Consider the following 144179-nt stretch of genomic DNA (forward strand, 5'->3'; position numbering starts at 1 on the left):
ATCAACAATAACTTTGCCAGTGTCAGATTACATCACCTTGTGACTAAATTTCAGTGTTGTAGCATGTATTCCCTTAAGACTATGAGTCATAAGATTCAATAAGGTTAGCTATCAGATTTCTAATGCTCAAGGTCAAATCAATCACCACAAATGATCTTAGACTATGAGCTGTGACTAAAGTTCAAAGTATTGTTTCAAATTTCGCGCCTTATGTTAAAATTCTGTTTATCACAATTCCCAAATTTAAAGAATACTTCTCTCGATATGCCTAAGTCTTAGAATTAATCATATCATTATATGTTCAATAAGGGCAATAATGTCCGGCAATTGTTTACCTGAGTAGAACCAACTGTTTTCTACAAGTGTGTACTCAAACTTAAGAAGTACCACAACAAAGGAAATGAATCCTTGTACACTACCTCATCAAGGTCAATCACGTGGTACATCGTATTGCTTACGTTTATATTTGGTCCATAGGCTGGAATAATCAAAACCAATGACGCAATTTCATTTGACAATTCTCAAATTATCCTACAAAATTTCACTGTACCAATGTCCTGGACTCCTAATCCCATCATAGGTCAATAACTGATAACGTGATCATACTCATATTTGACAACGATTTACCCAATGAATGAGATACTATCCAATTTTAAGAACAATTACCAATTATTGATACAACAATAAGAAATGTACCCCTCCCAAAATTTAAGATTGGTACACAAATACACCTGTATCTTATGAAAAAGTAATAAATCCTGTACTTATTCAATAATAAAGCCGTTCAATAACCTTTAAATTTTGAATATTTGGCCATAAGAGGAACACCAATGGGTCCTAGAAAACGTTTACCGAATTTTATTTGATAATTCCCAAATTTAAAAGGGAACATAAACATATGAAGGTAATAAACCTTTGTACATACCCATATAACGTGTTAAATCCTTATCAACCGGGGTCAATAACCTCCGAATTTTGATTTTTGGTAGTTCTTTACCCATGAAAGGGAACGAGGTGGACCATTCAAATTTATAGTGGTACATATTAAAGACCTCTACGGAGATACCACATGCTTATATTAAACAATTTCTAAAACTGAGTGGATGAGCCAAGATACCCCTCCCAAATTTTTAAAGGGTACATCAATGTACCCATGTCTTATGATAGGAAATGAACCCATATGCATGACCATATAATCATATAAGGTAATAAAACCTCATCAAAGGGGAGAAATTGGGCCAAAACCAAACACGTGGTACAACATATAGTTTAACTCTTTCACTGGGGAAGGCGACGGAAAAAAATTTCCCTAACCTGAGAATGTCGATTATAGTCGACGTGTTAAAATTTGTCTGTATCTTGGTTTTGTCGATTGTAGTCGCCAAAGGTTTTCTGTGTGATTTCTATTGTTTATCGAAAACAATAGAACACAAAAAAATGAACAGTACAACTTTGGCGACTACTCTCGACAAAGCCAAGATACGGACAAACAAATTGTAACACCTCGACTATAGTCGACATTCGCACGTTAAGGAAATTTTGTTTCTGTCGACAAAAATCGACTTCCTCTGTGAAAGGGTTAAGTTTATATTTTTGCAATTTTTTTACCCATGAAAGTGAACGATGTGGACCACCCAAATTTATCATGATACATGTTGAGGTCCTGTACTATAATACCGAATGCTTAAATCGAAATTTAAAGGGGTGCATCATTATACCCATGTCTTATAATAGGAAATGGACCAGTATACATGACCATATAACCATATAAAGTAATGGGACCTCATCCAAGGGGATAAATTGAGCCAAAAACCAAACACGTGATTGTATTAAAATTTGGCAATTTCGTACCCATGAAAGGGAACGAGGTGGACCAACCAAATTTATACTAATCTCTAATAGGGTCCTATACTATAATACCAAATATATAAAATGGGTAATTTCCAAAACTAAAGGGGTGGGCCAAAGTACCCCTCGCAAAAATTTAAAGGGGTGCACAAATGTACCTATGTCTTATGATAGGTAATGGACCCCTATACATGACCATATAACCATACAAGGTAATAGGACCTCATCCAAGGGAATAAATTAGGTCAAAATCGAAACATGTGGTTGTACTAAAATTTGGCAACTTCGTACCCATGAAAGGGAACGAGATGGACCACCCAAATTTATAGAAATATATATTAGGGTCCTATACTCTTATACAAAATGTGTAAAATGGGCAATTTCTAAAATTTAAGGGGTGGTCCAAGGTACCCCTCCCAAATTTTTAAAGGGGTGCACAAATGTACCTACGTCTTATGATAGGGAATAGACCCCTATACATACCCATATAACCATATAAGGTAATAGGACCTCATCCAAGGAAATAAATTGGGCCAAAAGAACAAACACGTGGTAGTATTAAAATTTGGCAATTTTTTACCCCTAAAACGGAACGAGGTGAACCACCTAAATTAATCATAATACATGTTATGGTCCAGTGCTATAATAGCAAATGTTTAAAATGGGCAATTTCTAAAATTTAAGGGGTGGGCCAAGGCACCCCTTCCAAATTTTTAAAGGGGTGCACAAATATACCCATATCTTATGAAAGGGAATGGACCCCTATACATGACCATATAACTATATAGGATAATAACACCTCATCAATGGGGATAAAATCGACCGAAAACCAAACACGTGGTATAACGTATTGCTTACGTTTATATTTTGGCAATTTTGTACCCCTAGAAGGGAACAAGGTAGACCACCCAAATTTATCGTAATACATGTTAGGGTTCTGTACTATAATACCCAATGTTTAAATTGGTCAATTTCCAAAATTTAAGGGGTGGGCCAAGGTACCCCTCCCAAATTTTTCAAGGGTGCACAAATATACCCATATCTTATGAAAGGGAATGGATCCCTGTATACGCCCATATAACCATATAGGGTAATAACACCTCATCAAAGGGGATAAATTAGGTCAAAACCCCTGAAATTGGAATTTTTGGCAATTTTTTACCCATAAAAGGGAACGACATAGACCCCCAATACTGGTAGAGGTACATACTGTGGTCCTAGGCTACCACACCAAATTTTTAGATTTGGCAATTTCCAAAATTTAAGGGGGGTAGTCCTAGGTACCTTTGCCAAAATTTAGAGGGTGGGCCAAGGTACCCCCGCCAAAATTTAGAGGGGGTGGTGCTAAGTACCCCTAGGTCATTGACCGCAGGCCATGGTCATTGACCTCTGACCTATGACGTCATAAATGTCGGGGTCAAAGTCCAAAACGCGATCAGGTGTCGCAATTACTACTATAGGATTTTGGAATGTCGTTGTCAGGACACCAAGAGATAAATAAATTGATTTTTATTCAACGGAATTGGCATTTTAATGGCTCAATAATTTAAAAGAACCGTTCTAATATCTTTCAAATTTTGGCGGCCTTTATAGTGACTGCTCTACAACAACGAACCCTCACGGTTATTAGAACTGATGTTAGCTGCCAACATTATAGTCAAAATACACTTAGATGTTCTATCTTACGGTGACAGTTAAAACTTCCTCTTTACTGTTCATGGTTTTGTCGACAGAGGTCTGTGAAACTCTTTTCATATTTTGTGCAAAGTAACCCCTGATGTGCAAAGTTACGCCGCCTTACGGTACCATTAACTTGTTAAATACTGCACGTAAGAGGACTCAGTCTAAATGAAATAGTAGGAACACACATTATTTTACTGGAACACATGAGTTGACTCAATTAATATTTACTACTTCGCAATAAAAACATTATTCATTACACACGAATTTTAGCGTCAGCATTTGTGTCATGTTTTTTGTTTATAAAAAGTCTAATCATACTCTAAAAAAATGCTCACTATAGACTGTAATTTGTGACTCTATACCCTGTTCTTCACCTTTCAATCACACTCATATCTTTTTCTGTCCATGAGTAAAAACCTTTGCTACTTTGGAGTTGCAGAAGATCAAATTGCAAAGTTCTTAAAAATAATGGTGGAACTCAAAAAAACTTGCAAAGTGAAAATTTGCGAAGTTTAATGGTGTAATAGGCCTTCGCTTCCTTTGATGCAGTACGCGTCTTTCGTCATAATATTTTCCAAATATCTGAAATGGTCGACCTCTTCAGGTTCTCTTTGTTCTACTCTGACCTGTAGGGCACATTTCCAGGCATATTCTCACTGATTTCCATTCAATTTAATTTCCCTGTGTCAACTATTTTCTCAATCACCTTATGTAGTCTTCCTTCGGTTCAACTGTAATAACCGTATCATCTTCATACCTTATCTTCTTAGTTATCTGCCCTTTCCTTTGAAATCTCTAATTTCCATTAATGTTCCCTCATTAAACATTCACTGTAAATGTTGAAGAATTGTGGCGACATACTAAGTCCTTGTCTGACTCCTGTTCCAATCTCCATACTATTGGTTTTTTCCTTCATTCAAATGCAACTTTACTCGTTGTCCTATGTACATGTTGCGAATGAATCGTCAGTACTCCAGACTTCAATTTCTTTAGTATTTGCAGAAGTTTCGTTCAATTGACCCTGTTGAAAGCTTTTCGCCACTCTATGAAGTACAAACACAACTCTTCCTTTAATTCAAAAACTCATTCTGAGATAATTCTCATCAACCCAATTGCATCTCTGGTTCCTTTTCCTTTGCGGAATATAAGCTGATCTTCCTCGAACATCTCTTTTATCTTACTTTCCAACGACCTGTTAAGAACCATTTATCTTTCCAGTGTGAAAAATAACGCTTATGGTTTGAGAGACAAAGCAAACTTAACCCCTGAATCTTCCCTTATGCACCCTGTTTATAACATTACCCTTGAAAAAGCCTTCTGCAGCCGGGAAGAAAAGTGGGGTAGCGTTCTCCTCTCCCCGGCAATGAAGTCTGGTATTCATAGGACAATTTTATATTTGTAGTCTATTAATGCGTATGTCCGAGGCACTTATTTATAACCGTTAGTGGTTTCGGAGAGTAAGAAGGAGGAGATTGATAGATATATTTGGATATGAGCTTTTATATATAGCTTTATTTCCAACATTTTGGTATAGAATAAGTGAAATTTTGATAATGGGTGTTATCAAGAAAGGAGTATCCAAGCTAGGAAGATTTGACCAAGGATCAACTGAATCCATTGGCTTGGTGTAAGTTTTTAGCGTTCACTAGTACCAGTTTCAGCTATGTTTTGCTAGTCTGTTATAGGCTATACAGATTCTGAAGTGCAACTTATACATGTAAATACCTCATCTAGGCGGCAGTACCTCTGCTTCTCAGAACACAGGACTTGTTCCTAGAACCTATTTTATGCAATTGTAATAACAATCCAGCATGTTATCCCATTTTATGACATATACTTGAAATATGAACTATCAACAGGAAATGCACTCTTGCTGCCTTACGAAGTTTGGGTTAATCCTTATTGAATGAGGGGCTGGGGCGGAGGTGCAATACAAATCATGCAGGTAAATACAGCATAATGTAACCTAACCTAACCAAAATTAGGTTATACTTATCAAAAAGTATGAGTTCTTAGGAAAAGTTCTTGCCTCTCGTAATGAGAATTTCTCTGCTTCCTAGAATACATGACTTGTTTCTAGAACCTATTTTATGTAATAATAATAATCCAGCGTGTTATCCAATTTTATGCCATACTCATGAAATATGAAGGAAATGTAGTCTTGTTGCCTCACGAAGTTTGGGTTAATTCTTATTGCAGGGGGTGGGGTGGGGTGGACTGCAATACAAACCCCGAATGTAAATACAGCATAATGTAACCTAACCAAAATTAGGCTATGATTATCAAAAAGTATGAGTTCTTAGGAAAAGTTCTGGCCTCTCGTAATCAGAATTTATCCCAAAGTTTTATTAATATGTGCAGATTGACTTTAGGAAGGTTGAATGTAAATACATCATTTGGATATGTGACTAAAAATACAGTGCATAAAACGCGAATCAACTTATACTAGGTGGCCACTAGAAAACACGAATGCTGCCTAATCCAGTCAGGGCAGGACCTCAGAAAGAGGCTTGCGCTGGGATGCGTCCGTAACAAGCAGGCACGTCAGCGATACTGAGTATGTGTGTAAACGAGGATAGTGAAAAGTATGGTTGGCAAAAACCATGGTTTTTATTGAGAAAAAAAAAAAACAGGTTGTTTTGGTTTAAATAATGTACTCTATGTATTTATATTAGATATGGACAGAAATTAGTTTGTTTCGTTTTGGTGTTAATACGCAACAACAACGTTATGCTGGAAGGGGTCACGTAAGCTTAAAGCGGAATCCAAACCGCCTTTCGACTTATATCTAAGAGAAATTGTCAATTTGGACACGAAACTGGGACTGATTGGTCACAAATGCGATTGCCGACTCACTCACGAAGGACCCCTGATAAAAATACGTTGTACTGATCTTTACATAGGCCTACTTGTTAATATAATTGTCAAGAGTCATTTCAGAAGGACAAGAAGATAACAGTTACACAAGTAAAGACATTATACAGAATCATATATAAAAATCGGGAAACTTCCTCCTTAGCCATTGGGAAAATCCTGTTGTTACTTTAAATGTATTTGTATGTAACATTTTAAGATCAACGTATCATAATCACTACGCTAAAACTGAGGTATTAAATTACAAATTTGGTATGTAGAAATCATTCAAAAAAATTAAAACCAAGTCAAATCCAAGCTAATGTTGGAAGCTACGTAGGCAGTTGATAAATTTTGCCAATTTCCATCATTATATTTAAGCAACCTTAGCTTCTTTATAAAACAACTGGCATTCATCCAAGTAGAAATATATAATTTGGTTTCATTTAATATGTTTAGGTTTAACATCCTTATGAAACACCAAGCTTATCACAGAGACTTTCGCTTAGAGGGACACCTCGAATTCCTTACTTGGTTTACACTTGAAAGATGGGTTGTGGTTCGACCGAGAATTGAACACGGGACCCCTTGATTAAAAAGTGAAAAAGTAGATAAACGTAATTCGGATGGTTTTACATGTGGAAACCACCATGAAGTTCACACGATTTAAAGCATTTTTTTTTTGTTTGGTTTAAATCAGTTGGTTTTTTTGAAAAAGAAAAAAAAAACACAGCTGGTTTAAACCACCTTGGTTTAAACCAGCCAACCCTGGTGGAAAGACACTTCATATTGGATAAAAACACATGCTTTCTGTATAGCACAGCTCTGTGAAACTTCTATTAAAATTTTGTACTGTATTCACATAGCACTTCAGTATATGATTTCTTCCTTATGGAATACTATGTGGTAACGAGTGTACTTTGCATTTCGTATTTCTGCCTTGATATACATGTGAGATAAGACTTCAATATATTTTGATTACTTATACAAACCTATTGTGAAATTATGCCATAGATTTCACAAATTTATGCCGCCATAAAATGGAATAGCACCTAATCCAGGTGTATATATAAAGATGATCGTGGAGTGGAAGATTTGGTAGTGGTTACAGTAAAAAATATCATGTGCTATTTTAGTTCAAACTTTTTGGGGTTCCAGATACGTTGGACCAACTTTAACTCTTCGAAATTTACAACTTAAGAAACCAATTAACTCAAATTAATTTGTTACTGAATTTATATCAATCGAAGTTTTGACATTCAAATTGTGCCTATTATTTGCTCTGAATAATATAAATAAAAGTAATTTTGGGGGTTAGGCACCGGAGAATAGGTCGAGGAATATGAAAAATAGTGAAATTTACAGGAAAGAAATGGTGAATCGGTTACTTTTCGTGAAAGTCGTACAAACAACAAATTTACTATGTTATTTTGACACTTAAGAAACTCCAGCTTGTTGGTAATAATTTAAGTAGAAGCATACTGACGTCAAACATTAGGATGTAATGATGTATTTAGTTACCTCTATTAATAAGTGACAGTTCCGTGTGAAAATTCGATTTTCAATTTTATACCAACGTAGGTTGTTGGTGAAAAACAGTAGTTATTACGTTTTATGTCGAAGCACGGAATAATGAAATTGGGCAGAAAGTATGGTAAATGTATGAATGCATTGAAAATAAAGAAATGGAAGAACAGCTACAAATTCAAATATGAATATAATGTAGATAGTGTAAAAAAAGAAGTGAGCACATGAAAGGTTTTAAGACCTCTGCCACAGACGATTCAGTTGTCCATCCTTTCATTAAGGCAGTGTCGGAATTGTACGGGGAGGTTCTAGAACACAGGTCCCCCCATATAGATTAGTAGCTAGGATGGTTCATTTCTGCACCAGTTTAATATTCACATAGTGCTGCCGAGCGACCGTTAGCGAGTGAATGCGGGTTATAGCATCGCAGAGCACGTTGTTTTATGTCTTTATTACAGCTAAATGGGAAGGAGGAACCTGTGTTCTAGGACCCTGCTTAATTGTACAGGTTGTAATGGTGAATAATTTCAATGAATGTATTGAGAAAGGATTTAACATAGTGTAACGTAGTGTTTTTAGCGAATCCTCGTTTGCGCGCATACCCAACATCGCTAACGCGCCTGCTCCCTACGGACGCACTTCCTTGCTATGGCTTGGAACCCACTACTGCGTTCTTGCCCAGATTTGGTTAGATAGCATTCCTGCTATGTAATGGCCACATAGCACGGGTTAGTTTGTGGTTTTTACGTTAGTTTTTATGGCATATTCCCGGACGTAGTATTTGCAAGCAAAACAGTGAAGTTGTCCTAAAGTAAATGCCCAGCGAGGAATTTTTTAGAAATACTTTCTAAGATATTCACAGTGAATTTCCTGATAAATAACGAAATTTTACCGTTTTTAAGCCTGAAAATACTTTATCTACGCTGTGGCACAAAGTCCAATTTTCGTTCTTTCTCGTAGAAGTTTAAATTGATTATCAATTATTGTTTATAGCACACATGATTCAAAGTTCTGAATCACTGCTCCGATTACAAGTCATTTGCATACAAAAGAAGGAAAGAATGACTAAACAGATCGCAGTGAATTGAAACTAGGGATGGCCAATTCCGGAATTTTTACTTTCCGGAATCCGGAAAGTAAAATCGGAAAATTCCGGAATTCGGAAAAATTCCGGATTTCGGAAAAAAATCCGGAATTCGGAAAAATTCCGGAATTTAGAAAAAATCCGGATTTCGGAAAAATTCCGGAATTTAGAAAAAATCCGGATTTCGGAAAAATTCCGGAATTTAGAAAAAATCCGGATTTCGGAAAAATTCCGGAATTTGGAAAAATTCCGGATTTCGGAAAAAAATCCGGAATTCGGAAAAAATCCGGAATTTAGAAAAAATCCGGATTTCGGAAAAAATCCGGATTTCGGAAAAAAATCCGGATTTCGGAAAAAATCCGGAATTCGGAAAAAATCCGGAATTCGGAAAAATTCCGGAATTCGGAAAAATTATTTTTTCTTTTTGTAATCCTAAGAATTTTGTTCAAACGCAAACGAACAAATTTCCTTTTTGTAATCCTAAGAATGTATGATGCAAATTAAGCTGAAACTTACATCCTAAAGTATACACTACTCAATCTTCCCATGGTTAATGAGATGTAGTCCAAAAGTACGATGTACTTCTAATATTTAATTTTTGTTTTACTGTGATATTGTCCAGAGGTAAGACATATATCACACTGAGATAAACAACTTGACATAATGAAGATGTTATCATACGTAGTTTTCCAGAAAATCGTGAGAAACTAATTTTTGTGAAGTTAAAATATGCGTCTCTTGTTGCCAGTGGGATGCAATTGATAACTTTTATGCTGGAATAGTCTTATTATTATTATTATTATTATTATTATTATTATTATTATTATTAATATTATTATTATTATTATTATTATCAATCGTTTATGTACTGTAAAAGAAAAATGTGAACCGTTAAGTAGTAGATTTTATCTGTTGTTTTTTGATATCTTCTAACAGTAATAACAAACTGCTTGTAAATACTCAATGATTATCAAGGACAATGGCATATTAATGTAAGGACTACTCTGCAGACTAGCAATAAACAATAACAGATAAACAATAGTTGCAAAAAAAAAAGTAACTAACTTGGGCACGTCAGAATGTTCGCGAGAATATAGGGACGCATTGAGACTAGCAAAGAGCGTGCTATTATCATTACTCATAGGGCCGTACGATGGAGGCATTAATGTTAATGGCTCTAATGAGCACTTACTTGCTCTAACGGTTAACCTCATTTTTGAGATGATTCTTAGAAGGGGCGTGTTGGCATGCAGTTAGAAGACCTATATCCATTATTTAAAAAGCACACGTTATCTGTGGAGTACTAACGATTTGCGTCACTATCGAACACTAACGTAGCACTAGCGACGTTTAAAGTCGAAATTGGAGTCTGACATAAGTGGCTTGTCAACTTCACGGACATTATATTTTCCTTGACGAGAGAATTTTGCGCCCAGGAAATTTGCGCCCTACCACAAAAATAGGAAAAAATGCGCTCGCAATATATTTGCACTGGGATGTTTGCGCCCTACCCCAAAAAGAGGGGAAAATGCGCCGGCTATATATTTGCACTGGGATGTTAGCGCCCTACAATTCAACTTATTTTTGTATTGTGTAAAGTAACTTCCACTCACACTTGAACTAGGCTTGCCTATCATCGTCTCAGTGAGTTACTCCATCCGTTATAATATTCCGAACAAATGAAAAAAATACAATTTTAGTTCACTAAAGGGCAATCCATACAAATACAATTTTTCATTATACTACAAAATTTACAAAAAAGTATAAATGACTGATATATAATTATTAATATAATCAAAGAGTATAATTTAATCTACAAAAGGTTGTTTGGCTCTACCCAGATATCTCTGTTCACAATCCTTGCGAGTTGTTTGGCTTTTCAGGACACAAAATATAGAAAAGAAAATGTAAAGTGAATGTAAAATCAGTTCAGTAATATTATCAAGAAAACTATGTACAGTGTGTTTACTTGCTGGAATTCAAACACACAATTGCGTTCAGTTGTTCTTTCAGAAAAAAATGTTCCGGGGGGCACACTTAGTATTCCGGAGGGGGGTCACTGCTGGTACTATTCTATTTATTATTATATTATAGACGTATTATTTTGATCTCCTCCGAGGGGGCACTCTGAGAGCTCTGGGGAGGCCAGTGTTCCCCCAAAATCATCTCTGGAAGAAGCAGTGATTGCTTTGATCCGTTGTGTTCTTTTGGCTTATATTGAAGTTTATTCTCCCCTTATATAGCCACAATGAAAATAAATCACAAATGGCATGGTTGTGGGGGAGGATTGTTTATGCTGTAATGTCAGCCCCTCCGAGCAAATGCGTAAGCTCCAATAGGTTCTTTTATTTCGCAGGGCTCAACTTCCCGGTGGAGGTACATCGCAGGCGCAATTTTCCCTGTTCTTGAGGTAGGGCGCAAATTTCCCAGACGCAAAATTCTCGACACCGTTCGAATGACCTCGGAAAACTATATCTTTTTCAATACTTTTTTATATTCTTTTACTCGAGATTTCTTCATAGCTTCTAATTAAAATACTTACTAATATATCCTCATTTTATTGTCCTAACCAATCAATATGGGTATGTTGTCAGTAAAATATTTAGATTGATCGAGCCTCTGGTGTGTAACCACAGTATTTCATATCATCCCCCCATTTAGAAATCTTGGCTAAACGAACCAATATATGTTGCCAATAAAATAGTTTAGAATGATTGAGCCCCTGGTAAATAACCACAGTATTTCGTGACAGACCCCCTCCCCTTCCTATTACCATATTCTAGCTACATGCCTGACTCAGCTAATTCTCTACATTCTTTACCAAGCACACATTTTCTAAAGCGGAAAATGCTCTCTAAATACCTAAGCTCATTATTTTCAGCAGATGCACAAATTGGGTAACATTCTATCTACATGAATGTTATATATATGTCGATTACTGGAAACCGCTTCTCGCTATCTATTACCATATTTACTATATAATGATTAACGTTAAAACCGGAAATGGTTGATTTGTACCGCTTCCAGTTTGAATATTACATTCATCAGGGAACTCGATTCTTAACTATTGACTCTGTACATCATGGCCAAAATTGATTGGTAATCCATCAGATAGTTCTTGAGACTGTTTGCTTCACTGACGGACAGAATGAATATATGGCTATAGAGTTTTGATAAACTAAATTCGTTAATGAGTGATGATGGAACAAATATAAGAAAGGTAGGCCTTCCACCGGGAAAATTTTCGAACACAAAATTAGCCATCGAAAACCCACATGTCCTGGGTTAGAATACCATAGATGAAAACTCTACCACTGAGTCATCAATCACCCGCTTATTAGTTTTATTAATTATTATATTAATATAAATTAATGAATGCCTGCTTATGTTAATTATTGAACAATTACATTGTACACTTCGTAAAGTCAAAAATTATAAATTTGTATTTACTGTACATACAGTGAGCGCAGAAAGTGTTCGTACACCTATGCTATTGAAACGAGAATGCCTGCGAAAAAGAAACAGAAAATTTAAGAAGTGTAATAACACACACAATGTGAATAATGAAAACTAAGTTTTATGAATGTATCAATAAAGAACCACAAAGACAAGTTTAATGGTCAGAAAGTAAATAAATTCCGTAGAAAGTGTATAGAGTAAACGCAAAAAGTGATCGTACACCTGACGTACGAATACGAAACAAAGATACCACAACTGGGGTTCACTAGTATTCACCTGAATATACACCTCTGTATAGCATGACGAGTAACAGAATGAGTTTAGTTGTGAATAGAAGTGAAAAAACTGCACGTTGGGCTGTCAAACTGGGAAGCAACCGAACAGAAACAAATGAGGAGACAAGAAAAGTAATTATTAAATTGCATAAGAAGGGTAAGTCTTTGAGAAAGATAGCAAACCTTGCAGACAGGCCTCGTACAACAGTACAAACAATAATTGCGATGTATAATGTTTCTATCACTGTGCGAAAAAAAAAAAAAAAAAAAAAAAAAAACTGGAAGACCAAGACTGTTGAGCGAACAAGATAAACGTTACATTATTAGGGAAAGAAAAAAGGTTCCAAAAAATAGTGCTGTGCAATTGGCAACGGATCTGGAAACACGCGGTGTTAAAGTATCAGCCAGTACAGTGCGGAATATTTCCAAGGTATCATGGTTGGATAGCCAGGAAAATGTTCTGGGTGAACAAGACAAATCGTATAAAGAGACTAAAGTTTGAAAAAGAGTATAAAGATAAGGGATCAGGCTTCTTTCTGGAATAGGGTCACATTTTCGGACGAAAGTAAATTTAACTTTATCGAGTCCAATGGGAGGCGTATTGTATGGCGCAAGGTGAATACAGAGATGAATCCTCAAAATCTCGTCCCTAAAGTAAGACACGGAGGAGGGTCCGTGCTCGTCTGGGGTTGTATGAGTGCCTCAGGGGTGGGTCGTCTCCACCTTATCGATGGAGTGATGATCCACAAAGTGTATATTAACATATTAAAGGAAAATCTCCATACTAGTGCGCAGAAGATGGTTCTTGAAAACAATTTATTGTTCAGCAAGACAACGACTCCAAACATACAGCGGAAAATACTCGATTGTGGCTACTCTATAATACCTTGAAACAGCTTCGCACACCTCCCCAATCCCCAGACATGAACCCCATAGAACATCTATGGTCTGTTCTGGAGACAACAATCAGAAGGCACAGCTTCTCTACTCAGGGCCGGCGCTAGCAATTTTGCCGCCTTGGGCGGTGCTTTCACATGCCGCCCCTTTAATCCGCAAACCTTATTTTGACAGATAACGTTCAAGTGTCATTTAAAAACATGTATAAAATGGAAAAGTAAACAAAAAAAAAACTACCTTTCTGGAATGTTCACGTAATATTTAAACGACTCTATACTGACACAATATTCAGTATGCTCGATTTCGCTGTATATCTGTAATATAGAGCAGCGCATACAGAAAATAAAATTTTAAAAATATACTTTAATCATGACTAAGAATTTTAATTTTTAGGCTTATTTTATGTCAAAAGGCGTTTTCAACAGAGTATGGAGCAAGAAGATAATACAGTAAATCAGATATTATGGTAAATGTAAGTGATTAGCTTAAGCCTTATAATGTACTAAAACACAATAGACATACATAAATTTAACATATCTTAATTGAAAGAAACTTTTCTTGCTTTGATATGAGCAAATTCCTTTATCACATCACGTAGTCCAATGTTTTAGCCAATTTGTGTTCTATTGATATCGTCGCTAGACCACTCAAGCGTGTTTCAGATATAGAAGAGTGTAGATAGTTTCTAATAAACTTAAGTTTCCAAAAACTTCTTTCTCCACTTGCCACTGTTACAGGCAAGATTAACAAAATTCTACGTGCAATACTAACATTGGGAGCAAAGTCATGTTCCTTAATTATTATTATTATTAGACTATTATTATTATTATTATTATTATTATTATTATTATTATTATTATTATTTTGTGAACTTTCACAGGCTTAATTATAGTGGATAACACTTTCAGTTTGTCTTTCAAATCACTGGGGTTAACATCTTTCAATTCTTCGTGTGTTAAAATGGTGGTAAGTTTAGTACACTTTTCAGACAAAAAGTTCAGGTGGTAGGCTATATCTTTACGATTACTTATATCGCAAAGAAAATTGAAATATTCGCTGTGATGTTTAAGTTGCTCAAATCTTTCTCTTAAAAGCTAACACAATCACTTCTAGAACTTTGTAATAAAAATCGATCTTGTATCTTGTTTGTGGATGTTTTCAGTAGCTTCATCCTCTGCCTCGTACTGAAACTGTCTCTTCTTTCGACTTCGAGCTTGCACTGTATTACGTATCAGTGGATCACCCGTATCTAATGCTGATGCCAAGTCCATCGTATCAACTAAGTAAGATTTAAACTTTGCATAATTTCTGCTCCTCTCAAAGTACCCAGATATATTTTCAAGAAATCCTACTGCATCCAACACATGAGAATCAATGCTTTAAAGTCATATCAGACAACGAGTGAGTAAAGGAAAGAAAAGTAACTCAGCTGGTTTGCTATACACAGAGCATCGTGGACGACCATTCTATCGGTTCTATTGTCATTACTTATTTGAAGTAAGGCATCATAAACTTCCTATATTTGATAACTGAGTCAGAGCATCAATTCGGCTCTCCCACCTTGTGGTGGATTATGATTTTAAAGTGAGACTACTAATATGTTCCTTTAGTATGGCCCAACGTTGAACTGACGCAGAAAAAAAAAGTCATAAACTTTTTTTTAGCTATACAAAAAATGAAACATTTCTCAAGAAATAATACGCTGTACGATTTACTATATTCGGAATGAACAATTTGTAAATTGGTCAAAAACTCGCTATTAGAACCTAAATGTCTCTAGATGCTACCAGGGGCGAATCCAGGGGGGGGGGGGCGATCGGGCGATCTCCCCCCCCAGAAGAGGAAACTTTTTTATTTTATATATAAATAAAATATATAGTTTATTTTTTGACGCTCTTAAAAGTAGCTCTAAGTAGCAGTATTACAACCCACCGCCCCCCAGAAGTCCGTCCTGGATCCGCCCCTGAATGCTACAGGCTAGAACGGCCTGTCTCAAGTGGGAGTGTACCTTTTGCATACTTGGAGCGGAGCGTTAGAACATTATTGAATAGAAAAAAATATAAAAAGACACCGTGATAATCTTATGCACTCTAGCTCAAAATCCTATCTACACTGCTGCAAGGGAAATATTGAACGAGATACCTGTGGCTAGTAGTTTGATAATTGAAAACGAGGAGGAATGCTCTGAATTTCCTGAGAGAGTATTTCTTGAATGTGAGTGAAGTAAGTTCAATTACATTCTCAGGTTAACACAATCTTATTTTTCCATGTGAGCCTATTACGAAGCATTATATTTTGATAGTATTCTTTTCTTTTTCAAATTTTGCCGCCCATTAGACTTGCCGCTCTGGGCGGTGGCACGGCTCGACCCTCTCTCGCGCCGGCCCTGTCTCTACTAAAGAAGGCCTAAGAAAAGCTATTCAAGAAGAATGGGACATAATCAGTCCCGAAGCTACAGAACTACGAACTACTACAGGTGAAATCAATGCCACGAAGACTACAATCATTAACGCACAGGGTAATCCCACAAAATATTAAATAACGTAATATACTTTATAAGCACTAATTCAAGCATAAGTGTACGGTGACATTTTGCGTTTACAAAAAAGGAATTCTCTCTTTTCTTCTGAACAAAACAGTGATTGTGTTTGTTTGGCCTTTCTCTTGTATATAGAAATAAAATGTATGAATGTGTAGTCTTAATTCTGGTTATATATATATTTTCCACCTCCCGTTCTCATGCTAGCTGTTTTCAATATAAAGTATGCACGGTGTACGAACACTTTCTGCGCTCACTGTAGGTATGTTGACAATAAGCGAATGTTATTAGAATATTTGTTGAGATTTCTTTTCCTCCACTGCCTTTCGCCTGGTTACAAAGTAGTTTGCAGTGCTTTGGAGTAGCTGTAGGTGGGAACGCGATAATGTTTGAGACATACCGGCGACTTTTTTGTGTGTGAAAATAAGACCCTTATAAAACAGTAAATAACTGCAGTAGCAATTGTCTACGTAAGTGATAAAGACATATCCAACTACAAGAAACTAATACAGTATATATATTCATTATTGTGTTTCTCTTTTAACAGCTACTAGCTAGGGATGGCCAATTCCAGAATTTTTACTTTCCGGAATCCGGAAAGTAAAATCGGAAAAATTCCTGATTTCGGAAAAATTCCGGATTTTTTCCGAATGTCGGAATTTTTCCGAAATCCGGATTTTTTCCGAATTCCGGATTTTTTCTGAATTCCGGAATTTTTCCGAAATCCGGATTTTTTCCGAATGTCGGATTTTTTCCGAATTCCGGATTTTTTCCGAATTCCGGAATTTTTCTGGATTCCGGATTTTTTCCGAAATCCGGATTTTTTCCGAAATCCGGAATTTTTCCGAAATCCGGAATTTTTCCGAATTCCGGAATTTTTCCGAATTTCGGAATTTTTCCGAATTCCGGAAAGTAAATTTTCCGATTCCGGAAAACAAAATTTCCGGAATCCGGATTCCGGAAAATTTTGGCCATCCCTAATTGAAACAGACGTAAAAAATAATGAAATATTAACCAATGTAAGACTGAATATTGTAAGAATTCCCACATCACAACAAAAGAAAGTGCAAACTAACCTGGAAGGGGCATATATCAAACAAAAGGAGTTTTACGACAAACGCCACAAACAGACATCCTATAACCCAGGAGACCTTGTTTTAGTATATTTCCCTACAAGAGATATTGGTTTACCTGAATACTTTACAACTCATTACGTACTTCTTGAATCCGAAGTACATGATTGCCTATTACGTAACTTTTCTTAAACAGAATGTTCATAAAATCAGGCTCCTGACAACATTATACAGAGTAACCAAAAATTCACATTCTCTATCTTCTGCTTTTATAAAGAAAATTTTCCAAATTCTGAAACCGACAATTCTCCTTTCCTTGGTTCTAATAATAATAATAATAATTTGTTTGCGCCTTCTCTTTTATAAGTCCCGTTACAAAAACAAAATCTTAAGTAGTCGACCAGATATACGTTTATCATTAGAAACACTCTACTTACCGGCGCCTACTACTGAAGTCGAAATTCAAACAATACAGACTACAAATACTGGATGTGACGTCAACATAAATACGGATTTTAATGACCAACACACTCGACCAATACCAACAATTAGTGAACTGATATATGTTTACTAACTACAGTGATGACACTTCTGCCCATTCTGAGGGAAATGATAGTGACTGCTTTGATCCTGCTTAGATGGGACGGAAACATAGTGTTGTTACCTCTACAATACAAATATCACAACAAGTTTTCTCCTAGTGATTTTACAGTGTATTATAGTGTTTTACAGTGTTTCCAAGTGTATCAGTGTTGTAGTGCAAATAACTTTCATTCATGACAAATGTCTTTCTTTCTCAAAAATAATCTTGCAGATTATTTTTTTTTCAGTGTGGGGGTGTAAGGATCCCCACATCACAAGAAAAGCACATGTATGACGACACGTGCCATTATTTACAAGAAGCAGACGATACACAAAGACACGGAGGAAACCGAAAGGAGACGGACCACACGAAAGGATCCGAAGGAGGACGAACCACCCGAGGAGGACATATAAAAGAGGGACTACCAATGGACCTGGCATCAGTCGACCAGCTGATCGCAACCTATCCTAAACCCTGGAGGCTGCTATGAAGCTAAGGGGACCACCTTAAACAATACCATACCTCGTGAAGGCTGCTATGAGCTGAGGTCTCCTAGAACCGAATCCTTGAGAACTCTGGAGGCTGCTATGAAGCTAAGGGGTTACCCGTACAGAAAACTATAACCTGCAAACCTTGGTCATTATAGAGAAACTTTGTTATTAAAACTTTTCTAGACACAAAAGAATTAATTTTATAATAAAATTGGTGAAGGGATATATCTCGGTCCATCATTAACTCTACCCGTAAACATTACAATATGCACATCCTTCAGACAATAGGTCAATTTCGAAGGAGCTTAAATGAAAAGTGTTTCACAAGTGTACTGTGTACACGATATATCAATATAGGTTAAAATCCGAAGGTGGCGCCAAAATTACAAAATTTAGAGGGAAACTGTTAGATTAATAGAGGCTCATCGTCGTACGGTGACTAATTACGAAAAAAAAAAAGAGAGAGTTTTGGATTACATGAAGGTGCGTAGTGGATTCATATTAGGGAAAGTGACAATAGAGAATAGTGTGTTCCAAACCGACTGTCTTAGTAACTCCGAAAAAAAAAAAAAAAAAAAATTACCCCAAGAGTAAACTACACCTTTACGATTTTCCGAGAGAAGTGATTTATACTACGTGATGGGGCTGTTTTTCGAAAATTGATTTATGAAATATAAACAAAATCGTTAGGGCTGTTTTAGAGAAAAATAGTCATTTTTAAATATTTATCCTTAAGTATCCTTGGGGGGTAGAAAGACAATTTGAAACTTCCTCTAGAGGATCACATAAAAACAGTAAGTTTAAAAAATTTGGTTGAGATACCTTAAACGGTATGGCCTCTAGATCAAGACGAACAAATATCGTAGAATCACTTTTTCGGTATCTATGGGGGCATAAAACCTGTAAATCCGTTGAAATCTCGAATTCGATTTTTTTTTCCACATTAAGTGCTGGACAAATACATCTCGTAAGTATGTAACGTATGTGTTTTGGTAGTATGTACTGAAGTATCATGAACTCGAGTAATAGAAGTAAGGGATTTCTGTACACCTTGGAACGTTTATGTGGATATTTGAAAAGTATGAGTCAATATTTGATTGCCTTGATTGTGGAATTTCATTTACTTCACCACCTGGCAAATCGCTTAATTCTCCTTGTGGTGAGATATTTATTTTTGTATTTGAGAAAAGAAGGAGAAAACCCATGTCTTTAGTAAACAGTTGAGCATTTGTAGGTGATTATGAAAACTCTGCAACAAATAAACTTAATGATGATAACGCTAACTCCTATTGAACACAGGATATAAGTAAAATGATATATGAAAGGTGATCGTTGATGAGGAATATAAACTACATGTTCGGCAAGGAAATTATGAACTTTGAATATACGAGAAGTGACCAGTAAATATTCTGATTATGTCCGGGTAAATGGTCCATGGAAAATGAGTGAGGATGGAACGTGTTAGAACTGAACTTTTTGTTCCTAGTTAAACATTATCTCTACCCCCCCCCTTTTTTTGTAAAAAAAAATTCTTATTCGACTAACTCATTTTGTAGTTAGTTCTTATAGTTGCATAGGTTAGGTTTCTAGCAGTAAGTGTAAGCAAATGTCATTTTTTAGTATCACAGATCAGAGTGATGATGAAGCTGTTACTGGTCCAGAAGGCGGTTCAGGTGTGAATAACTTGAATACATCATCAAGTACCCAAGCACATTTTCATCGTAGGATCCCAGCTATTCCTGACACATTTTTTTATCGGAGGAAGAATCCTGGAAGGAAACGAGGTCGCCGATATGACAATGGTAAAGTTGATACATAAAACTACTTTATTTAGTTTTGTGATAAATAGGATTTTAATTTTGCTCTGCGTGTTTATGTCATATGAGGCTTATAGAGACTGTGGTCCCATCGAGAATCGATCCCAGCGTCACGCAGCAGATTTCTTGGGAAATCAAACGACACTTATATTTAAGTTTTTTCAAATATAATGCTCTGCCATATTAATAACGTAAGGTCTGAAAAAAGCAAAACAGATACAAGCTGGTTATAATTCTGTTACTGATATCTACGTTTTTCAGGAGTATTGTACATATTTATTTATTTACTAGCAGAAATGTGCAACCTTCGCATTGAAGAAGATAAGATTAATGAAAAATATTACGTTAAGGGAGGCGGTGATGATGAGATGGATGATATGGTGGAATGACGAAAGGGGAGAACCCCGAGAAAACCCACACGTACAATGTATATCCACTACAAAGCACACTTGGCGAGGACTGAGATCAAACAAAACACCCTACGTACCAGAAATGAGTGCTCTATCACAGCCACTGCGGTCCCTCATATTGAATGTGTACAGTCCGCAGCCAAAAACCTGCAACATGAGCATGTAAGTTTATTGTGAAACGACGAAGTTTTTTGCTTCAAAATAAGTGCAGTTGAGGACGCCGAGGTTTCTCCTGGCGTGATTCATGCCACTTAGCGTTATGTTGATTCCTTGCGCTGTTAGGCGTAGTTTCGCAATAAACTTACGTGCTCATGTTGCAGGTTTTTTGCTCCGGACTGTACAAGTGAATGGCATATCCCTGGCATTCGCACAATGAATCTGAAGATTAGCAGTGGAAAGACCTCAGAATGATGGACCGTGGGGAACCTCTCGATTGTGAAACACTAGTACTAACCGCTTGAGCAGTAAATAAGATGTTGTTCAGATGCTCTGTACTGTTTTATATTATTGACATGTATTCCTATATTTTAAATATTTCCGGACACCCGTTCTACATGGAGTGAATATTATCCCATTTTATAATTGTTCAATAATACCTACAATCAAAATCACTTTTTGTATGATATTTTCAAGTTCCCTTTTACAGGACAAGTTATAATAGGAATGTGAGAGCACATAACCTTCTGAATGCTGCTTATCCTGATTGCCCTCTTACAAAATATTTATACAGTGTGAGAGGAGATATCCTTACTAGTATTAATAGTACACATTTGAGAACTCGAGTTGATTATCTTGACTGAAAATCTGTTCAGTTTGTTAGGATAGATGAAAATCTAAACATTCTGTATGCCATAATGAACAGAGTAATACATTTCAAGAAAAAAAATTGTCAAACTATTTACGCCAAAACCTGTGCAAATTTGAAAGTTCGGCAGATTAGTTCAGAGGATGTATGAATGTATGTTAAGAGGTGTACAGGGTTTGCCCACTTTTATGCATCTGCGTATTCTCCTTTACCAAATACTCAGAAAGCTTACCCACTTGTTTTTGTTTCAGGTTTTCAGTGTTCGAAACATTCGTTAGTATTACGAGCTGAAATTTTCCAGATAATAATAGACAACATATGACTATACCCACCGAAGTGTGTAGGCACTCATTACTCACTGTGGTGTTCTAGAGTTAATGCTTGTATATACCTTCCAAGAATTGACACTTTCTTGCAAAAATACCAGTCCAGATCGAGTTTTACTCGGATCCTGTTAGTAAAATAGGTTCATACCTTACGATATATCCGTGTTGTGCCCGTGTCGATATACACAGTAATCCCGCATGTGTGTGTGTGTGTGTGAAAGCGGATTTACGTGAAAGATAATGTCAGTAAAAAAAAATAGGGTATTTTTTTATATTGACCGTGCTTCAATTAATTGAAACAACGTACATTTTAATATCGCAAGGAGCCTGCATCCGATTACAAGATGTGTGCGTGTGGGTGCGGGGCAGGGGGGCGTTAGTGGCATTTGAAATATTCGTTACAACAAACTCTGCTACCTCATGGATGTTGTAGTTACAGGTTTCTATTTACGGCATTGTTAGGAGTGTTACTTGAGCAAGTATGTTAAATACAATGAAATGGGTCTTAGATTTAAATACTGACAATTCTTTAACAACAAATAGCGGTACATTACCGTACTGCCAATTTTCATTGTGTCGAAGCTTATAGAAACAATAAAAAGATGCAATTGTGTTAACGTCTTGGCACTGTAACAGTGCCTTCCTCAGGCAGTCTCCACTTCTGAAAATGTAAGAATGATCTGTATCTTATACACCATTCCTAGTTTCCCTTATACGCAATTTCTTATTTGCAAGAGTATTGATCTATTCTCTCCTTTCCTCTTTTTTGGCTATTTTTTTCTTCTCATTCCTTGCTTATGGTCAATCCTTCATTTCAGTTCGTTGTTAATTTTCCATTTACTTTATTCTCGTTTTCATTTTCTTACTACCGTCCAGCTTCTTTATAGAGTATTTCTGTATCCTTCTATTCTATTTTGTGTGCTTTCTGTTTGTGGTATTTATACATTGCATTAATTTTCCCTTTAACCTTACATTGTCCATATGTTATTTATTTCCTTTATCTCTTTATTTGTTTCTTCTGTGAATATCATATGTGTTTCATTCCCTTGACATAACCTTATCACTTGTATTTTCTTTCCCTTCATCTATTTTATAGCTATCTCAGAAACTTGGTCACCTCTTCTGTAGTTTTCATTCCTCTCCTATACGATTTTATTGAATTTGTTGCCTTATTGATGCTCTCTATTCCGTACTATTCGTTAGATCCACTTTCATCTTTTCTTCTGTGATCCTTTTTGTGATAGCCATCTTTCCCACCCTGTTTCTTTATACCTATTTTCTTTCAACAGTTCCCAGAATATATTTATTGTTTCTTAATTGCCACGTTTGCATCTCTTCTGTTATGGTAATTTATTCGAGCCGTACATTTTCTTTAAATACTACTAAGAAATTTTCTTTTTCTTTTTTTTTTCCTTAATATGATACCGAAAGTTTATTTTTCTCACCAATATTTAACTTTTTAATTTTATTCGTTTTCCTTCATATCCTTCCATAATATTAGCGGTTTTTGTTCAGTTACCTTCTTTTCCTGTACATTCATCACTATTGCTACTGTAAACTAAACTCAAATAAAACCGGACATTTAGTTCTTGTACACTCATAAGTGTCTTTCCTGTAAAGCAGTATCCGTTGTCACGTTGAATTTTCAGAGCATTTTCTTAGTGTTTCTTTTACTTCACTCTTCTATTTTCTATCGTTGATTTGACCACCACCATTTCCACAACTTTTCTTCGTATATTCGGGAAAATACTCTTGTTTTGTGAAGTTGTTCTTTTTTAATCTCCTTTACTAGTTCTCTTCGCAATAATTTTTTTTTCCTGTCTTCCACTGTTCTGCTTTCTTTTCTACTTCTGACTGCTTCTCGTGTTTTCTAATTTTTCCATAATATTGCCACTAGAATTCATGGCCGATCTTAATTTCGATACCTCTTTGCGTAATTTGAGAATACCTTTCAATCTCAAATTCCTTCTTTCTGATTTACAAATCGTCTGAATTCCGTCTTGTGGCAGTTGTCTGTTATTGTCTTGTTTTTTTCTTTTTTTAAAAAGAAAAAAATACAATATTTTTTGAATGTATTATCCTTTATTTCTTCTAGCTTTCCATTGTATCATTTCTTTTCCATTTTTTCTATCACCATTCCTTTATCCGCTTACTTTCCCCATAATATCCTTCCTGATCTCCATTTCTCATGTTTTTCTTTCTTTTTTTAATTGTTTTCCTATTTCCACGGCTTTTTCTTCTCTCCCCTTTTTTCTTTAACTTCCTGTAACGTTTCTTCAATATCTTGTACTGCCCCTTTATGTCTTCTTTTCTTTTTCACCTTGAATTTGCAGCCTAAACGTAGTAATCCATCCTTCCCTTCGTTTATTCCTGTGTCTCCGTTTCTCTTTCTTTCTTTTATAATAGTTATAGAAGTAAGCTATTGTTGCTATTTGTTAAAGAAGTAAGCTATTTGTTAAAATTTAAGAAGTAGGATTTCAAGATTTCTTTTATTCATAGGAAAAATAAAATTTATATATATGAAAAGAACGTCGGTATGCTATGTGAATGTTAATTGTCTTTTTAATACAGAAATTTGAATGTGAAATACTTCGGTATTCCTTTAAAAAAAAAAAAATCAAAAGGTCAATTTGAAGCGATTGAAAGTTGTTTCTTTTGACTAAAATAATAGACAGTTTTTGCTAAACCCTTTTCTTGTGGTGGTTGTAGTCAAAGTTAGGATGTTCTTTGGTTTTGTATTATTAAAATCCTTTTATTTGTGACTTGAATTATTCAATGAACATGATATTTTCTTGTTGGTTGTAGTAAGCCATCTTGTTACTCTTGTGGAGGAAGATGAGCTAGGTGAACCATCTATAAATGATTTTATATCATGCAGTGAAGGTGCCTTTTCGAAAATACTTCGGGACGAATCTATGCTGCAAGTAAGTTTAATATAATTGGGATTATTTATTCATAAAAACACACTAAAACTTATAGTACTGTATCTTGTTGCATAGTAATATCATATCAGGTGGTGTATCTGATGAAAATTATTGTGCTTGAACATTCTACTTCAGTTCGGCGTACACAGATCACTGATTTTAAAATTTTTCACCAAGATGCGGATGTGACGTCGTAAGGAAAACTAAGTACAAGTAGGCAATTCTGATGGCGCCGAGTCCATATCGTGGTGAAACACAATATGGGCACAATGTCGCTTTGCCCAAAACAAGTATTGGAGAAAGCGACTTTGTGCCTATCCGGTATATGAAACATTAGATATTTACGTCAAATTGAACGGGATTATTTAGACATACAAATTTTCATTCATATTGTTTTTCAGGGCTCTTAGGTCTTTATAATCCGTGTATTTGATGTTTAATTGCCCGTCCAGTTCGTGCACTTACCTAAAACCAATTTACTTGTTCCTTTCTCTCTTTCTTTAAGTGAAAGTTTAATATTTAAGTATTTCTAGTTACAATGAAAGCTTATTTATGACTATAAAATCTATGATAATGTAATATCAAGGTAAAAAAATTTTTATAGTTCTACCTGTTTCATTCCTATGGTGTTCTTTCCCAATGTATATTTTGTTTACATATCGTGGACAAGAAAAAAAACTGCATAATACAAGCCATATATGACAAAACTACTAGAAATGCCCGTTTTTTTCTGGTTTCTTGATATTTCTTGATATAAGTTCCAGTTTCATGGGGCTTACGTGAAGTTTTAACGCAGTCATCCCTACTTAACTTTTGACAACTTATGATCCTATTCTACCCAGTTCATACAAATAATTAAGCAAAGTCTTTAGTTTATTCTCATTCCCCCGGGATCAATTTGCTAGAGGTGACCCAAATAAGTTTTGTCAAACTACAGACAAAGTTAATAGTTTTGTGGGCAGTAGGAATGATTCTTCCCACTAAAGGAGATTAAGTATGCTTTTTTATTTCACGAATACTTAAGTGTTATACCGAGTACAGCCATGAGTATTTTTCATTAGAGGAGTGGTAATTGCACTGGAACAATGATTTTTGAGCTATTAATATGAAACAAATAACAAACATTTTATGACGGAATATTCGTGCTCGTTTTCCACGGTAGTAATTATTTATTGTCATTTTCAGTCATGGAATGATTTTGTGAACAGCAGTGAGGAAGCTCAAAATGCAATTCTTGCATCTCAGTCTCGTCCAGCAAATTCAAAGCAACAACATAAGAATAGTGAACATACAACACCTGAAGAAGCATTTAACAATATAAAAGGTGGTTTGAGGCATACTTTGCGGAAACGGCACATGCCATTGGTAAGCTAATTGACACATGTTGCCAATAATAAACTTAAAAACTGTAATACTGGGAGTTTCCACAAGGAATTACATACGTTCTTGTTTTCGTGAAATTTTGGGTTACCATATCAAACCCAGTCTCTTTTTTAGTACCATCAAATGAGTGCTTGAAGATCACCTTAAAATGAAATTAGGGTTACTTTCCAGAAGTTGTTCGTTAGGTTTGAGAGCTCCTGAGATTTTAAAGCCAAGAAACTCATGCTGAAAATTCAATTATTCCAGTCATATCAAAAGAATCCTTACCTTTTAAATAATGTAGTTATTGATTATTAGTATATTAATTATGTAGATATTAACTGTAAAAAAGATTTACATAATAGTAGAGATATTATATTTCCATGAATATAGTCTGCAAAATTTAATAAAATTTAGTAAAATTGTGCTTTGTATTGAATTCGGGCTTTTTTATGAGCTAGAGGAAATTCAAGTAGTTATAATGTGCAAGTGTAATTCTTCAAGTCAACATAATGTGTGATAATTTTGTTTCCATTTAGATATTATTGGTTATTCGTACTAAATAAAAATGACACACATGAAAGGTGAATTCACATACTTCAGTTAATTTACGTGTTAGCAAAATAACATAGTGTCTTTATATTAAAGTATTTAAAATGTTATACTAACAGTCGTAAGCTGTCGTTCATAGTTTGTTAAAACAACCAAATACACTTTGTAACAAGTGCTTCCTCGTGATGACTAGATGGTTTGTATATTCACCTTTGGCTTTATTCCTTTAACAGTGAAAATTTGCTCATAGTAACATTTTTACATTCACCAATTAATATGAAACTGATCCTTTTTACTAATATTAGATGTGCTCTTTTACTCTAGAAATATAGTACTTTATTATTATTATTATCTTAGTTGAACTTTATTTTTTAAACTGCATTTTATACTATTTCATTGTAGGGAATGATTAGGTGTTTGGAGGAAGAGCTGATTGACTTCTTCTCGAAGGCCCCGGAATCTGTTTATGTCTCCCCTGTGCTATCAAGCTTTGAAAGGCTCCTTCTCCACGGAGTTTCTCAGTACCATTATCTTGAGTCACAAAGTAAGACTTGTTTCTTTCTACAACACAAAAGGGTGAGTGAGAGAGTATGCGTGTGAGCGAGCGAGCGTGCATATTCTGTTGTTAGGTTGATAACAAAGAATAAGCATAAATGTATCACATGAACAATTAAAGGAAAGACAGCAGGCTATTGGTAAGTTTTATTATTATTATTATTATGTACTATTGCAACATTACTGTATTCGTTTAATTTATAATATTGGTGAGCATTAGTAATAACTAGTATCGGTAAAAAGAAAATGAAATGAAATGAAATCTTTAAGTTTAACGTCCCACGGTTATGCCGGTTAGGCTAAAGGAGACGGTGATAATGAGAAATGAGTGAAATGGTGGAATGAAGAAAGTAGGAGGAAACGGGAGAACCCCGAGAAAACCCACGCACACGGTGTTTGTCCACCACAAAGTTCACTTGGCGGGAGCTGGGATCGAACCCGGGACCCCTAGCACCAGAGGTGAACGCTCTACCACTGAGCCACCGCGGCCCCCCGGTAAAAAGAAGTATCTGAGAATTTCGCCTGCAATTTTGGGCATATTAATATGCTTTATGTCCTTCATTAAAACAATTGAGTTTTCTTTAACAACTTCCAAAGCGTAGGGGTCCAATATTGAAACCAGAGAGTTCGATTTATTAGTGCCGGTTTATATAAACGGATAAGGGGAAAGATAAGATCATCTCTTGGGACGCTGAACCTATATTAAAAGACGATTTCTGGCTCTTTCTTACTGTTTTTGTTCTATGAAAATCCATATTGAAACCGGAAGCGACAGATTTCTGCTACTTCCAGCTTCAATAGAAGGATAATGGTAGAAGTGGGGGACGTTAAACACATATCAGAAAGTTTTTCTCCCCTTCAGATTTCAATAGAGGGATAAGGGTGAAGATGGAACCTACTGTTAGAACGTTGAATTCAGCTAAAATATAGAAAATTAATCTCACTATCTCTTACCATTTTTTTTCTATGAGGAACTAATATTAACACTGGAAATGGTAAAAAGTGGAGATGGAATCTATTCTTTAAAATTCAATCCACTTCTAAAAATCTTTTGTCTTTATCCCGTACCGTTTTCTCTTCATGGAAATTTAATATTAACCAGAGGTCGTTCTACCACTCATTTTTTAATAATAGTTTAACGTCCCACAATTATACTACGAAGCTAAAGAATATAGACTACGGTTTCAATATAGTGATAATTGGAGAGACAGTAAATACTGTTGGAACGTTGAACTCGCTTTAAAACGCCATTTTTCATTATATTTGACCGGTCTTGCTCTACGGCGATCAATATTACACCTGAAGTGGTAAATTTCTGGAATTTTAATTTACAATAGAGGGACTAAAGCAGAGAATCAAAGTATGTGTCATATCAGAAAACCGTTTTAGCGTTATTGGGATTAATATTGAAATTGGAAGTTCCATTGGACTTCCTTAACTCCCGGTACGAATAGCAATAATAGAGCTGATGGAAAACCATTCTTATATGCAAAATCTACAGCAAGGAAGCGTTTATCGCTGTCTATTACCATTTTTGCTTTTTGGGGTATCATATTGAAATCGGAAGCTGAATCAAGTTTCTCTCATATCTGATTTCGAGCCGGTAAGAGCGGGAATAATATGTTTGCGGAACGCTGAATCAATATCAAATAACCTTATTTCGCTATCTCATACAGTTCTTGCTGCGTTACGATCAATGTGGAAACCGGAAATAATTTTCTACCACTTCCAGTTACAGAGAGAGATTAGAGCCGAGATCCAATCTGTCCTTTGTGACCCTAAATTCAAATCAAAAACTGGGGCCGCGGTGGCTCAGTGGTAGAGCGTTCACCTTTGGTGCATGGGTCTGGTTCTATCCCAGCTCACGCCAAGTGAACTTTGTGGTGGACAAACACCATGTGCGTGGGTTTTCTCGCTGTTCTCCTGTTTCCTCCGGCTTTCTGCATTCTACCATTTCATTCATTTCTCATTATCACCGTCTCCTTTCGCCTAGCCGGCATAACTCTGGGACGTAAAACTTCAAGATTTCATTTCATTTCAAATCAAAATCTGTTTCTCCTTATAAGGGGTTTTGCTCTACGGGGATCAAAATTGAAACCAGTGGTGCGGTGGACTCGTGCTTTGTGGTTTTAATAAAGGGATTAGAGTTGAAATGGGACTATTACTGGACTGCTAAGTCAGTAGGTGAGTCAAGTAATTTCAAAGTGCAAGGTAGCGAAAGTTCATACAGTATGGCTGCTACATAAAGAAAACATAGGCCGGTATATGATTTACATTTACTTTTATGCGACGTTTATATATATTATGTTTATGTAGGGTGATTCTTTATAAGGTTTACAGCTAAAATCAGTTATAATTCTTTCTTGAAACCACATACAGACTTGGTGTATATGTCATTATACTGCAAAACACTGACACATCCCAACAAAAGTCGATTTCCTGCCAAATAGTAGCCAGCATTTCGGGGGTAACGTCCGTGATGGCTGTTGTTTCAGTTCATTAACATTATCAGCTAGGTGAGGGGTGTAACTTTATCTTTTACAAACCCCCACAGAAAGAAGTCAGGTGGCATGTGATCTGGAGACCATGGCGGCCAGGTAATTCGTCCGCACCAATGAAAGTCTCCATTTTCAACGACTGACCGGTGACGCCGCGTGTGGTCAACTCCGCAGCTGCTCACTACGTGAGTCAAACTTAAAAGTATTTTGCAGTATAATGACACATATACCAAGTCTGTATGTGGTTCCAATAAAGAATTATAACTAATTTTAATTGTAAACCTTATAAAGTATCACCCTATATATAGTTAACTCCCTATTTACTAGGATAATAGAGAGAGTGTGGGTAATAGAGCCCACACGATTAATTCAAAGGCAAGAAAAAAACGAGAAGGGTAAATAGCCAGTATATAATGAGTAGAAAAATGCTACGTGGCAATTTATCTGTACTGTATTTTCAGGAACTGTGGTTTAGTAAAGTTTCTAAACAACTGTATCAACAAACAAAGCTGACTGCTTCCCACTTCATCATTCTCTGTCACTTCATGCAGTCAGATTGTTAAATAAGTTTGGGAAAGACCTGAAAAGTCGTTCAATTCGAATTTCATTATTAAATTCAATGTCCGTTCTCCCTTTCTCTCTAGCGTGCCTGCTGAAGATTCTTGCAATAGATGTAAATCTTTTCTTTTTTGGTGAGCACCGGTTAACATGCAACCCGGTTAATCCATCCCGGTAGATCGGGAGTCGACTATACATATATGGTGGACCGTTTATCTTAATACATCGTTGTAACTTTTAAACTCATGGACAGAAATCGCTGAAATTTCGTACCATGCAAATATCGGGAGAGGGGCAATATTCGACATACTCTGTAATACCACATACCGCAAGGCAGCATTGTCAACTAAAAATAAAGTTATCTATATATATATATATATATATATATATATATATATATATATATATATATTCAAATTGCACTACGTCAGGTTATTACAAATTTCTAATCTACGTGTTAAATGTAAACTTCTTTAGTGTTGCAAACTAAAGACGCTATAGTATCACAAACACCCAAATTTTGGTAGCCTCTGCAGTGATAATAACGCAACTAAGACAGACGAAGCAATGTGTGTCCAAAATACTTTAGTGCATAATAGTATGGTCATGAAATGACGGATTTATAATGGATTCGGACTAAGTTGGAAGGAATTGAGAAGTTGACTTTTTTCAGAAACCTTTATTTCGAAAAAATTTTGATATAAGTACGTCATCGAATTACATAGATGCTGTTTAATAGATGTGAAGATTATAATGCCGTTTTACAACAAATTTGATATCTCAGACTGTTCTGGAGATGTGGTAGAAACTGTTAAACTTTGCAAAACTACTTAAAGGTATGTAATACCGAAAACTTGTAATTACGCCTGCAAAAAAAGTATTGTTGTATTGTTACAGAACCGAAGTAAATAAAAAACTTTTAAAATGTTCTCACAAATGCGCTATTTTAAACAATATTTCAAATTTTATCAATTTTTTTCGTATCTTCCGAACGGATTGAGGTATCAAATCACTGTAAACGGCATTATGATCTTTATGTCTGTTAGAATCCATTTAGGTAATTGGATGTAATACTTACCGAAACACATTTTCAAAATAAAGTCCTTGAAACAAAGTAAAATTTTCAATTCTTTGGAACTTCGTTTCCACCTGTACGAAATGACAATAGTAATCGACATCGAGGTACTTTGGATGTGGATAATCCCGTCCATCTCACTTGCGTTATTACTGTTGTAGAACCCTCCAAAATTTGGTTGTTTTTCGATGTTTGTGACACTGTAGGGTTCCTAGTTTGCAGCACTGCATGACAAGTATGCTACTGTAAGTTTTCGTTGTGTATATAGGTTTGAAATATGTAATAACTTGACGTAGTATCATTTGAAAAAGTACTACTATTTGTTGAGTTGGCAACATTGTTAACCTTGTGATATTACAGAGTATGCCACACAATGTCCTCTTGCCGATATTTGCATGGTACAAAATTTCAGCGTTTTTTGTCCAAGATTATGAAGATAAATGGTATATATATCTTCCTTATCTGTTATTTTCTATTCTTTAGTTTCTCTTTTTGTAAATTTATGCGAAACTTAAAATTCTTGATTTGTTTATAAAATTTTATAGGTAAACAAAATATAGTCATTGGAAGTTCCATATGTAGCACATTTCTTCGAAACCCATCGAAAATTCTGGTTGAAATATGTCATGCTTGGCCTACCCGTGTCAACAAAGAAAGTTTCTTGCTATATATAATAGGTCTTTGGGAATAATTATTCGGACGAACAGTTGTAGTAAGTTCCTTGCACTTTCGGTTTCAATAGAGCGACAAGTACAGGAGTGAAGTTTGACTTTGGAATGCGAAATCGTATCTCGCTATGCCGTTCTATAATATATACAAAGCATTGCAGGTAGTAAAGGCAAACTCAACATCAGGTCAATTTTTATTATGTACACAAAATAGTAATATTAACAGAAATATCAGTAATAATAATTAATAGAAGAACGTTGTTTGAGTTTACCCTTCTGAAGAAAGTTGAAAATGCATTTATTCTAAACCAAGCCTTTGTTGAGTTCACTCTTACTACTCTGAATGCCTCATATATTCCCAAAATATTAGTTATATTAGAAAGACGATGCAATTAATTGTCCACATTATTAAGTAAACACTTCATATTTTTCAGGCTTTGAAAGTCAGAATGAACGGAGAGTGAAAGTGTCGGATCCTCACAGAACTTTTCTATTACCATCAGCTTCCTTGGTGCAGTATCTGCAGTTCCTGAATGGAGAAGGCTGATCGCTGCAAGGCTCGTTTGGGGATTCAGAAAATGACACAAATTGGGAATATCCATTTCATATTATTTCCTTTTTTTTTCAGATTTATATGTGAAATCGATACTCAATTATTCGTAGACATGAATTGCTAATGAATGACTAACCAGGGATATTAATGGTAACGGAACTGAAAATGTTCAGAGTTCCAGTCCTTTTAAATTTACAATGGTTTGGAGTGTTTTACCGTCAATTTTAATATGCTAGGATGATCCAGCTCTTCATTAAGCCCAGACGAGACATTTTCAGAACAAACAATTTGAAGTGGTATTTATGAAAATAAGTGTATAAAAATTAACTCAACAATTACAAAGACATTAAATTAGGATGTTATGAGAAAGATTGTAAATTTAATTCTGTAATTTGCTTCCCCTAACAACGAGATTTCAAAAAAACGAAGAAAAACATAATTCTAGTAGAACTTCCTAAACAAGAATTAAAATGAGGGAAGCATCCAGTAGCCTTTGAATTTATTTTTTGCTTATTATTTATTTCGATCTTCTTAAAATTATTATTATTGCTTAAGTCGCGCTATAGATGTTATTACATGTCTTTTACACTTTGACAGTGGTAGAGCGTTCACCTCTGGTGCTAGGGGTCTCGGGTTCAAACCCTGCTCCTGCCAAGTGAACTTTGCGGTGGACAAACACCGTGTGCGTGGGTTTTCTCGGAGTTCTCCCGTTTCCTCCCACTTCTTCATTCCACCATTTCATTCATCTCTCATCATCACCGTCTCCTTTAGCAAAACCGGCATAACCGTGGGACGTAAAACTCAAAAAATTCATTTCATTTCTTTTACACTTTGAACGAAATTGGCACTTGAAGCGTTCAGGGTTTGCTTGGGCCCAGAACTAAGAAGGTCAAAACTGCGACAGTCTCACGCAAATTGAGATAGCTGGTCACCCTACTCCTGCTACTATTCTATACTGTTACATTATATTAGATTTATTCATACATTTATTTCTTTGAATTTTTTAGTTTTTCTTTTTTCTTAAGGTACTAGTATATCATTTATTAGTGTTAACAGAATGGTTGTAACAATTTGAGCGTTTTCTGTTGTGTTGATTTTTTGTTACGCAATGCAACTATTGTAGGGAGGGGCTTTATGAGTTTTCCCGAGGTCATCCTATATGTATTACAAAGGCGCAGTTTGACGGTTAGACTTCTCGTATGAATTGGTGGTAGCATTGGGAGAGGGAATTATTAATTTTGTATTTATTTTCAGAAAGTTAGTGTTTTACAATAGGAGTATATTTTCTGAATATATGTATATCTTTATTATGTGGTATTAATGCTATTCTTTTATAATAATCTTTCTCCTTTAGCAAATATGGTGCAACTGTAAGACGGTCATATAATTTTATTCTATTTTTTTATGTTATTTGTGTGCTTCACTTAGAAACTTCGTCTGATCAAGTAGTTTTCAGACTTCATTTATTTTCCACATTGTTTTGGTTTTAAAATAACATCATAAACTCTTTAGTTTATAAGCTGAAAGCTAAGAATAGTTAATTACTATTTATGACTGTTCAACGTGTTTCCATTTGACCGTGAAGTTTGTGAACGTAGTGTAAAAATTATTACTTAAAATGTGTTATTACTCTTTGTGTTGTAAATTAGCGCATTCAATACAATTGCTATGTGCTGTGAACTATAACTTTATTATTATTATTATTATTATTACTTTTAATATATGATCGTGTTGGGTACCTATCTCTGTAAACGTCGTTACACGTCAGTTATTTCTAGTACAGCAAGGTATATTTTAAACACTAGTACTAATAAACATTCTGGCATAAGTTTATGCAAAATGAAAATTATATATATATACCGGATATATCAAAAGTTCGGGGTCGTAGGCCAACTCCGTTATAAGCAAAGATACGAAGAAACGGAAAGAAAGAAAAGTTGCAAATAGTTGGTTTCAATTTAAAATCATCAGATCTTTTCCAATCGCATCAGCCGTTTTAGCTCCAGATTGGTAAAGCGTCGTATGTTGAATGAAAAAGCAACTGTTGTCCTGTTAGCAGCGCTGTTCGAATCGAACGTAATGGTGTGCAAAAATGACACGGTGAGGTGTGCATAGTTATTGTTCTACGTTCCCTCACACAATAATATGCACACTCACCGTGTCATTTTTGCACACCATTACGTTCGATTCGAACAGCGTGCTAAACAGGAAACGTTGCTTTTTCATCAACATGGGCAGCTTACCAGTGTGGAGCCCAAACGACTGGTGCGATTAGAAAAATCCCACTAGTTTAAATTAAAACACAACTATTTACAACTTTCTTCTCTTTCCATTTCTTCGTATCTTTGCTTATAATGGAGTTGGCCTACGGCCCTGAACTTTTGATACACCCGGTATATATATATATTTAATGTCAATTCTAAGTAATTTCTTACGTGAAATTAGCGAGCGAGTTGGACGTACAAAATAATATGGACAAAGTAGAAAATTAGCATGCTTCTAAATTAAAATAGCGATATGTAATTATTTCATATGAAAGTTGAAATATTTAATTTTATTAAACAAAAAATGGTGAATTAAATATATACAATTAAAATAATAAAAACACCGTAACAAAATGCAATTTACCTGTGATTAATACAGCATGAACCACTTTTAGTGTGTATCACAACCTGTATTCGTAGCGGAATTGAGGCATGTAACACGTGAATCGTCTCCAAACGAATAGTGTATCATTTTTCGTGCAATGCAATATTCAGTTACGTCAACGATGATTGAAGAGTAAATCTGTATACGTACCAGACTCGCTGGTACTCTCTAAAACAGAATAATATTCAAACACTGAATTTAGCGGGCCAGAAAGGTTTTTGAAGTTCATCCTGATATTCCGCAAACCACGCTTGAACAGGATCTACCGTGCATTGCCGCATTCCCTTAGAAGACTGTGTCATTGTTGGTGCACAATATTTTTATTATATGATGCAGCTGTTTACCCTAGAATGTTCACATAATAACCGACAGTCCTCTGAGACTAATCATAGAACCAACAGAATATCATGAAATCGCGACTCATTGGATCACAGAGCTGACGTTATGTTTAACTGGAGGAATAGGCAGTCCGGAGCATATGCCTCTCTGGACGTCCGCCATGTATAAACTCAGCGGTTTCATCTAGGCTTGGTTTCCGTCCACTGTTTGTTTTTTCTTATATCTTGGCATGAGCCTTTCGCCCCATCATCACCTTCGACAGTGTTGTGTTCGGTATACGTAGCACTAAGAGCCTTGGATACATTTGCTCCAATTAACCGAGCACCCACAATTTGCTCTCTTCGAAAACCAGATAATTCCCCATTTTACATCACCAACGTCTGATCTATTGCACACACGAATCTGTATTACCCCGCCTATACAGATCATTGAACACATCCCTAACACAGGATAATCGAAGTGCACCAATGTTCATTTTACTAGCTCATAAAAATTACGTGTCGTAATAGAGGGTGTTTGTTATTTTAATAAATAAAAGTCTTTTATTTGTATGGGTCTGTTAAAAAAAAAAAAAATGGGCTATTGGAATACGTAATACTAAAGAAGTAAAGCAATGCCAAAAGACCGTTTATGAAGTAAATTATTCACATGCCTTTTGTATCAATATTGTAGACTTAACTGTTCCTACCAGAGTCTGTTTCATGTGGATCACTCAAGTCACTTAAAGGAATACATCTAAACAATACATAGTTTCCTCTTAGTGCGTTAATGGATCCTTGCTAGCTATGAATATTAGGTATTGAATTAGTTACTACTTTCGTGTTTTCACCATATGAGATCAGGACTCGTCAAAGCAGCACAACCGATGGATTGTTTATGCATATTAATAGTGTGTGATGATCGAGAAATAATCTTCACACACATGTACACATTAATGTTCAACATAAATGTGTGTGTAAATTCAGACTGATATGTCTGCAGCTGTCGGTGTACTTAGCTATCTGTTTATGATGGACAGCAGTAATATTTAGGCCGTGACGGGGACAAATAGCCTCGTTCCTGAAGTCCCCATTAAATCCCAGTCAATCAATCATGTCTTCTCTCTATTAATGTATTGTTTTACATAAATCATATATAAAGTATGAAATTTATATTTTGCTGCTTTTCTATTTTGTTTCTTTTTATTTAAATAATGTTTCGTACGTATATTACTGAACTTTTGAGATTTACTTGTACTTTGTTATTATTATTATTATTATTATAACTACATAATTATTTCTTTTCTCATATACTGTATATCATTTGTGTAATTATGTTATGGTTTAAATTTAGTACTTTCAGAGAAACAAACATGATAAACCGACGGGTTTTGATAAATTTCTCGCGAAGAGATAAAAACATGACATAATTGTTTCAGAAACCTTTGACAAATAGATACACTTATTACCAACAATAATTGTGACTCGTAGTGATAGAATTTTAATTTAACAGCGCGTGATGATCTATGCATGGAGTCCTCTCTCTTCCAAGTCATGGTATCCATTATAGTTTGGCCGGGAAGTCCCTTTACTCTCACTTTGTGATTATGTACTGCTTATGTGCTATAAATCCAAAGGTCCGTGTGGGCTCCTCCATATTTATAGCATAGCCTAATGTGCTTCCATGTCCGATTATTCATCCGCAACAGCATACTAGGGGCGACTTTTTGAAATGCTGCACGGACTGCATCTTCCAGCTGCTCGTTATCGGTGTACCGGGTTTATTGCACCTTATTTTCACAATACCCCAGAGTGTATTAGCAGGTGTTATGTCCGGGCTTCTTGGGGCCAAGGCAGTGGAACCGGAAGCCGTTCTGACCCACGTTCGATTTAGAGGTTTGGGAAAATTTCGTTCAGGCGTTCGTAGACGGAAAAAGCGCAATAGGTTGGCGCGCAACTCTGTTGAATTTTTTTTTTTTTTTTGTGTGTGTGTGTGTGGGAATTTCTTTTGCAGTCACCCATTTTGCCGTGTTATGAAAAATATCAGTAATTAGTTCATATTTCGTAGAATGCCACAAACTGAAATCTCTGATACTAAATACGCTAATTTTGTTGCTCATTTTCTTGATGTGTATGCTTGATTTTCGAACTTCAGAAACAGAGTTATTGTGGCTGTTTTGGCTGAATGTACTCTGCTTGCAGACTTCAAACTCAAACGTGTAATGTGAGTAAATAATAATAATATTTTGAGAATATGACAATAATGCTAAAATCAACATATAAGGCATAAAATACAAATAAAATATTTCAGACAATACCCTTAATCAAAATTGAGATACTGTTAAAATATCAGATACATCCAGTCTGGTCATTATAAAAGAGCGTCCATCAAACACAACCTCCACGATAGCCTTGTTTACAATTACGAGCTATTCTTTGGTACAAAAGTTGCTTTTCTCTCATAACTTATGCAGTGATTTCCACCTGGGTGCTCCGTGACGTCACAGTTTGCTGCATGGATTCTCAGTAGACCCCTCACAAAGAGCAAGGACAAGGTAGCAAACCTAGCATTGACAGGCAAACAAAGCGTGGTCGATGGTTTTACAGATACACTACTAATCGATCGATGACTAATCGAACACTGCCAACCGTGTTTTATTCCATTCCACCTACTTCATTCCCCTCTCTCTGTTTTTCTCAACCTTTCTCCTGACTGATCGTAAAAGCCCAATTCCTACATCATACATTGGCAACTTGGAATGGTTGACTTATGCATCAACGCAACCCAAAATTTGCGATTTAGATTTAGATAGGGTAAATGGCATTTACAATGACTTTTGCGTTGTGTTGCTGTACGGAGAAGTTTGCTGATACTAGTACGGAATTGACTCCCTTAGATTAATTCAAGAATTAACACAACTGTTCTTTGCGAGCTAAAAATCACTACATGTAACCCAAGTCAGAATACAATCGAATTACTCTAACACCAAGTTTTTACACACATATTAAAAAAAAATACAAGTAAGTAATCATTTATGCAAGTATTTCGTTCTCCATTTTTCTAAAAATTTTATGTTAAAAAGTTTTATAGCTTCAAAATGGTTTCTTAAATGTTCCTTAATTACCATATTAATTTTCTTCACGTACAAAATCTTTGTTTCTTTACACCATAGTCTTAAATAGATGTCTTTGTGATATTTTTTTTCGTTATTATCTAAACACTAAAATTTTCAGATAGATAAATTATATCCTTCAAGAACTCTTTCTTATGTAATTTACTTTGTCTTATAATAATAATATTTAAACTACAATACTAAATAATGGCTCGTAATTTCAGCAGGGGTATCACGGAAATTATGCGTGATAACCGCGTAAGTTTTCATATTGTACCTAAAATGGTTACAATGTAATTTTCAAGCCTTACTAACGTTGTATCGGGCTGGACATGTGATCAGTATCTTTGATATACTATCGTATTTTCAGTAAAGTTTCAGTTTCGGTCGAGGATATTATTTCTCTCTTGAATATTTTATTTGTATTCTGTGCCTTATAAGTTGATTTTAGTAATAATGTGATATTCTCAAAATATTTTAAATTTACATTACAATTGCAAGTGGCGGAAAGCAACTTCGAAAAACTGGAAGTTGAACATCATTATTGTATATATGCGTTGTAAATCCATATGATGAAAAGACATGTGCAAATTAGATATTTTTCCTTCAGTTCAAACACTTTAAACTCTGTATTTATTTGGAAAATCAAAAGTATGTTTATGTTATGGAATAGTATATGTGCTCTTGTATGCATATATAAACATTATATATATATATTTCTGTAATCTCATTTTATAAAGATTTGCAAATGTTATTCATATGTCTTGTTTAAAATACCTTGTTTGTTGTCTTCCATTGTTTATGACAGTTTAAAAAAAAATATTTTATTAATAATACGAAGCAGTAAGATTAGTTTGTAAGACAGGGCATCAATAAAGAGGTCACCTCTATATCGAGTGTTTTGACATGTATGTGCATAATGTTTATATTTTGTAAATATATATATATATATATATATATATAAACAAAAGAAGAGTTCGCTCATGGTATTTGTAAATAAAATTATATACTGTTGTACATATTGTAGATGAAATTGTCTGATAATCTGTAAATAGTAATATTGTTTGGAGGTATTAGTTTCTTATGTGTAAAGTTTTAGTGTTCTTAGCATTTCGTCATTATGAAAAATCTAGGATAATATATACGTGTATGTTAGCAATAGTGTAGTGTAATATTGCGTTTAATTTTGATATCTCGTGATTGATTGTCATTGAACTATTACTAAATAAGAGTAAAATATTGTCTAGATTTTACACTTTGTTGTATTTCTGAGGCTTCATGAAGTCCGTTGTACAAAATTTCTTGGATATAGAGGTTTGGAAAAATATTTTCTATACAAAAGACAATTTATAGGTATGCACATTTAACCTTGTGTGTATGGATTGGTTGATTTTGTTTTCAGTTCTTACGCGATTCTGAGGTTATGAAGAACAGGACCTCAATATGGTACAGTTGACGGGTGCACAGATTATCATGTAAGGTACTTGCGACACAATAAGACCTTCCTAATCACATTATCTTGAAAGAATTGGATTACAGAGTCAGGCCATCATATTAAGTTTGCGTATGCTCAACAAGTTCTTTGCAGAATTGAAATTTTCATATTCTGTGCAAACATGACTAATCTGTAAATTTAAAATACATAACGAAGTATAACCTACGTCCCTCCCAAATAATTTAATATAAATATGCTCATGGATGACTTTTTTGACATTTCTCAATTATTACTAATAATATGTGCGTTTGTGGCGGTGGGGGAGCAATGATAGGTATGAATGAGCGTGTTGCGTCTTAATAGTGGTTAATCAAAATTACTTTTATAATATGCACTTGTACACGAAATGTTACTAATTCATCTATAGTTGATTTTCAAAGGGTAACGGTACAAATGAACTAATGGAGTTATGAGGCATGACGCACTTGATAGAACATATAAAGAAATGGATATATGTGTGTGTATAGCTTACATCAGTTGAGCACCATAAGAGGGGAAAGCTGAATTATGCTATATAAATCAATTCTATGAATTTTGTAGATTACTCACACTTATAAGTTCAAAAGCATCGGAAATAATAGGAAGAATAATTTATTTCTTATGCCACCTTGGCGGTGAACCTCTGGTGTGAGGGTTCCTGGTTCGATCCCAGACCAAGTCAATTTCTGATGGACAGCATCGTGAGTTCTATTGTTTCTTTTCATATACTCATTCCACCAATTCTTTCAGAATCAATCACAATCTTGTTTACCTTAAAAGGTATAATCATGATGTTAAACTATTCCCTGTACTATATTGAAGTCAAATTTTGAATCTGGCTTGAAAGTTATGCTAGACACTAATGTAGTCTACAATATTATAAAAATGCGAATAACTAAATCGAGTAACGCTTTGTTTACTCTCTTAAGTGTATACAAACGTCATGGCAACTTAAATCTTCTACAGATTTCCTGTTTAAATCTATTTTAATTATTAAAATAAAAATTTCATGGAGCTACACACCACGAAGGAGTTGGTCAGCATGTAGTTTGGACTTTGGCTCTCATTCCCACTGAAGGCATTGCCTCTTAATTGAAATAATTTCTCATTGGCTAACTGCTGACTCAACACAAAAACAGGAATGACTTGCATCACCGATAGATATTTTGGCTAAACGGGAGCTGAAATTCAGATCTTTAAGTAATAATGTGTTTGCCATCAGTTGATCCTTTGTTCATACGTGAAAAGTACCATTCCGACCATACGGAACACAGTGCAGCTTTTGCTAGAAAATATACGAAAGTGCTAAAGTACATACAAATAAAAATATGTATTCAGAACGAACTGCAAAATATACCAAACCTAAGGAGTGCATACATTTATACATTAAAACAAAATAAACACCTAGGGCCTTATGCAGAGTCGTTCTGACGCGTGATTAAAGCCATACTAAAGAGTTCGACTAACACATGTTAACTGCAGTAAACAAGCCTTTAGTATGACGCTAATCATACGTCAAAACGACTCTGCATAAGGCCCCTAATACTTATCCAAACTATCCATCAATTAGTTTTAAAGATTTCGCATTGTAAACAGCTTACGAAGTAACAATAAAAACTTCAACACATTTGACTGATTCTTGTGGATGCCAGTTTTCTTGTATAATAAAATTTATGCATGGATTCGCTGTACTTTGATGACGTCTTTGATACGAGATCTATTATTTATTTTCATATTTGAAAAACTTCGAAGTTTATTATTACTTTCCTTTGAAAAGTCACTAGCTTTTAGTTCAAGCATTTATAAGATATGCTTGAAAATATATACTTGTTCGTTATAAAAAAAATAGGTAAATAAAAATTTATTTTCACTATCCTAGTTTTATTTCGTACGAACCTGCTCAATGGTTATAAAGTGTACTTTAATATAACTACAAAGATCACAATCCATTTAAGACATGTTCCTTGATATATTGATCATTCCAAGTACACCATCATCCAGACACTCATATAGTAAAATAGAATTTCTATTGAACGTAAGATGTCCCAGTTGCAAGGGAAAAAAAACTGTCAGTATGGACCATAAAATAATAATACTTCTGAATAATTTATTAGAATATTCTAATCATCTATTAAAAATTTTCGGACACTTTGACCGTAGTTATTAGGTAACTTTTTTGAAAGTTCTTCTCTCGTCAACCAGCAGTGATCCTTTATTTCTTGCTTGTTCATTTCTACTTGTCCAGCAAGATGTTGAGCTTTCATGAAAAATACCTACGAGAAAAGAAAATGATGTAATAAAATATTAATACTACTTAGCATGCGAATTGTAGAAGTAGCTAGCTTCTGCTTACATGTCAGTTTATAAAGATCTTGGCCCCACCTAGAAATATTACCGTAGTTGTGATTTTGCAGTATGTCAATATAACAATGCTTTTTATCACTTAACACAAAAACTATTATTCTTCGTGCCTTTGCAGGCGGTGTGCGTCGAAGTAAGGTGTAAGTCAACTTGAAAATGGACAAGAAAGAAGTGAGAGCTGCGATCCAATACCCGCGAGAAAAAGATCGTGACTTACAAAGAAACGTACTTGACTGGACTACTTCTTTCTATTGCACTGTAAAGCAATGAGCTACCGAATTCACGAGGGGGTTCGGAGAGCATAGACGATGACCTACGCTGGAGACGCCCGAAATCAGAGATCATGGATTATTATCTGGAGGCCATTAAGAGCATGGTAGTGGAAGATATACAAGTAATTGTTACAAACATTGCACGAAATAGTTTGAAATATATACCATTTATATTAACATTTTCTTTTCTTGTACAAGAAAACATCCATTTATAGACGTTAAATGCACGAAGATTGACCTTTCAGCTAGGCTTTTTAGACCAAAAAGAAATGTAAGCTTATTAGATTGTAAAATCTGAAATTCTATTTTTTCGACATTTGGCCATTTCCTATACCAGTAAGCAGGAAATGGCAAAATGTCGAAAAATAGAATTTCAGATTTTACAATCAAATAAGCTACATTTTTTTTTTTTTAAAAAAACTAGCTGAAAGGTCAATCATCGTGCATTTGAGTCAAGTCATAAACAGTATATTAAAGGCAGGTTCAGTAAAGGCTATTCCAGCTACACTTGCAAAATTTCATACATATTCTGAAGCTTCTTCATGAATATATGATTAGCAAATGTGTCTTCAGCGTGAGGTACTAGTTCCTTGTAGCAGCACGTGTGATTCAGATTCTACGTTAAACAATAGGTTTTAGTCTGTGCTAAAAATGAACGGTCGAATGAGTTACTAATTTCTTTTAGAAATGATTGAAATCAAACATATTTGCATTCCAATACATCGCACATGTGTTATAATGTGATTATTTTACACGTTAATAAATATTATAAATATACGAAAAATAAAGCTAATTAACTTTTCACCATTACTTACAACTACGTAGTTTCTGTATCGATTTCAAATTACAATGTAATAAGTATGTACGTTAATGGGCATGTAACCAAATGATTTTTAAAGTCGATTAAGAAATTCAAACTGAAGGAATGGGTTGAACCGTATTAACAATATCAACTGTTTTCCATTTTTTGACTTCTCTGTACTGACTAAAATATTTAAAATTAAATTTAACAATTCTATATGTAAGATAGACTAGACATATGATTGACAACTTTCCGCACTGTGCAATGCGTATTGTTGTACAGTTGTTAATGTATAATTTAAAAGGTAAAGTTAAGAGAATGAGAAAATTACTTGATTATGAAAGTTAACAAATATTTTGGTTAAAATGTTATAAAATAAATAAGCAATTTTGTCAATGAATATTATGTATAATTTTTAAATGGAACTTTTCGTGTATATGTTAGTTCGAAACTTACGTTAAATACAATTTTTTAGATATAATAGTATCATAAATAGATATAACAAACATTAGTAAAGTTCACAAAACTGCATAAAATTATACATTTGCAAGAACTTCTTGGAATTAGAACTCTAAAAGCCATAGTGTAAACAGAGCAAGGTGATTTCATGCGCATATGGCCTGGAGTATCGTTGTAACTGTGACGTTACATCTGAGTGACATGAGATAACACGATGTGTAAGCGACAGGGGGAAATTCTTTTGTGTTCGATTTATCGTTAATACAAGAATGCCTAATTGTGCAGTGTATGGCTGCAGTAATCATTACAAATAAACTAAAGGAACTAATATAAAATACAGGATGCGGCAGAAATATTTGACGGTTTTGCAACTGGAATAAATTTTATTTTTGAAGAAAAAAAATTGTTCATATAGTCATTGAATTGAGCACATGCTGCTAATATTATTCACATCAGAAAAAAAAAGTCTTAGAAAAGAACGTTTTGCAAATGTCTACCATTTTCCTTTACACATTGCTGAAGACTTTCTCTGAAATTGGTCATGACATCACAAAGCATGTTTATATATGAAATAAAGCTGTCTTGGGAACCTGATATTTCGCTTTAGCGTTTTGTACATTGACAGTGCGTTCACCCAAATGAAGCGTACAGCAGACTTAGCGGGAAGACGCATCGCAATAGCTAGCGTGTTGTTTCTTGTTTTGTTAAGAGATTCAATGCCATTAGTAGGCATGCAGTGCGAGTCGTTGGAACAACGCGCCACGTGTAGTTTCTTACACACGTCAGTAGCCATGAAGCTTTGGTCTAATAAACAGGTGCGTTTGCTATTGAGTGTATTTTCAGGAACAAGGACTATGCAAGAACGAAGCAGCGTAAGTTCAGACGTCATATTAACATTGGGAGAAATGAGAAAGTGCCAATCCGATAAACTATCCTGATTTGGGTGAAGAATTTCCGAGCTATGCTTCAGCTAAAGCAAAGAAATCACCAGATCTCCCACGTACTCTGCATACCTAGGCAAAGGAAGAAAGGGTGCAAGAGGCAATGGTACGAAGTTCCAGGCGTTCTGTGCGTCGCCATGCCATGTCACTAGACTAGACATGTCAGATAGAAGTGTGCGAAGAATATTATACCAGGACTTACATTTCCATCCATACAAAATTCAATTGGTTCAGAGTTACGTCCTCAAGATTACAACACACGCATTCAATTTTGCCGCAGATTGATGGGACTAATGGAAGAGGACCCAAACTTTCTGCATAATTTAATAATGTCTGACGAGGCATACTTCCACATGAATGGGCGTGTCAATAAGCACAATTGTCGTTACTGAGCACCTGATAACTCACAGTTGATTTATGAGATACCTTTTTATAACGGCGTGGTGTGGTGTCTGCTGGAATGTAATTATTGAACCATATATATATATTTAAGATTAAAACACTGTGAATGTCACATCCGCTCTGTATGTGTCCATGCTAGAAAACTTTCTAATTTCACAACTGAGAAGGTACCGTCTTTGACAATTTGGTTTCAACAAGATGGAGCTACATCGTACACAGCCAATGAAACCTTGACGACTCTTTGGAGAATGTTCCCAGGAAGAATTATCTCTCGTAACGGTGATGTTTTGTGGCCTGTATGCTCGCCAGATTCGTAGACGTGAGATTTCTATTCGTGGAGATATTTAAAGCATAAAGTCTGTATGACATGACCTGCAACCTTGTATGATTTGTGTAACACTATTCGACAGTAATCCAACAAACCCCACTGAACAGATACGATGAATGCTGTGGGGTGACGTGCAGAGATGTATTTGGAACTAATAGTGGACACCTCAGTGACAATCGCGTTTGTATGTACTTCCTAGAAATCTTTGAAATCTATAAGTTTTACGTCCCACAATATGCCGTGTGGGCTAAAGGGGACGGTGATGATAAGAAATGAATGAAATGGTGGAACGAAGAAACTGGGAGGAAATGGGGGATCCTTGAGAAAAGCCACACACATGGTGTTTGTCCACCACAAATTTCACTTGGTGTGAGCTGAGATTGAACCAAAGATCCAATGTACCAGAGGTGAACGCTCTACCACTGAGCCACCGCGGCCTCGTACTTCCTAGAAATGTAACAGTTTCTGCAATAAAGGTGACTTAATAAACATTTTGCATTTAAACATCGTTTAACTATTTCTGCCGCACTCTTTACTAATATCTATTAGAGATATTTTGTTCTCAAACTCTTCTTCAAACCTCAATAACCCTGGTCAACATATTGGAAACACATTAGAAACAGTTTATGCATTCGAGTTAAACTCGTTATTATTTAACAAAACATCATTTTTCAGTAGCTTGATATTAAGGGAATAAAGTCGGTTACAATTTTTAATACATTACCTTTGCACCGACTGTGCCTTCCGAATTGTTGCAAGCCTCTTTCGGATACTTGTACTTGTAAAATCCCCAGGGAGCACTTCCACGGAAATGGACGTTCAGGTTACTGCCACAGGTTTCTCTTAGAACTCTCTCTGCTGTCTGGAAAGAGAAGAGTGACCCAAATCTTATATATCATATGCTGCTTTCTGTTACATTATTCATATTATAAAAATTATACATTGACAAAGTGCTGTATGAACACAATAAAGGACATTTATCAACGTTTAGACATAAGTTACTACACAATATGCTCTAATAATAAATATGCTTTAAATGTCGCATCTACAGAGGATTTGGTGTGTAAAAATACGTCTAAATCCGTGTTTCCTCTTTTCATTAATGCATGCCTTAAATGTTATATCGGGAACCTTTCGTTTGCGGAAGGATTCTGGTAACTTCTAGACGAAATTAAGAAGAAAATCAAGGCATAAATTTTGTACATTAATTCACAATATAAGACGAGAAAAGCTTTCCGAGAATCGAGGCGAGACGAGGAAATAATTTCTCATCTCGTAGACAACATTACTACAGATTGTGTAAACTGGTTTTAAATTATCTACATGAAAATGAAACTTTTGTTAAGTACTGAATTGTAATGACTTCAAGAAATATGCAACTGAAATTATGCAGTGCAGGAAATGGACCTTCATAATTATGACAAAAGCACAATAACATGGTTTGACACAAATGTTCATTTTTAACTAATATTGTAACCAAATGACTTTTCTTTTAACGTTCCGAATCGATCAGCTCTTTTGCCATTTCAATGAAAAACAAACGATCCACCCTCCCCCCCCCACACACACAGAGGTCAGCACGAGCCGACCTGCGGGCCAAGCGGGTGTATACACACCTCGCGACCGACTTACGAGGACGATCTGTAAAGGGAGCATTTTTCACGAATCTAAAGGTTTATTATCAACAGTAATTTTCTATTTGATACATTCAGGCGTCAAGCAATCTAATTCTTGATGTTAAAAGTTGTTATAATAGCGAGAAATCACTTAACATACGAAGAGTCCCCGAAAGGAGGTGGCCCGTAAATCAAAATGCAAATACTGTACAATAATAAACTCGATACAGAACTCATTTTTAAACTGTAATCAATTGGATACAAACTTGATGCCTACAAATACTGTAAGAAAAGTTAGCACACTTCTTCCCGGCGATGAAGATTAAAGTAACAGCTGAAAAATAGTTCAAAAAGTTTCTTTGCAAATTCACAATCGCAACATAATGTAGCATTAATTATACCCATTAATGGTCGTGGCCCCGGGTTCGACTTTCGGTAAAAGTGCTTGACTCGGTCACAAATCGAAGTCGTGATTGGTTTGTCAATTTAAGCGGTAGGTTCCGACTTCTATAGCCTGGGCATAGGCGTATTAAAGGAAAACAGGACAACAAGCCCCCTCCCCTCTCAATTCTCACCCCCTAGCAAAACATCCTAGCTATGCCAATGAGCCTCGTTGCAAATAAGGACGTAAGAATCCAATCAATAAGCTTCGGAATAATTGATGCCGATCAGTTTAATTGATGCTAATCAAAGGACATCGAGTCACAATAATAGGCCTTTTACGCAAAATAAGTATTATATTTATATACATTATCTATCTATTATAATGCTACAAACAACAGAAGCGCCTGAGCTCCAACCTATAACCTTTGATGTACGGTTATTTGTGATTCCACGTTTAACAGAGACAAATATTTTAAACTATGTGTACTTTAAATAAATTATTTAAGTAGTCCTCTTTCATGTAAAGTTTATTTTTTAAATTATTGTTCAAAGCCTCTGTATTTTAATAAACCTTTTCCAAAATAAATGCAAATGAATTGTGCTGCCATCTTTGGAGTTCTTTTAAACTATACGTTTGTGGGCGTTTATATGTTTGTGGCCAATCCTTTCGACAATGAGATCTCGGAAACTGCAGGCTCTAGAAAGATGACGTTTTCACTGATCGAGTGCAAATTTTGTGTAGATTGTCCAGTTTTAATTAAATATTAAAAAACGTGGCCATTATTTCTTTGTTACATTTTTACGGTTACACTGGAAGTGTTGAAATTAAAAAGGAAAAAAAAACTATAGGATAATATCCTACACATTATACATTCCAACACCACATAATTGTATATAGGGTTGCATACCTCTCGGGTGTTTGTTTCATGACCAAATAATGAAAAACGAAGGATAACCATTTCTCCACTCTAACAGTAAGTTGTATCTTTATTGTTTGGAGTGTTTTGCCCAATAACACCATATATCACTGACATTATAATTAATTGTGTGTATAATGTGTTTACTTATTACATACTGCATGCAAGAAGAAAGAAAACACTGATCATACATGAATTAAAAACTTCAAACGGAAGTAGGCTCAAATCTTGCAAAAGATGCGAGATATTGAAAAAGTAATCGACAAAATCTCCCCTTTATGGTATCTCTTGTCAATTTTTGTAAGATGTCTTTCACGTGTGTCTGTAAAGGGACATGTATAAATACATACGTGTGGAATAACAAGGAGATTCATGTTTATATGTGAATGATGCGCTGTGTAGAGAGCAGGTTCAGCTAGTCTACAATAGTTTATTAAAAGGGGTTACGCAGAGGTTCATATATATTAGTAATGTAGTGTGATTTACTTGATTTATATTTAGAGTCTCTTTTGAATACCAAGGCTAGATAAGGCGACTCCTAATGTATGTATAAAGTGGTATCCGAGCGTCCAACCAACTATAGAAGGGAAGTGAAACCAGAATAAAAACTGATAAGGTCAGAATAGTTTGCTGCTCTGTTTTGTGTGCAAGTGATTCGTGAAGCTGCACGTCCATGTCTTATATAGCTTCAGTGCTGAAAGTGAGAGTACACTACAACCAACCAACAGTGATTCGTAAGTGCCTATTATGCTGTGTTACACATTACTGTAAAACAAATGCTAGTTTGAGTCTGGCGTCCCTTTTCGGCACCGAGGCTATACGAGACGTGAACCTACATTTTAAGATGGAGTCCAAACCATCGTAATGCGTTTAAATTTCAAGCCTGTCTCACTGCAATCGAACCGGAGATCGCGTGAACGAAAGGCGCGATGTAGCCGGTAGACCAGACAGGAAGGCTAAAAACCAAATGCTATAAATTTTTAAATAAAACAATCTTCGACTTTACAACACAACTTTATAGTGCTGAAATAAATAAATACCTTATTCGATAATATGCTACTATGAAAGAAAAAAAAAAATATTACTTAAAACCTTAAGATCAATTGTAACAAGACTTTAGTTGATGTTACGTCATCATCTTCACTGTCTGATTCTCTAACACAAATAGCCAACAAACACAATTGTCCCATAAGTTACTGTCAATCTTCTCCACATACTCTCATAGTAATTTTCAGACACTAACCCCAAAGAGAAAAAATAGTACTGTTTTTCTTCACATCCGTCTTCAACCGTGCCCAAACCAACTCTATCGGATTGAGGCAACAATGGTAGGGTGGCAAACGGAGAGCTTCATGACCATACCCTTGTGCTATGCTATCTATAACTCTTTGTCCATATTCGAGTTTTTGATCGCCTTTATGAGTTGTGGAACAGGAATATTATGACATTTCATAAAGTCTATTATGTCCGCAGTTTTTGCAGACATGGTAGGTATACGTTGTTTAAGTCGTGAATAGTAACTCGCACTGTCTAATACTATTACGCATTTACTATCAACTGGCAAGTTCTCTATGAGGCAGTGCTAGAACCAATTTTCAAAAATCTGTGCGTCCATATCATGAGAATCCTCTTTGGAATTCCCAATGTTTTGGCAAAAATAAACAAACAATTCGGAACCCGTCCTTCTGCACTCCGTGCATGCAAAATCATGATACGTTTCTGTCTGAATACAGGTGCTTTGACAACACAAGAATAACAACCATCTTCCTAACTCCGTGTATCGTGCCAAGTTTCGTCGACAATCTTGCAACCAGTGTCCCTAATCAAATAGTTTCTCGACAAAAATCTATACCTCCACGCTAATATTTTAGCCGACTCCCATAATAGTCCTCTCTTGTTCAAAGTACAAAACTTAAAAACTAACTTCTGCAACAGCACACATAAACTAGTTCTTTGATACGGAATTGTGGTGAACATGATATCCGTGGGTTTTCTCGGGGTACTATCATTTCCTCGCAGGGGCCGCGGTGGCTCATTGGTAGAGCGTTTACCTCTGGTGCTTGGGGTCCCTGGTTCGATCCCAGGTCGCGCCAAGTGAACTTTGTGATGGACAAACACCGTATGCGTGAGTTTTCTCGGGGTTCTCCTGTTTCTTCCCACTTTGTTCCTTCCATCATTTCATTATTTCATCATCATCATCCTCTCCTTTAGCCTAACCGGCATAACTGTGGGACATAAAACTCGAAGATTTCATTTTTCGTTTCCTCCGACATTCTAATTCCACCAATTCTTCCATCATCATCCACTTGCCTTAATCATCCGTCTCTTTTAGCCTAAAGGGCATAATCGTCGGACGTTAAACTGAAATTTAATTAATTTCATTTTGTTACGGGAAGTTATCTTCCTCCGAAGTTAGGATAATACTTCACTCAACGTTGGACTTCTACATTCACTGAGATAATTATAAATTTTGAGCCTAACAATATCACAAATGAAATTACCGATTTTCGACAGTTCTTTTATTAGCCGATTTCTGTGGAGTTTTGGGACCTCAATTCACTATCGTTTGCACTGTGTATCAATGAAGGTCTAGAATTTTTGTTCTTTCAGTGACTGCTCCTCTCGCTAATTTACTTTTTGTTATGTAACTAAATGTATTACGCACAAGTTTTTGCGATTGTTTGCAAGGAGTTCCGGTTTCTCTTTTCATTTTCCTCGCTGTATCTTCGTCATGACTTGGTCCCGGATTGGCTTCAGGCCTGTGAACACTGTCGTCGTCTTCACTAACACTAGAATTATAATTACTATCTTCACCAACACAAACGCTATGGTTCGAACCACTATCATCAGCTACACCGACACCAACGTTATTTAAAACAGCACTGTCTTCAGCATTATTGTTGCCACTGAAATCTTGACTCTGTTCCTACATTCTTCAGATGCTGAAGATCACAGGAAAATGTGCTCGGATAAGAGCGGTGATCTATTTTAGTAAAAAATATCAAATCACTCTGATGTTGCACTAAGATTTACGAAACCTGAACGACTATCCCAAAGTTTACTAAAGAATAGTTTTCAAACTTGGGCAAAGATCACCTTCTGCAGCTTGTGCGTAAGAGAGTGTAATTGTGTGTGTTATGGTCATGGGTTTTCATTCATTCATTCATTTTTTGAGAGGAGGAGGGAATTACACGGGCTGGATAAGAAGTAATGGCAACATTGTTATAATTCGTACCTGGCTTTATGCACAGAACACATGTTACATTCCTTCACTGTAATCACCCCCATCTCTATCAGCTTCTGTCACATGTGTATACTGTCAGCGCGTCAATATTTGTTGATTTCCCTCAGAAATTGCCATATGGCTTGTGTTATAATGCTTCCCGCGAAATGGTTTCTTCATTTTGGCGAAGAGGTCGTCACGAAGTCCCTGAAAACGCTGTTGTGCATTGCGCCCACGTGCCACTTCAATCTGAACCCGAACCCACTCACGTTATTTGTCTTTCCGAAACATATTGTTATGACGCTTTCGCTTTCCTCCTCTACTTGACGGCACTGTTGCTTTTGACTCAATAACACACAGTCTTTACCACTCGTCATGCTTCATCGCATCACATTTCCTTATCAACTACGGAACTCATGTAGTACAGTCATACAGCCCTCTGATTTAAGAACAATGTTGCCACTGCTTTTTATCCAAGTTATGTAAAAGAAAAATCTAACATTAAAAAAGGGAAGAAAAGCAGGCTCTTAATGCTACAACCGCGAAAATTTAACAACTTAAAGGATGACCTGTTTCCCATCCATATTTGGGTTTGGTCAAACAAGTTTTCAAAACTTTGAGACTTCTTTGTATAAAATACGTTAAACTTCTTTATACAATGAATTCATTACTCGGAATAAAGTAATATTATATAAACCGCCAACCAAGGATTGTCTCGAGAAGGTTTTTGGTGCACATTCAAGAAAGGGGAAAAAGTGTGTTTTGAAACGGATAAGGAAAACGAAATTGACAAGGGACAAAGGAAAAACTGCTAATGACCATCAGGTCCCTTTTTATGTAACACACTCTTCTTGACAATTTGAAAAGACATAAGGCAACGTTATAGAGCACATTGACCAGGGTTTGCCCAAGTGGGCCCAGCCCGAAAAAACCCATCTTAAAACCCACCTGGGTTTTTGACTTTTTTGTTAGTGTATTATTGGTACAACTAAGGTGATCACATTGAAAGTTATTTTTATCAAATTTTAAACTATCTTTGAGCGAATTATATGCTTTCATATTAAGATAGACAACAATATTCAACATAAGACCTTTATAAAGCTCTAAATGCACTGAATGAATAAATAAATAACCTCACCTTAGCTTGAGATAATTGTAGAACAAATTAATGTGCGGATTATGCTTATAGCCTATTTGAAGTAAAGTAAGCGATTGTATATTTTAGAAAATACTTTCCGTGAATCGTGTGTTTCCTGACTCGGCGCCGCCGAGGGACGTTATCCCTCATACGTTGACGGGTTTAAGGTCATAGGTGCCGGTACTAACAGTAAATATGTAAATACATTAGTAAAACTATTAGTATTATTTCTTACCTTTGATGGTAACAAAAGTATTCAGTAATATTTGGTTTTCCAACAACAGTTAAGTTCAGTCATTTGTTGCTAGCCTTCAAATAAGCATTCTGTAGAATCAACACTAGCAATAACGTAAAAATTCTTGTCAAAATTAAGAAGTTTAATGCTCGAAGCTCCGAAGACTACGTAACGCTTACTATTTCAAGTGCTGCATTCAAACTTCAGTATTAATGGAAGTTTCGATTTACAGTAAAGCAAGCTGCATTTTGAGGGAAAACCCGTCGTGAAAGAAGTGTTCGGGAAATTCCCGCAATTGAACCCACAAAGCATTGAAAGTGATTACTTCAACAATAAATCTATTTATTTTACGCTGGAGGATATTTCATTTCATTTTAGACATGTTGAAACATTTACTTTATAAAATATGAATTATAGGCCTATCTTTGTTGTTTTAAATTAATTTTCGGAAAAGAACGGTCTTGCAACAAGTGCTCGGGCAATTCCCGTAATTGAAAATGAAATGAAATCTTTAAGTTTTACGTCCCGCGGTTATGCCGGTTAGGCTAAAGGAGACGGTGATGATGAGTAATGAATGAAGAAAGTAGGAGGAAACGGGAGAACCCCGAGAAAACCCACACACACGGTGTTTGTCCACCACAAAGTTCACTTGGCGGAGGCTGGGATCGAACCCGGGACCCCAAGCACCAGAGGTGAACGCTCTACCACTGAGCCACCGCGGCCCCCAATTCCCGTAATTGAATGCACAAAGCATCGAAAGTGAACTTCAACAATAAGACCATTTATTTTACGTTGAAAAATATTTAAGACATTTTGATGAATTATGTCTTTGTTTTAAATTAATATAGCTATTTGGTATTCATATTTGGCGAACGTCACTGAGGCTCCTAGGATGACTCGATCTACATTTGTTAGTTTGTCTGCCTTTACCACACAGTGTTCAACTTTCGGTCTTTTGAATTTTCAGGATACAAACCAGAGACACTCTAAGTTTTCTGTTTAGATTTTGGCAGCATACCAACGTAAAATTACAAAATGGCGCGCTTTTTTTAAAAAAAATATAGCTGATATCCACTGGCGAAAATCCCGGAGGGATGATGGGGACATATCCTCTACAATCTTGGAACTGTCCCCCTCAATAATCCGACTGGAAATGTGTCTTTTAGGAAGAAATGGGATGATTTGTGTCCAACTGTCACAAAGGAAAGTGAGATGAAATTGATACCTCCCAGAATAAGCCTCAAATCTGACCACCTCCCAATGTTGAAGACAACTCTGATTCCCTACCCATGTTGCCCCGGAGTCCCACACAGGGAACATAAAATATGACGATATTATTGTTGCTTTACAACTTTAAAATCAGACTGGCAACATTGAAAACTGTTACAGGGAATGATCATATTTGGATCATCCCTTGTAAACAGTTTTCAATGTTGCCGGTCGGATTTTAAAGTTATAAAGCAATAATAATGTCGTCATATTTTATGTCCCCTGTGGAGGACGCCGGGACCGACATGGGTAATTCTCCTCAGCATTGTTTTTCTCCTTCATAAATATTTTGTACATCGCATATATATATATATATATATATATATATATATATATATACCGTCTTACTCGTCCCCCCAATGTTGGAGACAAATTTGCGCCGCTGCTGATATCCACGCTACAAAGCGCAATTTTAGGTCTTTCAAGTTCAAATTTTCAAAGTAGAAGCACGAGAGACTAAATTAGCTGTATATATTTTGGCGGCATAAAATTTCAAAATGGCGGCCATTTTTCAAAATAGGGGGTATCCATGCTACAAGGTGCAATTTTCGGACTTTTTAAGTGGATATTTTGAGGGTAGAAGCACAAGACTTTCTAAATTTGCTGTATAGATTTTTTCGGCGATCCAATATAAAATTTCAAAATGGCGGCAATTTTTTCAAAACAGCAGTGAATAGAAAGTTGTTGCAAATTGTAACAATGACACTCATGAAATGTATATCATATTTTAACATTTTTACCCCAAAGAGATTGAAATATTATGAAAAAACCCAATTAAACCCGAAAAAACCCAATTAAACCCGAAAATACCCGAAAAAACCCACATGGGCCCAGGTGGGTTGGGTTTTTTCAAAAATACCCGGGTTTTTTCAAACCCTGACATTGACGGATGCGATATACCAGCGGGAGGGTTGTCTGTTGGCATTTTATGAGTGCTGTTTCGTGGTTCCGGAGAAAAGAGAACGAGCCTTTGAGTTTCTGGAGCTTTACATGAGGAAAGCGAAGGAAATATACTTATAGCAGCTGCAGGATCTTGAAATTTTGTGTGGTTTTAGGGTTTGTGGTGTAACCAACAGGAAAAGTCCGAAATGTTTTTATATTTGGTATTTAAGGAAGGGTATGTATATATATATATATATATATCCGTATATGGGTATAATGAATTTTTTTTGACATAATAACGTTCGCAGTTTTGATCGTACCAAGATGACATTGGCATGTCAGGCATTTCATTTGTTGAAATGAAATGAAATCTTTAAGTTTTACGTCCCACGGTTATGCCGGGTAGACTAAAGGAGACGGCGATGATGAGAGATGAGGGAAATGGTGGAATGAACAAAGTGGGAGGAAACGGGAGAACCCCGAGAAAACCCACGAGTACGGTGTTTGTTCACCACAAAGTCCACACGGCGCGAGCTGGGATCGAATCAGGGAAGGTGAACGCTCTACCACTGAGCCATTGCGCCCCAATTTCATTTGTTGGTCAGCTACATCCGCCATCTTGATTCAAAATGGTGGCCATTTGAAAAAAAATATATATATAACTTTCTTAATATTGATGCTAGATGAAACATGAAAAGTGTTTCTTTAATCCTCATAAGAATCTCTAAAATTCTTGTTTCGATCATTTTTTGTTAAGCCACTTTGATTCAAAATGGCGGCCGTTTTTTAATTTGAAACCTATAACTTCCTTACTATTGATGGTAGAATAAAAAATGAAAGAATGTTTTAACAAAAGAGTAGAAATGGTATTAAAAGAAATTCGACGCGAGACCGTAGGCCGGGCAAACGTGTGTATTTGGGGAGAGATGTTTAAAATTACTTGTATTCTTTATTATTATTATTAAAATTTAAAACTAGTTCGTTTTTTCATGAACGAGTTTTGGAAATGTCCCGTCTTTTGTATTAGGTATGTGACGTACTTCAAAATGAAATGAAATCTTTGAGTTTTACGTCCCACGGTTATGCCGCTGAGGCTAAAGGAGACGGTGATGATGAGAAATGAATGAAATGGTGGAATGAAGAAAGTGGGAGGAAACGGGACAACCCCAAGGAAACCCAAGCACACGGTGTTTGTCCACCACGAAGTTCACTTGGTGGGAGCAGCGTTTGAACCCGGGACCCCATGCACCAGAGGTGAACGCTCTAGCACTGAGCCACCGTGGCCCTGTGACGTACTTGAATAACTGGGAAATCACAATTCAGTACAAACAGAAACATAAAGAATACGTATTTTATGTTGAAAAAGGAAGGTATGATGTGTTAGACTACGGTAAATTTTACAAACTAAAATTACCGTTTAGAACAAGATGAAACACTTAGGTATTAACTCTCATAAAACGGCGTCTGCACTTTATTCTCATCTTTGGTAATTACAAAAGTATAATCGTAATTTCCTAATATCTATGAGCTGTATTTAATAACTCTTTAATTTTCAATTGGTTGGTTGGATTAGAATTTAGCTTCCCTTTCACCGAGGCTATATGAGACATGGACCCACAGCCTAACGTGGGATCCGAATTACATGAGTTCCCACCGAGAATCTTACCCGGGCCTTCCGCGCCTAAGATGCATACACTAACCATATACCCACGAGGAGCTCTTTTTTGACTTTCCAGTGACGACAGGTATGGTGACCCAGAAGAAAAACAAAAATCGACAGATGTGTATACTACATTGGTCCTACACTTCTAAAGCCACATTGTTCGATGTATACGGAACAAATTTTAAACTGAAACTTTTTTACAAAATTCTCCGTTTTTAATTTTTTTTAAAATCTAATTTTACCTCTATTCTCAAAAGAAGAGTATTACTGGAAAGTGAAAATAATAAAAATAAATAAATAAATAAGTAAATAAATAAGATAAAATAAAAAAATGTGTTTTATCGGAAACGGCTCTACCGATTTTCTTTATATTTCACACATTAGTAATTCATTAACAACCCTAAGATACTGCACAATCCATTTTATTTCACAAAATTTCAGAAGAATAATTTATTGGTGTAAGTGTGTTTTATTCCGTCCACTTTTTCTAAAATGACTCTACAGATTTTTTTTTTTTTTTTTTTTTGACATTTTGTTAAAAAAAAATATTTCGAAATTAAACCTATAAAACGGCAGAATCAACTTCTTTCTGAGCAACTCAGAAAGGGCATTGTACGATAAGTTTTCTTAGACTAAGTTTTGTGCGAACGTTATTATAATTTTGTTCATATTTCATAAATAAATGTTTCATCAATAGCTGTGAAACAGGAGGGAGGAACTTTACATTTTCTAATCTCAATTACAGTTAAGTTATGCCATATTTAAGATCACAAAAATATTTATATTCCTCTTTTATTTACTCTTATCCTACATAATCAGCTTTAAGTTTCAATCTAGAAACAATATTACTATTTTAAGATCAAGTAGTTCAAGTATGTGCTAAACTATAAAATATCTTACGCACCTGCCTCAGCGTTTCTCCCTCATTTCTCAACCCTTGCGGAAGAACCCAATGATGTTTGTCACCAAGCTTCTGATAAACAAGAAGAGTGAGATACCTATCTAACTTCCTTTCTAGAGACTTCATATTTCCAGTTTTATCCGCTTCTACGAGTACAAAAATCGGTACACATAAAACAAACATAGAAAAGAAGACAAAGCAAAGGAAAATACCAAACAAGAAAAATAATAATCACGACTATTTCACTCTCTACTGAAGGCTGAGTTACATGTATCAGACCAAAAATTCAACCCCTTACTCTTCTTCACAGAATCAGCTAAGCCGGGTGGTTCCCATTCTTTTACTACATTAGCGAAAAATAATGTATAATGGTTCCAAAAGTGAGCCGGTTTTGAGGACAGATCGTGGCACTTCCCTACAGCAAATATTCTGTCTCCTAAATTAGCAAACAATGCAAAAATAACGTTTCACAATAAAAAGAAGAAATAATTTGAACGCTATATCCCGGGCACGGTGGTTCAGCAGTAGATGGCTTACTTCTGGTGCTACGGGTCACTGGTTCGATCTCAGGTTGTGAGTTTGTGGTGGACAACATTGTGTCCATGGGTTTTATCAAAGTTTTCCCAGATTCTCATTGCATCAATACTTTCATTACTATTCTCTTCCATTAACCATCCGTCTCCTTTAGCCTAAAGGGCATAAGCGTTGGACGCTATACTAGAAATTTCATTCCATTTGGTACAAAAATCACCGGCTTCGGAACCGAGGTCGGCACGGTAGCCACTCCACCTGGCAACGAAGCACCTTAAATGTCACCTCAGGAAAGCCCCGACACAAGTTACAATGATCACACGACTATATGTATGACAAAGAACTACGAACTGTACATGCGTGTTAAACTGCATCTTAGAATGGTGTTTTAAAGACCGTGGAGAGAATCGAGACAGATGCATCGTCGAGAAAAATCAACTGCAGACAATCCTACGACACCACTATCGGATGGCAAATGGAAGTTTATCGTTACGCAGCATGGAGGAGGAGCACTATCCGACTGTGGTAAAGAAAATCGTACCTTTATGTAGTACACTGTAGCCAATAGGTAACACCGTTCTATGTTCTTCCGTCAATGCAAGCAAGCTTTTCCCCGTGAATTTCTGATGGTGGCGAAGTTTAGTTGCAATGGCAAATTGACAGTTGTAAGGGCCTAAAAGTTGCAAAATAAACTTTCACTTCCCGCAACACATATAATGTCTCATTTATGCTGAAAACTTGTCTCGTCCGAATGGAAGTGCTGTGAACCATGTCCGACTGTACCAATGTAATATCTTATATATACGCCCGATTCTACGGTTAGATTCTGTTTAGAACTGAAGGAAGCACTAGGATCAAGACAATTCCATACCTGGACGTCAATCCCAAGTATTTCTGTTGATTTGGCTATTGATTAAAGCAATTTTCCTTACCTTGTGCTACCTTGCGCTACTCTATTTGAGGCTTGTGGAGATTTTGAAAACACGAATGCCTCAATATATCGCTTTCTGCGCTGCGTAGCAGTCTACTACAGTGAGGATTACTGTGTAGAGCCATTGTCAAGAGACAGGGCGGCCATATTGCGGTCAACAGATGCTGTGCCATAGCTTTCCATAAACATTTTTAATGTTCAAATTTTGCTACATATATGCGACTCAGCCTTCTGTGTTTGCATTTCACATAACAGTCAGTTACAAACATTCTCTCTTTTCTCTGTAATTTTTTGTTATAAGTACTTCAGAGGATTTTTGGAAAACTCAATCTTTTCTTCCAGTGTATAAAATGAACATGTTAAATGAATTACAATGTAAAAGAAAAGAAATAAAATTCAAGGTAAGTTCAAAGTAACTTACTTATTGTTATTGAAGTAAATTCAATACATGTAAGTATGCATGTAAATTATTAACATTAAGTTTTAGTTAGAAACAAAAGGGAGTGCTATAAATACTAAAGAAAGAGGAAATGACCGAATTTTTGACATACTAAATCCTCTATACGTGTGAATTCTATAACGCACAAAAAGTGAAAAAGAGAATGACTGGACCGGGACCTCCGGCATACCGTGACGACTCGATAACCACCACGCCACGCAGTCCGCTTCTCAGTACAGCCACTCACTCTCGAGGTCGGTGCTCTCCACCGACGTGGCGTAGTGGTTCACGCATCGGTATGGTATGCCTGAGGTCCCGGGTTTAAGTCCCGGTCCAGTCAGTCACTTTTTCACTCTTTGTGCGTTAAAAGGGAATAATTTTCATCTTTAAATACTTTACGTAATTAAAGGACAACAATGTATTCCAGTTCCCTGATTTTACAACTACCTACCTAAAAGTAATCGGTACATTATAGTAATACGTTTAACAATAAAGCATTCTAATGAACGATGACAAAGCGTAGTTTTAGACTGTCATTATTTGGCTAGAACTTTAGTGTCTCTTTCAGTAGCGAGGCCAATATGATAGAGCTACAACTACAGCTACACAGATAAACAGAATTTATGGATTTACATCTTAACATGGGATACTAATCACACGAGCTTCCATCGGAAATCGAATCCGTGTCTCCTGTGCCGAAGGCGTTACTCTAACCATATAGCCACGAAGAAGTTCTTAATTTGTCATTAATTTCAGATATAGATATATAATAATTTAGTAGTAGACACGTATGAAATGGGTATTGTGACATAAATGATTCGAAGAATTATTTCAATTAAGTTATATCTAATAATTAACCAATATATACAGTATATATTACCTGTAATTCTAGGAGCAAAGTTAAATTTTGACAATTCATCTTGACAAGCATCTTCAAAATCTTGAGCAGTTTGCTGAGCAGCTTGATCAAGGTCTTCTGCTGTAACGCTAATCTCCTTTCGCCTCCTGTTATTGGAATTAAGAATAAGAATTTGATATTAGACTCCAAAAACTTAGCAGATATAGAAATTAGTCTCTCACCCGGTCCTAAATAACTACAAATCTGGAGAATGAAAAAAAAAAAAAAAAAAAAAAAAAAAAAACTTCCTCTTGGGGGTCGCATTTCGGAAAATCACGTCTTATCTATACCCTAGAACCCCAGAAGAACATTTAAACAAAATTTCAAAGTTCTACCCTAATAGTTTCGGAAATCTGTCGATGAGCGAAAAGGGAGAACAGGTTTATTTGAATCCCTTTCTTCCCTTAAAATATGCATGGGGGATGAATTTGAATTTAAACGGCATCGGCCGTGTCACTATTTATTTCATGGATTGGACACTAATATCGGTCGTGTTGAATTATTTTTATTTTTAAATGTCACCCTCTTCCCATCCGTTACCATACCGATTAGGGCTTATATTGATTTCCAACGACAGCAGAGTGTCACTATTCATCTCAGTGACCCCGGAAACTATGAACTGTACACTAATATCGATCGCTTTTAACGATTTCTACATCTCAGACTTTCATGCCTTCTCCCCATACCAAAAATGTGCTAAAACGTAAGTTACGCCAGGATCCACTAATCTACCAAAAAGAATTATAATCAAAATCGGTGCAGCTGTATAGGAGGAGTTACCAAATATATTTTAACGTGTCATAACCTTCAACCCCTTGCGGAAGTTGTGCTAGGAGTACACTCATGTACCAAAAATAATCAAACGAGTAATATTTAAATGTGTTTCTAACTTCGTAAATCTCATTCGTCGATAAGAAAAATTATTTAAAATATTGTACAACAATACAGTAGGTTTTGATCAGTTTAGAGATAAACAATATATAGCCTCCAGTAAATCTGTAACGTTAGTGCTAATAAAATGTCCGCCCAAAGTGTGTCATTTCTAAAGGCCAAAAGAATGAAAACTACAATGCCTGATTAATCAAAATTAACGCCGTATTCAATGACATATTTCTGCCATCGCTCAGTCGATTCGATTTCGTAGTGAAAGAAGTCTGGAGTCTACGATTCGAGGAAGTCCTCAACCGCACTTGCACTGCCCAATCGTCAAGGAAGGTCTTTCCTACCAAGAAATGTTCCAGATACCGAACGAGATGGTAGTTGGTGGGACAGACGTCAGAAGAATATGGTGGAGAGAAAGAGTTTTACGTATATTCCAACTCATGGAGAGTTTGAAATGTCATTTGAGCTACATTTGTGCGTGCATTATCGTGCAACATGAAGACACCATGTCTTCTGAACATTTCTGGATGCTTGCGAGCAGAGCTGCCGTGTATTTAATCGGGAGTTTAGCACACTAATGATGGTTTCGCTTCGTCTGACAAAGACATGATGAATCATCCACATCATAGATTATACCAGCAAAACATCTTCTAGGGAAACCGTCTTGGACGTTGATCAAGATCCAATCACTGTTCTGAGCATTTACGATTGTAGCAAATCCGTTTTTCATCAAAACTGACAATCACATGAAGGAATTATTTTCTGGTTATTCCTTACATTTAGAGAACCTCATACTTCCAAACGGTGATTCTTGTTGGCCGGTATCAACTCATATAGAACCCATGAGTCCAACTTCACCTTAAAGATTGCACGGAGCCGCTGAACGATAGTGGTATAATATATGTCTAATTCATCAACAATTGCACGAACATTTTTCCAAGCACCTGCCTCCACTATGTTATTGAGGAAGTCATCCGAATATAATGTTGGAATGTTGGTAGGTGCCCACGGGGCTCATTTCGCAATGTTGTGACGCCGGAACGAAATTTGATAAACCAAGGGCGAAAGGTACGTTCATTCGCCATTTCTAGAGAAGATACGCTGTTAATATCCCCTGCGGCTTGCTGTATAGTGTCCCAGTTTGAATTTGAAAAATAAATAAATAAAAAAAAAAAAATCTTAGAATTGTGTTCTCCATGGTGCATTTCATACAACCCTCTTTAACAATGCAGTGTCTCCTGACTGTCTGCGTACCCGGTCTGTTTGCTGGACTTCTACAGTGTTCGTTACGTTAGATACGTGACCTTACTCTATCCCTGTGTTGTGTTGCTGAGATATGTTTCCCACCAGATGTGAGAGTGGACATTTCACTCGCACTAATTTAATATAATGATGCACAAAAAAGTTGAGTAAGCATGTACGCTTGATTTATTTACGGGAAAATGAAGGAAGGAAGAATACTACTCGATTGATTCAATGAAACTTCGCCAGCATCTTCATTGGAATCTAAGAATGGTTATAAGCAACCTATAATCAAGATCAGACTCATGAAACTAGCTAATAATGCAAAAGATGAAGCAAAGGTGTCAACTATAAAATAAAGACTAAATTTTAAAATTCTTTTGCTTAGTGTCTTTTACGAAAGGGAAGGGAGTGGCTTCCGGATGTTAGAAAGCAATTTTGTTAAGTATCGACTTCGGGAAAAGGGGCGATTATGAAAAAAAGTAAGAAAGGAAGGAGGCATTTCAGAGGCCTCGAATCTTGTCAGAAAAAATGCCCTAAAAGAAGTTGAATGTGCCATTTTCTTGCGCGAGAAAGCAATGTAACCAAGATTCGACTTTCGGAAAACTCATTTCGTGAAATAATTCGGAACTCCAGTGATTTCCATCTCGCGTCAGCTAGTTTCTTAAACTGAAAGCCAGGTTGATTGATTGACTTGGTCAATAAATTCATAATTACTCATCGTGTTCTTCTGTATCTTGGATCTAAGTTTAAGCAAACATGTTAAATGTCGAATTTTCGCTGACAGCTGTCAACATTGTCAAGACATTGATAAATTAAGGTTTTAGTGGAGAGAGAATGTGTGGAAACTAGTTACATATGAAATAATAATACAAAAAATCTGAGAACATTCACACTGGTGACTAAAAATTATTTGCTTTCATATAGTACATATTTCATTTTTTTTTTCGGTCGCTGACAATAGCGAAGGTGCCAACAATGCTATTCCAACTTCTGTCCAAAATACCCATATTAAAATTTAATTTTGTATTCTTCGTTCGAATGAGAAAAGTTTGGTATGTGCGTCTTTTTATAAATGATGATTTTCTGATCACTTTCACTTTGTCGATATTGTTCTTTGTATCGTTTAAGTGTTCTGAAAGGCGTAATATTGGGGTATTGTTGTGTTTGGCATCCTGAATTTATTTTCTCAGTCTAGTGTATGTATCCCATTTAGCGTCTTGACATGCAATTCATAAACACGACGAATCCAACGGATTAGTAAAGATTCATTTATAATCTTTTTCTGCAGCAAGAACATATAAAGGGAACTCACTACTTAAAATAGAATCTGAACTACTACCACTCGGGTTTTGCCCGAGCTTGAATCCAGGAAAGAAATCTTGCCATTACGTGGCAACGAAAAGGCACTATGAAAAGCTAGAAAGAAGGTTGTGTGTTTTCTAATATTTTTCATTAATTTTATTTAACCTTTACCGATCGAAGATTGCTCACTTCAGCTGGTGTCAAATAAAACGGAATCATGTGTCGTTAAATTATTCCAGAACACCGATCGTTTTGTATGCCAGGAAAGATTTCTTTTTCTTTTCAATCGACGGAATACAATTATTACTTTTAAAAATGAAAATGAAATGAATTCTTTAAGTTTTACGTCCCACGATTATGCCGGTTAGGCTAAAAAATGCCCTAATGAGATGGTTGAGAGAGATGAGTGAAATGGTGGAATAAAGAAGGTGAGAGGAAACGGGAGAACCCCGAGAAAGCCCACGAGCACGGTGTTTGTCCACCACAAAGTCCACATGGCGCGAGCTGGGATCGAACCAGGGACCCCAAGCATCGGAGGTGAACGCTCTACCACTGAGCCACCGCGCCAATTATTACTTTTAAATATGAAGAAGGTTCTTAAGTTAAATGGAACTGAAATGAATATAAATAATAATGTAAATAAAGATTTTATGATGTTTATTACAGATGCATAATTATATGAAAAACATCTTTACCATGATACCAACAAACAGCATTAAATTTCCATCACTTTTCAGTCTATTTCCGCTTACAAGGGGCTGCCAAGAATTCGTAGCCCAACCCAAAAGGAGTGCAGGTAGAATGATGAAATTGTAGTTTTAAAGAACATATCTCTGTATGTACAAATACAAATTTTCATAATAATAACGAAATCCTTATTGTGATTTTCAGAACCTTGAAGTGATTATGTGTGCCCAACCAGCGAATGTCACGAACATCGAGATCAAAGCTGTCATCAAATTTTTGTTCAGTAAGTCTTCGAACCGCACCAAGGAAATTCACTGAAGCAAATTCATGAGGAAATCAGTGAAACACCATGGTAAAGAAGTGGGTGGCACTGTTTAAACGTGGCGATTTATCAACAGATGACGCTCCACGTGCAGCAAGATCAAAAACAGTGACTGTTCCCAAAATCATGGATGAAATTCATAACATTGTTCTTGAAAGTCGCAGAATCTCAACAAAACTTGTGGCATGCAGAGATTGTGGGTATTTCTAGAGAACATGTCGGAGGAATAATCCATAATGACTTCGGCATGCGCAAAAATCTGTCAGCAGATCAAAAACGTGAAAGAATGAGGACATCAAGGGAAGTCATCTCCCATTCTGAGCGCGATGCCGACTAATTTCTGTCACGAACAGTAGCCTGGGTGTAGTTCTACCACTACAATCCTGAAAGGAAACAACAGTCAATAGAGTGACGGTACTCAGCTTCCCCTCTCGCCAACAAGTTCAAGAGACAGAAGTCAGCTCGGAAAGTGTTTGCAACACTCTTCTGGGATAAGGATGAACTTGTACTATAGACTACCTGCCCAAGCGTTAGACATTTAATGCAGAGTATTACTCTGCACTACTCATAAAGCTGAAGACAAACCGAAAGTGAAACATCGCGGAAATCGAAGAAATGGATTCTGCTCCTGTACATCAATCACTGCAAACGCAATTGACATTGCAGTCAAACTATTACTTATTCGCCAAACTGAAACAACACTTATAAGGACACCATTTTGGATATGAGAATGGGGGTGATTAATGCTACGCAACAATAGTGCGAGGAACAGTCTTCAGATTTGTTTTTAACTGGTCTGCAAAAATTGGAGCACCATGCAAGAAAGTGTATTGAACTACAGAGAAGTACGTAAAATAACTTTAAAATTTCATCATTCCACATCCACTCCTTCTGTGTTGGGATACAAACTTTTCAGGAGCCCCTTGTTGTTAAGTTACGTATTTTGATGACCGCTTTCAGAAAAAAAAATGTATAAATATGGCTTGAAAGTTTCAGATCCATAGTTACTGCTAAATCAAAGTATAGAAAAAAAAAATATACAAAGGAAAGTAACATGCAAATACAAAGAAAAAATGCACGCCACTAATCAGGTAAAAATATTAGTCATCTTTTGTTTTTTACATAGATATTCAGTGAAAATATTACTCGAAATATTTTTATGTGATCATTTCAATTACCACCACGTAGAAAATAATTACCTGATAAATCATACCTGTCTTCCTCGTGTCTCATTTCGTGATCCGATTTCATACTATTTTCATATTCGATTTTCGCAAGCATCTCTTCATACTTCTTTTCAATTTCGTTTGGTTCTTTCGTAATGACAGGCTTTCTTTCCAAGCAAACTGCGGTTACTAAATCCCATTTTTCCTTCACAGCTGTGCTAAATGAGCCTGCTACAATACGGGGCAACATAATCGTTCCATTTCCTGCGTAACCAAAACAGAAAATTTAAAATACGAGAATACTTCGATGCTTAGCAACTAATCCATATCAACATGCAATTTCTTACATTTGTTATATCTCATATTTATTTGTAAACAATTATAGTAAAGCGGCATTACACAATATTACTGACAGGAAAAAAAAAAAAAAAAAAAAAAGGCATCTGAAGTGCATGTGGTCCTTGAATCGATTCCGGTAGCATTTCTACCGTTAAAGGAATCATTTATACTGAAATAAAATATATAATCAATTCCCTATTCTTACTGACATTCAGTCATTTATCGTTGAATGACTCCAGTTTGAATGAAATGCAGTATGCAATTGTTCGATTCAAAAAGTTACACGTGCTTTGGGATGTTAATGTGAAAATAACTTAATTTTGAGATATAAGCGGCTATGATTCATTGTTTAATATTTTTTCGAATATCGTGAGGAAAATTGCCGAGTTATTTGAAATAAAGACCAGTATATTCTCGTCAATAAAATCGGGAAGAACCGCAATGGAACTCGTGATGTTTTGAACATCCATCCTCTAACTTAATATGTTCAGCTGGTCGGCTTAAGCTCTAAGGTATAGTGCCAGGTAGGAACAGAGACGCCACACTAATTCTATCAACGTTCACCTATATGCTGAAGTTTGGTTATGAACTTCGTTAGCAGCATTCCTTAAAGAAGAATTCCTCTTTTCGACATTTTTAATACATCCCGCCATTGTACTTAAGACTAAAGGAAACGAGTGGTAAACATAAGTGCAAAATGACAAATGAAGAAATGGATGAGTGCGAAGGAAATCCACGGAAAATATGTGCATCATATTACGGATGTAGCGTATACGTTGTCATTGTTCCTGCTGGCTATGGGAATAATGTTTAGTGCTTGTCACTAGTAAGTTACAAGTGGGCACAACTATGCCAGAGCCGGAATTTAATGAAGACGGAGATAAGGAGTTATAATCGATACAATATCAAGAAGAATATGAGCAAAACCATGAACAATTTAGATTACAACAGGGTGGAAAAAAATCATGATTTTTTTCAAAAAAATCATTTTTGTTGATTTTTTTGATTTAAATCGATTTTTTTGATTTAAATCAAATCTTTTTCTTCGTATGATACAAGTCGCGAACTGAAGAAAAAACATTAGGAATTAGTATTAAATGTTAATTATGTCATTTAAGTGAAAGTATTGGGTTTTAATTTTGAATTAAATCCCAATCGTTAACCTATTTCAATCCCAAACAATGTTTCTTAAGCATTAAGGAAAAAGTACAGCGATTGTATATCAACATGACACTTTTCTTTTCACGAAAGTTACTGATATTTGGCAGGGGCATATTTTTAAACAATTGGAACTAGCTAGCAGCACGAAATACATATAAAGTACATAAATTTCGCCTAAAATTAACTAACTCACTCTATGATCTATGGAACCCGGAGGTTCAATGCCATGTTCACAAAAGCTCTCCTGACTTCTATCCTTAGTCAACTGAATCCAGTTTCTATTTTGTATTCTTATTTCTGCGAGATTCATCTTAATATTGCCCTCCCATATACGACTAGGTCTTCCTAATGGTCGTTTTCCGATTGGACTTCCAGTTAAAACTTTGAAAGCGTTCCTACTTTCTTCCATTCTCGCTACAGTCCTGCCCACCTGAACCTCCAAGATTTGATGACCCTAACAATGTTTGGTGAATGGTATAAATTATGCAGTTTCTCATCATGAAGTTTTCGCCATTTCTCATTTCCGTTCCTTTTGGTTCCGAATATTCGTTTCAGGATTTTATTCTCAAATACTTTCAGTCTGCGTTCTTCCCTCAGCGTAAGCGACCATGTTTCACAACCATACAGCACAACAGGCATAATTATCGTTTTATATATTTTAAAACTTCAAATTCCTCGACACAATTCGCGATGATAAGAGATTTTGAACTGAATAATAACACGAATTCCCTGCAGGAATTCCAAAATAAAAAAATCAAGATGATCAGTTCCAGAAGAAGAAACACTTGTGATTGTTAAAAATATGTTTTATGTGACGTGAAAAACAGTTCAAATGCGAGTTGTCCGTGCATTTAAGACATCTATACATAGCAGGCACGTTTTTATACTTTTCTGTTGGCTATTTTATTTCCTCTTACAATTTTTCCTGTACAGGCGCGGCAAATTTTCTGCGATCACATCGCAGATCGCGGCATGTTCTGCAATGGGGTCAAGTATCCACTTTATCAAAAGTATTATTCGATATTTTAACGCATCCAAAATTTGTCGTATTACGATCCCGAGGAACTTCTATGTATTTAGTACATAAATTTCGCCCAAAATTTTAAAATCTAATTTTTTTTTGTTTCGGAGAGGGGATCGAACCCTCTAAATACGCCCCTATTATCTGGAAACAAACAAATAGACATGAACACAAAAGAGCTTTCATCTTAAATGTCCATGGTGATTTCCCCGTTGGAATAGAAATTTTAAAACCCTGTGTTACAAAGAGAAGAAAGCAGGGTTCACCCGTAACCCGTTCAAACGGGATTTTCCCTGATAGTTCCCACATGATACTCGTTTCATGCTGTGCTTACATACATTTGAGTCTCACTGTATTATGATTATTATCTTCCATAATCGGAATAACAGAAGAGAAACGGGATTTTACTTACTTTCACTTTAAATTAATTAATTTCGGAATTTGATTTAAATCAACGATTTTTATTAAAAAAATCAAGTGATTTAAATCTTGATTAAAATCGTGATTTAAATCAGACTGATTTAAATCAATCCACCCTGGATTACAAGGTTTGATTATAACAGATAATTGGAATAAAACTCAAGATTCTCAGTATAATTGGCGTTCAAGATGTGCGTTCAATGGGAGTGTTAATAGCATCGATGAATTAATTGAATGTAAGTTTACTGAACGGTGTAGAATGTCAGACGGTGGGCGAAAGAAAATCAGCAGATTCCCAGGAAGAGTACAAGACACCCGACGAGGATGAAGAGGTGCAAATAGAAGTTCACAATGATGTTGACATGAAATTGGTAGAAGTTACGTAAAGCAAAGATAAAAAAATATATGAGAAAAGATACAGATTTTTGGATTAAGGAGTACCAACATTAAGCTGAGACTTACATAAGACCTCAGCAAAGTTGAAGAAGATCAAGGAGAGGGATGGATGGCGCAAGAAATATCATACGAAAACTAGCCTTAAAAAAGTTCGGTTTATTTTTAGTTGTAAGGGAGTGAATATTGGGATAATGTTTAGTGCTTCTCATTAGTTGCAAGTGAGCGGAAAGTATTTGGAAAAGCAGGATAGTAGGTAATCAACCATAGAGAACAATGTGGCAGTGTTTCAAACTCACTAGTTTATTAACTAAGTAGAAAGTACATCCAGCAACAGGAGAGAAAACTAGATAAGTGTAGACTGGAAGCGCATGAACCGAAGAAACCAATTATGGTTCAGATTTGCGTCACATATCCATTGAGATGTCCCCCCCACGAGACAATATATATATATATATATATATATATATATATATTCAAAGTCATCCTATTTTTGTCCCAAAAGAACGCAGAAATGTCCCTCCAGGACACGTGAATTTCACAGGATGTTCACTCGCAAAAATAGACGTTCCATGGATATATATTGGACGTTCAAAGAATATTCCATACACATTCCATTACCTTGACTTGACATTGTTTTTACGTCCAAGGGATGTCTGATTATCCGCAGAGAACCTAGAAATATTTCACATGAATCTCAATGGAAGTCACGTTTCCAGGATCTACGGATTTCTACAGGATGTCCACTAGCAAAAATGGACGCACCATGGATATCCTGATACTTTTTAACTGGATATCTCTTGTACGTAAACAGGATGTCGCGTGCACATCCCGTTACCATGACTGGTCATCCCTTGGACTTCCAAGGGATGTATCTTCAAATTCCACAAAAACCAAAAAAAATGTTTGACAGGTATCCTATTGGATGTCCCATTTCGCAGATACTGTATAAGCACTCATATAGAATATCCATGGACAAAAATGAACACTCAATTGACACTCCAATATCTCTTGACTGGATAAGTATCAGTGATATTTTGGAAGCTAACCAAAGCTAAACCTAGCTAACCTAAGCTACGCTTACGGAAGCCAAGCTTACCTAAACTACACTGAACGAAGCTAAGATAAATCTAACTAGGCAGAGCTACCCTAAGTTACTCTTACCAAATCATATGCAGGATAAATTTAAAATCAAATGTGAGTGTTGTGAAGTCATTATTTGGCGCTCTGCCCCCAATTTTCCACTTTTACAGTGTTATGAGTGAACGTAAGTTTCAGTTATAAGAGGAGATTTCAGCGTTTCACCTCGTATTAGGGTCTCTCCCCATTTTTAAAGAATATGTAGTTAGCAACGCTTAATAGTTTAAAGGCACTACTTTAGCGCAGTAATACAATATGGATGCTTGCGTATTTAATGAAAATGAAATAAATCACGGAAACTATAAATATTTGAGAAAAAGAAGGAAAATGAAGCATGGGTAAGTCTTGATAATATCTGGTGTAGTAAAAAGTAATCCATTATTTTGCCAATAAATGGCTTCAGTGATCTGTATCTTGCGTTGTATAAGTCCGATCGGGTTCAACGAGATGGCGTTCAAACGATGAGATTGCATACGACAAACACTGTTCAGATAGCTGTGATGAGCTGACACAGTGTTGTGTGAGCGCGAGTCAAAATGGACACTAGCAAAGAGAAAATATGCTATATTTTACAGTTTTTCTTCGATAAAAGCGAAAACGTAAGCCAGGCGGCTGCAAATGTGAATAGTGTTTATGGTCCTGATACTGTAACAGCCAATCACGCGCAATTTTGGTTTCGTCGATTCCGTTCCGGTAATTTTGACGTCGAAGATGCACCACGCGCTGGAAGGCCAAGTGTCGAAGATGTCGATAAAATCATGGACATTGTCGCGTCCGACCGTCATTTAAGCACTGTGTCGATGCCCAAGAGCTAAACATTGCACAAAAAACAGTGTGGAATAATTTGCATAAGGCTGGATACAAAAAGAAGCTTGATGAATGGGTGCCACACGAGTTAACGCAAAAAAACCTCATGGACCGAATTTCCATCTGCAAATCCCTGCTGAATCGCAACAAAGTCGACCCATTTCTGAAGCGGTTGGTGACTGGCGATGAAAAGTGGATCACTTACGACAACGTCACGCGAAAACGGTCGTGATCGGAGCGCGGTGAGCCCGCGCAAACGGTGCCCAAGCCAGGATTGACGGCCAGGAAGGTTTTGCTGTGTCTTTAGTGGGATTGGCAGGGAATTATCTACTGTGAGCTGCTTTCCTACAGCCAAACCTTAACTCGGAACTGTACTGTCAACAATTGGCCCGTCTGAAGGCAGCAATCGCCCAGAAGCGGCCAGATTTGGCCAATAGAAGAGGCATTGTGTTCCACCAGGACAACACCAGGCCACTCACATCTATAGTTCGCCAGAAACTCCGGAAGCTTGGTTGGGAGGTTCCTATGCATTCACCTTATAGTCCAGACCTGGCACCGAGTGATTACCATCTGTTCCTGTCCATGGCGAACACGTTTGCCGGTGAAAAAGTCGCTTCAAGAGAGGTTTGTGAAAACCGTCTGTCTCAATTTTTTGCCACTAGGGACAAGGGCTTCTATGAGAGAGGCATCATGATATTACCTTCCAAATGGCAACACGTTATCGAAAAAAACGGCGCATATGTGACCTAAATCGTATCATTCAAACTATGGTAAGTCAAGCCTTAAATGTCATGCCAAAATAATGGATTACTTTTTACTACACCAGATATATATTTTAAAAAATGAAGTGAATTTTTTATTATGCCATTATGCCATGGTTATGCCATTTAAGCTACAGGAGACAGATGATTGATTAAAGTAAATGACTGTGAAGTTAAATTTTTTGTGCTCTCCCACCGGGAATCGAAGCTGGAACCACGTGCACCAAAGGGACACGCACTAGTCACTAGACCAGCAGAAAGGGATAAAATACATTAACATAACAAGTTATGCTGAAATATGAAGTGGAAAATTTTGCACCTCCTATTCTTCTGCCATCAGCGGAACCTTAGGAAGAATGAAAGAAAGAAAAAGAAAAAAAAACGATCTTGTCTTGAAGAAATTTATTTTTGTAATTGTTCTCGAAGCTGGATGCAACCAATCAGATGAAAATATGTTGCCTTTTCTGGTGGCAAAATGACAAAACCAAGAAGTGCCTCCCGATGTACATAACAGAGTTAACAATAGTAGCGAAGGAGTAACAATTTGTGTTTCTGGCAACATACTTGCTACTTTTCATTTTTGCTAAATTCAGGGGAATGCTTGTGAATAAACAAGACATAATAACGCGAAAACCGAAAAATGAATCATAGTGATCAGCATATATGGAACTGTGAATTACGGCAGTGATATAAACATCTTACGGTATGTAAAACCTGTATATTAGCTGCATTTGAAGTGTTGCCATAAGGGTACGCCATAATCCTGCAATATTTTGGTATACAACATACTTGTATTTGTTACAATACAATGAAAACGGGTTATCATTCAAAGTATAACCTCTCGTGTTGGACTTGCTGCAGCCGTCTTCCTGCCAGTTCCTCGATTCCACGTCGATACGTCTTGCCTTAAGGTAAAGAAGTCAGTCACTGCTGTTTCCACCTCCTGCTGGTTGGTGAAGCATCGTGATTTCAGGAAGAGCGTGGTGACAGGTAGTAATCCGAATGAGCAAGCTCAGGTCTATATGCCGAGCGTGGCATCAGTTCGATGACATTCAGTTCCTGAATATTTCACTGCGTTTTTCGAGCAGTGTTGTTTTACATCATCATGTTGCAACAGGGCACGCTTTCGATTTACCAATGCAGGATATTTTTGGCGTAGTGCAGCATACATCCACTCTTAACTATTTGGAATAAAGGTTAGCATTGATGGTACGACCGTTAGGAAAAAACTCGAAGTTAATTAGCCCCTCGTAGTTCCACCAAACACAGAGTATGACTTTATGCTGGAAACGGCCCTGTTTGACGACCGGTTTGCAAGTTGTCCCTTGCTCAGCCACTGATTTTGCAAATTCGGATTTTATATATACATATATAAACTACTTTTGGTCACATATGACGATCTATTTCAGAAAATTCACATGACACGGAATTTGCAGCACTTATCAGTACACATTCACTGTCCCCTGGGTCTGAGCAGCGATCAGCTCATGTGGCACAATGCGGTAGGTCCTGATGGTTCCCCGAGTTCGTGAAGGTGAAGCACTACAGTGGACTGGAACATACCGAGTTCGTTTGACAATCATCGTCTGTTGATGGATGGTTTCTCATCAGTGGTCTGTTGTATGATCTCACAATCTTTTGCCCTGGAGCGGCTCAACCTTGGTTGATCTTTGACATTTTTACAAGCTGCACGAAATTTCTGGAACCAGCGAGTCCCTGTGCTGTGGTTCACAGCAAGTTCCCCTTTTGCATGACAAATGTTCTGTGTTGCTACCGCAGCGTTATGTCCGGATTCGAACTCACAGAGTGACAGTTCACGTATCAGACGTTGTTGAGCACTCATCGTAACTGCCTCTAAAAAATGACTGAAGATACTGACGGAGTGGTGACTTCCATATTAAATAGTTCGGTTGTCACACTACTGCTTGGGCCAGTTTAACTTTGTACTTACGGTTGATCACGACGAATACACATGCCTGTTGTTTGGGTTGTGGAAATATTCCAAGAGTTATGGCTTATCCTTGTATTTTCCACCATAGACATGATCTGAATCTTGCTTGAAATTGGCAACTCTGACATTTAGACAATTACAGCGCATGTGCTATATATTAAACTATTTTAAATTTATTTAGGTATTTCCATTCAAATGTATTCGGTATTACACCAAATAACGATAACTTTACATTTCAAGACATTGGCCGTGTCCAAAAGATACAAGTGTGCATTCAAAGTACGCTTATTTCCGGAACTGACGTCACCTGGTGTGCGTCAAAAGGTCCAAGTTCACAAGTCTGCGAGTGCATAGTACGTAGTGTGCGAGGATGTATACTACGTTAGCACACTTGCGTACTTAAGATAGGAGTTCTTTGTACTAGGAACAACAATAATGTCAAAGTGACTTAATAACATTTTAAAAGACATATTTTTAATATTTTTGTTGAGGTGAATATATTTGTGGGCTGATCTAATAATAATTTACTTGATAAATATACAAATTAGTGATTTTACAAGTGATATATAAAAATGTTACGCAAATAACAAACGTATTTAATTTGTGTTCTTTAATAATGCTATAAAGGCATTTGTCTTTAAATATTACATGGTTTATGTAGCTTAATTGAAATAATTATACTATCGGTAATGGAGCTATTTGCACGTAAATGACAAATTTGAGTGGCGTATGAATTAAAATGTTAAGCTCTAGCATAGAATAATGAATACATAGATTGTTTATTTTTCTATAGCTACAGCTGCAGATGCAAATGTTAACTCGTAGGTAGATAGGCCTAATTTTCTAGTTTAATTCCAAACAAATTCCTTTCAAAGCTACCATATTTCCTTGCACTTGAGAGACTGTACTATACCAATTACCATACATTTTGCATTTTTGACAGCTGCCCAAAAGTGAAATACAGACCAAAAATTTCTTTCTCCACATTTATCAAAGATTTCTTGGTAAGTCTTTACTTTTGGCCACTTCATTTTTTTTTTTTTTTTTTTTTTTTTTTTTAATTTTAATCTTCGATTCAGCAATTTGATCTTTCGGTTCCGGTTTTGAGAACAGGAACCAAAGTTTCATATTTAATTCACATAGTATTGCCGAGCGAGCGTGAGCGAGTGAAGGCAGGTTAGAGACTCGCAAGACACGTTCTTTTCAGTCTTGGTTACGAATCGGTTCATTGAATGAAATGACCAAAGTAAAAACTTGCCTTCCTTTTAATTCATATAATCCCATTACGCTACCCATCATGAATTGATTATGAACAAATAATTCCTTCCGTATAGTTGAACAATGAGAGCCACTACATTGCATGCTGTATTTTTTCATAAAAACGTCTCTTAATTTTAATAAAATTCTTATTAGATTAATAGTAACTTTTTATGGTTATATTTGGATAAGGGGATTTGTTTCGTTACTGGGTAACCATTTTCGTAGTGGGAAGCATATAGGAGAGACAGCGGGTATATTTCAAGAAAGATGTAGGGCACCGAAACCATAGTGAAGTGCACGCAAATGTTGAAGTGTATACAATGTACAAAACTCAATTTAAGCAATCTTATAAGATAGTAATCTTATATTTTTTGTTGTTTTTTTTAAACATATTACTTCAATTAGGGTTATCCAGCTTGAATACACGTGATCCTTATAAATTGGTATTTCATAGTGACATAATAGCTTTTTCCTGTAAATGTTGTTCAACTCCACCACTTCTTTCCTTGTCATCAGGGTGGAAAAAGAAAAACATGATTTTTTTTTTAAATCATTTTTGTTGATTTTTTTATTTAAATATATTTTTTTTTTATTTAAAGCAAATATTTCTCCTCGTATAATACAAGTCGCGAACTGAAGAATAAACATTAAAAATTAGTATTAAATGTTAATTATGCCATTTAAGTGAAGGAAGTGGGATTTAATTTTGAATTCATCCCCAATTGTTAACCTATTTTAATCCTAAACAATGTTTCTTAAGCATTATGGAGAAAGTACAGCAACGTTTATCAACTTTTTTTTTTTTTTTTTTTTTTTTTTTTTTTTTTTTTTTTTTTTTTTTTTTTTTTTTTTTTTTTTACAAAAGTTACTGATATTTCGCAGGGGCATATTTAAAATAAAAATCAGAACTAGCTAGCGGCATGAAATACATATAAAGTACATAAATTTCAACTAAAATTAACCAACTAACTCTATGGCCTATAGAACCCGGAGGTTCAATGCCACGCTCACAAAAGCTCTCTATCATTGACTTCTATCCTTAGCCAGCTGGATAAAGTTTCTACTTTGTATTTCTATTTCTACGAGATGCATCTTAATATTGTTCTCCCCATTTGCACCTAGGTCTTCCTAATGGTCGTTTTCCGATTGGTCTTACCGCTAACACTTTGAAAGCGTTCCTAATTTCTTCCATCGTGGCTACATGACCTGCCCACCTGAGTCTCCTAGACTTGATGACACTAACAATGTTTGGTAAACCGCATAAATTATGTAGTTCCTCGTTATGAAGTTTCCACCATTCCCCATTCTCGTTCCTCTTGGGTAACGAATATTCGTCTTAGGATCTTGTTCTCAAATACTTTCAGTCTATGCTCTTCCCTCACAGTAAGCGACCATGTTTCGCAACCATACAAAACAGCAGGCATGATTATCGTTTTATATATTTTAAGCTTCAAATTCCTCGACATAATTCGCGACGAGAAGAGATTTTGAACTGAATAATAAAATGAATTCCCTGCTTTTAATGAACATTTAATTTCTTCGTGAATATCGTTTTCGTCTGTTAATATTGATCCTAGATATTTGAAAGTATCCACTTTATCAAAAGTATTATTCGACATTTTAACGCATCCAAAATTTCCTGTATTAAAATCCCGAGGAACTTCTATGTAGGGAAGAGTTCCCATATCGCACCTGGTTCTAAATCGCACCACCCCTAGTTTAAAAAGAACCGTAGTAAACAATCCATCTAATAGTTAAATTAAGTACTTAAACATATTTCCATAATTACAGAGTAAAGTGACGACGTTCAGTAAGTTGTGTGTGTGTGTGCAGTTGCAGTACAATATAATTGGAGTATTCCTTACTAATTTTCGGGGTATTTCACAGTAGAATAGGGATTAAGGTAAGAGAATTAGCTTATGTTTCAATAAGTAATAATAAAAAAAATACCATTAATATTATAGTGACAAACTCAAGTTATTATTTTTTTAATTTGTGAGGTATGTAAAGAATATATATATATATATATATCGTGATTTGAAAAAAATATATAGAAAATAAAGTGACGCTGCCCAGCCCAATAGTAGGAGGAAATAGAACTACCAACATGCAACCACAAAGAACAGAAGTACTCTTATCAAATCCTTACAACAACAACAAAAAATAAATAAATAAATAAATAAAAAATAAAAAAAAACGGCAAAGGCAATCAAGAGTATCCAAACGTGTGGAGAGATCTAATCTTTCTGAACCGTCAGCTAGGTCTGTATGTGCTTCAGGAAACCTTAACACCAAAAAGTGTATTCGAAAAGTAGATACATCCAAATCACGATGCTCCGAGCTACATATTTGCAGTGTTTCAAATGTGGCTTTTGAAATCAATGAACAAGATTGGTTTTGCATTCTTTGCAGGGTTGGCAAAAACCATGGTTTTCATTGGAAAAAAACAAACACAGTTTTTTTTTTTTGTTTAAACCCGTTTTTTTTTTTGGTTTAAACCAGGTTTTTTGGTTTAAATAATTTGATCTATATATTTATATTACATATGGACAGAAACAAGTTTGTTTCGCCTTGGTGTTATTATGCAGCAACGAGGCTGTGCTGGAAGGAGTCACATAAGCTTAAAGCGGACTCCAAACCGCTTCTCGGCTTACATTCGAGAGAAATTATTTTCCATTTGGACTCAAAACCGGGACTATTGGCCACAAATGCGATGAGTCTGCCGACTCACTCACGAAAGACTCCTGATAAAAATACGTTGTACTGATCTTGACATGCTTGTTAAGATAATTGTCAAGAGTCATTTCAGAAGGACAAAAAGATACACAGTTGCACAAATGAAACCATTATACAGAATTATATATAAATCGGGAAACTCCCGCCTTAGACATTGAGAAAATCCTGTGTCAATGCAAAGCAGTAGCGGAAAAGTCTCGCTATTGCTTGGCATGTAGGTCTAAAAGTTTATGGTCAATGTATCATTATCAGTATGCTAAAACTGAGGTATCAAATTGCAAATTTAGTATGTAGATATCATTCAATTAAATTAAAACTGAAAGCTAATGTTGGAAGCTACATAGGCAGTCGATAAATTTTGCTAATTTCTATCAATATATTTATGCAACCGTGGCTTCTTTATAAAACAAAAGCCCATTCGGGCATACAATTTGATTTCGTTTCGTGTGTTTAGGCTTAACATTCTTATGTAATGCCGAGGTAAGAAGAAGACTTTCGCTTAAAGTGAAATCCGAATCGCTACTTGGTTTACACTTGAAAGGATTGTGGTTCGACCGAGAATTAAACATGGGACGCCTTGATTAAAAGGTGAAAAGGAGATGAAACTAATGCAGATGGTATGTTATGTGGAAACGTCACCATGAAGCTCATACGATTTAAAGAATTTTTCGTTCTTTTTTTTTTTTTTTTTTCTGGTTTAAACCAGTTGGTTTTCTTGGAAAAAAAAAAAAAACAGCTGGTTTAAACCAGCCAACCCTGGTTCTTTGTCAACAAAATTTAGTCGAAGATATGGTACAGAGTCTTTTGTGTAACGTCTGGATACATGAGTATTGTGCGGGTGTTTCAGGAGATTAACGTGCATTCCAATTTGATTTTCGTGCACATAAGGTGTAGCTGTCTGTTTTCCATAAATATACATACTTTACGTTTCATAGGATTATGAACAATGTTGCACATTGGATCAACAATATGGATATTTGTTCTTTAATTATATGTTCTTCCTCGTATTAATAACACTGAGATAAAAGAATGTGATATATCAAAGATATATTAATTTGTTTTACTTCTAGGTCGCATTTCTACTTAGCTTATTTCTAAAGTGTTATTTCTGTGCCCGGTTATTTACATTGCAGTATTTTTTCTCTTTAAATATGTATTATACCTCATCTTAATTTAACATAAACAAAATAATGCGATATTCCATTTAAATGATGATTTGTTTTACCGATATGCATTAATGTAAAATTTGCGTGTATTCTTATGGCGGTGCGATTCTGGCTTCACATGGTGCAATTTGGGAAACCTGTTGCGTAAATCGCATCAATTGCAGGCTGCTAAAATATCATTACTTTTATCATGATAATGATAAGATATCATTATGAAATCACTGTAAAAGAATTGGAACACTACAAAGTTCAATACGACTAAAAAATCATTTTAAATTTCTTCAAAAGTTTCGAATTAAAACAATTTATGTAAAAAATGGTGCGATTTTGGCTACTATCTCTATTTAGTACATACATTTTGCCTAAGAGTTTTAATTTTTTTGCGGAGAGGGGATCGGACCCCGCTAAATACGCCCCTATTATCTGGAAACACAAACAGACGTGGACACAAAAGAATTTTCGTCTTAAATGTCCATGGTGATTTCCCCGTTGGAATAGTTAATGGTTTAAAAATCCTATAAAGCAGGATTCACTCGTTACCCGTTCAAAACGGTATTTTCCCATAATCATCATCTGCATGACACTCGTTTTCATGTTGTGCTTACATACATTCGAGTCTTATTATATTATGATTATTATTTTCCATAATCGAAATAACAGAACAGAAACGAGATTTTACTTCTTTTCTCTTTAAATTAATTTATTTCGGAATTTGATTTAAATCAACGATATTTATTGAAAAAAAAAATCAAGTGATTTAAATCTTGATTAAAATCGAGATTTAAATCAATTCACCCTGTTTGTCATCCTTGTAAGTGTTGATTTTGGTGTACATTAAGAATATGGAGGCACTATTTTGAAGATTTACGGGTAAAATCTATAGATTCACAAAGAAAGAGTAACATATAAGGAACTTCAACATTAGCATAATATGATAGAAATAGTCTAATCAGTATGCCTGTAACTGAAGCAATGAAGTAGAACGACGATAATTATAGTGTCATTGTTGTGTATCTACCGTACATAAAGGAATTATACTCAATATGAACTCTCTCCCAAAGTAGTTTTGAGCCACATTATAGTAAATAGCGCTCCCCTCGGTGTCCTAACGCTCTTGCAAATTGCCTACTTTCACCTGCAATAAAATTCCTAAGCTACTTCACAACAGTGTCATCAGCGCCCTAACCAGCAGTGCTACTTTTCTTCTGGGGGATTAATAAATATTCCTTCCCGCAAGCATGCCTAATAAAATAGAATATCGCCAATAGTTTAGTGGTTTTTATGCAGATAAATATTTTCAGATACGGCAAAGCTGAAGCTGTTGGCATACATGAAAGAAACTCTTAAGTCATTTTATGGTTACCCCATATTGTCAATCTGTACGATATAACTGGTAAATCATTCATTAAAAAAAAAAAAAATGCATGTTAATCTTTTTTAGTACGCGAAATTCTCCCTTCTTTGTTATCAATGTTTCATATTGCACCACGATGAGGCGCTGTAAACAAGTGTGGATCAAAAGCTAATTTGACGAAGAGTGCACTATGCACTTTTGGACACGGCCATTATTATTTCTAAAAAACTTATTACTTGTTGCAGCTTGATATTTTGTTCGAACTACTTTTCGCGGACTTAACAGTAGTCAAATGGTGCAACTCATGAAGCCCATACTTACGAGGCCAGTGCAAAACGTTCACTCACAGCTAACTGCTTTTATTTATCTGAGTCCTGATCTTTCGATACACAAAATAATAAGCAAGTGAACATTTTATGCAGAGTAATAACTAACCTAGACATGACATTTTATATCACTAATATATTTGGACCACTTTTGTGAAGTAAAGGTTAAAGTAGTGCCGATTCATGATCTGAAAACTCGTATTTGTAATATTTATGGAAGAAATATGTATCATTATTTTAACAGAACACCGTATAAGTATCAAAATATGCGGGAATACTACCTCCGAGATGCGTAATAGAGTAGACACAAATGATCCAAATTCGAAGATTTTAAGCAGGGAATTGTCAATAGGGAAACCTTTATAAAGTGAAGTGAAAAGGTAGTGCGCTAAGGTTAACTCATGATGCGCAACCACACAAGTATCCCACAAGTAAGGAGTGAAGCCACTATTTGAAAGCAGTGTGTTACCCCATTGTGCGCAACTACAGATGTGTCCCACAAGTAAGAGATCTCCAAGTAAATGTGCAAAGTATATGTCAAGACCTTTATGTTGTGTCCGCAATCACGTGTCTCACGCTAAAACGAGCAACGACTTCGGCGCTTGACCCCGCAAGCACCTGATGCCTTCGCACACGGTACTCCTACCCACGCTATCTCTAAAGCCTGTCTCAGACGGGACTGAAGTAAGGCTGCGATTCAAGATCTAAAACTCACGACCTTACTTAACGATTGTGTGAGAGGTAACTTGCCCTTAGGTCAGGTTGAAATTTTCTGCTGTCTTTATTTTGATCCTGACTTGGAAGAAATAGAAGCAGTTTCTATTTTCTTCTGGACTTCCATACAACTACCAATCACAAAAGAGTAGCGCCTGACGACATTCAATTTTATTTCTCGCTGTAATTTCAAAACAATGCTGCCTGGACAAGAGAAACATTAATAATATTAATAGAATCATATGAAAAATATGAATTTTTAGATAATGTGAAGCACGATTTATATTATTTTAAAAAACTGCAAGAATAAAGACCTTAGAGAAGGTATGCAGTAAAGTAAGTAGTGTCCGCCCGAACACAACAGGTGTGAACAAATGTAATTTCATCTTTTAAAAGAATAAAAATAGGTTATTTAAATATGTTGTGCAACTTGTATAGGAAAAAATGTAACATGTTTTAAAAAAGCGTGCAGGTTTACTTTTGGCGCATCACTCGAAATAACTTCAAAAATTAGAATTCCTTTACTAATTTCCTTCTTATTGTTTTCTAAATGATTTGTGCTGGGCGACATGAACATATCCACAACGCACAGTTAAAATTCAAGGGGGTATTATAAGCAATTGTTGAAAAATTATAATTCTTTTACTATTTGCCTATAAATACAGCGTCCGGATGCATGCATAAAAACTACAGCCCAAAAAACACAAAACAACCTGCGCTAGGTCGCCACTAAAAAGCACGAATGTTATCTAACCGAAGCTGGAGGGCCCGAGTGTTAGCGACGGGGTGCGTCAGTGAAGGCGGGTAACCGCATAAGTGAGGGTAGTGGAAACGAATGGGTTTTGGCAATGATACGAGTTTCAATAGCATTTGTCATGGTTTCATACTAGTAGCGTTTCACTTGTAAACAAAATACAACTTCTGTACACTTGTGCAGAAATTCACCGCCGGTGGAAAATAGTTTCTATACAGGCATCTTTCATATGAACTCACTTATTTTATCCGTCACTAGCAGCGTTCACCCCGCTTCGCTGCGGTCACCCCGGAACGCAATAAACGTTGTTACTTAGATAATTTTTACTTTTTCGCTTTCAAGTGATATGATAAAAACCATAGAAGATTGCATTAAATGTTAACATTATATCGCCTGTCATTTATGTTAACCCGCCCCGCTTCGCTGCGGTCACCCCGGAACGCAATAAACTTTGTTACTTAGATAATTTTTACTTTTTCGCTTTCAAGTGATTGCAGTAAATGTTAACATTATAGCGCCTGTCATTTATGTTAACCCGCCGAGTGACACGGTCATGCGGGTTGCATATAAATACGTTTATTTTTACCTATGATGATCTAACAAAGGATTTGTACGTTATGGACACTTGAATGGTCAATTATCTCAAGACACTGGTAATTAAAAATTAAAGTGATATGATAAAAACCATCTAGGGTCCAAATCCTAATAACCCCCCAAAAATAAAAGAAATTGGTTCAGCCGTATTAGCGTGATGAGGGAACAAAGGATTTGTACGTTCTCTTTTATATATATAGATAAGCATTTGTAATAATTTTACACTAGTAATTCTACACATATAAACATAAAATTCAGGTATGGTACGCGAAAAGTAAACCAGCACCAGAAACAGAAACAATGAGAGTTAATTGTCATCAATGTTGTGTGGCCTTCGTGCAATTTTAGGGAACAGTTCTACAATGCTGGCACAATACAGAAAGTCCGGGTGTAGTGCATGAGAGGAGCTCCCGGCGCGGTATAAGTTTACTTTATGGGTAATGTGGGCATTTTTTGTGGGTAGTGAGCTGAGCGGATACACTCAGTACCTATACTAGAAAATTGCTCTTTCTTTATTTTAGCTTTCTTCCGCACCTGATAACTGTCCTCATTTACATATGTGGACAAGTCATTTGATTTTCAGTTCTACAGTCTGGTGGATACAAGGATCTACAGACCTTTTTCAGCTGATACAGACTCCCTCTTGTTCGTATCTTGATGCCGAATTTTCGGAGTTACTAATTTCAATAGCGTATGGAATTCTGAATAGTCCACTCTGTAGATTTTTTTTTATAGGAACGAGGATCTCTATGCAATTCATTATTCACCATTGAAAATACGTGCTTTACTGTGTATTATTGGGGCGAAGAATTCACTCCCTGACCAGCAACTCCTCTTTACTCTTTCTCTCTCGTTTTTTAGGGGGAGGGGAGGGCGGATTTTGTGTCAACAACGGAGCAAATATCACTGCTACGGCTATTTCATCTTCGGATGAACTCATATTCTGAAATAAATAAACGATAATATTTACAATTACGAAAGTTGATTGCCCTGTGCGTAACACATTCTTCAAGTGTTTTTGTCTGTTTAATACACCGACCACGAGAGGCTCTGCTGGTAAAACCTACCTAGTTTTAAGGATCGTCTGAGACCCCTACATCACCTCAGGATAAAAGAAATTGTATGGAAGTTTGAGTTAAGCAACACTGTTAAGTTTTAGCCTGGATTGAGGCCTTAGTTCAGATCCGTGTGAGATGGGCTTAACCCGTGGATAGAGATCCGAATCCCCTTGTATAGGTAAATAGTGATTTTGTAGGCAGTTGTAAAGAACGTAATCAATTTCAATTTATACCGATAATACTTAACCCTACTAAAGTGGATCTGCACCCAGAAGTAGGCTTGCAGATTTTGTAAACGTAAAACCGGGACACGAATCTCAGATTATATATAAAATCAGGGTTCCTACTCATTTGATCAGAGTTAATTAATTACCTGTCTTTTCTCCGTTACTGCTCATAATTATGCACAGTTAATACAAATGAAGCCCCACAGGACATATAAAAAGAATGTGAAAAGGTAACAAAAAGAGCTGCCTGGCATCCCTCATTCCGAATTCCGGTTTGTTGTGCTTAACACAACACGTATTGCGCCAATTACAACACACCCTCCCCTTTATGATTGAAGATATAATTTATTCTTTGTTGTTACATCACCTGAGTCAGAAACACTACCAAGAAATACTAATGTAGCATTTAGCAACAAAAAGTACATTTACGCTATATTCAGAACGATAAACAAAAACTAAATCGTTTGAAAGATACTCAGGCTCTCTAAAATTTTTAGCAGAAAACAAAATTCAGTATCAAATTAAAATAAGACACATACTTTCATGTGTTTAACTGTCAACTCTTGTGCTAGAGTAAGTTGTTGGGAAATTTTAGCCTGAAAATTACCAAAACCTTTATCAGATAAAGATAAAAATATAAATCCAAGATTACTGAATGCGAGCACAGCATCTTTAGAATTATTTATCCACACATGGGAAAATACATTAAAGACAACTAAGTTCTCACAAAGGGAGGTCACAAACTGAGTCCGCTGAGATCCGAACGAGACAATTGTGTTAGCATTTGGTGTGTTAAACTACACGAATCCCAAAGTTATACGTGCCACCGGTCGAGATATTGTGAGTTAGAACATATTTTGTATTGTAAAAGCTATTAGGTGGCAGAATAATTTGAACCGGGCCATTTGTTCGAAAACGATTGGGTAGATGGAAAATTCGGCGAACACGTATATCATCATATTCAATGGCAAATTTTTCGGATAAAAAGTTTGTCCCCGAGTCCCCTGATGGAGCAAGTCTCGACTCTCTACGACAACTCTATGCAAAATAGCGGCGAGTCAAAATGTAAACAAAAACAATTGAAAAGTCCATGGCCACCTATAAATCGGAAATGGCGAGACAAATGTGAAAACAGGAAAGCACATGTGGCATTATTTTCAAAGTATAACGATTTAAAGAAAAACGTCTTGTCTCAGGACCCCCACAGGGTCCCAGGTGGGGTCCAACTCAAAGTTTTCAAATAGCAGGGGGGTTAAGTAGCACATCGTGTGAAAGCTGTTGTTAAATGAAAGAAGATGGACCAAGTCTCGACTTTCTAGGATAATCCTGGACAAAATGACAGAGGGTCAAAATGTAAACACAAACTTAATTGAAAAGTCTATGGCCACCTTGAATCCAAGATGGTTGCTTAAAACCTATGTAGAAAATATAGGCACTCCAAATTGCTGAAGCTAGGAAGACCAAATTTGGTATGAATGTTGATCAGTACGTGTAGATGACGAAAAGACAGCGACATCTTGAGTTCAAAATGCCGGACTATGTATCACACGCATGTCCAGCTCAAACAACTGGAGCTGGAGAAGAGAAATGTATTTACGTTTATTGTCGATAGTAGATACCCACAAAAAGTCAAAGATGTATCATCAATAATCCAATATGGCTGCCATCCTGAAAAATGAGTTTGTACATAAATGCTGACAATTATGTTGAATCTTCATTCATTCGACCCGTTGAAATAAAGAGATCTACGAATGACCTGATCGAAGTACAGAAGTTGTTGCCACCAGGTGGCAGCTCTAACCACCGCAGCAAACGTTTGGAAGCATCATAGAACAGATACTGCTATTGTTTTTATTCATTTAATTATTTACCATTTCGATTATTTCTTACTTCTATGTTATTCTAACTTTCATTTTTATTCTGCTTGTATCATACATAAATTAATTCGTCATCGTGAACTCTTCTTCCATTTCACAACAGCTTTCAAACGATATGCTACTTAACCCCACTTGCCTTCGAAACTTTTGAGTTGGGACCCTGCGGGGGCCCTGGGACAAGACGTGTTTATTTTAAATCGTTGTATTTTGAAAATAATGCCACAAGTGCCTTCCTGTTTTCACATTTGTCTCGCCGTTTCCGATTTATAGGAGTGGCCATAGACTTTTCAATTAAGCTTTTGTTTACATTTTGACACACCGCTATTTTGTATAGTATTGTTGTAGAGAGTCGAGACTTGCACCACCGTCTTCCATTTTACAACAGCTTTCAAATGATGTGCTACTTAACCCGTTTGCCATTTGAAACTTTTGAGTTGGACACGTATAACTTTGGGATTCGTCTAGCTATAATGTATCAAATATAATCACAATTGTCTCGTTCGGATCTTAGCGGAGCCAGTTCGTGACCTTGCGTTGAGTCGATTTTGAGTTTAACGTCCCGTTCAGCAGCGAGGCTATATGAGACGTGAACCTACTGATTAACGTGGAATCCGTACCACATGAGCTCCCGCCGGGAATCGAACCCGGGTCTCCCACGCTAATTCGTTACCTTCCATTGTCAGAAGAAATTGTACCTAAGAAGACGGCAGGCGGGACAATGTAAGACTGTTTAAATGCGATTAACATGCAGCGACTGAGAGCAATATAGCAATTGTTGATTAAAGTTCGAGCGATGAAGCAGTTCTGCGCTGCCGATTGAAGGATAAAATAACTATACCTAGGTAGTTAAAGCCCGTCATCGAGAAAAAGACGTTCTTTTCTACTGAAAGTGATATTCAAGACATATGTCCCCTCTTGAATATATTTTTAAAATCCTTTTTTTCCCTCTGGAAGCTAAACAACCCATAGGACGAAAGAATGGATGTGATTTCAAACTTCGAGTTGTTTATTTAGTAAAATTAATTGGCTACACAAATCCGAAAACCTCTCATTTTTAGGTGAAATATACGAGTACTAGTTCTTGCAGGTTGATTTTTTTTTTCAATCATAAGAAGGAAATCCGGGACAAACAGGCGTCTCGAAAGCCTTTTTCGGGACAGTTAATTCTTTCATTGGAAACCGGGACGTCTGGCAACCCTACCCAGGAGTGCAACTACTCCCATAAGAAACTACTTTTAAAGGAATTAAGAGTCGCTTTTGTAAAGTAGTAAGAAGTGAAGAAGGAAGTAAAGGTATCAGAATTTATGTATGGTTCTAGTTTGTAAATATGCACCATCAAATTTTCATTTGTCTCCTAAGCAATCCCAATCTAGGTCTAGTTTACATTACCAACGCCAATCAGTATATTCTTCTGCATAACTGTCTTCCGATAATTGAAGATCTTGTAGTATCAGTGATGTATGGTCGCCTACCTACAAATCAAGATCATACCATCGAACTTCAATACAAGCTAAATTTGTACGCAGTGCGTTTCAGGGTGAATCTGGAGTACCCTCGCTTGATGCGACCGTCGGCGTTAGTCGAATTACGGATGCATAAATTTGTAAAAATGTACTGAATATCTAGTGTTATTTCAACAGAGGGGTTATGTTCAGCAGAAGGGGTCCTGAAGCATGTAAAAAACACAAAATTTACAGAAGAAATTGATAATGCTAGTACTTAGACGTAACATAACGTAACCAAATCTAACCTCAACTAACCTAACATAAGCAGAATTCTATTTTTTTGGGGGGGGCGGGATTATGCCGGACGCCTACACTAACATAAACTAACCCAAACTCACCTACTCTAACTTAACCTGACCTAATGTAAATAGAAATTACCAAAATTGGGCAAGTCTTTACTTTGACTCCAACTGTGACTTTAATCGGTTCTTATAGGTTTAGTAACATTGTGGCCCTTGTACTTATAGTATAATTCTTAACTTCGTATAGTAACATTGTGGCCCTTGTACTTATAGTATAATTCTTAACATCGTATAGTAACATTGTGGCCCTTGTACTTATAGTATAATTCTTAACAGAAGTCACAGTTGGAGTCAAAGTAAAAATTTGCCCAAAATTGTATCATTTTTTGGAAACTGAACACTAGCCCAACAGAGGAATATAAAAGAACTCTGACTCGTTAATAACGTTGTAAAACATAATCCAAAGTGTACACTTCTAAACACGTAACAGTCCAATTGGAGGTCACGATGCACTGAATTTGTATGTGAATGCAGTGTGCTGAGTCTTGATCCGTAATAACAATGCTGTCTGACTCGTACGGCATCATCTAATAACATGACGAATACTGTTTTTACAATCCTTGCATACACACGTAACTTCGAACGCAACCCGTAGCACTTTCGCGCTGCTCTGACTCGGTTAGACACTACTCGTACTTCATGCAACTTAAAGGTTTTAGCGTATCTCCAGTCTCTGTATTTATAATCAATACGGTTAGGCCCTCCTAAAGGGAATCTGCACTCAGGGTACTTACGTATGCAACTCCTGCTACAAGAAATACCAGAGTATTCCTTAATGAAAGACGTATATTACCTGAATTCATCTATATCCGTAAACAGTATAGCATGCAGGTCTGTTAGTGACTATGTGTACGTAAAGAAAGAACTATTCCTTATGTCAATCTCCCCTCATGGATGAAATTATTTCCATTATTCGTATAAGGATACTAACTGGTAATACTAGTGAAAATTAGACCAAAATTTGCACCAAAAGTACCTACTTGATCCAAGTTCCAAATTTCTGTACAAGCGTACATGTTTCATCGGAAAAGACACACACGATTTCAATATTTGAATAGTATTCATTTTTGTTCCTTCTCCAATATCAGTGTGGAGTTCCTCACCAATTCACATTTGATCACTTGTAAAATATTAAATCTAGATATTCATTTACGCTCCATGTCTTAAACTGAAAGTATTACAAATGCATTTATTTTTTTTCTATTTATTTTGCCAGAGAACAACATTAAATTTCGATTCTCTTCATCACATGCTATTTGTAAACATAACTTGAACTCTTCTTCTTCTTCTTCTTCTGCGGTTTTAATTGCAATAGTTCTTCTTCTTCTCCATTCCAGTAAAGTTACGAAAGGGGTGCCTAAAACATATAATCACGCAATCTAAGTTGTAAAATTGACTTATGTATAATACACCCCACAGGCAGTAAGGAGTTCCTTTATCTAATCACAAAGATGGCACACACGAAACTCCAAAACAAAATTTCTTCTACTTCTTAAAATGTACTTCTTAGGGAGGATAAATGTGTAGTAACTTACTATTTTAATTCATAATCCACGTTAAATTAGTATACACACAGGTGGGCATTTACTGTACAGATGAGGCAAGGCAACGCGTAGTATCATTTTTGTTGCGATAATAGCCACACCATTTTTGCGCTGGGCTATGTACCGCGTTATTTACAATGGCTGGCAAAGCATAAGGAACACATTCCCAATTGTTCAGGTGCCTTCGGAAAGATTCCTCAAGAGATTGCGTTAACGAAACGCAGACTTTGCGAATTAGATTATTATAATCAACTTAGAAGTTATTTAAATGTTTGTTTCTCTGGTTGCGAAGCAACTGAACATGGAACGACCTCTTTGATCTGTTCCAATCTTTCTAATAGTTTTGGTGGCAAGCTAAGAATCTTAGACTCTATGTTATGATATATTAAGTTTTCTATTAACGAATTTAATCTTGGGGCCTTTAAACATTCTTTCCTGTGGTAGGAGTTGCATCCCTGTATGCAAATTCAGTTTAAGGGGGCTTAACTGTCATAGGTACAAATACAACGTGGTGACATTTGCCATAAAACGATTAACCAAAACCATTAGTCGAATTTAGTATGTAGCATCGGGAGGCAAGAAGCGTATATAACCAATTCAACGCATGGGAAAAACAACTGACCCACACATTATTGTAGACTTGCTTCAATAAGAAACAGACGCGTCAGCGATTGAGGGATAATGAAAGGAAGCAAAGATAATGAGAAGAGTACTTGATATCACATAAAACTCCATGACTTACGGTGAGACATCTTCATCAAGGCTTACTATATGGTGAATAGCATACATTTTGCATTACGGTTATCCCATATTTTAACGTGTGTTAGACCTAAGGTATCCATATTATTTCTTTTTAATACTTACATATTGTCATTTTGAAAAACATTACATATTTCTTTTGTAAATTTTATAAACCTATGTTCCCACATTATTAACCAGCATAAAATTGAGGAGCGTAACGCAAGGGAAAAAATGCATATGACTGCTATGCCTATCACCGAAATATGCCTTAAATGTATAAAAGTTACAATTGCCCTTCCAACGTTTGCTTTGCGGTCCGCAACATTTTGCGAAGACTGATGATGAATGTGACGCCAGGGAACTAGAAGATGACAACGCCCTATTCGCGCTGGAGTTTCTCGTGATATCAATTAAGTAAAGCAGTGTGGGATCATGTCTCAGGAAAGATGACAGACCGTCGTCCTCGCCAAAAAATGTTGGCAATGCAGTGCCACGAGAATAATTGGAGAGCTAAGTAATTCCGATCTGGAAGTCTAGCAATAATGGTGAGAGGAGCCAATGTGCTGAGCACAAACCACTTCAAAGGCATGAACGCCACAACTCGAATGGTAGGCCTTGGTTCCCTACGGGATGCTGTACCAGGAGTTCAGTTTTTAAAGTGAAACACTTATTTTCTCTACAGCAAAAAAGAAAATCTCTTTCTGCCATCCAACTGAGTGATGTAAAGAGCCTAAAAATAATTCTCTTATTAAAACCGATTTTTGCTGATTTTATCCCGGTTTTAAATATTTTAATCTTGGTTGTTGCTTCAGTTGGAGTCTGTGGGCGGAGTTGTTTTCTAACCGTTCCAGATACATGTATAGTCTACTTCGTATACAAATTCCTTGAAAAAATTGTATATACAAGGTTTGATGAATATATATATATATATATATATATATGTGTGTGTGTGTGTTTTGTGTGTGTGAGGTGAGGTGATTTTTAGTTTAGCGTCCCTTTTCAGCAGCGAGGCTATATGAGACGTGGACCTACTGATTAACGTGGAGTCCGAACCACATGAGCACCCGCCGGGAATCGAACCCGGGTCTCCCACGCCAAAGGCGCGTACGCTAACCGCTTAGCCACGAGGGAGCTCTGTTTTGTGTGTGTGTGTGTGTGTTCCAGCATGACTCTAGAATACCTGGAGAAAATTTTACCAAACTTGGTACACATATCACAATCTGGAAAACAATACTGTGTGGGTAAGGTCCCTAGCACAATCTAGTGGGAATGGGAGCGGAATACGTTGAAAAATTGCCGAAAAACGACCAATTTTAGTGTCAAATTCAGAGTTTTGGGGTTCAATGTGTTGATTTATGACCATTCCAATGCCTTTAAATAGTAGTTCAGCCCCTGAATTGTAAGATGGTAAAACCTTCTAGCACAGCTGAAACGGAATGGGAGAGCCTGACATATAAAAATAATCGTAAAGGGATATTAGTGTCTAATCCCTAGTTTTGTGGTGTCACTGAGATAAAGTGTGGCATTTCCGATGCCGTTTAAATCCAAATTCATACTTCATGAATACCCTTGAAGGAAGATGATTACATGCAAAACTAAATGAAAATTACCGACATTGAAATTATGTGTGGTCCATTTTGTACCCTTTAATGGGTATAAAAATGCAAAATTTGGATGAGAGCTTTAGTATATATATATATATATATATATATATATATATATATATATATATATATATATATATATATATATATATATATGTGTGTGTGTGTGTGTTTGTGTGCGTGTGTACAGGTGTCCATTTCCTTTCATGAGACATGAGTACATTGGCCCACCCCTTAAATTTGGGAATTGTCAAAAAGAAAATTTGTTTGTGACACTGTAAATTTGAATGGGACAACTTATTCCCTTCAATGGATAAATAACTGCCAAAAGTTAGTACGATCACGTGGTCGGTTTTTAGCCTATTTTCTCTTGTTTGATTTTGTTTTATTGCCTTTTATGGTTATATAGATGAATATAGGCGTCCTTGACATGGGCACATTGATGCTTCCCTCTTAAATTTTTAGTAGGGTACTTAGGCACATCCATAATTTGGGAATTATCAAAAGATGAAATTTGGTAAATATCAGGATTGACATGAATATAAACACTCGCGAATGGCGGGCAAGAGCTATTTTTATTTGATTTTCTTAATCACTCAAACTATCAAAATTTGATTGATGACCTCTGTGATGTAGGTAACTTTTCTCCCACTCGGGAAGGGTGGGGTGATGGAAAGGACTTTTTTAATTTTTTGAGCCGAATGACCTTTTCCACAGTACATGTATCACATGATTTTTTACTTTTTTTCAGTTTATTTGACACGCAAAATCAAGAGAAACATTGTTTCGGAGTACTAAAGAATTGATTGTGGTTCGATAAAATTAATTGACTGGAAAAGAAGAAGACAGGTCTCTGTAGGGAAACAAGAATCGCCTGTGTAGATGACGTATTCTTGTAGAAAAAGAATGGTCACTATTACCCCATATAGAATTTTAATTATTATTACATATTATTTATCTTAATTTGTCTTTTATTGATTGTGATTGTGATTTGACTATTGCAAGTCCTAGTGTTAAAGATGATGTGTTTTACTTATATTCAAATCAAACATTAATGGAATATTAACACGAGAAAATTTTTATGAAGGTTATGTACAATTATTAAATGACATAGACTATCTCCTCGATTGATTGATTGATTTTAGTTTAGCGCCCCTTTCAGCAGCGACTCTATATGAGACGTGGACCTACTGATTAAGGTGGGATCCGAACCACATGAGCTCAAGCCGGGAATCGAACCCGGGTCTCCCACGACAAAGGCGCGTAGGCTAACCGCTTAGACACAAAGGAGCTCAATTATCTCCTCGAATTAGTGGAAGTTTTAAGAAAAGACAGAAAGAAATTGGACATAACGGATTGAAAAAATGTATTCGAATACTGGTAGTGTTTCATGTGTGTTATATAGTGCTTAAAACATTAGTGTGAATTATCCATTAAAAAGTATAAATGTATACTTAAATAATAATCCAATTGAGTGTAAGGAATGCAAGTTAAATATTGTTAATGGCTGTACTCATCTTCATAATACTGGCACATTTGCAGTGAAGTATTTATCTCTTGATAAAACTCTTAGTGAACCCTTTTAAGTGTATGAACAAGAACATAGTGAAATTTCATTTATATGCCCTATGCGTAAATCTTGTGATCTTTTAATAAATACAGATTCTTAACTATTAACTCTGTACATCATGGCCAAAATTGATGGTAATCCATCAGATAGTTCTTGAGACTGTTTGTTTCACTGACGGACAGAATGAATATATGGCTATAGAGCAGCGTTTCCCAACCGGTGTGCCGTGAATGGGCCGCTGGTGTGCCGTGAATGGGCCGCTGGTGTGCCGCGAGGAAATCGAAACAAATTATTAATTCTATAGCAATCAAATCGCAAGTCAAAGGAAAAATGTATATTTGTATTTCACATTATTATGAACCTCTACTTACAACTTTGTTTCATACCGTGTTACTTTTCTGTACATTTTTAATGTTGAAAAAAGTATTTGTTATCATTGTTACGACTATTATTGCTTCTTCATTGCTGCAGACTATTTCGTAACTTGAAATTTTAAAATATCATTCAATCCTTTCGACAAAGCGAACATGCATACAAATTACCTACATTTGTGTTTTAAAACTAAAAGAGATTTGTTTGTTCGTTCGTTATTTAGTGATCTTTCTTCTTAGTGAAAGGTTGGATACAGTTTTCGAAAAAGAAAGCTTAATTTTAAAAGCCTGAGTCCAATATTTCATCGCAATTGTTTTCTATTTTTAAATTAGAATTAAAAATAAGCATAATGATTTACCACGGGGAAGAACCAGTGATTGAGCTTTCTTCTCTGTGAGAAGGAGATCAGTAATCACAGAGAAAAATACCACGGTATTATATATATTTACAAATAATAATAACTATGAGTGTGCCGCGAGAATTCAAGTTACACCCATAGTGTGCCGCAAGTTGAAAAAGGTTGGGAAACGCTGCTATAGAGTTTTGATAAACTAAATTCGTTAATGAGTGATGATGGAACAAATATAAGAAAGGGAACCAAGAGTAGGCCTACCACCAAGAAAATTTTCGAACACAAAATTAGCCATCGAAAACCCACATGTCCTGGGTTAGAATACCATAGATGAAAACTCTACCACTGAGTCATCAATCACCCGCTTATTAGTTTTATTAATTATTATATTAATATAAATTAATGAATGTATGCTTATGTTAATTATTGAACAATTACATTGTATACTTCGTAAAGTCAAAAATTATAAATTTGTATTTACTGTACATACAGTGAGCGCAGAAAGTGGTCGTACACCTATGCTATTGAAACGAGAATGCCTGAGAAAAAGAAACAGAAAATTTAAGATGTGTAGTAACACACACAATATGAATAATGAAAACTAAGCTTTATGAATATATCAATAAAGAACCACAAAGACAAGTTTAATGGTCAGAAAGTAAATAAATTCCGTAGAAAGTGTATAGAGTAGACACAAAAAGTGATCGTACACCTGACGTACGAATACGAAACAGATACCACAACTGGGGTTCACTAGTATTCACCTGAGTATACACCTCTGTATAGCATGACGAGTAACAGAATGAGTTTAGTTGTGAATAGGAGTGGAAAAACTGCACGGTGGGCTGTCAAAATGGGAAGCAACCGAACAGAAACAAATGAGGAGACAAAAAAGTAATTATTAAATTGCATAAGAAGGGTAAGTCTTTGAGAAAGATAGCAAACCTTGCAGACAGGCCTCGTTCAACAGTACAAACAATAATTGCGATGTATAACAGTAGTAGAAAATGGATCGATCTGGGCCATACTAGAACATACTAGAACAACTCAGGAGCCCCTGGGAAATCGAGCATCGTGAAACGTCAACCCACGGTCTTTTACGACCTCCATTTTAGGGGTGAATTTTTTCCCTTTTATGAGCACTTTTTAGGGGGTGTATTCGTTCTCTTTTATGAGCACATTTTAAGGGATGAACTCGTTCCCTTTTATGAGCATATTTTTCAACCGCTATTTGAACATAACAGAACATAAGACTATGTAACATAGCAGAACTAGTAAAAGAGCATGGCTTATTTTTCTACCCTTATTTTAACATAGTAGAAATACTAGAGACTACGTAACATATCAGGGGTGTATTCATTCCAACCCTTATTTTAACATAGCATAGATTTAGACTCGTTCTCTTTTATGACCTCCATTTTAGGGGTGAACTCGTTTCCTTTTATGAGCATATTTTCCATCCCCTATTTTAACATAACGGACATAGCAGATAATATGAAACATAACAGGGGTGTACTCGTTCTCTTTTATGAGCATATTTTTCAACCCCTATTTGAACATAGCACAGCTAATAAAAGAGTATGGCTCTTTGCCATAACAGAAATCACACAGAGACTACGAACACATAGCAGAACATAAGACTACGTAACATAACAGGGGTGTATTCAACCCGTATTTAAACATAACAGAACTAGTAAAAGAGTATGGCTTATTTTCCAATCCCTATTTTAACATAGCAGAAACTACGATCACACATAGTACTCGTTTTTCGAACCCCTATTTGAACATAGTTCATGAACTCGTTCCAACCCTTATTTTAACATAGCAGTTGGCCTATTTTTCCACCCCTATTTGAACATAGTCCATTTTAGGGGTGAACTCGTTCTCTTTTATGAGCAACGAACATAGCACATAACACCTAGCAGACATAAGACTACGGGGGTGTATTCGTTCCACCTCTATTTGAACATAGCAGAGATTATTTTCTTTTACGGGGTAGCAACCACCAACCCTCCTCCTTTCTCATCCAGGGCTTGGGACCGGCAATGGCGGGGTTTAAAAAAATAACATCATCATACTCTCATAAATGAATAAAGCATAATATCATTAGCATCAATAGTGGTAAGTGAGAATTTGTTTAAGAAATCGTGCAGTGAATAACCAGATGCACGACATGCAAGATATAAAAAACAGTAATGTCCACAAAATTGAGATAAATCACCTTGAATACGTCTATTATTCCATGTATAATACAGACAGTTTCGTTTTAAAAACCTTATATGATGTTGTTGTATATAGGGAGGTATACCATAGCTATCAAAATACTCTCCCACACACATATTAGATATATAAACAGCAACCCAATGTTCACCAGGCTTATCACTAGAATCAGTATTTATAATTATGGCGGCTGGAAATGTATGAATAAACAAAGGCAACTCATCTGCAGCATATACACCAATAAAATGATCTTTAGGTAAATTTTGTTGTAATGCTTCATAAAGTTCAATTGTGTTTAACATTTTTTTATTTAATTAATATATATTTTTTTCGGGAAATCAATTTCTAATTCTGAAGAGAATTCACCATAAATAATTGCTGTTACAGGAGATGGCAGTGCTTCTTTACAATGAACCTCTAAACGTACACTTCCTTGCCATTGTGGACTAGTATGAAATGCAGCACTTGCGCTTGAATCAGGAGTTAAATCAAACACCAGTAGAGTACAACCATTAGGATATTCGGCAAGTGAAATATCATTACCTTGATTAGAATAATAAATACCTGAACCTGTAAATAACGTAGAATATGCTTGTATATATAGCTTATTATCAAAATCAGGTTGTATTGATTTGGATGGGACAGGTGATCCATCAACATACAGTGTAAAAAACGACATACTACAATGTTGAAAATTGATCGGATTTGTTTGATAAGTACCATTGAAAGCAGCATTAGTAACAAAATCAATAATAATACGTTTAGGCACTATGCCTGAAAACAGATCTGGAAGTGTACTATCCATAATTCCTTGTGGCAGAGTTTCTGTCTTCACCTGCACTTTTGTTAGGGGGTATTTTATTCTAAATTTAGTATTTTGTAATACTTTATTTTGTGCTATTTTAACTGCTGGTGATACATCAACATTTTTCACAAGCAATGTTGCATCTATAATTACAACTTTTCCATCAGCATCTGCGTCACCCATTAGACAAAATGTAGGTTTAGCTAGAATTAGTTTAATACGCAGTTGTACACCATTCAGTAAAAATTTCTCCTGATTGAAAATATCAGCATGAATATAACCCAATAATTCAAATGACTGACTTAAAGTAGTGAGAAGAAAACGTTGTTTAAATCCTAAATTACCATCGGCTACACTGTCCATATGCCCTGCAGTATCTTTAAACCACATTGATGTCTGAAGATGCGTTGATTTAGCATTAACATTATAATTTAGTAGTTTTTCAATATACGATCGATATGGATATGTATGTGAAGAGTAGGAAATAAGTTGATTATTCAAATATAACTGCACTTCACTGAACATTGCATTGAGAAAATCATTTACAGGACCAATTTTCTTATCGGCAGAAGTTAAATTAGAACCATCTGATTTAGTAATTGTACCTTTAATATATAACATTGTGTGCGGTAAGTCCATATAGTCATCCCCATGACCGGGGACAACAAATTCTATTGGTGCATTATCAGATATTGAAGCCACAGGCTTATATGGAACTATTTTATTACCTATAATACTGGTTTGAGTGGGTAAACCAGCAAATAAATCTAATTCTGATTTCATAGACACACACTGCATTTTTCTCTTTTTCTTACTATTAATATTCACACATGGTAAAATTTACAATACTGTATTACGTCTACGAAAATGTAATTTTACACATACACTGCCATATTGGAAAGGAAGTGGATTACCTGTACTATCTCTTAAATAAATAATAATTTGATCAAATTGTTTACGTTGCAAGGGCACATAATGAGGATTGTCAAAAATATGTACATTATTAATACCATGCTCTGTAATATTTGTATTTATAATACGTAACAATGGAGCTATGGTGTCATCTACCATTTGTGGTTCTACAATATCACTGTAAATATTCATAAGTGTAGGTAGCGCTTTTTGTAAATCAGGTGGATAACGAGCATGATGCACAACTGCAATATCTTCCTGTTGAATATGGTCAAAACCTAGTAATCTGGCTAGTTCAGAAGATAGGCGTACTTCTATATGCTTCTCTTGATCTTTTATTACTCTATTAACCTCAATTCTCTTTACAGATGCTTTGACTTTTAATTGTAAATTTAATATATCACTTTTATGATTAATTTGAGATAAAATATTATCAACATGATAATAGTGGCCTGGTAAGATTTTAGTTATGTTCCAGTTTTTTGTATTCATGATACGGTAATAAATATTATTTGTATATTTGGAAACTTTCTGAAATGAACTTGTATAATGTACTTCAACAACAGCTGTTTCCCACACTCCCTTCTCCAGTACAATAGGATGATATAATTTAGTAGTATAACAAGCAAGAGTGTTTTGAGGAAAATATTCCATAGAACTATTGCTAGGAAGTGTGAGATAGAAACTATCACTTTGCTCCATAATCAATCAAAAGTATCTTTGGATCTTTTTATCCGCTTCACACCAATAAATGAACTTTCTTTCTTTTTCTTCCAGATCCTTCCAACACCTGATTTAATTTATTTTGAGCTTTGTTTTTTAAATTTGTTTTAGCTTCTTGCCACCGATCTTGCAAAGACTCTTCAATAGGTCTATTATTATCTAGTACATCTCCTGCTACATTAATTCCTGTACGTATCAACTCTTTACCAACAGTTTTTGCACCTTGTTTTAATACAGGAAATACAGTACGGAATAAACCTCCTAGAAAACTACCAATGCCATAACGTTCTTGATATGCTGTAACTTTATATACGTTATAACCACCTCCTGCTTGATTAGTGTAATATTTAAAGTATGGATCATTCATCTTTCTTTCTATATACTCAAAAGTATCAATAGATTACAATAGAATGTTAGGATTATTGCTTATAAGTACACCATTTGCGTTTACGGGGTGGAGGACCATTCTCTTCGTTCTCATCATCCTCTTCGACCTCTGTTAGTTTTCTAATATAATCTATTCGTTGAGGATTACCAATGTACTCTAAGGGTATATTGGCTTTTGCTAATAATGTAGCAAAAGGTTTCCAACCGGCAACTGAAATATTTTTCTTACGACATCTAACAAAATCGGATATCAGATCCACTATATTTGCACCTGGAATTAATTTATTATTAATATTCACATTTCCATTATCGTCCCATTGAATATTAGGATTTTGTTTCAATTTACGTAATAAAGGTCTTGCTTTACGTTTACAAATTTCAGGGAGAGTAGATATTATTTCATCCTCCTCCTCCTCCTCCTCTTCTTCTTCCTCCTCCTCTTTATCAATAGTAGTAGTAGTAGTAGTAGTTGCTGTTGTAACTGCTGCCGGTTTTTGAATTATATTTAAATATTTTTGTAAGACTTCTCTATATCTTATCCATTTTTCTTCTGCATTTAAACTTTTATTATTTAAAATTTCTTTCGTTTCATCATCAAGATTAGATATCGTTTGATAATTATGTAATTTTTCTGGTGAGATTAAAATAAGTGTTTGTGCGTTTTGCATAATTATTTAATTAAACTAGATAGTATACCTCCTAAAATAAGTGCAAGCAATGCAGTAAGAAAACCACCTTTTTGTATAATTATTCGTTTTTTCTTTTGTTTTAATGACGGACCTTTTTTCACCAAATATCTCAGTTCCTTTTTATATTTTTTAATTTATTTATCTCTTTTTTATTTAATAGAGCGTTTCCCTGTAATACGTTATAGGAACATTCCCAAATAGAGCGAATTAAATCAGGATCTGCATTTTGTAAAATTGCCTTACGTGCTTTCGGTTTTGACTTTGCTAAAAGTTTTAACAAATGTGCATTTTCCTTACTAATCATTTTTTTACGGCTATTAAAGCACAAATAGTTGTTAGAATATAAACCATATTGCAATTATTTTTTTACAGGCACATAAACATAATTAAAAGAATCTGTTGGAAAGATATTTGTTCGAACTCGCTGCTCATCAGGGGTATTTTGTTTTAAATCAAAGAGTAAATAACCATGTGCAATTCGAGTTGCATCTTGATATGCTTCTTGAATAAATTTTGTATTACCTGGATACAATTGTCGTGCGAGATAAATTATTTGAGCTTGGTCTCTAGGACTTTTAAAACAAACAATATAATGACAATTTAACGAAATATCCCGCATTCCTTTTTGTTGATAAAAAATATTCTGTGTTATAAATATTACACTTAGATTTCTATGATGGCTACCTTTAGTAAAAATACCAGGGAAGCAAGAAAGTTCGTGCGCTTTTGAACCACTCCCGCTTCCATTTGGCTGCTGCGGCGACATCTGTCCCCGTAGCATGAAAGTTTTGACTGTTTGGGAAAGCTTATTCATTGACGCATCAGCCACGGTGAATATAACAACGCATTTGTCAGTGTAGTGTGTAAAAATCGCTCGTGATCATGTCAGTGTCAAATGAAGTTTTTAGAGCTTGTTTGCTTTACGAGTTTAAATTGGGGATAAATGGTACAGAAGCAGCTAGAAAAATATGTGTTGCGCTCGGAGAGGGTGTAATAAGTAAATGTACAGCACAAAAATGGTTCCAGACCTTTTCAACTGGTGACGAGACCTTTCAAGATAAGCCTCGCTCTGGGAGGCCTAGATCAGTGGATATGGACCACCTGAAGGCCTCTATTGAAGATTATTCCAGTCAAACATGCGAGGAACTTGCTCACCGATTCGAGGTAAGCAGGAAAATTATTCGGGTAAGTCTGCATCAGTTGGGGAAGACCTGAAAACTGGGTCAGTGGGTCTCTCACGAGCTGACCGCTATGAGCCAAGTTCTAAGACTGAATATCTGTTCATTTTTGTTGACGAGACACAAAATATGTCAGATTTTGGACCGTATAATAACTTGTGACGAGAAGTGGGTCATGTATGACAATAAAAAACGGTCATACCATTGGCTATCACCGAATGATCCGAAGCCTTTGACTGCAAAACCGAACATCCATCAACATAAGGTTTTGCTCTGTGTTTGATAGACTACAAACGGTATCGTGCACTACGAATTCTTGGAACGTGGTAAGACAATTACCAAAGATGTGTACTCATCACAACTGAGGACGGTAGCCACCAAACTGACCCAGAAACAGCCAGCACTAGTGAACAAAAGAGGTGTGCTCTATAACCAGGACAACGCGCGCCCTCACACCACAAAACAGGCGCTGGAAGTAATCTCAGAACTTGGTTGGGAGATTGTATCTCATCCTCCCTACTCCCCAGATGTCGTCCCTTAGGATTGCCATTTATTCTTGGCCATAGACAACTTTATGCGTGGCAGGCAGTTCAAGACTGAACAAGACGTCAAAAATTCAGTTGCTGAGTTTTCCGAGTCTCGGGAACAAATATTCTACAAAACTGGCATTTACAAGCTTGTTGAGCGCTGGGAGAAGGTTGTAGAAGCAAATGGAGGCTATTTTGCCGAATAAACAAACCGTTAAAACCCTGTAGTTGACAGTTTTCTTCCATAGTATAAAAGCGCACGAACTTTCTTGCTTCCCTGGTATCTACAATCCGATGGTCACACTCACGCATTAAATCATCAATAATTACAAGAAGTGGACCCTCGTGTGCTTGAAATTCATTATTTTGAAGTAAACCTTCTTTAAACGTGCAGTCTGAAACAATATCATACAACGGCTGCCATTCACCATAACACCATACAATATTTTTAAATAACTTACTATAATGGTCAAGAAATGTTTTAACAAAATATGATTTTCCACAGCCTGTAGGACCTGCTATCATACATGTAAACGGAATTTTCCACTGCATATCTTTTTCTCTCTCTATTACAGATATATCACATTTATTTTAAATAACGTTTTTAAATATTTTGCTTTATTTTCTCCTTTACATAAAAACACAGCGTTTGATGAATAACAAATTTGATTTAATATACTTTTTACTTGTGATACTGATAGACCTCGTGATGATGATGATGATGATGACAATTTAACTAAGCAACGAAAATTTACAGTGTTGTTAGAATGTAAAATAGAAAATTCACCTTTTGAAATTATAAAATCTATAAGAAATACTTGTGACGACATGCTTCACCTATAAATTCTTGACTTTTCTTTTTTTTACAATATAGTATGCTTTAAATCAATCCAAGAATTTTCACTTTTTGGCAGACCTAACCATTTCACATAGGCCTTATTATTTTTCTTTCGCAAAACTTTTTCAATTAAATATGTTTTTGGAAATTTCGTTAATTGTAATTCATGTCCGTAAAATCTTCCTTCAATAGTTTTATTATTTGAGTCTACTAAGTGATATATTGGAGGATTAGTGAAGAAAACTAACAATTCGAAAAATTTCTGTACTCTAATTGCGTGTAAAACCTCTATCAAAACCAAGACGCTTAAGTTTACTAATTCTTACATATTCACCTACCTTAAATTTACTTTTTCTTTTTATCACAGAAAACGTTTTGCAATAGATGTTTTTCATTTTCTTTTTTAATAGCGTCTATAAGTTTCATTTTAATAGTGGAATTAATAGTATTATTATATTTATTTAGTAATTCCGGCAGAATGCCAATCCATTTATAATTTCCTTGCAGTGTAAATTGTCTCCACATTAAATTACGTAATGTTCTATTAAATCTTTCAATAATGCTTGCTTTCACATCACTGTACGTGGCATAATGTTTAATGTTACTTTGGTTCATCGCCTTCTGAAACTGAATTATAAAATTCTCGACCCATGTCAGTTTGTAAAAATTTGGGGCTTTTGTTTGCTTTTCTCAGTACTGTTATAAATGCTTTTGTAATTCCTTTCCCGGTTTTATTTTTCACAGGAATAGCCCAAGCATATTTAGAGAATGTGTCTATCACAGTTAATAAATATTTAAAATTTCGATTAATGTTTGCTATACCTTTCAATTTTCCACTATTCATTTACACTAAATCAGCTTGCCATAAATAATGAATTCCTTTCGTTATAACGGTTATTCGAGGATAGTTTCGTCTTGCACCTTTATGTAATTCTGCAACTATTTGTTCTCTAACTGATTGTGACATATTTTTGTTTATCAATACTATTACACTAATATATATACAAAAACTAAAATATCATATTTACAATATACAAATCTCTCATGTTAAATCTTTATTATGATACCCCCAAGGAACAGTATGTATATTACAATTTAAAATTTTTCTTTTCTCATCATACGGATCTATTGCTAATTTTGTTACGTGATTTGTTGTTAAATTATGATATTTACTTTTAATTTCAAATTGTGTTTTATGAATCGTTTCGTTTTGAAATAGACATGATTTATAATGGTCAAACGTAATTTGTTCTTTAACTACATTTTCCTTGATCCCTTTAAATTTTTTCAATTCTTTATATTCATCAGTTTTTATTGCATAATTTTTTGCTCGTAAACCAACATATTCAATGATAGGAACTCCACTTAATTAATCTTTCATTTTACCTAAACCGTGTTTACTTTTTGTGTTATATAAAGCATGATTTTCCGCATAATTAGAAGTATCAAAATACTCGTTCATGTCTTTTATATCTTTATAAATATCGTCGGTTTTAATATAGTAAATGAAAGAGTGAGTATCCATGTAAGTAATACTAATCTTATCTCCATATCGAGGTTTCATTATATTGTAATGGAATTCGTACATTGCTAATTTGGTAATTCTAAAACTGTAGCTCCTACATATATCTGTTTATTTAGAGTTACAGATTTTTTTAGCATATGGAATAATGCAAGATTGTCTCCTAATTTACCCAGTTTTGAAACTGACCTACTAATTTTTTACACTTTTTTCATTATTAATTAATTTTATATCAATGCGTTTTCGTAATTCTCCTTTGTTTTTCCGTATACAGAATTATTTAGTAACTTATAGAAATCTTTTTCAAATTCAATTGTAGCATTTGCACGACGCTGAGTATTTTCTTGTATATAAGATGCAAGCCATTTAGATTGACGATACCATAATATTTTATGTACTTTTACCAATATTAAACATTGTTTTAGATAAAATTGTAATACTCTATAATGCAAGATATAGTTCGATTTTGACTTAAGTGTTAATAGTAATTTTGAATATTTACCATTCGGTGGAACTTCATTGGTGGGAGCACACGGAAATCAGAATGGTATTCGTGTAAATAATTTGGATACTCTAAGTCCACTTCTAGAAAAAAAAACCCATTCACTGTCAGTGGACCAATTGATAATTTTATTCTTGTCTTGCCAATTGTCAATTTTGTCCTCCCACCGAAAACCACCATATGGTAAATAATCAATCATTGATAGTCCGTACAGATTGTTCATGTCAATATACAGTAAATAAGATTTTTCTTTTTCCGCATCAAAATCATGTACGTAGGGATTATTAGCTTTGGCATACCTTAATACAGCTTGTGTGATGCCTCCACGAATCGATTTTTCTACAAACATATACATATTGATATCTGATAAAAGTTCAACTTTTGTTTTATATAACATGGCTTGTCATGCCAAACCAGGTGCAGTAAAACTATTAATTTGGTCAATACTAAAAGCATTTAAACACGTCTTTCGAAAATTTTCTAATACATCAGCTGTGAGAAGTACATCACATTTTAAATATAGATCATGGTAGTCCCCTAAATTTTGACATTTAAACACACGCCAAATCAGTTTTGCATATTGATAGTCGGTCTCGGAAATTTGTATTCCATTCAATTTGCTATTAAACGCCTCTCTTCCAGATAATTCAGTTTCTTTAAATGTATCTAAATTTGTTATGTATTCATAAAAATAAATTCCCTTACGGAGAATTAAAGGAAACTTATCGTCGGAAAAATATTGCTTTTTATATACTAATGGTTCAGGTTTTATTTTTGACACCAAATTTTCGAGACTGTACGGAAGAAATTTATATAAGTCTACAAAACGTAAGTCGATAGTTCTACCATTAAAATTAAAATGTTTGGAAAATGTGTTGTACTTCTCAGTGCTTTCAGCAATTACAGATATATTGCCAGGTGTGCAACGTAGTTCTTTCACGAATAAATGTGCATCATAGGTAGATAAATTATGGAAGAATACAGGGATAAAATTACTCTGACGTTTAATTTGCAAATTACAATTATTGCAAACCGTGGCAATATATGTTCCAGTTAGTGGTTATGATGTTTAACTTTTCTATTGTTACTCATATATTTACTATCGCAAACAGAGCATTCAGTGGATAGATTATACTCCTGTAACAGAGAACTATTTTATGGTATTATTGGTTTTTGTTGATCTAATATATTTATTATTTTTCTTAATTCATTCTCCATAGCAGACAAAAACTTAATCGATACATTTTCTCCACGATAAATAACTAAATCTGATTTTATATATTTGTTACTCCAACACACAATGTAACTAAAACTGCATGGTATATGTTCCTGAATTTGTTTTGTATTAGATCCAATTTGTTTATTTATAGGTTTTAATAAACCTTTTAAATCTGCAACTATTATGAGATCATTCTGTAATAACAATTTTAGTTTTCGAAATTTTAAAACATCTCCTTGTTTCGGCATGTTAATTTTGGTTGGAGTGTGTTCTTTACATAATTTCTCATGTTCATCTAATTTTGATTTGTTATAAAAAGATACTAAACATCGTCTACAAATAAATGCTTGATGAGTACCTAATTGATGTCTAACTAAACCATTTAAATTTGTAATTAAACAATAATGAGAGTTTAAATATAATAAATCAATATGTTTACCTAGAGCTGTGGTTTCGCTTATACGTAACGGAAAAATTGTTTCATTATCATAATTAATACCATATATATTAATAGAAATTTGTTCCTTAGTAAATACGGAATTATACATATGTTCAAATTTGCTTATGTGTGCTACTTCAACGGGGAATTTTATATTCGTTTTTTCAAATAACGATAATAAAGTATTAATATATTGTATGTAATTAATTACACGATGTGTATTATTTTTTATAGGATGCAGTACAGCTAGAATGCAATACATAAAACATCTATTATCGTAATTTTGAATATTTAAAACACATTTTTTAGATAAAATCCATTGAAGCAATTTTATATACGATGATGCGGTCAGGGGATCATATTTACTGATTTTAATTTCTAAGAGATGGTTTGGTTGAGAGCATAGAGACCACCCTGATTTCTTAATTGCTCTGTTATCTTGTTCAACTAAAATTTTATTAAATAGTTTTTCAATTATAGCATTCACATCTGTACTCGGTAAAATAATTTCGTTACCACTATTTACAAAGAATCTACATGTTTCTAAATCTACTGGTTTTACAAAAGTTGTAGCCAAAGAAAAATTTACTTTAAAAGATGTATTAGTTTGATCCTGATTTAATATATCTAAACAGTCTTTTCTTTTATTATTTAAAAAGCATCCACTATCCTCATTTAAAACACTATCACATTTTAAAATGAATTTTTTAAAATTATTATTAAATAGAGTATCAGTTGGTAAATTGATAGTATTTGGTTTAACCTTTTTCGTTGCCATTTTTTAAATAACGCAACGTTACTATAATAGTTCAGAAGTGAGTTTTTATAATATGATATTATTGTTATAAAATGTCTTACCTATAGACAACTAAAAAACAGAAACACATTGATATAGACACACACAAAAAATCAGAGCTTCAATGATAAGAAGTTTACACTTTAAACACCAACAAGGAATTAAAAAAGAACTTCTCGGTCAGTCTTTTATACCTTTGTAATTGCATTGCGCAATATAGCGCAATAGAGATGATATCATCGAGTCACGGTCGGGGTTTCCCCCCTTTTTTAATCCTATCGTTCAATGTCAAGTTATACCGCGAGCGATCAACACATACTATTAAATCAGTATTGTCTGTTAAAGGAAGAACTAGCACAATGTTTTTAAAATCCGGATGAATGACGTAATGAGAATTATCCACATATGGCGGAAGTTATTATGTAACTGATAATAAAACACGGAATTTTGCATTCTTTTGCAATCTTTAAATATTTTCTCCTTGTAAAAGAAAATAATCTCTGCTATGTTCAAATAGAGGTTAGTACAAGTTCACTCCTTAAAAGAATCTTTGCTATAGGGGGTTGGAAGGAGTACACCCCTTACAGTGTTTGCTATGTTAAAATAGGGGTTGGAAAAGGGAACGAGTCTAAATCAATGCTATGTTCAATTAGGGATGGAAACGAATACGTCCCTGCTATGTTTTATCTGCTATGGTAAAATAGGGGTTGAAGAAAATGAACGAATCTTAAGTAGTTTCTGCTATGTTTAAATAGGGATGGAAAAGTGCTCATAAAAGATTATCTGTTCTGCTATGTGTTCGTGTATTTTCTGCTAAGGAGTTGAAACAAATACACCCCTAAAATAGAGGTCGACGGTTTAAAGTGTTCGATTTCCCTGTTCAAATAGGGGTTGAAACGAATCTTATGTGTTCGTAGTCTCCATGTATTCTCTGCTATGGTAAAATAAGGGGTGGAAAAAGTACGTAGTCTTATGCTATGCTATGTATTATCTGCTATGTTAAAATAGGGGTTGAAAAAGTGATCATAAAAGAGAACGAGTCCACCCCTAAAATGGACTATGTTTCATAGTCTCTGTTATGTTCAAATAAGGGTTGGAAAAATGCGCCATACTCTTTTATTAGCTGTGCTATGTTCAAATAGGGGTGGAACGAGTCTTATGTTAAAATAGGGGTTGGAAAATAAGCCATACTCTTGTATTAGCTCTATTATGTTACATAGTCTTATTATGCTATGCTGTGTATTCGTAATTTCTGCTATGTTAAAATAAGGGTTGGAATGAATACACCCCTGATATGTTACTTAGTCTCTGTTATTTCTACTATGTTAAAATAAGGGTTGAAAAATAAGCCATGCTCTTTTACTAGTTCTGCTATGTTACATAGTCTTATGTTCTGCTATGTTTAAATAGGGGTTGAAAATATGCTCATAAAAGGGAACGAGTTCACCCCTTAAAATGTGCTCATAAAAGAGAACGAATACACCCCCTAAAAAGTGCTCATAAAAGGGAACAAATTCACCCCTAAAATGGAGGTCGTAAAAGACCGTGGGTTGACAGTTCACGATGCTGGATTTCCCAGGGGCTCCTGAGTTGTTCTAGTACGGCCAAGTATAGCCCAGATCGATCCATTTTCTACTACTTATAATGTTTCTATCACTTGCGAAACCAAACAAAAGAAAGAAAGAAAAAAAGAAAAAGAAAAAAGAACTGGAAGACCAAGAGTGTTGAGTGAACAAGATAAGCGTTACATTATTAGGGAAAGAAAAAAGGTTCCGAAAAGTAGTGCTGTGCAATTGCAAACGGATCTGGAAACACGCGGTGTTAAAGTATCAGCCAGTACAGTGTGGAATATTTGCAGAGAGAATGGGTATCATGGTCGGATAGCCAGAAAAATGTTCTGGGTGAACAAAACAAATCGTATAAAGAGACTAAAGTTTGAAAAAGAGTATAAAGATAAGGGATCAGGCTTCTTTCTGGAATAGGGTCATATTTTCGGACGAAAGTAAATTTAATCTTATCGAGTCCAATGGGAGGCGTATGGTATGGCGCAAGGTAAATACAGAGATGAATTCTCAAAATCTCGTCCCTAAAGTAAGACACGGAGGAGGGTCTGTGCTCGTGTGGGGTTGTATGAGTGCCTCAGGAATGGGTCGTCTCCACCTTATCGATGGAGTGATGATCCACAAAGTGTATATTAACATATTAAAGGAAAATCTCCATACTAGTGCGCAGAAGATGGTTCTTGAAAACAATTTATTGTTCAGCAAGACAACGACTCCAAACATACAGCGGAAAATACTCGATTGTGGCTACTCTATAATACCTTGAAACAGCTTCGCACACCTCCCCAATCCCCAGACATGAACCCCATAGAACATCTATGGTCTGTTCTGGAGACAAGAATCAGAAGGCACAGCTTCTCTACTAAAGAAGGCCTGAGAAAAACTATTCAAGAAGAATGGGACATAATCAGTCCCGAAGCTACAGAACTACGAACTACTACAGGTGAAATGAATGCCACGAAGACTACAGACAATCATTAACGCACAGGGTAATCCCACAAGATATTAAATAACGTAATATACTTTATAAGCATTAATTCAAGCATAAGTGTACGGTGACTTTTTGCGTTTACAAAAAAGGAACTCTCTCTTTTCTTCTGAACAAAAAAGTGATTGTGTTTGTTTGGCCTTTCTCTTGTATATAGAAATAAAATGTATGAATGTGTAGTCTTAATTCTGGTTATATATATATTTTCCACATTCCGTTCTCATGCTATCTGTTTTTAATATAAAGTATGCACGGTGTACGAACACTTTCTGCGCTCACTGTAGGTATGTTGACAATAAGCGAATGTTATTAGAATATTTGTTGAGATTTCTTTTCCTTCACTGCCTTTCGCCTGGTTAAAAAGTTGTTTGCAGTGCTTTGGAGCAGCTGCAGGTGGGAACGCGATAATGTTTGAGACATACTGGCGACTTTTTTGTGTGTGAAAATAAGACCTTCCTCATAAAGCAGTAAATAACTGCAGTAGCAATTGTTTACGTAAGTGATAAAGACATATCCAACTACAAGAAACTAATACAGTATATATATATTCATTATTGTGTTTCTCTTTTAACAGTTACTAGCTAAGGATGGCCAATTCCAGAATTTTTACTTTCTGGAATCCGGAAAGTAAAATCGGAAAAAATCCGGATTTCGGAAAAATTCCAATTTTTTTCTAAATTCCGGATTTTTTCCGAATGTCGGAATTTTTCTGAATTCCGGAATTTTTCTGAATTCCGGAATTTTTTCGAATTCCGAAATTTTTCCGAATTCCAGATTTTTTCTAAATTCCGGATTTTTCCGATATCCGGAATTTTTCTAAATTTCGGATTTTTTCCGAATTCCGCAATTTTTCCGAATTCCGGAAAGTAAATTTTCCGATTCCAGAAATTTTTTTCCGAAATTCGGATTCCGGAAAATTTTGGCCATCCCTAATATATACAGATGATGCACATGTTGCATCCGTGCATTTGCACATGTACTATACGGATACTGTACGTGCATTGTGCTGTCTGGGACACTACGTTAGTATACTTGTGTACTTAACATGGCGATTTCTCGTAAAGTAACCTAATAAAGTGTTAAAAGGTATATTCTTAATATTTTTTATGAGGTGAATATATTTGTGAGCTGTTCTAATAATAATTTACATGCTTGATATACCAATTAGTGAGTTTACAAGTGGAATATAAAAATGTTACTCAAAAGACAAACGAATTTACGTTATGCTCTTTGAGTATGCAATGGAATTTAAAATAGTGTACGAAAAGCATCCAAATAATTTATTTAATAATGCTATAAAGACATTTTTGCATGGTTTATGTAGCTTAATTGAAATGATTACATGATCACTAATGCAGCTATTTGCAAGTAAATGACAAATTTTAATGGCATATGAATTAAGTAAAGACTAGCCTTTCTCTAAATTCATATAATCTCATTACTGTACCTCCTCCCTTATGGTTGAACAATGAGAGCCATTTTATTATTAGTAGTTTTTCTTGGTTATACTTGAACGAGGGGATTTGTTTCGTTATTGTGTAACCATTCTCGCAGTGGGAAGCATGTAGGAGAGACAACGGGTCTATTTCAAGAGATATGGAGGGCGCCGAAAGCGTAGTGAAGTGCACGCAAATGTTGAAATGTACACAATGTTCAGAACTCCATTTAAGCGGGCTTGTAAGATAGTAATCTTACACTTTTTGTTATTTTTTACCATAGTACTTTCATTAGGGTTATATACCTTGAGTATATCTGATCCTTATAAATTGGCATTTCATAGTGGCATAACAGCTTTTTCCTGTAAATGTTGGTCCTCATGTTGTTCAAGTCCACCACTTCTTTCCTTCTCATCCTTGTAAGTTTCAACTTTTCGTGTAGATTAAGAATATGGAGACACTATTTCGAAGATTTACGGGTAAAATCTACACATTCACAGGGAGAGAGTAACATCTAAGGAAGTTTAATAATGGCTCAACATGATAGAAATAGTCCAATCACTATGACTGTAAGTGAAGCAATACAGTAGAACTACGGCAACTATAATGCCATTGTTGTGTATCTACCGTACAGTAAGCAATTATACCCAATGCGAGCTCTCTCCCAAAGTAGTTTTGAGCCACATTATTGTAAATAGCTCTCCCGTTGGTACCTTTGGTGTCCAACTCTCTTGCAAGTTGCCTACCTTCACTTGCTGTAAAATTCCTAAGCCACTTCATAACAATGTTGTAAGCGCTCTAATCACCAGTGCTACTCTTCTTCCGAGGGGTTAATAAATATTCCCTCGCGCAAGCATGCCTATTGAAATAGAATATCGCCAATAGTTTAATGTTTTTATGCTGTTACGAGTTTATTGTGCACATATGACAAACACACACCCATACTATATATATAGGTCTTGACTTTACGCTCTGCTCTTGTTAATCTGCGCGTGAGATATACGAAGTGGTAAATGTTTTTGCAGGCAGGGCAAAGCTGAAGCTGTTGGAAAACATCAAAGAAACTCTTAAGTCCTTTTATGCTTACAACATATTGTCAATTTGTTCGATATATTTATCTTTAATATAGCTGGAAAGTCATTCATCTAAAAAAAAAAACGATTATTTTTTCTAGTATGAGAAATTCTCCCTTCTTTTGTTATCAATGTTTTATGTTCCACCACAATGAGGCACTGTTATAAAGTGCGGATCAAAAGCTAATTTAACGAAGTATACACTATTTAGTGTGCACTTCATTTGTAGACTTAGAGTGTGCATCCTCGAAGTATGCACTATGTGCTCTTGGACAGCCTGAATTCGAATTTTTCGAGAGCCCCCTAATTACTCAAATGTAACAATCTATACATGTTTTTGTTCAGTAAGGTGTTCAACTGGCCTAAGTTTTCTCGCGTTCGTACGTATAGCTACGGATTTACAATATAAACTTTGAAAATTTTGAATTTTTTACACAAAATAGGGAAATAAATATTTACCTAGTTGGCAACATTGATTGTGAGTTGCGATCATGGTTTTAAAAATTATGCATCTATTGAGGTATATATCTGACAATTCGTAAATAGATAGCCTCAAAACCAAGGAAGTTATAACGAAACAACTAAAAATATCGAATGTGTCCGATTTTTTTTTTACTTTCGGGCTCAAGTTTGAGAGGGGAAAATCCATGGTCTTAATTCTATTATACTTAAAAGTGACATACATTTTATTGCTGAACCTTTAACACACATTGTCAGTAGTGCATATTGGTTACTTCTGGGCCAAAATTCTATGCCAACCCATTTTGGAAATATCGTTGATCAGCACAGATTGAGTAGGGTGATATTGGGCAGGGTGCTCTGTGCATAGGCTTTTACGACATTTAAAATCACAAAACTTACATCTAAACCTACATTACACTATATATAATTAAATTTTTACTCTATCCCATAATGTCCCCCTGACTGTTTATAACTTCTGGACCATCCCCTGAGTGCCTATAACTTTCAGCACACCCGTGATCGCAGTGCTTTGAGCAGCACAGGAGGATAACGTAAAGTATTTAATAATTAGAATGTTTAAGTGCTCTGAGCTTAAAGCTAAATACTGTACATTGTGTCTATAACTCCTAATTAAATTTCTCTTATAATATTGCTCTCTTTGATTGGTTAAACAGTTTTTGTTTCGTTCAAATTAGTTCACGATGGTTGTATAATGAGAAGTTGAAGTTTAGAATGTTGGACATAGATAATTGTATATATTCTCTCATCTGACTTGCTGTTACATATATATATATATACTCTTGCATACAATCTTCCCCAAGACAAAGAGAAAAAATAATACGTGAGATGCTTGCATCATCATGCACTCGCCCACACTCACATTCTCTTAAGTGAACCGGAGCAGTGAGATATCATGTTTTCTTTCTTTTTTAGCAGCTCTTAAACTTCAGCCAAATGTATCTCATGCTTTTCTTCCTGCACAGCTTGAGAAAGACTTATCTCCGCCACATTTTTCGGAGGAGTGTCTGTCTGCTTATATTTGAATTGCGGTCGTCAGTCAAAAAAATTTCTGAACGGACAACTTTAACTATGCAAGTGCCAGGTTCAGCTGCATGAGAGAGAATCGGATTATAGAAAATTTCGCCAGATGACAGCGAAAGTCAATCATTTATAGTAGATAGAAAGTGTGTAGGATTACTTTTACTTTCAGGGTTGGAAATAAATATGATTATTATTATCGTTCTTTCATCCAATCGAAAACTATTAATCACAGACATAACAAAGTATATATATTTGAACAGCATTTAACAGGATCTATCTAGTTATGCATATACTTGGGAAGGTTAATAAATAAATTTTTGGTATATTTCCTAATAAGTCGAAAAGTAATCATAGACATAAAGTATACATATTTGAATAGCATTTAACGGGATTCAACTATATAGAGGATTGTTTTTATGATATAACCATAAAAACTTACATTCTAAATTCTGTATATGTATGTGTTATATGTTTACATGATTACAAGTTTGGATACTGATAGTGAAATCTGCTTATTTCGTTCTCTATGGGAAACAATGATTTCTTAAACTCAGTTCATTGATCGTAGCTGAGACTGAACAAACATCGATTGATTTCGAAAAGTACTTAAGTTTCATTTTGTACATTTTTCAGAATCACATTGAAATTATCAGTAACAATGAATTTCTTTTGAGGTTCCACACTAACTAGTCAATTTATTACTTTAAAAATTTTAATTTCATTTTTTACTTTTTAGATTCATTTTTAAAGAAAAGTTGGTGCATTTTATAACCATTAGAAAGATCTTTAATTCCATCATGTCTCATAAACAAATTCTTAGTTTTCATCTCTTTCAAAACTTGATGAGTGTCCTCATTATATCTCTGGGGTAATATGGTTCTGTATTTTTCATTTAAATGTACTAATACTCTTTCACCAGTGTATTTTTTGCTATCGATTTCCATAAGGTTATTTCGTATGATTTTCCTTCCTCCACATCTTGCAATTTAACAAGTCTTAAAACGTTAATATTTTTTTCTTGTTTAATTGTGATGCCATTTTCTATTTATTGTACACATTTTTTTCAAAACATTCATTTTTGTAATGATCTTATCTCATTCAATATATGGGTAATTATATCAACAATATCTTTTGCATGTTCGTCTGTTATTTCTCCATTCATTACTTTAATAACATTTAGCTCATCTTTAAACAATTCAATTTGATTCACCATATTTTTATAATAATCTTTCTTCGAAGCTATGTTGATAGACCAGTGATTACTGCAGGAGCTGATGCAAATGCTGTTGTAATAATCGAATATACTCTAACAGGAACAAATATATTAATAAACCCTGTAGAAGCTGATAGTAGAATTGATAACGTAATAAGAGTGATATATGCATATTTTATTCTTTTGAACTTTTTTTTTTGTTTTTTGTTAATAATTTTTCAAGGTTTAATATAGTATCCTCAATTAACGCAATTAGATTCTGTCTTGTAATCTTATTTGGAATATTCATTTTTATTAAATAAGTTTTTATGATATCATGAAAGCAATTACAAACTAAACAAATCTAATAAACATATAATCGATTTATATCTTCTCAATCATTTTTTCTTTCTTGACATCATATTTGAAGTTTTTTACCAATCGTTACAACATAACAAATCGTTTTATCTGGTACATCGCTTTCAAAATTAACAGTCAATTTCAAATTAGTTCTATCACTTACAGTTACTGATTTTTGCTTGCTTGTGCTAATTACAAAAATTGGTCTATTTTAATAAACATCTTTAGGATAATAAAACATCTCAGTGTTTCCAATTGTAACTCTCTTATATATCGTATACATTTCGTAAGCTTTGAGACATTTATGTTTTTCAAAGTCTAAGTTACAACGAGATACTTTGTATCGGTCGATAATTACTTGTATCTTGGGCAGAAAGTGCTTCTACACAAGCACTATACCTGATATAGTGTTAACCAAAAATAACAAAAGAAGAATGTTTTTAAGATATAAGAAATATACATTATTATTGGATAGTTGGTTGCTATGTAGTTGTTTATAGATACATAATTAACATGTATGATTGCAATACAGTTTGTGTGAATATACGTTAAAAGAGAATCAACGAATAAATCATCTAACACTTATCATGGACTTGTAATTCCAATAGAAGAGGTGATAATACTAGTGAATATAATTACGGAAGATATTTTAAGGTGTAAACGATTACTGCCACTAAAGATTTACTTATATTATTAGCCGAACCAGGGTTGACGACTACCTTTGGTGAGTCGTTGTAAAATTTTTGGTTTACCTCACCCGGGATTCTTGTAAATTCATATCCCGAAGTCTAAAGTAAGGGTGAATTTACATCTGTAAGAAGGTTCATGAATACGAACTCAACTATTCTCAGAAGTGGCATAGTTATCACAAGACAAATTATGATCGGTGAGATAGTAGAAAATGAAACTGTTGACAGTGTTAACAACGAGCAAAATATAGCTCCCATTACACCCGAAATGTTGACATTAGAAGACAAAATTTTAATGGCATTACAGCGACAGGAACAAAGCAGAAAAGACGATTTAGAAGCCATGAAGCAAAATTTGGCTCAGATGTCCAACGAATTAAAACAAACGGTCCAGCAAAAGTCAGAAGAATTGAGTAAAGGATTAGAGCACATAGATCAAAAGTCAGAAGAATTGAGTAGAAGATTAGAGCAAATAGATCAAAAATCAGAAGAGACGAAACAATCTGTTATCCAGGCGGTGAGAGACATCACATTACAGTTTGATGAAAAGCTAAAAAGATTATCTGAAGATTGCCAGGATAATTACAACCATGCAATCCAAGAAGTCAATTGTGTAAAAAAGGATTTGGAAGTATTAGAATCTTCTGTTCGTCAGCAAAAGATTCAGGTCACTGATAATTCTAACCAAATACGTGCAAATACTCAATTGATATCTACCTTACAAGAGGAAATTAGGACGTTACAGATTAAGGACAACGCATACCACAACAACATGGTTAATGATCGTTTGGAGTTCCCTTGTTCACAAGAGATGCCCTCGCATTCACCCACAGCAGATCAACGTGGACCTTACGCTATCTCTTCTTCAAGTAATCCATCCGATGAGGACATTATTTTGGAAAGAATTCATCCAAGGAATACAGATGGGCGGAAAAGAGATGGTGGAACCACGCATAACGCAGTAGGTAGAAATTGTCATTCAACGCGAACACGAAATTGTGAAAGGAATGTAAAGTTAAGTGTAAAGATGAGCGAAATACGTGCTATGAGTAAGTTTAGTGGTAAATGTAATGAAAATGCTACTTCTTTCCTAGAAAAATTTCAGGATGAGTGCAGTATAATGTGTATAGATAAATCGCAATATATGAAACTAATCCCTCATTTATTACTCCCACAATGTTCTTTATGGTTTAAAGCAGTACGAGATCACGTCAATACATATGAGGAATTCAAAGCCGCGCTGATTGCAAATTACGAAAACGACTTTTTACTTGCAAACAGAGATGCCACGATTAGAAACCAACCTTTTAATCCTCTCTTGCACAAATCTGTTGTTGATTTTGTTGTAAATACGTATAACGAATTAAAAGTCGTAAACCCGTTGCAATCGGAATCTAGAGTGATTGCATCTATTCGAAATCTACTACCGTTTAAATTACAACAGATCCTGTTTTCTACGCAGTGCATGAGTTTTAATCACTTATTAATGCTTGTCCAATGTTATGAAACTCAATTCCAGGCACTGAATCATCAAGCGGGAGTAGGTAAAATTAAAAACAATTCAGATCACCTTGTACCTGTTCGTAATCTAAATATCCGTAATGTGAACAATACGGAACATAACCTAAATCGAGCAAATTTAAACAATCAGAACGAGCAAAATAGGCAAAGATATGTTGGGAATCCACCTAACCTAACTAATCGTGACAATAATTATGTCAGATCACTTAATTGAAGTAGACTCAAAAACAGTCGAAATACATGGCGAAATTCCAGAAATACAGTAAACTACATGGATAGACGTAATCGTAATTCAAGAGATGGCACTTCGTATCAAAATCAAAACAATGACGCAATTCATGTACAAAATAATGCGGAACATAATCACGATTGTGCAGTACAATGTACTTTATTAGAATCATATGCAAGTACGAATTTAAACTGACTGCAGTTGATGTAGTAAGGGTTAAGCCCATATCAGTTATAGATTCTTATGAACATTTATCTTCAAATTTATGTGTTAATGACAATAATGAAAACAACCCTTATGACTTTGAAGTACAACACATTAAAGGAGTAGGTAATGGACCCGTAGATACTTTATTACTTCTGTTTCAATAAATGATAATTTTCAAATGATTTTAATTCTTTCTTGTTAATGTGAAGAATTATAGTTCGATTCATAATTGATTAAAAGCAAAGGTTATTTATATTATATTGATTTGTGTTGAAACTTAATTGTCAAAGATTATGTTAAGTATAAGGATCATTCTACTAAGCTAATTATCCGACGACTGTCTACATGCGCCACCTTATATGTTACTCGCATAAGATTCTTCTGTATTATGACGCCTTATTGATATAATGTATACTGTAAAATATCATCTAAAGTAATTACTATATAATGCGCCCTAGAAAGACCAAACATTGTTATCATCACCGTTTTTAATAATGATTGAAACTGTTGATCATTGTAATGTGTTTTAAAATGAAATTATTTCTTACGTTTTTGACTTCGCACCCTTCGTTGATTATATTAGTAAGCGACGACGTTTTTATAATAAAAGATAAATATTAATGAAATAAAAGACTTATTATAAATGTATCTATATAAAATAATTGAACAAAATGATATATGAGGTGCGATCAAAATGTAAAGAATAGTACTATTCTTATGCCATCATTATAAACGGACCAGTAGTTCTTAAATATAAAAGTCAAGCTACCTTATAACTTTTATATCTAGTCCCATTATCGGGCGACATTTTTATACAAAGAGATACTTTGTATCGGTCGATAATTACTTGTATCTTGGGCAGAAAGTGCTTCTACACAAGCACTATACCTGATATAGTGTTAACCAAAAATAACAAAAGAAGAATGTTTTTAAGATATAAGAAATATACATTATTATTGGATAGTTGGTTGCTATGTGGTTGTTTATAGATACATAATTAACATGTATGATTGCAATACAGTTTGTGTGAATATACGTTAAAAGAGAATCAACGAATAAATCATCTAACACTTATCATGGACTTGTAATTCCAATAGAAGAGGTGATAATACTAGTGAATATAATTACGGAAGATATTTTAAGGTGTAAACGATTACTGCCACTAAAGATTTACTTATATTATTAGCCGAACCAGGGTTGACGACTACCTTTGGTGAGTCGTTGTAAAGTTCAAAGATTCTAAAAGAAAAGACTCATTTCTAGAATTACGAAAATTGATATTCTGTACTTTACAATGAGCTTGAATCTCTTTCTTGATTATCATTCCTATCTCTTTGGAAAAATGCAATCACGAAATTAGGCATATCAAATTCACTTGAGTTAAATTGTGTGGTTAGATTGAATTCCAAATATTTACCACTAACCGATTTCTGTAAACATTGATATGTGTTGAAGGAAATAGGAATCTTACTATGTTTTAACATGTTAGTTCTTAGCAAGGTAGAATAGTTAGGTTCATAATTAACAATATCCATTCTTAACTACGTATTTGTAATCTTAAATTTACCTGGATGTGGTTGATCATTCTTATATGTTCCATCCTCCATTTTTGTTTTCCAAATAGCAAATGCATTATCATCATAACCACTTCTTTTAAATATATATTTCGATCCTCCTTTCCACATGATATCTTTAAAATCTGAACAAAATCCTGGTAAAATTTTTAGCAAAAATACTATTTTTTCATCTGTTCTTCGCCATGTAATTCCTTCCCATCCGCATTCATCATAATGATTTGCTTCTTGTTTTGAAATCGTACATGTATCTACAGCTGTCGAAGCTAAACCAGGATAATCTATAATATCTAATATCTGTCCATGCTTAGTAACTTGTATTTGAGAAAACAGATGTGGGCAGAAGTTATTAATAAGTCTGATATTTTTGACCACTAGTATATTGGCCATCAGCGCCTCTACCTCTAATTTCAAAATTTACATAAATATCAGCATAATAATAATGAACAAACCCTTCTCCAACATCTATATCAAACTCAATAGATCTGTTTGGCTTATTTAAATTTTCAATTATCTTTTGATTAGATTTAAACGATTTTAATTCATATAACTCTATTTTATCCATATTAATTATAAAGAAAAATATTTTTATCGTTTTATGAATTAAACCCATAAAACAACTTAAATATAACTTCTCCAAATACCCTTATTCCTATTCACCTGACTAATAATTTCTTAAAAGGTATATCCATCTATAAACATTTTTAATACTACAATACATAAATGTCCACAGATTACCTCTTTAAAATGTTATATACGATTGCTACTTTTCTCTATATTATGAGCAAGATATTTTACGAGTGTTTTTGGTGGATTACCTCCGAATGAATCAAATACATACCTTCTATTTCCTTCTTTCCAATAACAAATCCAATGAGTTCCTATATTTTTAGACGTATCAAAATTAACAATGCCACAATCATTCTTTTCTGGCTCTTTAGGTAATTCATCACTCATAAATACACCTCTAAAGTTTCTAATCTTTAGCTGTTTAACAAGATGAATTTGATCCAAGTTACTTAAAGGTTTAATTTCTTCGTTTTCTTTACTTTTTGGTGTTTACGTTTTTTGGAAGCTTAACACCTTGCTTCTCTTCCATTGCTAAGCTATGTTCTTTTTGTTCTTCTAATTCCTTTTTATTATTTTTTGCATCATCTACCGTTTTGGCTATAGAAGCACCTCCGGTAGCAGCAGAACCTAGAGCACCTATTATAGCTAATATTGTTGGAAGACTAATATAAAACCGCAGTAATGAACACTGTCTTTAGTTTTCATTTCTTTGTTTATTTTCTTAACTTGTGGTATAGAAAGAGATAACTGCGTTTCTCTACCTTCTTTAATCTTCTTAGCTTTATCATCTAACTGTTTCTTTGTTAAAATGTGACCAATATTTAATTTCTCAAGTTCTTCGTTAGGTATTGTAAACGTAAAACTACTTAACTTCAAACTTATATTTATTATAAAATTTAAAAAACTTTTATGGAAAATCCACAAAAATTAAACACCTAAACCAAACCTTACTTTTGTATTGCCTTGCTGTTCCAAAAGCTGTAATCGTTCTGTTATCAAGTTTGCACCTTTAGCAAAAGCTCTTTCCCATGCCTTCTTTCTAATTCTTTGTCTGCAATATTTCTAGAAGCTGATTCTTTATTATCTCTGTAGTAAATATCATGTTCTCTACAAGCTTCATCTAGGGGGTTAATACCTTTATCCCCTCTTTCTAACCTTTCTTGTAGCTTCGTGCAAGGGCCGCAAAATTCATAACCTGGTATATGCAACTCTGGCGTTCCCTTCATGTTTAAAATCTTATTCATTAATCCTTTTCCATACTTCTCATTATTCCAAAATTTTGGTGGAATACCTTTATCCCCTATTTCTAACCTTTCTTGTAGCTTCGTGCAAGGGCCGCAAAATTCATAACCTGGTATATGCAACTCTGGCGTTCCCTTCATGTTTAAAATCTTATTTATTAATCCTTTTCCATACTTCTCATTATTCCAAAATTTTGGTGGGAATGTATTCAATATCTTTATTAAATAACCTATACCCTTTGGATCATTAGGAATAAATTGTGAGAGTTTAGAATTAATCATATCCATTATGCCTACTTTCTCATTATAAGATTTATCATTTCCAGATTTTTCCTCTCCGTCAATAACTATTAATCGATCAATTAACTTTCTCACATCATGCATCCATATATGTTCTTTTGTTAATTCGTTATATACAGTATTTTGATTCCCTCTCCTATTTTTTTGTTGGTGTTGGACCCAAAATTGGTTTTATATATCTATCTCAAATAGGTTTGATAATTTCTTTTTTTTTCGCTTCTACTAGATCGTTGTTTTCTTGTATTTGGATCATTCTTATGAAATACTACATTAGAATCAATGACTATTTGTGTATATTTTTAGATCATCTTTATTATAGTTTTTTGGATTATGTTTTGTTAGTAATTCCCATAAACCTACTGTTATTGTGTAATGTCGATTATTAATAACTAAATCATTACCATGAATTTTAACTTCTGTATCCCCTATAATATGTATGATTTTCCCATCTTCATCATATGGTTTAATTCCAAAACTTTTATCATCTCTAATTGCATAGAATCTCGAAGCAATCTTACCAAAATGGGTAGTTGCTAAAGATTCTATTCCTTCTAATTTATACTTAATTTGCTTTTTCATATGTTTTATTTATTCTGTTATAGGTGTATCACTTTCACTTATTGAACTCTCATACATAGGAGGTGTCACTAATAAGCTTGACTCTACCTTGGCGCTTTTATGTACAACTGGAACTAACTCTTGAATTATATTTTATTTTCTTCTGCTACTTTTGATATATCTTGTCCTAAATCTTTAATTGCATCGATAACAGTTTGGTCTTGTTCTTTATATTTCTCACATTTACTTCGATTAGCCTGTTTAATTTCCTTAAATTTTTTAGCAACTTCTTCTTTTCACTTTATGTATTAGCTTTATTAACATCTATTTATTATATAAAGAAAATAAAAACACCACACAACATAACGTAACACAACATACACGTTGACCTACGTTTATCAACATTTATCTATGTTTAACTTACACTTTTAGAAACTCTTTAATTTTATTTCTACATTTGCCATTATCCGTTTTCCTAGTCCTATCTATTGTTAAGAAACCATGCTCTTCTTCCCAACACTTATTGCATAAAAATTGTAATTTTTCAAACGACATATCAGATCCAACAAATTCATCATATATGCTTTTAATTCGCATGTCCTGCCTAGAGATACAAAGAAAGTTTAAGTTATCTCTAATTGATTGTTTTGGTACTTTAGAATAGGTTTGTCCTAGATAGAAACAGTTTAAACCCTTATGGCGACCTCGAGTAAAATATTCTCAAACGCGGTTTTGTTATTCTAAAATGAAATCATCAAACACTACCACAGAATCATTCTCACACTCATCTAATGGAATAATCTCTTCGTTGTTTCCTCTTACTACTGCTACTGTGTCTTTACTATCACATTCTATATCTCGAAAAAGTTGTATTAGCTGTTGGTATTTAGGTTGATGTTGGATTTTAGGATAGATATAAACATTTGCACATTTTAACCATTCAGGTGCTAACAAGAAATTATCAATCATTAACGTTGGTTTTCCGCACCCACTAGGTCCAGCTACTAAACATCTTATATCATCAGGTAACAACACACCGTTCCTCTTTTTCTTTGTTGTTTTTCCTGTTAACCTTACTTTAATATTCCAATTATCCATTTTATCATTTATTATATAATAAATGAAATTATTTAATTTAAATGGTTATTAATTCTATTAAACATGTCTTTGCTTTACCCATTTGAAAACAATTTAGAAATAGCTCTTGCAGGATTTTACACAACATACTTAACTCCAAACATTACAGAAAGAAATAATAAATTAACATTTTGTAGTAACTTTTCTGAACTTTCAAAGCAACTCATAGTTCAACCTGGCCAATATATTTAAAAGAATTAGAAGAATATGTTAAATCTAATTTTCAATACGCCACTGATGCTTTTAAAATATTAAATTTACCGAGGACAGAAAGAAAAATAGAGTTAAAGTATTTAATGAGAATTGTTATATAATCTTAGATACCATTAATACTGTATTAGATTTTAGTGACAAGAGTTTAACTAAAACACATAACATGTCGGAGATAACGTACAAAATTTTTTATCCATTTGATACTATAAATATTCACTTGATTTAGCAGAAGGTATGATTTTAAAACATAATGATGCAACACATAACGAAACAGATTTAATCGCAACATTTAGAACAAATGCAGAATTTAGAGAACAAATTATATATGAGCCTAGAGAAAAGGTATTTTTCCCAATACATCACAACAAATTTAATAATTTCAAAGTTTCAATTCGAGATGAGAATGGAGATTTGATTGATTTTGGTGGAGCTCGTATAACTTTTCTTCTCGCTGTTAAATAGTTAAAATTTTTATATAATAAATAATGGATATCTTTGGTAATGTTAAATGTGGGGTAAGTGGTATTAATATTAGTGAAGATAAATTAAAACTATTTGAGAATTTAAATAATGTTGTTAACGTAAAAGAACTTAAATCATTAGAAGCCGGTATTAATAGTCAATTATAGAACGTTGAAAACGATTTGAAGATGTGTTAGAAACTTTACAAGACACATATATTACGAAAGATGCGAGTGATGCTAAGATGTATGCTACACAAGAAGGCTTTTAAATGTTTTAGAAAGACACCGAAAAATTAATAATGCAGAAAGAAACTATACCCCTATTATGGCGATTGAGAGCTAAAAACGTTAAGGAGCCAATCTTTAGAATATTTAATCTTTCTAATGGTTACAAATTCCCCTATAATGGTAAAATAATGCACATGGAATTAACCTTTAATAAATACTTTCTAGACACATATTTGGGCGACACTTTAATTGAAGAGTTCCCTTTTAGCTTTAACAAGAACGATATAATTACGATTAAACCAAATAAAAATTCTGCTATGGAAGGACAATTATTGTTTGTTGGAATGTATGTAGAAAGAGAGCTTTCGTAAAAACATTTGGTATAGAAAAAATATGGATATTTTTGGTAACATTAAAGTAAGAAAAGCAGTAAGATGCTATTACAAACGTTGGTTAGGAAAGAAGAGCTTAGAGAATATAAAATAGAAGAAGTTTTTACGTCAAATTATATATCCTGCGTTGATTTTAAGAATAAAAGATTTGTTAATGTATCTAATGCTATCGATAAACAAGATGCTATAATATTAGAACAGCTTGAATCAGCAAAAGAAGAGTTTAATTTACTTACACGAAAAGAAACCGTAGAATTACCATGTCGATTGGTAGAAGAAGATGTCGAGAAACCAGTGTTTTGTGTATATAATTTAGCTGCCGCCTACAAATTTCTTTATAGAGTTAGGTTAATGCATTTAGAATCAAGTCTCAATTCATATCTTATAGACATATTTTTAAATGACATTCTAGTTGAAAATTTTCCATTACACTTCAATATAAATGATCAGTTAACAATTATACCATCCAAAGATTCTGATCTGAAACAGGGCAAATTATTATTGCTTATTATGTATATAGAAAGAGAAGATGAAGATGAAAACGAATCAAGTGCTGATGATAATGTTAGGAGTGTAGTATTAGGTAATGATGAATTTTAAATTTCTATATAATAAATAGGATGTATTGTGTCAAGTGTAAAAAGTCAACTGATACGAAGAAATATACCACAAACAAAGAACAGAATAGAACAAACAAAGAATGGAAAATATATTAGGAAAGGTGTTTGTTCTGTATGTGATGTTACTAAATCTCAATACGTTAAAAAGAAAGATTGACTATATGAAGGTAAAGGTGTTAGAAAAGGCATTATAGAAGAAAATCACAAACCTTCCAGAACGAACTATCCCAGGTTAAATGTTATTTTTAAAGGTATAGATGATTTATGGCATGCAGATCTTGTGGAAACGGATAGTGGTGTGTTAAAAGGTATCTCCAAGTTAAACATATCTATAAGTATTTGCTAACGATTATAGATGAGTTTTCGAAATATGGTTTTGCTGTTCCTGTTAAAGATAAGAGCGGCAAGAATGTTACAGAGGCATTTGAATCAATATTAAAAATTAGAAAACTTAGTAACTTACAAACTGATCAAGGCAAAGAGATTTACAATAAAGAATTTAAGGAGTTTATAGAGGAAAATAAGATTAATCATTACTCAACCTATAGTGATAAGAAACCTTCTGTTGTTGAGAGATTAAATAGAACTCTTAAACAAAACACATGGAAGAAATTTACAACACAAGGAAATTGTAAATTGATAGAGATATTACCAACACTAGTTAGCGAGTATAATAATCGTATGCATAGAACAATTGGTTTAAAGCCTATAGAAGTTAATCAAAAGAATGAGCATACATTATTGGATAAAGTGTATAAGAAAGAATATAAGCATGTTAAGCCGAAGTATAAGATTGGTGATTATGTTCGTATAAGTAAATCGAAAGGGTTATTTGAGAAAGGATATATACCTAATTAGTCAACAGAAGTATTTGTTATTAGCGAAGTTATTCCATCTAATCCACCTACGTATAGAATTAAAGATTTAGTAGAATGTGCAACATAGATTTTACGAACCAGAATTATTAAAGATGAAACATAAAGATGAATACTTAGTGGAAAAGGTGTTGAGAAAGAAAGGTGAGAAAGTATAAGTTAAATGATTAGGATTTGATTATTCACATAATAGATGGATAGATAAAAGTTATGTAATGTAAATATAAATGTTATCTTTTATGGAATAATAGCCATAAAGGTTAGGAAAAATACATTTATTCTTTAATTAATAAATATGGCTAGTAGTAGAGATCAGGCACTCCAGCTGAAATTTGATCCCTCCCGTTCTTAGAATTCGATATCATTTACTGGAATTCGGAGGCAAGTTTCGACAAGCCTTTAGTTGTTATGTGCATAGCCTTTTACGGCTACCACAGGATCCGTGGGAAAATGTTTGTTGCTACACTCATAGTCTTGGATGCCTACCAGATGTAGAAACAAGATAAAACATACCTTTTTCGTTTTCTTGTCGTGTATTGGCTAGTGATTTGAACTCCCAAACCCCTCCACTCCCTCCTGCGAAGAACACAAGCGGACGTTGTTACTATGCTCATACTCTTGGACGGCTATCGAATCTTGATGAGAGTCCTTTCAGTTATCACGTTCGAAGCTTCCCAATTGATTGAATATCACGTTCGAAGCTTCCCAATTGATTGATTGATTTTCGTCTTTTCGTTATGTATTAAATAGCTATTTTGCATAGCATAGGGTAGACCTTTACCCCCAATCCTTTGATATTCAGTGATCGAAGCACTCCAATTTGATTGGTCTTCGTCTTTCCCCGACTCGTTTCTCCTGGGAAATCGAAGAGCATATTTAATGTCTTAAAATATTCAATGCTTTCTCATCGAGAATCGAACCTGAACCCTAAATATGCTTTCATTTTGAAAGCTCTCTCATTGAAATCGAACGCAAGACCAGTACTTCAAGATTTAGAGTTGAATTAATCCTTGCATGAAAAAAAAAAGAATTTCATGTATTGATTTTAGCGTAGCATATGATATGTACATTGTTCGAAGCTCTTCATTTCGAAGCACTATAATGCTTTCAAGTGTTCAATGCTCCCTTTCTCTCTCTCTATCAGCGAGAATCGAACCCGGACCAAAGTGGTATTAAAACATAAATAACAACCATAAAAATAAATTTAAAAAATACAGCATCACATTATTATTATTATTATTATTATTATTATTATTATTATTATTATTATATTGGAGGAGTGAAAGTGAGGCAGACAACTAACCTTGATTGTAGCTTCTCTAACTTACGAAATAAAGACTCTGTACACAAAAATCCACTTTGGTAGGGAGCTGGGATCGAACTTGGTACTTCATGATTTTAGAGTTGAACTAGTCCTTGTATTTTAAAAAAAAGAATTTCACTTCGTTTCACGACAGAAAGGAACGAATTAACTTAATGTCTTAAAATATTCAATGCTTTCTCACCGAGAATCGAACCCGGACCCCCAAACGACAGAAAGGATCGAATTAACTTAATGTCTTAAAATATTTAATGTATTCTCACCAAGAATCGAACCCGGACCCCCAAACGACAGAAAGGATCGATTTAACTTAATGTCGAACCTGAACCCTATTATTATTATTATTATTATTATTATTATTATTATTATTATTATTATTATTATTATTATTATTATTATTTTGGGAGTGAAAAGTGAAACAGATAACTAACATTGATTGTAACTTCGTTAACTTACTATATAAAGACTGTACACAAATATCTACTTTGGTAGGGAGCTGGGATCGAATTTGGTACTTCATGATTTTAAAGTTGAACTAGTCCTTGCATGAAAAAAAGAATTTCACGTATATAGCACTTCGTTTTCACGACAGAAAGGATCAAATTAACTTAATGTCTTAAAATATTTAATGTATTCTCACTAAAAATCGAACCCGGACCCCCAAACGACAGAAAGGATCGAATTAACTTAATGTCTTAAAATATTTAAAGTATTCTCACCAAGAATCGAACCCGGACCCCCAAGGGTCGCGGTTCTTCGTAAGTGTATGGGACATGTATTAACATTTTCGACTGAGTTGCACATCATCGCAACCGATTTCCCCAGAGGAACAATATCATAAAGTATTGAATGCTTGCTCATCGAGTAATCCAACTTGAGGTGAGCACTCTATCACTGAGCCTCAGTGTCCCGCATATAAATTAGATTTTCTTTTAAAAAAGCCTTTTCGTCTTTTTTTCTAGTCGTCTTGTATTGGATGGCTAGATTCCCACCTCAGCCCCCCAGAACCATCTTGTAATGCTAAGAATAGAAGTTCCGAGATTTCCTGCGAAGAGCTTGAGGATTTAGACCTGGTTTTATTCTCACGAAACGCCTGGAAAATTTTGGTCTGGAACCTTCTCAGGAAATTGAGTTGATAAGACGGTTATTGCAGTGCATGATTGTTTTAAAACGTGTTGGAACGTAGGATGAAAAAAATTTGTATACTCAAATCAGCAGGGTCGATTGTATTGCATGTGAAAAGTGTTATATGGATACTCACACGATGATGTCTGTTATGACAAGTAATTAAAATCACTTATGTAGAGAAATCAAAGATCAAATTATGCCAAATGAATTTGCGCTTATGTTGAAGCCGTGATGAGATATTCCGTTATAACATATTCCCATAGCACAAAAACTACGCCCAGGAAATGCCTGTAGGTTATGAACTGAAGGCGTGAACTATTTGCTTTATCTAATTTGGTCTTCGGATTCTCACGAATTCACTTGTGAGTGTTCATGGGAATAAGATTTGTCTGCAGACTGTTCTTTGATCGAATAGACCTTAGTTGCTAAGGTGAATATCGCATTGCATGATTCGTGAATATCGCATTTTCAAACGTATACAGCTTTTGAGATTACATGTATGTTTGTTGTCGTCTTCACATACGAACATACTCACGTGCGACTGAAGATAGTGTAATCTGAATGCGAAAACGCTGAGTTATGTGTAATGTAAAATAAGTTTTTTAATAGATAAGATTTACTAAAGATGCTATTTTGATACACCTATCGAATAATGTGTGTGAATAAGGAAGTGAAATTTTTTTTCAGATGTGAAACTGAATAAGGATATTAAATGTGGCAGGGTAGAGGTGGGGAGGTTGGGATTTATGAATTTTTTTTGTTCGTGTGTTTGTGAGATATCGTATTTTGTTGAGCACCTTTTTGTATACTCCAGTCGATATCCTTATGTGGTTCATAAAGAATACCAACTAATAATGATCATCTAGTTCAGTTTGGTGTGCATTTCTCGTGCAATTGAACCGAACATGGCTTATTAATAACGACATTACAACGCTATTGAAGATGAAATCTTTCAGTTTAACGCCCCAGAAAAATGTCCTTTTTCACTAAGAGTTCACATGATTTAAACTTCAATGCTCTCCCTCCGGAAATCGAACTCAGGACCACGTTCACTACATGTCCGTGTTAGCTATTAGATCAGCTGGGGATGCTAAAAGAACTTAATAACGGAAAGATAACCAGATGGTACAGTGGCAGAGCGCTTACATTTGGTGTATGGGGAACCCTAGTTCGACTACAGAATATATTAGCTCATGGTGCCCTTAACATAATGGGCATATTCGTAGGACATTAAATAAGTTTGTGGTGGACAACATCGTGTCCGTTGATTCTCATAGGGTATTTCCGCTTCGTCTCATTATATCATTTCATTTACCTTAATCATCCTTTCATCTTAGCCTAAAAGAGATATTCGTGGGCCGTTAAACTGAAAGATTTCATCTTTATCGTTGCACACATTTGTTTTTCCGTTCAACATTAGTAACATTCTACAATTTAGTCGTGTTTCTGTTCTTATGGTTAGATTTCTAAATTTACATTTTAATAAAAAATAATAGAAACGAAAAATCGTCTTAGACGTTCCTTAAGTAGAATTACTTCGAACAAGAAATCTTAATTCTGTGGCAAGGGTACGTCCCTCATGATTCACTGTGCTCATGGGTTTTCTCAGGGGCTCTGCCGTTTCCTCCCAATTTCTTCTTCATTCTACCATGGGAGTATTGATCAATGTTAAAATAATCATGTTTTGTGATCCCAGAGCACATACATTAGACAGACATACAGACATATAAACAGTTTTATTTTATTTATATTAAATAAGTAAAGGGATGACTGTTAGGTTTAGCAATTCTTCTTATTCTTCTTCATTTGTCCTTTCTTCGACGTCTTCTTATTCTTCTTTTGATCCTTCTTGTAACCATTTTTTTTAAATTTGGTCAATACGGTAGGATATGTGCACACATCTAGAGGCTAAATGATGAAAATAACAGCAATTTTCTCAAAAATAGTTCTAATGATCTTGTTAATGTTTCATTAATCAATACTTCAATATATTATAGATCTACAATATGACATGAAGAAAGTTCACAAAGACTAGTTTATTACTCAGAATTTTCCGGATAATTTTATCAAACACAATTCAGAGGAGATTATTCATATTTCATAAATACATATTACATTTAAAAGCCCTATAATGTAGCATAAGTCATTTCCCATTAAAAAAAGTCCATAAGGGATATTTGACAATTGCTTATTGGTGAGTTTTTACCTGTCGATTTTCTTCAAAACAATTTAGGCGTTTTGTTTATATTTTACAAATAAATATTTCATTAATAACCCTACAATATGATGTAAGTTATTACTTATTAAAACAGTGGTTTCCAACCTGGTGCGTGTTTCCGAAGGTTCGATTTTCATATTGACCAGTAGTTCACATCTTCTTTTTCCTTCTCTTTTCCTTCCAAAGTATCTCTTATAGCGCAATTGAATCTTATAGAGGGTCCAAAAATTTCTTTTCATTTTCCTTAACTTCAGTATGCTTATTTTCATGGAAATAAAACGTAATATTGAGGTCTCAAAATATTCAGTAATAATAATAATAATAATAATAATAACCATATAGTAGACAAATTCCATATGAGGACACATTGTATTAAAATCTGTAAAATCGCCCCTAGCCTTAGGCAAAAGTTACAAAATAATCGGGATTGGAGAGAAGTGTCAGGATCATCAGGACATACAATCTGCATACGTACTACCATGAGCAAAATAAATGACGCGTCTCTTTATTTTGAAGTTTTTTGAAAATATCTCGGTTTTCTTTATATGTTCGAAATTTCGGAAGGTTTCCCCAGCAGGACAGATTAATAACAAACCCGTTTTTAATATTTGTGTTAGATATTAGCTTAAAATAAAGAAATTAGAAGCAAAAAACATTAAATCGACAGAAATCTCGAGAATTACCAACTCTGCTAAAGTGGGAAATTTTCAAGAACGCGAGGGAATTCTGCATTTCAACACGAAGCAGCGACATCTATATCATTGAGAGAAATGTGGATTAAATCTACAAACTAAACTTTTAACGAATATTTCTAGTATGTCTTATTATATGCATTATCTGCAAACTCCAAATATATGAATATATGCTAAGTATTAACATAAAGATAGAGCAAATAGTGGAAATTATCTATGGAAAAGGACGAATTGGTAGGACGATCCTAATGAAATATCGTCTTTACCGGAACAAGCTCAGTTCACGTAAAAAAACAAATAGCTCAGTTAGTTAAAGCAACGAGTCTGTATGCTGAAGGTAGCGGGTTCGAACCCGTGGAAGTGCCGTTATCATTTTTATCACTACACTACGGTTATTTTTTTATTTTTTTATTTGGGAAAGAATCAAGTTGTAACGTATGTGTAAAACTCATGACGATACCAAAAAAAGAAAAAATGCTGTTGTCGCACTTGCATTAGCGTCCCTAATTTTGTTTGCAAACAGTTTCGTAATTATTTCCCCTGTGCTCACTGCTCACCATATGCTCGCTGGCGCATAACGAATGTTTCCCAGTAAATGTTAATTCTAATTTGGAGAATTTTATAAAGTTTCACAATATTTCTCACTAGATAGTCTTCTATCTACGTGTTTGGATATTTTGATAACAGATTTCCCTATTAAATGTTTAATTTTCCCTAGATGTTTAATTACGGAAAAGTTTTACAATGTATTTGTATTGAATTAAAATTGTTTTGAATTTACTACATAAGGTAAGTAGACCGAAGGAGGAGAACTCAAGTAATTGATATTCTACGTAAAAGCAACCTATTGTAGAATGATGATGCTTCTTACCTTCAGCACATAATCTTTACGTTAGAGAGTCAGACAGAGAAAAATCCTGGTTTTTCCTCCTCTATGACCACCCATCTTAAACCTCTACATATCATTGTTCGTCTCACAAAATTTCGGTGCTCCAAAAACATTCAAATAATAATAATAATAATAATAATAATAATAATAATAATAATAATAATAATAATAATAATAATCCTGAATATGCCATCCTTACATAATGTAGGATATCTTAGTTTCCTAGTTTAAATCTTAAATATCTTAGTTTAAAATGCTTTCTGTAGTACTTATTTGAGCAACCATGTAGGAGGGGGTACGACTTTTTATTTTGCCCCTCTCATTTCAGTAGCCTTCCAACAGAAAGTAATTTTTGATAAGCAGGACAGACAAAATGAATAAGAAATATATTTACAGCATCCTCTCCCCTTTCATGATTGGAATATCACGTAATATTTTTTATTCTACGAAAGATGGCCCTGTGCGGTTAGGGGTAGGTAACTAAAAAATACCTAATATATAGCGCCCCTTGTTTGTAATATTACCGCTTCTTTATTTGTACGAGGGAGCCCCTACACAATCAAGGGTGACAAAAAGAATAGGAAGAGTGTCTATTGATTCCAGTGGTGGATCCAGCACGAACTCCTGGGGGAGGGGAGGGGAAGTGAAACATTCTTTTGATGATGTGAAGCTGTCACAAATTACCACTTAACTAAACTAAACAATAGTCGGGGGAACTGGAACCCAGTCAGTTTAAATTGATGTAAAAGTTTAATTTTTGGATTCATATTAAAGTTTTGGTTTCAAATGAGAATTTCAGTCCAAGTGGTCAATGATCAAATCTCGTGGGGCTCTTCAGTGTAGGCTAATACGGCCCCCTTATGAGAAAAGGCAAAATTATTAACATGTTTATAACTTTCGAATTTTTCGTCTATTTTAAAGAAATATTTTGCTTCGTATTAAAGTGTTGGTTCCAAATGACAAACTCAGTCCGAGTGGACAATGATCAAATCTCCGGGGGGGTCTTCAGTATAGGGGGCTACGGCTCCCTTATGGGAAAAGGCAAAAATATGAAAATGCTTATAACTTCCGAAATTTCCGTCTATTTTAAAGAAATTATTGGCTTCATATTAAAGTCTTGGCTTCAAATGACAATTTCAGTCCGTGTGGACAATGATCAAATCTCGGAGGGCTCTTCGGTGTAGGGGTTTCGGCTTCTTTATGGGACAAGATTCACGTAGTTGATATTGCAAAATTGTTTTGTATATATAAGTGGAAACTTGCACCATTTGGTTAATTTTACCTCTTATGTTTTGCAGATTCATATTCCAAGCAATAGTTACTTCGCAGAGCTAAAAGAAGGCACTTACTAGTTTCATTAAAATGAAATGTCTTTTATGAGAGGAGCAGACAAACGAACAGGCACCCAAACGTTGGTTGAGTCGTACGGTTGAAACTCGTTAAGCTCGCTTCAATTATTATTATTATTATTATTATTATTATTATTATTATTATTATTATTATTATTATTATTATTAATAATAATAATAATAATAATAATAATAATAATAAAGCATTGCAGGGACCTTTGGTGCAGGGAGTCCGTGGCTCGATTCCACTTCGTGCCAAGTGAAATTTGAGGTGGACAAATACCGTGTGCATGGGTATGTGTTTTCTTGAGATTTTCCATTTTCCTCCCACTTTCTTCATTTCACCATTTCATTCATCATCATTCTCCCTTAGCGTAGGTGCATAATCGTCCAACGTTAAACTAGATTTTGCAATTTCAATAATAATAATAATAAAAATTAATTCAACTGAAAGGACTGTAATTTATGTGGACAGCAATTATCATAAATATGCAACCATTATAAAAACAATGCTTTGAGTAGAAAGATAATCCTTCCCAAGTGTTAACGAATGCGCACGAGATAAGACATGTCTCGTGAAAGAGACAAGACGCGCTTTGTGACATCCAAGATAATACGAGGCAAATGTTTTGGACACGAGATAGCTTGTAAAATGTCTCGTCTTGTCTGGAATGTCTCGAAAACAAAAGTCTAAGTTTTAAAATTATTTTTCAAGATCTATTCTCTAAGAAGTAGTTCTCTGCCTTAAAATTAATAACGACATTTGGGATTTAAAAAAAGATAAACAATGCCTAAAGTTAATAGTTAACTTTTCGAAAAGAAGCTTCATTAAGGGTGAACCTGAAAGATGTCCACAAACTTCGGGAGGTGATTCGTGACATCAAAAGGAGACAAATGGTCCTCTTGCAGTTTTCGAATTCAGCTTCGTTGTCGAGATACAGGGTTGCCAACTGGTCGTGTTTGAGAAACTCACTGGGAATAAATTCAAGTCCAAGAATAAACTACTACTCATATATTTTTCAGGTCAATTGACTTATACCATGTTGTAAGGTCAAATATTTATTTATGAAGTGTGTACAAAATTCGCCAGGGTCTTTTCTGAGAAAATCGTCGAGAAAAAGTCACCTCCAAGAATAAACTACCCCTCGTAAATTTTTCTAAGAGAAATATCTGATACTGCAATATAGGGTTGTTAATTAAATATTGATTAATGAAAAATAAACAAAATTGCTAAAACCATTTTTGAGAAAATAGCGTTTTTCGATTTTCGGCTGTTTGTAAACCACACTTATTTTAGGTGGTAGGAAAAAATGGAAAAGCTCCTGTAAGAATACTAAGTAAACCCTAAGTTTAAAATTTGGTGTAGATAAGTTGAACGGTATGGCCTCTAGGCGAGTGCATATTGTAATATCCCATGTGAAGTTGTTTAAAAACAAATACATGCATCAAGTGTTTATAAACAACACCACGTGCTTCATCACGAGGAACTTCCACCAGGGGGACCTGCTATCACCTGCAGACGACGTTTAGCCCCTCCTACGGAGCAGAAGACGAAATCGAAGCAGAAGCGCCACCGCCACCCAAGGGACGCTATAAATTGGGCAGAAGAATCCAGCTCAGTACCAGTTTTCTGGTGACCCTCCTACTGTCTGCTTCGGGACTTTAGGAGTAACCTATCCCAGGGCCTCTAGTCTGCTACGGGACTACGCCTATCCTTTCTCCTGGCTTTGCCTGCTTCGGGGCTCTGTCTGGGAATCCAAACCTCAGCCACTTTGCCTGCTTCGGGGCTCTGTTGGCCATCTAACCTACCCACTGCTTGCTTCGGAGCTTTGGGAACCTAATTCCACTCCACTTTGCCTGCTTCGGGGCTCTGTTGGAGATCCTGTCTCCGACCTTACGGTCAAAGACTACCTTTCACTTACCCTTTTAAAGTAGAGAACAAATTGTATAGTATTTTGTACAAATACTCTTATAGTGGATTTTTATAATAAAAACTGGTAGTGGGAGTCGATTCCGGACACTCTTTTTATTAACTGCTCTACCTCTTCCTTATATGAGACGAAATTACACAAAGTTTTACAATATAAAAGTGTGCCGAACGGACGGACCGGAAGGACGGGTGTCGAGAAGTCACATTTTCGGTATGTAGACGCCATGAAACATGTAAATCCGTTGAAATCTGAATTTGATATTATTTTCACAATCACTATATTTTCTTCTCTCTTTTGTCGCTCGAAAAAGAAAAGCCTGAGTTTACCACAAAAAGCTAGGGAGTTTCTCAAAAAATATTCAATTACAGGGCCACCGCACTAAACTTTTTCAATTCAATTTCTTAACTGTGTTAGGCCGCAGTTGTTACTGAAGTGTGTATTTGGATAATACGAATAAAATTATCGTATTATTCAAATACATCGAATGTCAGATTATCGAATAAAAAACTTCGATTGAAGAAAATCCATACTACAAAACTAACTCACACTTCGAGCACATTTTCATTAGACATATAATAGACCAATTAATGCAATCATTGTTTATGAAATATGAAAAAAATCAAATGAGTCACTTTGGGAAAGTCGTTCAGAAAGAACACGTCAGGAGTAACCTACCTCTTGTGAATTGTTTCGAACAATGAGTTAAGATATACTTTTGGTTATTAATGAAATATTTATTTGCGAAATTTGAACAAAATCGCCTGTCATTCGAGAAAATTGTCGGGGAAAATACCTTGACCCCAAAAATAAACTATCCTTTGTAATTGTTTTTCATAGAAATGACTTATACTAAAATATAGGGTTATTAATGAAATACTTATTTATGAATTATCAATAAAATTGTCCGAGTAATTTTTGAGAAAATCGTGAGGGAAAAATAACTCCCCGAATAAAGTATCTCTTGAGGATTCTTTCAGGGTAAGCGAGTTATTCCATATTACTAGGTTTTTAATGAAATATTTATTTCTGAGTACGAACAAAATTGCTTGACTCATTTTTGAGAAAACCGTGGAGTAAAAACACCCCCAAGAGTAAACTACCCCTCGCATATTTTTTCAGGACAAACGAGTTTTGCCATATTGATAAGTTCTTAATGAAATCTTTATTTATGAAATATGAACGAAAACATTTGAGTCCATTTTGAGAAAATCACAGAAAAAACTCACCCCCTTAGTATAAACTACCCCTTGTAGATTTTTCTCAGATAAATGCCTTATACCACAAAATAGGGTTGCTAATTAAATATTGATTTATAAAAAAAAGAAAGAAAACAAGATCGTTAGAGCCAGTTATGAGAAAATATCTTTTTTTTTATTTTCATCGTACAGGAAACTACCCTTGTTTTGGGAGTAGGAGGGAAATAAAAAAAACTATAGGAAGTACTATGAAAATCTTAAACTAAAATTTGGTGCAGATAAGTTGAACATACCGTAAATTTTTCAACTAATTTACGGTATGTTCAAGTATGGCTTCTAGGCGAGGTATGGCTTCAGGTATGGCTTCTAGGCGAGTGCACAGAAAAGTGTAGCGAACGGACGGACGAACTGATGGACATGTATCGAAAAATAACTTTTTCGGTGTTAGGGGCTATAATACGTGTAAATTCGTTGAAATCTCAAATTTGATTTTTTTTTTCGAACACCATACTTTCTTCTCTCATTTGTCACTTCAAAGTAAAAGGAACTCAGAACTACAGATAAAAGACACCTACTTTTACACATAGACATTTATTGATTTAAAACTGTTTTAGTTTGTGTCATTTCACGTCCAATTGAAAGGTTTTACAATAATTAACGGCATACCAATGACGAGACGGAAGTTTTCAGGAAGTAAATGCATTCAGAAGTCTAGACTGCATTACAGCCTGTTTTTATTTCTGCAATTGTTAACAGCTGTAATTTCGTCCAAACGCTACATGAAATAATTTTTGGTTGACGTCATTGTATTACTATTTTAGTATTGTTCTCTTCAGACTTGGTTGAAGTTTTGTCTTAACGGTTATACATTTTTTCTTTCTTATTTCATCGTTACACATAAGAACAAAATGTTATGGTGAGTGGATAGATTCGAACCTACGAACATTGAGTTTATATTCTTCCAACACTTTACCAATGGACCAAGCTTTGTCTTCACGTTAACGCCCGGTTAAGGGTTTACTACGATTTAAATAAAATGGCTGGCTGTTAGAATTCCCTGCTCACATATTTCGATAAATAATTTTCATTGCTTCGTAGATACGTGGAGCAATGTTTAGATACACATTTTAGGAGAGTGAATTTTGGTGTATATAATAATTTCATGCCAGGTAAAAGCTAGATAAGTTTTGATAAAATGTTTCATATGTAGTTCTCAATAATAAGCTTGCTGTTCGGAGTGAAGTTCCAAGGTTCAGCATTGCCTAGCAGTTTTTGCTATTAATATCCCTTCTAACAATATTGGCAGTGGACAAAAGTTAGCCCGTGTTGAAGCTTTTTGCTCCTAATTTAGTTATGTTACTTATTTAAGGAACATATTGAAAATTGTCAGCAGGCACGTATGCAGTAATTTATTTCGGGAGAAGTCCGACTTCAATATTAGGATAAATTATAATAAAATTTAAAAGATAATCCTTAAATTTAGGCTAAATTTACAGAGAAGTTGGGATTTCAGAGGGGAGTCCGGACCACCTGGACCCACCCCTAAATGCGTCCTTGTTTGTCAGTAACGTTTCCTCATTTTGAAACCCTCAAAAACTTCGGATATATAAAGGAAAACGAGTTATTTTCGATAAAATATCACTTCAGAAGACGCGACAGTTTTATTGCACATGGTGGTATCCCAAGTTCACAAGGGCAAGAATTCATTAATTTTGATTCTCTGTCATTGTGCTCTATCGAAAGGTTAGGTTTGTAACATATTACTCCTACGAACAAGCATGACTGGCAGATAGGAATACTGCACACAACTTGCTTGCTACGCTTTGGTGATTTGCCCTCAAGGTCAATCGAGTGGTAATTCAGTTCCGTCTCTGTTCTTAAGCCATGTTCGTATTACTTCGAACAGTTTTGATAATGAAAAGCATGCCTCTTAATATAACAGACTTCTTTCGCGTAAGAAATCGAAACTCAGTTGGTCAGAGCAACTAGTCTGTAAGAATTAGGTTGTTAGTTAGTTAGGAGCCCAGTACGAGTAAGGGTTTTTATTACTATTGTTTTTATCTTTTTTATGTGAGGAAAAATCAAATTGTGACATCGCGATATCAAATGTATTTCATTAGGTAGCTTTGTCTTAGCTAAACTTTAAACATCAGTAACCGTCGAAATTATTTCACCAACTGATCACTTACTGAACCTTTCAAACACGTCAAACCAGTGGCATAACATGAAGGTTAACCTCTCCTCCGCAGTCCTTAGTTATGCGTCCGTACTTTCAAGGGCGTACTAAGGGCCGGGCGACTGCCCGGGGCGCCAGAGAAAGAGAGGCACCAAAACGAGCCTCAAAAAGTAAATTTTATAATGTGCTTTCTACTGACGTTTTTGGTTTATATTTTTGTAAAGTAGTGGCAATTATATGATCTTTTTCCATTTCACTATGGAAGAAGAGAGTTTCATAGTACTAAGGGGGCTGTATCGAAAAATTGAGAGATGGCATGTAGAATAAAGAGTGCCGGGAATTAAGTATTGTTTGTTTGTTTGCTTGAGTTTAGCGTTCCACGGTTATGCCTTAATGGGCAAGGGAGATGTGGATACTAATTATAGTGGAATCCGAACCACTTTTATCGTTCAACAGTAATCCACCGGGAATTGGACCCGGTACCACAGAAGGCAGGCGTGCTAGCCACTAGACCAGGGGGGTGGAGTTGGTATTGTTTATAGCGGGCCATATTCTTTGTGAAGTTTTCCTAGGTAATGGATTTCTTTTTGAAAATGGGTTTAAAACAGGGGCGTCATTTAGGGAGGGCAGGGAGGGGCATTTGCCCCCGTGAGTTTGAGATGTATATAGATTTTATCATTAGAATAGTAGTAAATCAGTGAAAAACGCGAAATTTTACTTATATCAAGAGGTCTTGCCCCCCCAAAGCAAAATCTGAAATGACGCTCCTGGTTTAAACTATTAAAAACACTATGATAAAATGTAAAATATAGGCTACTACTAGGGGAAGGGCGCCAAAAAGTCACTTTGCCCGTGTGAAAATTTGGCCTGCTCCGCCCCTGCGTACTTTCTGTATATTTTTTGACCTTGCAGCTTGTGCGGTCCCCACGCCACATTGTTGCGGGGGCGCTATTTACGCCTACCCTTCGAACGTAATTCAATAACTGTTTAAGAAATTCTACCATCAGCGTAAAAACGGGAATATATTTTTCTAATAATCCCATAGAACTTTCACTCAGAATGCCAGATGCAATTTTTCAGAGTGGGCTCTGGCTAAGTAGAAGGAAGATCTGTTTCCTAAGTAAGTTCCTTTCAGAAAGTTTGCTATTTCTTTAACAGTGATGTAAATAAATATACTTATCGTTATTAGCTCGACACCAAACCATCCTGGACAAATCCCTCTAGAACAATGATCGGCAAAAGTTATTCTGCATAATTTTATAAGCGACTCAAGGGTGAAACACTAGTTAACGAAAGCAATGTTGTGTATATACTGCCTTGTTTCTGACAAAATATTTTTGTAATCTGACAAAAGTCTTTTGTAATCTTTAGACACTTTTCCTATTCTTTTTGTCACCCTTGGTTGTGTAAGGAAGCCTCGAACAAATAAAGAAGAGGTAATATTACAGATAAGGGGCGCTATAAATATATTAGGTATTTCTTTTGTTACCTAACCATAACGGCCTAGGGTCGTCTTCAGTAGAATAAAAAATGCTACGTGATATTACATTCACGAAGGAGGAAAGGATGCTCTAAATATATTTCTTATTCATTTTGTCTGCCCTGCTTCTCAGAAATTATATACCTTCTGTTGGAGGGTGCTGGAAAGAGAGGAGGGGAAATAAAACGTCGTGCCCCCTCATACATTTTAAATTTTGTGATTGGTTGCTCAAATTATTACTAAAGAAAGCACTTTAAACTAAGATGTGTAAAGTTACAACATTATGTAAGGGTGGCATATTCATTAATAATAATAATAATAATAATAATAATAATAATAATAATAATAATAATGATAATAAATATGAATGTCTTTGGAGAGCCGAAATTATGTGAGATGAACAATGATATGTAGAGGTTTAAGATGGGTGGTCATAGAGGAGGAAAAACCAGGATTTTTCTCTCTCTGACTCTCTAACGTTAAGATTATGTGCTGAAGGTAAGAAGCATCATCATTCTACAATAGGTTGCTTTTACGTAGAATATCTATTACTTGAGTTCTCCTCCTTCGGGCAACTTTGCTTATGTAGTAAATTCAAAACAATTTCAATTTAAGACAAATATTTATAGAGAAAATTAAACATTTAATAGGGAAATCTGTTATCAAAATATCCAAACACGTAGATAGAAGACTATGTAGTGAGAAACATTGTGAAACTATAAAATTCTCCAAATTAGAATTAACATTTACTGGAAAACATTCGTTATGCATCAGTGAGCACAGGGAAAATAATTACGAATCTGTTTGCAAACAAAAATTAGAGACACTAATGCAAATGCGACGATATTTTCTCTTTTTTTTTGGTATCGTCATGAGTTTTACACATATGTTACAATTTGATTCTTTCCCAAACAAAAAATAAATAAAATAACCTTAGTGATAAAAATTACAACAGTACTTCCACGGGATTCGAACCATCAACCTTCGGTATACAAACTCGTTGCTTTACCTAACTGAGCTATGTGCTCTCTTACGTAAGCTGAACCTGTTCTACAGTAAAGACGATTTTTCATTACGATTGGAAATTCCATAGGTAATTTCCACTATTTGCACTATCTATACGTTAATACTTAGCATAGATTCATATATTTGGAGTTCGCTGATAATGCATATAATAAGACATACTAGAAATATTTCGTTAAAATTTTCGTTTGTAGATCTAATCCACGCTTCTCTCAATGACATAGATGTCGCTGCTTCGTGTTGAACTGCAGAATTCCCTCGCGTTCTTGAAAATTTCCCACTTTAGCAGAGTTGGTAATTCTCGAGATTTCTGTCGATTTAATGTTTTTTGCTTCTAATTTCTTTATTTTAAGCTAATATCTAACACAAATATTAAAAACGGGTTTGTTATTAACCTGTCCTGCTGGGGAAACCTTCCGAAATTTCGAACATATAAACAAAACGGAGATATTTTCAAAAAACTTCAAAATAAAGAGACGCGTCATTTATTTTGCTCATGGTAGTACCTACAACTACCTAATGTTAAACGGAAAGTTTCCAGGCAAATTTCATGTAGAAAGCAGGGATACTGAACTCACAAGAGCCCTAAGAAAATTTGTTTTTAAGTAATCGTTATGCCGACTAAGCTACAGAAGACGTCGATGATGAAAATGAAAGAAATTTTGGAATGAAGAAAGTGGGAGGAAGCGGAACCCGGAGAAAACCTGGACACATGGTGTTTGTTCAGCACAATGCCCACTAGGAGGGACCAGGGTGGAACAAGGTGAACCATTAAATTAACAACACTTCAGTAATAATAATAATAATAATAATAATAATAATAATAATAATAATAATAATAACAATGGATATTAAAAACGATATTAAAAGTTTTAAACTAATAATAAACTAACTTGTAGAATATGCTGATGTAATTACAAAAGCTTTGCTACGACAATATATACACAGATCATAATTCGGTGAGCTCTGAAATACAAAGTAATAAAAAAACGTGTAAGAATCAGTCTACAGAGCAATTGTTACTTAAAGAATGTCATACACTATTTCGAGAATCGAGATAAGACGAGAAATATTTACGATACTTTTCGCCTCGTCTCGATTCTCATCTCCAAAGCGAGACGATAATTTGACTTAGCCTTGTCCCGTCTCGAATGTAAAATGTTAAGTCTCATCCCCATTTTGTTTGGTTTATTTTAGAATCGAGATGAGAAATTCCTCTTCTCATGGTCAACATTAAACTAAACCGAAATATTTTTTTTTTACCTAATATCACGTTTCTGCTTGTAATGGTATGAACTGAGCGATAATAAGTTTCTAACTTTTAATCTTCTACTAGATAATTATTATCTTTATTACTATTATTCCTGAAGATTTGATGGTTCAAGTACTGCAGATATCATGAACGTAGACGAAAGACGCAAGTTTCTCCAATGGTATACTGAACATCGAAACGATACCTTTAAAATGAAAGAAGAACTCTTGCTAATTAACGTTGAATTCAAATCACAGAAGTTCTCAGACGAAATCGAACCCTGGATCTCCCACGCTAAAGGAACTTGCGGTAACCGCTTATTCACGAGGGATATCTCCTTTAACTTTTATATAAGGAGACTCAGTGGTAAATCACTTTGTATACTTCTATTGGTACGTCATGATATCAAATAAAGATGATGTCACCAACAAAAATCTAATTGAAGAGAAAGAGAGAGAGAGAGAGAGAGAGAGAGAGAGAGAGAGAGAGAGAGAGAGAGAGCTATTAGGTTTGGATTTGATCTTGTACATTTGTTGGAATTTTTACACTTTTAATAAAAGTAAAAGAAACGAAAAATCGTCTTAGACGTTCCTTAAGTAGAATCACTTCGATCAGGAAATCTTAATTTTGTGAAAAGTTAGGTACCACCCTAGGCATTTGCATGGTATGTATTAGGAAGACACAAAAAACCCTCATTCAAGGTGACTGGCCTAAAAAGAGTGTTACATTTTCGACCAAGTGCCATCACAGGGAATCGAACCCGGTACCGTTCGCACTGAAGGCACATCGTGCATAAAGTTGTTACAGGAAATTGTTATTTATTATGGATGTTCTCACTGCGATACTCTGCAGTGCCTAGTTTCGAATTTATTGTTATACTGTGTTGAAGACAAGCAATGAAAGGGGGAGCGAAACGTGTCATTCTCAAGCTCACGTAATCGTAAGCAAAAGAAACACTGACCTTTCCTATGTATGATCTGTCAGGAAAGTAAATGTACACCTATTTTTCGAGTCTGGCATTCCTGCGCTCCATCCGTGGAGAGTATGAGAATTAAATCAATCAAATGTTTACTGAGAGGCAAAAAGAAAAGCTTAATCTGAATAAGACATTGCAGAGGGGCACAAGCTGTGAATACGAATAGTGCATTGTGTAAATAAAGAACGACACCGAAAGAGAAAGCCAGAAACAGCTGTTAAACTTACAAAAAAAGAGTAAAAATTGTCGAAGTGGGAACATAAAACACAAATACAACAAATACGCCGACAACTAAACGGTCACCATGCCATGATCTTGGTGTAGTGGTTAAGGTGCTGGCTTACAAGTGCAAAGGACGCAAGTGCGAATCCTCGGCAAGGACATTTTTAAAAATTTTTGTTAATAATACATACAAATCATGAGAGATGGTAAAAGAGGTCGTATTTAGTTTTTCGTAGCAATTATTATTGGTAATGTTTAGTACTGATAATACTTTTTGTCTTTGCGTATTGCTTTTGTTCTTGTCTTCATTTCGAAAGAGAAGAATATCCGAACAAATGCCACCAAAATTCCTCATATTTTGAATGTAAACGCCATTTGCAATTAGTAAAGAATAAAAATTGAACGTTCCGAAGTAGCTGCAAAA

General features: G+C 35.0%; 2 protein-coding genes and 1 pseudogene across 5 annotated transcripts; 2 read left to right on the forward strand and 1 right to left on the reverse strand.

Moving 5' to 3' along the window:
- Window positions 1–4956: 4956 nt before the first annotated feature.
- LOC145688230 (R3H domain-containing protein 4-like) lies at window positions 4957–34450 on the forward strand. 3 transcript variants are annotated; one of them, XR_014131857.1, is made up of 6 exons: window positions 4957–5158; window positions 19933–20114; window positions 24476–24594; window positions 25780–25959; window positions 26911–27203; window positions 32297–34450. XR_014131857.1 is itself a non-coding variant. In XM_081762144.1 (6 exons), the coding sequence occupies exons 1-6, from the start codon at window positions 5085–5087 to the stop codon at window positions 32324–32326; spliced, it is 759 nt and encodes a 252-aa protein (XP_081618270.1). In that variant the 5' UTR covers window positions 4957–5084; the 3' UTR covers window positions 32327–34450. The 3 variants fall into 3 exon arrangements, 2 of the variants coding, with proteins under 2 accessions (XP_081618270.1, XP_081618269.1); XM_081762144.1 differs by having other exon boundaries at window positions 26911–27084; XM_081762143.1 differs by having other exon boundaries at window positions 4958–5158; window positions 26911–27052.
- Window positions 34451–41467: 7017 nt separating this feature from the next.
- mRpL46 (mitochondrial ribosomal protein L46) lies at window positions 41468–89306 on the reverse strand. 2 transcript variants are annotated; one of them, XM_081762145.1, is made up of 6 exons: window positions 89011–89306; window positions 66212–66428; window positions 60543–60667; window positions 57765–57907; window positions 46258–46395; window positions 41468–42241 (listed from the first exon to the last, which is right to left on the reverse strand). In XM_081762145.1, exons 1-6 carry the CDS (start codon window positions 89093–89095, stop codon window positions 42089–42091), a joined length of 861 nt encoding a protein of 286 aa, XP_081618271.1. In that variant the 5' UTR covers window positions 89096–89306; the 3' UTR covers window positions 41468–42088. The 2 variants fall into 2 exon arrangements, with proteins under 2 accessions (XP_081618271.1, XP_081618272.1); XM_081762146.1 differs by lacking the exon at window positions 89011–89306 and adding an exon at window positions 88824–88848.
- On the forward strand, window positions 70347–76953 carry LOC145688229 (histone-lysine N-methyltransferase SETMAR pseudogene; annotated as a pseudogene).
- Window positions 89307–144179: the final 54873 nt, after the last annotated feature.

The sequence above is a fragment of the Thermobia domestica genome, chromosome 6, assembly GCF_964235325.1.
Source record: "Thermobia domestica chromosome 6, izTheDome1.hap1.1, whole genome shotgun sequence".
NCBI classification, from domain to species: domain Eukaryota; kingdom Metazoa; phylum Arthropoda; class Insecta; order Zygentoma; family Lepismatidae; genus Thermobia; species Thermobia domestica.

Excerpts from the sequence above, each read along its gene's own strand:
- LOC145688230 (XM_081762143.1), top strand. The coding sequence starts at position 5,085 with ATGGGTGTTATCAAGAAAGGAGTATCCAAGCTAGGAAGATTTGACCAA. Across the intron at positions 5,159-19,932 it reads ACTGAATCCATTGGCTTGGT|TATCACAGATCAGAGTGATG; the intron begins GTAAGTTTTTAG and ends GTCATTTTTTAG. Across the intron at positions 24,595-25,779 it reads GGGACGAATCTATGCTGCAA|TCATGGAATGATTTTGTGAA; the intron begins GTAAGTTTAATA and ends TGTCATTTTCAG.
- mRpL46 (XM_081762145.1), bottom strand. The coding sequence starts at position 89,095 with ATGAATACTATTCAAATATTGAAATCGTGTGTGTCTTTTCCGATGAAA. Across the intron at positions 66,429-89,010 it reads AAATTTGGAACTTGGATCAA|GAAATGGAACGATTATGTTG; the intron begins GTAGGTACTTTT and ends TTGGTTACGCAG. Across the intron at positions 57,908-60,542 it reads CTTTGCTCCTAGAATTACAG|AAGCGGATAAAACTGGAAAT; the intron begins GTAATATATACT and ends TTGTACTCGTAG.